This window comes from Aythya fuligula, chromosome 11 (assembly GCF_009819795.1).
Source record: "Aythya fuligula isolate bAytFul2 chromosome 11, bAytFul2.pri, whole genome shotgun sequence".
NCBI classification, from domain to species: domain Eukaryota; kingdom Metazoa; phylum Chordata; class Aves; order Anseriformes; family Anatidae; genus Aythya; species Aythya fuligula.
The window spans coordinates 1,498,844-1,620,400 of NC_045569.1; the positions used below are offsets into that span (position 1 = coordinate 1,498,844).

The following is a 121,557-nucleotide window of genomic DNA, read 5'->3' on the forward strand; positions in this document are numbered from 1 at the left end:
GAACACCAATCAAATGAAAATCTAAGCTGACATAAAAATGAAACAAGGAGCCTAAACCTAGCTATCTCAGCAGAGTGGAAAGGCACTTTGTAATGGCTGCGTTCAGATCACAAGCAAGTCTAACAGCACACATGTAGCTACTCATGCTCCCCACTTACAAAGGCTCTACTTACACCCACTGGGTAGAGAACCTCACAGAACCTGTAGGGAGGCAATTAAGCACATCTCACTGAAATCAAGGTAGTTTCTTCTACTGAAAGCTGAACATACACATACAAGCTTAATTGCACTGGCAGAGGAATATGAAGCAAGGATTGCTTGCTCAATTACACCCGCTCTATCCCCAGGTCTCAGCAGGCTCAGGCTGAGCTCTGTGGCAGCACGGCCTGAACATGGACCACAGTGGAGGCTGCACAGTGAGAAAGGGAAAGACGCAGCAGGAATGAAGCTGGCTCCAAAATGACACAGCTTTACTGGACTGGAACTAAAATCTTCAGTATAATTATAGAAAAAGAGAGGTAGAGAGCAAAGCAGAACTTGGCAAATAAACATTTGTATGTGATGGGAGATACAACGTGTCACGTCCTGCACAGGCAGCTAAAGGCAAACACAACAGGGAACACACTGCAACTGAGGTGGGAGCTCGTCTACAGATCTGAGAACCACGAATCTGATAGCAAGAAGCGATTACCACCTGGCAGCAGTCAGAGCAAGCACAGCACTCCCACTGAGCCCAGCTGCAAACTGGTGTTACAGCCGAGGACAGATCCTGCCTTGCATCTCCTCATAGCATGGCCATCAAGGGATTAGCCATTACTCTTGCTGTAAGGCTTACAGTTATTACATCTCAAACGTAGTGCTATGTATGCATCTATTTAATGCAGATATAGTTTGCAATCTACCTTTGCACTGATTTAGAAGCATTAGAAGGTGATAAAGCTTTTTTGTCAACATCTTGATCAAGATTTAACTATGACTATGTAGCTGTAATGTAGTTTATCTAGTTCTCTGATGTAGGCATTTTCTAGATCTACAATGGTATGTCCAGCAATTTGAAAATAATAAAGTAACAGATAAATTTTTATGATTAAAATCAGTATGGATGAATATATATATATAGAGAGAAATTTATGTCAAATAACTGCTCTGTTTTTACGAAAGCCTGGGGTACTGTCCAGAGTGGTATCATTTTACTATTAATACAAACATACATGCTTCCTGCTCAACCAAATTAATCTCCCCCCCACCCCAAAATTAAATGTGAAAATACAGTCTTCAAATACAGACATGTTTTACAGCTGACAATTTCTGAGTAGCTACAAGAATGACAGTGTTTGTTATCAGACTGCAATTCAAATACCTCTATTATATTATTCTGCCAGGTGCATTTCAACTGTTGTGTTTGTTTTTTTTTTTTTAATTGTTCTATAAACTTCTAAGCCTAGTTAAAATGAAAAGAAATTAAACTACTCTCTACATCAGGATTTCAGATCAAACCCATGAAAAAACCTTAAGAGAAATGAACTCCTCCAAAGTAAGTTTGCTAATTAATAAAAATTTGCTAATTAATAAAAAATCAAACATGCATCAGACATATCCTCCCAGATTTCATTCGTGTGACATTCAGTTTTAATGCATAAGCTGCCAACAGCTCAGATGAGGGGTTTATATACACAGTTTACATTACACTATCGTAACCCTATGTAAAATAATCAAATTTTCTTTTGCAAATTAAGTTATTTGTACTAACCAAGGTGCCAGTTGGTCTTGTGTCCACATCAGCAAAACTAAAGGTATATAAAAACAACCAAAAATTGTGAAAAGCATGGCTCAGTGATTGGAACTGAGAATGGAGAATGTAGCGAGGTCACTTAGTGCTTCCTGAACCTGCAGGGCAACATTTCTTGGAAAATAATAATTGTCATTCACCATCCTTCCTTTCAATTGCTTGTTTGGTTTTCCTGAGGAGGCAGAAATTGCATCTGAGACAAATGTACCACGTGGACTAATGTCAACTACTAGCACTTTCTGTTGCAGCTGTGTAACAGTGCATCTCCCTCATATTTCCCCAAAGATGATTCTAATTTTTGAGTTTAAGAATTATGAAAATTTGAAAAAAGGTTAGAATCCCTTAGGGATTCTATAAACCTTTATTATGTGCTTAGAGCACAGACACTAAGAGCTGAAGTACAAGTAAGAACTAAAGTATGCCAAAAATGCACAACAATTTATAAGAGGTAGACTGATACTTTCTCAGTTTAAAAACACACAGTTATCTCTCACTTTTCAAGGTAATAGTCCTTTACCAGTTGGCCTAGGCCTACTATTAGTCTTTGTGAGCAAAAACTTAAAAAGGAGACTAACTGCATACGACATATTTCCTACAGTATTCTCACTTCCTTCCAGGAAGCTCCAAATATGCCTCCCCAACAGACATATTTGGGATGGGAAATGTTACATCAGTTAGAACTGGCAGAAAGGCAGGAAGACTGTTTTTTTTTTTTTTTTTTTTTAAACAATACTAAGTTCACTTTTTTTTTTTTTCCTCCTTTAGAGGAGAGTAGTTGTTCCTACCCACAGCAAGAGTGGCAGGAAACAGCAGAGAAGGGAAACACTGAAATAGCTGTCATAATTCCCTGTCCCCATGGAAGACTGGCTACCGAAACGAAAGTCTCTGGTTCTGTAGCTGTGGGGCCCAATGCTTGCAGAGGATGATGCTGGACATCTATTTCACTTACTGTGAAGCACTGGCATACCAATTTGTTTTTGCTAAGTTCAATTTGACATCACCTGATCTCAGTGGAATTTTCCAAGCAAAAGCTATGTTAAACACCACAGCACTTTAAGGAAGCATAATACAATGTCTTTCAGTGAATGTTACCTAGAGATTTTATGAAGGAAAGAAAAACAAAAACAACAAAACAACAACAACAAAAACTTTGCCTCTATTTAAAAAACTAAGTTCAATTTATATTCATGTTTTACTATTACTTTAAGACTTCGGGTAAATTAGAAACACCAATTTGTAAAAATACGCATCAGTGAAGGAGAAACGTTCATCCAACATTCAGTGCCTTGCTATTCCTACAACACATTAAGTTTTAAAGTTTTACTGTGTAAAGGAAAAAAGAAATCACTCACATTGACAACTACAGAGCAAAATAATTTTCTAAGGGAAGTAATTATCCTTCAAATGAAAGTTAATTTTATCCCATTTAATTATACACTGATACTGATTTAAATCCTGCTCTAGAACATTTAGTTTACCATGCCATCTTGCACATACACGATGGACGTATCATTTATTAGGCACTTTTTTTTTGTGTGCTAATTGCTCTACTTAGGTATTTTTCCTTTTACTCTAATGATGACTGTCTGTGGCACTGCTTTGTACACCACATCATACCCTCAGCTTTAAATTGGAGTACTTGCAGTTATGGAAGACGTTAACCGTACAAAATTTCTTAAACATTCCTGAGACCTGAAAGAGAATTTCTCTGTCAATACAAAACAAGCTACCACAGGAAGAAAAATTGCTGTGGCCAGTACTGCAGATCTGTATTTTAAATGTGTCTGATGATCCCAAAATCTTAGGACGTGAGGGGTATGTACCTACTATGTGGTACAACTGCAGCACTTGAATAGTGTCTCTGAAGGGATTACAATACAAAAACATTTGGGAAAGAATGTATTCCTTTACTCCCGAGGTTACTGTACTGGGTACCCGGTGTCTTTCTATATACACTGAATTTGGTCAAAAAGATCACAGATAAGGCAAAAAGATATAACAATCAGGGTCTGTGTTTCTATTCACAGGGTGTTGTGTGAAAACCTTGTATTCTTAGAGTATCAGAATCAAAAACGAGCATATTCCTGAGAAATGCCAACTGTCCACCAACATCAACCAGACAGGACTAATAATTCACCATCTTGCAAGATAAAAATCTTAGCCAGACTGCTAAATGTCAGCTCTTGAACTTTTTAGTATTTATATTTAACTACTTCAAGGAAAAAAAAATAAATGGCACGCATACCAAGGTTTAGACTTAAAATCTCCTTATTGTCCTTCATATGTGAGGTGAGAATGAAGTAATCCCTATCTTCTTTTAAAAATAAAATAAAGTAAAAATCAAGTATAATGAAAGCACGTCAAGAAATAAACTGTACAATTTCTGAACTGCACTGTTTATTTTGCTGCTTGAAACCTAAGTGACAGTATGCCACTATAATTATGGGGTTTCTTCTAAACCTTTACTACACTGCAGGTACAGAAATATATGGACACATTTTTGGAGAACTGACATTTTGCAAAATGCAGCAAACATTTCAATTTATACATGAGAAAAGGAAGTGTTCAATAGGGTATGCATTTCAAGTTATTGCAGGTTATTTCTGTGAGAGAATTTCTGCAGGTAAAACATGTTTAAATTTAACCAACAGTAACATGTCAGTGTTTTTAAAATCATGACAAAAATCTTCTCTCTGGTCATTAATTGCCCTTTGACAAATTATTAGGATGTTGTGTGTTTAGGGCAAGATGTCAACACAGCATAAATCCCGTGGCATTTTGGTTTTCTTCTGGAGATTAAAGCTGTTTTTTTTTTCTTGGGATAAATGCAGCAGCAAAACACAAACCAGCTGATCAAAAAAGCACTTCTGCCGTAACTCCAATAATTTCAGGGCACACCAACCGACAGTAGTTTTGCCATTCCCAGTTCTTTTAAGGTTTACATCACTGCACTGTTGCCTTAAGTACATTTGTGAAAGCTTGTTTTCTGTTAGGCCAGCTTGCTGACTACAGCCTGGTTGAGAGAATTTAGTTGGTTGGTCCATTTATCTAACGCAGTATACCGTGCACCACCTCTCTTCTGATGATCCAGTTCTAAGAGCTGGTTGACTTGATCAATTCGGCCATGTATAGTGCTAAAAGGAAATGAATAAATATCTATAAATCTTTAATGCACAAGAAAATAGGAGAAAACAATAATCAAAAGGTAAAATAAGAGGTCTTCTTACATAAGAGAGAGAGACAGTGTCCATTTCAGAATTCAACTATCCCGTGTAGTAATGCCTTTTATAGTTGTCAGCCCATTTAGAAACCAATTTAACTAATTCATTGCGCAATGTGTATCTTACTTGCCTAAGCCATGACCCACATATTAAGTCTGAAGCAATATGACGTAAACAGTTCTTCAATGACATGGCATCACAAATTATGGCGATTCATATACAAAGAAATTAAAATACGAACCCATATATGGATAGTATTTTCCTAGTAGATGTAACAAGCTACCTTCCAAAAAAAGATTTTACAAATCGTAGTTGAGCTCTTCCAGTCACGGAGAACAGACTACTAAAAAAAATTATCAGCTTGAAAGTATACTTGAAAATATAGATGGGTATAAGCAGCATTTACTAAGAATATATCATTTTCATAATCTCATTACAATGCAAGTAATTTCTCGTGTAATTTAAAATTATAGTAAAAAAACATGCTACTCAATCTCTGTATATAATTAATTCTCTTGGCTCACATCTTACAAATATACTTTATTGCTTTATTGCCAAGCAAATAATAGTCAAAATCATTACTTTTTGGTTTTAGAGTCAAACAATATTGTCATAAAGCACAGAAATACTTTGTTGTTTATAATATTCTTTAATTATTTTAAAGTAACCAAAGATCAGTAAACAAGAAGAAAGTACATACTTATCCAATATGCACTGCACAAGCAAGCTTTCCACATCAGCTACATCTATGTTTAACTCCTAAAATAAAAAGAAATCTCATTGTGTTGGTATTCTGGTTTGCAAAATTAAATCCTTCCAGTCTTTATTTTCTTATGTAGAATTTATTTTGACGTATGTTTCTTAATGTTTGAAAGAATTAATTCAATAATGATCTGTCAAGCAGAAGAACTCCACCCAAAGTATATATGGCCAATGATCAAGAGAAAGTAACCTCTCAGATAAGGCTGAGGAGGCTAAACCAACATTTTTGGAAGCTCCAGAAAACAGTCCCTTTGCTGACTGTATTTAAAACAAACGAACAAAACAAAAACACACCGCAAGATGAAATAAGGCAATAACCATCGGAAAAGAATTAGCCTATGCTCAAAACCATTTAGAGAGCTAAATGGATCTTTTGCTCAAGTAAATTCTGGAAATGAAAAAGTTCTGAAAGGATATTATGCTATTACAAGTTAAACATAACTATCAGGTTTATTTCATATTTCATGAGATATTTTGGAATGCTGTGAATTTTTGCAAGAAAAATCAGACAAAGTCTGAGAAAAATCAGTCTCACAGGAGATGGAAATGTACATCTATTGTCAGTTATTGCTTTTGCTCCTTCCAGATTAGAGAATGAAATCAGTAGTTCTAGTCTTATAGTCTTAAAATACAGACATGAAAATATCTTTTGAACACGAGATTAAAATTTGGATTTTTATATCAATAGAATTTATTTTCACTTTTTATACTTTTCTTCAGAAAAGTCTTTTTCTACACCAAGTAGAGTATGGTAATTGAGTTTTTAAGAAATATGTCACAGTGCATATTATAAAAAGCATTTGGAAGATGCCTTAAATTTACATTTTCACACTGCAAAGCTGCCAGGACTGCATCAGTACAATGTTACAGTTTAGATTATATTTTAGATGTTCTATTTCTGGAACCACTGTATTTATTTAAGAACTTTTATTCATAATTAATCATTTACTTAAGCAAATGTAAGGCTCCACTAATACATACCTTAGAAATAAAAGGAATATGTATTCTTGTGTAAGGCTTAATTAATTTTATAAGCACTTGTGTTCTGATGTTTCGCAAAAGCTCTGTAAAAAAAGAAAAACAAAACTGTAAAAACAATGGCATTTAAGTAAGGGTGCAATACAGCTCCTTATAGAAGGATATCCTAAATACCAAGATCTTTTTAGGTCGTAGGTACTGTCAAATTTAGTGAGGTGGAGAAACACAACAAAATAGAGACCCTCTTTCCTTCAGGGACAGTATGGCAATACACAACTCTGATGATGGATAGATAAAGCTGAAAATTGTTCAAACAGAGAGCAATGTATTCCCTAGTAAAAACTTTAATGATTCAAATTAATTGCCTAAGTCATGAAGGTTACTACATGGTACATCTGTCCCTCTAATTTATGGCTGTAACGCTTGCACTGTACTAAAGCAAAAAGAGGTATTCTTAAGGCTCTGAAATTTAAGCCTGCATGCATTTAACTTCATGAGAAGTATTAATATTGTAAGATAAAGGTCAGAGCCTAATGGCATAATTACAATGAGGAACAGAAGAATGATAAAAACAGAGCCTTCATAAAGTGACTGATTTTGGTTAGGTATGGTATTGCAGCTATTGTTTCAGTAATTTTTACATTAAAATAATTTTGTATAAAATGAAAGCATGAATTACCGTTGTAAATTAATAGAAAAAAAGCTAAATCCATTTTTACCTAACCAGTTACGCAAGTACTGTTTATATAATGAAAAATAATACTGAAGACCAGATTATGCATCTCAATATAACATCTCAATATAAGAGATTAAACAACAACACAAGGTATGTAAGCATCACAAACATAAACATGCACTATGTATCACTACAGATTGAAAAAGAGGAGCGTTTTTTTTTTTTTTCCCCTGCAGACCATTGTCATAGAAGGGGTGAAATTCAAGTTCCCTTGCCCTTTAATTCAACTGTCCTCCTTTTCTTGCTTTCCAGTTCTGTTATACTCCCTTCTTTAAGAATCCATCTCTCTAATCTTACTGAGTTTCCCTACAAGACTTTGAAGCTTACCAGCAGTTGACATGTAACAGCAGTAGAGGGATTATATTTAGTTTTCCCTGCTGTTTGCTGTGCTCTCTTTTACAAACAAGAAGCATAAGAAAACCAGGTCTCTGGATTTAACTCTTTTCATGTAGCTATCCAACTGATCTGGCAATTCCACAATAAGTCCTACTCTTGATGAAAACAGTAGTTACTTGAAAAATGAACGCTGTATTCAAGTAGAGAGACTTCTACATTCTCTCTTAGATACTAGTGTAAGATACTAGTACTTACCTAAGTGCTGTGGATAATTTTATTTTGTCATAGCAATGAAATGGATGGGCAGGTTTTAGTGTGTTCCCATTTTATTAAGTATAGGTATTATAAATCCAACCACTGTTTTCAACATATACATTAGAATTATGTAACAATACCTTCTAACGTATATATACATATTTTGTTGCTACACATTTATTAATCCAACTTTCATTACATTGTCTACATGTTATATCTTTCATCTGCAGCAGAAAATTTCCCTTATCGACTAGTGAACATCTAACTGTTAAGACTGACACAGCCTTTACAACTAAGGGTTGCTGTCACTTAATTCTTTATAAATGAGGGTGGACACACCTCAAAATATTCAGTGCCTAAAACCACTGTAGATATTATCTTAGAATATCCTCTCTTGCTAGAAGTTTATTCATTATTCCTGCAATTCTTAACTTTCCTCTGTATGCCTGTTGGCCATGACCAACTTGAAATTGGAAACAGTAAAGGAATTGTCCATAAGCAGTATGGGCATAAGCAGTAATTGTCTGCAAGCAAAATAGCAGAATCACAAAGAATTCTCATTCTGCCAAAGAGAAAATAATAAAAAAAAAAATCTTACCAAGCAGTGAAAAAAGGATTAAAATAGCCTGCAAAAATACCTTCAATGTGCTCCCTTATGAAGGGATCATCCATGATGTTGCTGTGATTTGTTTTTAGAATCTTCTCAAATTCAGCGATGTCGTTGTTCTGATAGGCACTTCAGAAAAATGGGAGACTGAATTACTGTCTTTAAAATTAAAACCAGACTCATAAGACTTCATTCTGCATCTTGTAAAAATCTATATTAAGTTATTTAGTGTTGGTGATAAATAATTATATTCAGAATCTGTGTAAAGAAAAGCTATTTCAAGTTGAGATGCCACAGAAATGACCTTTCTCCAGTTCCAATTTTTGGTAACATTTACAAAACTATAGTAAGAATATTGAGTTCTTCTGCAAGTGTGCTGTTTTCCAAATCCTTGTACAAAAAAAAATTAAAAATTAAAATAACCCTAAGCCCAGCCAGTTTTGGACAGTATTACTTCTATTTTGGCTTCATGAAGCCCTATTTTATGTAGAAAATAAGAGGTTAAAAGATTTCACGGGAGGTGTTGTTCTTTCTAGAATGTCTTAATCTGAATTCTGAAAATATTGGAAGATGGAAGAAACGCCTGACTTCCAGGATTAACCATCGGTAATTTTGGCCTATTACTGCTTCGATTTTTATTTATAGTGTATTTTCAGTTTAATTGCTCAACTGTTATCTGAGAAAAGGTGACTAAACAAAGGTAGTTTAGACACCAGTTATTGTTCAGTAGTGGTACCTTGACATCATTTAATGGTAAGAGCTGTAACCACTGAAACAAAGCCATTTTCTTCAAATATAACAGTCTTAAAATTCCCATCTATTATCTTTTCTTAGAGGAATTGTCAGCTGTAATAGGGACTATCTACTCACCAATCAAACTTCCAGGCTTAGTTATACTAAGCTACTGGCTAACAGTATTTAACCTCAAAGATGTACTGGTCAATACATGTTTTCAGTTTTTGCTTAATAGTAAGATAAAACACTTTAAAAGCAACATCTATTTTGCTGTTATGGTCCCTGTATATTTTCAATTGTACAAATTGGCCAAAAAAAAAAAAAAAAAAAAAAAGTAATCCCTGATTATCAGTTAAAGGGGAAAGAAAAAGACCAGTTAAGTTTAAGGCAGAACTTGAAGAATTTATAAACGTAGTCACATGAGTGTACGACATTCTATCACATGAAACCATTAACTGTACTTCACAATTAAATAGAATCTCAGTTAAGTATATGTTACTGTTTATTCCAGAAGTCTCTTTTATACCGTATGTAACACATTCAAGTTCCCAATGTAGAATATAAGAATGAAAAACACAATTGGAATCTTTGTAATTGCTTTTATCTCCTGCATATTTCTTCTTTGCACCACTTTAATTGTATTATTAACTTTAAAGCAGCAGTTATACTCAAATGTCAAGATAAAAGTTATAAATTAGGAAATATGAATAAAATCAGATTGGGTAAGGCCACCTCGAGTTCCTTATGCCTCAAATTCACAGGAAACTATAAAAGTGAAATAGACAAGTCTGAAGTGGAAATATTCCCTTAATGATGAGTAAACAATTTGGCAGTTTATTATGTCAATAATGAATAAACTTTCAAAAACGATTTGTACGTATACAATGGTGCAGCACCATTGTATATCACATATCACAGCAAGGTTCATTCCAACCTGACATTGACCGTGTATTTTAAAATGCAAGCACGTTACTTCTTACACAATGAAAAGGTATGAAGTTCTCCTATGTTTTGTTATTTTTTTTTTTTTTAACTTGATAAAGCAAAGGTGGGTAGAGTGGATGGAACAGGTTAGCTTCATAGCACGATATAGAAAGACTACCTCAGTTCCATTTATTTCATCTGATGATCTTAATACCCTAAAAGTCCTCACTTCACAGTTGCCTCAAAGAGGTAATGAAACATTCTTTTGATATTTATGTGTATTTGAAGGATGCTGGAGAACACCTGAGAAATTCACTTCATATTCCTAAATTATGAACCCCCTTTAATAATTGTGAAATATCCATACATTCAATTATTCTATTATCTTTAGTATGAGCTATCAATCACTTCAGTTTCTCTAATCTAATCTGCCAAAGCTGAAAGTGCAGTTGCAGTATTAGGTAACGCAACTATCTTTAAGGAAAAAAATGAGTTTTGTGATTGCACATCATAGTAGAGGATAACAGCATGCTTCTGGTACAGTACAGATACTTAGATATGTCATAGTAAATAAAAAAAACAACCAATCCACAAATATTTTCCCCATATTTATACATAAAAAAAAAAAAGAAAGAAGTGTTTATTGTGCAGAGAAGACCACCTCTAAAAATATTCCATTCCTGGTGTGGACACTACAGTTCTCTCCTCCCCAGCCTCGCCCCCCACCCCCAAATAAAAATCTTACCTTACTAAATTCGTCATTGCTAGAATCTCTGGATCATTTTTGTATGGTTTAGCCTACAAAGAACAGAAAGCATGATACAATGTTCAGATTTAAAATATTTTTTTCTGTTGTCATATTTAGAGTAACATCCCTATCAACTCAGCAAAGACAAAAAAAAAAAAAAGGACAAAAATAGGACAATATGTCTAATTGACTTAATCATATCTCTAAAAGTACCTCCTGAGAATCAAACGGATTTATTCCAGATTTCATCAGCATGTTTGCTAAGACCAAATATTTTAAGCAAGTGGTTCTTCTGGGGCTCCCTGATTCATCATAATTCTTGAATGCTTCAAAAAAATCAGTATGTGCCTTTTCAAACTCTCCTTCTCTTAAGTGCATTTTGCCTCCACATTCTGAAAAGAAAACACAGATGAAGAGAAAAAGAACATTGCGTGCTTGTTGCTGACTACAATAATTGTACTAAAAAGTTCCATGCTACTTCTAAATAGATCACTGAAATATTTTTGGGAGTCTTTTCATTCTCTAAAACTACTAGGAAAAAAAAAGCACTAGGGCCTTCACATACAGCATTGCCATTTCAACAAACCTTTTCCAAAGAAGAAAAAAAAATAAAGCCCAACCCACACTATAAATGTAAAAGAACACTAATCCTCACAGCCAGTAATTATTTTAACCTTATGTTAAAATACTGTAAAAAAAAAAAAATAAAATAATGGAATCTACCTTGATTTTAAGGGCAACGTGCTTCCTATATTTATGGAATTTTCCCAAAATATTGAACAAAATTATACATAAAAATTGAGAAGCGCTCTTCATTTCCTTTTATTTTTGAAGCACCAACTACTGCAAGTACCTATACCAGAGTAAGATGATGGCACACATTTACAAAAGGGGACTACAGAAATAGCAGTCCCTTCCACGAGCAGCCTGTCAAGCCTTGTGCATTTATCCTTTGGTGCCTGCCATGGAGTCAAACAGCTCAGGTCTTCCCCACGTTTTCTGTTGCTTCTCTCCTGCACTATATGTAGCCAACTGTTCTGTCTGGCTGAGCAATGTATCTGGTACTTGGGCACCAGAGCAGCAACAATCCCATAGTCTCAGCATTTGTAGTCCCTTATTCCCCTAGGGTTTGTCTGCCTATGAACCTACAAGATCCTTTGTCTTTCTAGTTGAAACTGAAAAAAACATTAATTATCAGATTTTCATTAAGCTAATATACAACAAATTAAATGAAAGATACAAGATTAACTTGCCTCTGATAACTCCCATGATCAGCGGATGAGGAATGGCTGACTTGATGTGCAATGACTGTTCATATAGTGCTTTAAGTTTTTTGTTATTTTTCTGTGCTGTATACATTTGAATTTCCAAAGCATAGATTTCCAATAGTTGAGTACCTTTTTTTAGATCATCTTCCCCATCATCAGTCTAGGATAGATTAAGTAATAAATACTGTGAAATTTTAAGAGAACAGTGATTTCAGTTTTACACTGACAGAAAACGCATTACCAAATACTCTTACTAATTTCCTATCAAAAATAAGGATTTGCCTGAAAACTTTAAATTTTGATATAAATATAAAACACAAAACATAATACTCCAGCCACTTGCAGTAGGCCAAATTCTCAAGCCCTTTCTTTAATAAAGTCAGTATTTTTGTTTAATTGTTTGCCTTAAAACAACTTTAAGAACTTTGTTCTTTATTCTCTTCCACTCTCCTTAAAACAAAACACCAAAAAAACCCACACTCTCTCAGTATACAAACAAAATGACTTATACAGACAAACCTATATATATTTTATATATATATAGTGTGTGTGTGTGTGTGTGTGTGTGTGTGATACATACAACTATTCTACTGCCTATGACAGAAACAATTCCCAGATATTTTTAACCCTTTTTCCATGGTGGAGGAAAAAACGGGGGCACAAACAGGAACAGGGCACAGCAGGCTGCACAGCTATTTTTTTCCCTTCCACCTTGGAAAATAATAACTGTAGCTTCAGTTTGCAGTAACGCTCGTTTGGAATCTTTGCTATATTTTAAACTAAACATCTACAATTTTAGATTATTTGTATGTGCTTATCCTTTCCGTACATGGCCAAGATGAAACTTAATCAATAGTTATGAATTATTTTTTAAAGTCATCCTTAAGTAAGGAATAAAACATTTTTCAAATCACATTTCATTCATGTTAACAAACAGAAAAATAAAGCAAGTATAACATTTCTTTCCTCTATACTAAAAAAGCTCAACAACATGCCTCAAAGGCCAACAACTGATGTAACAAAATCAATGCTGTTTACAAAGCTACAGTGATTAGAGTATAAAGATACCTGGCATGACTGATGCAGCTGGCGCAAAATCTTTTGTAACTTTCCATATTCTTCTCGTTCTAAATATAATTTGCCAAGCTGTAATAAAAAAAAAAAGTTCAAGTACTAAGATCTACTAAGATTTCATAATTATTGTTTATTAAATTTAGCTGAAGGTGTCACAAAGCAAAGCAAAAAATGAGTTATATATTTTACCTTTGTATTTGTCTTAAACCACAATCTATCGTTCTTAGCATCTTTCAGAGCTTCAAGTGTTGTTTCATAAAATTCCTGAAGCAAATCCATCTGACATAAAAAATCAGAATTCTATAATTGTAAACAGCAAATTTGTACCTGTTAATAATGTCAATCTGAACAAACTAAATGTGCATGCTTGAACTTCAAAACAAGAAAGGTATCTGCATTTTATTAAAATGTAAAAAGAGCATAAGTAACAACACTAAGAAAATTTCCTTTCCTTATATTAAATAGATATTAAAAAGCATTCACATTTTAAGATTTGCAATCATCCTTCATGCTAGTTCAAAATGAAAGCTACCTTACAGAAGCCAGTCTTACATAATAAAATTCTTACATTGTGTAACTAAAGACAAACATTAATGGGCATTGCTGCTACTTAAAAAAAAACAAAATAAAATAAAATAATAAAAAAAAATAGTAATCTACGTATCATGTAGAAAATAAATTTATGAAGAGAAATAGACAAAGATGCCTTCTGCATTCTAAGCTACCAACACCATGTGAAAGAAAGCTCTCAGCACATCGAAATATTTCTTTGCTTAAAATACAATATCCAAAACGGAAATCTAACTGCTGAATGCAACCTTTAACAAAGGTTCTACAGAGAATTCAGTAGTTTCTGGCCACTATTCTTTTTTTTGGAATAGCACATCTGCAGGTATGAATGAATGTGAATTGATGTTCCCTCCAAGTCTGGTTCCAAGTGCATTCACACCAAAAACTCTGTCAACAACGTACAGCCCAAGTCAATCCTTTAGACCTTAAAAGTAAACCATCCTTCATCTACTCAACTTCCATTTCTTTTAAGTGGCAGGACAGGAAGCACTGGGATAATGACAAAGGAATCATCCCTGAAGACCAATGATCTTCTATATGCAGGTACTACTTCAAAGTAGTAATTTAGGTAAGTTTTCTGTAAATCTGCACATGGCACTGAAGTAAAGGAGCTGGAATGTCTCTCTATAAACATGTACCTAGCTTGAACAGCACACTCAAAAGAAAATATTTAACACCAACACCTCACTGCAAAATTTTTCACGTTTTTCCCCCCCAAAAGTATTGTATAATTGCAAGTTATATTTGAAAAGCCACCTAGTGTATAGCTACAATGCTAAAAAAATATTTACTTTACTTATTAGCATCACAATTCCAGATAAAAACTGCCAAAAAATAATTCAACCCTCTTGAACCAAAAGATTAATTTTTAAAAAGTTATGTATATTCATAGAAACCATTAGATGTGGGAAATACAGTTAGAATACGATGAAAAATTAATATTGTGAACACTCTCTAATAAGGTCAAAAAACAAACAAACATGACCACCATATATACAAATAAGTCCACAATTAAGAATGCAAAAAGGAAAACCACCAATGGACGAACTGATGATCTAACCTGCTTGGAAGTAGAGATATAATCAAGAATAGAATTGATGGATTTTTCAGAGTAATTCCTTGTAACTGCACTCCGTATGTAGGTCAATAGCTGTTTATATCTGTTCATCATTTCAGGAAAGTTAGTCTATAAAGAAAACCAAAACTGTTATATTTTTGTCTTAATGATGAAAAAATAAGTTACATCTTGGAACACACACAGAAAACGAAGCATAACAGAAAGGCTAGGCAGTAATGGTTGCTGCGAGGAACTTTTACATCAGCACTTTATTCATAAGCAGCAGAATCAGGATTAACTTAAGCAAGACTCTATAGAATAGATATTTAAAATATCATTATTAAAAAAATAGAAATGACTATAAAACCTTTTGGAATGGTCACATACGTAGCATAAAAGTACTTTCACTTATTTGTTCTGGGGAAGTACACATATATAGAAATGTTCAAGTTTGCAATGGTGTGCTACCTGAGGATAGCACGGGCTGAGTGTCAGACACTCAGAGTCTCAGCTGACTACAGCAGGTATTTTGCATCCATTTTGCCTTGGATTTGCAACCGCCACAAAATCTCTCTGCCATGCCTGTAGTAGCCATTAAAGTATGTGAATGACAAGTTCTGGCAGATTTAGATGTCATAGCCATAAATTTGAACAATAAATTAAGACCTCTGGATCAGATCTGTATTTAAACCATTTCTTCTCAAGTGACAGCGGAAATTCTTACCAATTTAAAGTTTATTTTAATCATCTGTTTCAGAGCTTTGAATCCCCATTCTCCTTTTTCACCTTCAAGCTCCAAAACCTGAAATAGAAACAGTCTTTTTTAAACAGTCTTTATAAAAATTTCATAAAAAGAAATGTTTTACTCTGCCATATTCTTCAGTTCCACTCTCCCTTAATATTATTGAGGAAGTTAGAGAGGGACAGGTATCTTATTATTTTTCATACCTTAGGTGATGTAGGGATGGTGATTTGTTATTAATAGTTTTTTTGTTGTTGTTGTTATCTAACATCAAACACTAAAAACTTTAGCACCATTCCATGAATATATATGCATGAAAAAGTTTTAACACCACCCAAAAATGACTCAAACAACTCCCCAACTAAATTATTCAAAGAATGAACACTTCTGAATTGCTATACTTTCTTTACATATCAGGAAGACTTCTAGGTTGCAGTCTTCAATAATATCATAGTCAAGTCAAGTTTTATAAGTTTTTTTCGTTTTGAAATCATGTATATAAATACTGCTACGCACTATAAATAAGCCAAAAGATGCAGAACTTTTTTCCTTAAAAAGTTATAGCTAATGTGTTGATTTCTTGTGATGGTGTTTGCACATTAAAAATTTAATACTGACATGAAGGAAAGAAACAGTCATTCAGTATTTACTCATTTAAAGTTTTGAATCCATATAGCAACCCAAACACTATGTAAAACACTGAGGAAAATGCCACTTTATTTTAAAACACAAATTGATCTAGTTTCTATAGTTGACACATGAAAACACACTTAGGACTAATTAACCTAGTCAATTCTGAAGATTAAAAACTCAGTTCTGTAAAAAATAGGACTAGCCTATTGTCCTACTTATGCTCCCTAAGCATGATCCTGAAAGGCAGTCAGCTAGGAATCCAAGTAGTCCATTGATAAACTTAGCACATTAGCAAGTTAAAATATAAACATTACTCTTACAATTAAAGAAAATATCTCAAATCATAAGCAAATATTTAAAAATATGTATTGAATATACTTGCAGTCTACAGAATATAAAAATGAGAGATAATATAAAGAAAAAAACCTTCTGAAAACTGCTTAGTGCTGCTTTTGGATCATCCTCCTTCAAAGCTTTGGAATTGTAGTATTGATTTTCCAGATCCACATTGGGTTCAGAATTACTGTCTTCAGAATATTCCTACATAAAAGACAGGAAAAAAAAAAACAAAACAAAACAAACATTATAAAACAGGAAGAAAATAAGGTTTGGAACATCTAATATTTCACTGAAAATAGGTAAACTGTAGTAAGATGCATGACACGGAAATCCTGTATACTAAAATCTTGAGTTTCAAAGCAGGTATCAGGTACGTACTCCTGAGATGATTCTCTCTCCTCCATCTCCAGGCCTGCCTTGCCATCCACCACCACCTGCCCGTCAACACATTTGTTTCTGAGCTAATGAACTGACTGCCTTTCTGACAAGTACAGTCTGTATTATTAAAATTCAGCCAATTTTGCTGCATAAGGACAGATGCCTAATAGTATATGCCATTTCTGTACGAGAGAAGCAAACACGAAGGCCACTAGTCTCCTAAAAGGTGCTCTGTTACATGACCTTTGCTACCCACAGCGAAGACACTGGCTGAGCTGCCAAACAAGTAATGATTCAGCAGCGGAGGGTTTAACAGGCCTCCACAAATGTCTCATCTGCCTTTTTACATCCTAAAGATCCATACTCATCTGAGGAAATACGAACAGTAACACCAGCTGTTTCTTTGCTGAGCAGCAGAAACTGATTGGGAAAAATGCTAATACTTCCAGCGGGGGCTGGGAGCACTGGCACAACAGTTTAATCAATTACCCCTCACATACACTACCACCGAATAAACTAAAGAACTTAACTTCTACCATTCCTTTATTTTTATTTTTACTTTTTAGTACCCTGGGGCTTTTCTGATGAAAAAACCCAAGCCAACAAGCAATTATTATATCTTTTTATGTTGAAGGACTATTGCTGTGTGTCAATTACGGACTGCTAACAAAGTCAAATCTCAAGTAAGCCTCAGAATTATTACACTAATCAAAAATATTTCACGACACTGCATTTTTAAGCCAACTTCTGTCAACGGAGTGCTCAGCTATTAGGAGATGATCTGTTTAACAGAATCTGTTTAAACGTCCAAAGTTACTGTCATTGCAGTAATTTTCCCTTTTACCAACAGAAACAATATTCAGGTGCCCTTCCTTAAGTTGCCATTTCTTCTTTTCCTGTACTTCTTCATCTACACACACCTGTTCCTTCATTCACCCATATATTGCCAACTCCTTCTTCAAAGCCACAGTAGAAGAGAAGTTTTAAATTAGCTCTTTAGTCTTCTGAAATTCTAATGGAAAAATTAATTCTGGAAACTCACGGTTGGCCCAAATTTTAATAAACATGGTCCTTGAGCCACTGATCCAACCTTCAGAACACATTGCTCACATTTCCACTCATTACATGTGGACAAGGTACTCACGTATGCGTTTATTTGTACTCACAACCATCAATAGTCTGGAAAGCATAGGGAGGGCGACAAGCCTGTTTTCTGCATTCCCATACTTAATATGGAAAACTCCAAAGAAAACAGCAAGCAACTATCTTATTTCACCAGGGAGACTTTCCTTGTGGTTTGCTTATTTTCCCTATTGATCCAGCACTGATGGAGCCATGCAACACCTACAGGGTGTCGACAGCTCGAAGTGTATGGGGCACCTCAGGAAGGCGGCCACTTCCAAAGCTTAAGCAACCTTGCATTTAAGGTACGTGAGGTCAGTTGATGCCTTGTTTATTTTGTATTGTTGAAGTTTAGCATATTTTTGGCAGAAGTATCTATTTTTAAAGATAAAAGGTAGGCAAACTAAATTAATTCCTTTTAGGAAGCAATGGGCTCTGTGAGGCTGAAGCCAGAAACATCTAATTTTCATCTTGGCTCTGGCAGTGATTCTGGATGTGGACTCCTGCAGGAAGCTCTTTTTCAGATCATTTCTCTTAATGCTACTTAAATATTCATAAAGCTGTTTTCATACTAATATTAATGCATAATAAAGAATAAGTGTAAGTTTATAGATTATTTTTTTCCTAACGGAATCACTTTGAAATTCATCACAGGAAGCGTTTTATATCCTTGTAGCTACGCTTTTCTTTTAGTTGATGCCTATTTGCCTTACATCAATTTTAGGATGTTGATAGTAACTCAAAGCTGTAAGGGAGATAGGCCTTTCCTATCTTTGGAAACATGCTTTTCTCAATGACACATGTTTCTAAAAACAGAGGTCAGAGACCCCCGACTGGAATCATTTGCAATTTAAAAGAGAATTCACACTGGAGTTCCTGCTGGAAGCAATGCTTGCTCCTGAAATGCTTGCTACTGAAAAGTGTGAAGCTGTCTCCTCAAAGTTCAAACTAAGAAAAAGATGTATTTCCTTCCTACTACTGAAAACAGAAAAGTTCTTTAAACAATAAATTCAGATCCTGAACACCTAACATATCCTCTTCATTACTGTTAACTGCCCTGCCTCCTGCCCGAACAATTTCCCCAACTCAACATCTTGCACCTAGAAAGTTCGTTTCCCCCGCAAATGCAGTACCAAAATAGAAGCGCACAAGACTCTGTGTTGAATAGCTAGACATAACTCTAAAAATCTCAACTATACCACCTAGATCTAGCATTCTGCATAGTGAAAAATACTCTTAATTATAACTTACAGACAGAAAAGCACCTGTGTGCTACATCTTAGCTGCACAAGTCCTGGGTGATGGCTCACCCTGCTGGGTTAAGAGAACAGTCCCACCAACACAGGGACACAACGCTAGAGAAATTGCATAAAGCTCTTGAAGCATGGCACCTCTCCTCACAGACAGAGGTATGTCAACTCAGAGACTGTAACACTCCATCAGCCACATTTAACAGCAGATTGTGGCATTCCAGAACAGAGTGGCACACTAACCTGATAAAGTGAAAAGCAAAGAAAGCAGTATTTTGTGAAAACCACCTTTGACTAGATGTTAATTCTCCTCTCCTGCCTACAGCACTTCCCTGAATTCTATATTACATGTGGAGCAATAACCTGAACTTTTGCTTTCTATATGTTGTTCAGCAAGCAAACTACTTTGCAAACCTTTTTTCAATAAAAAGGGAAAGTAGCTATGCAGAGGATATGCTCCTCACAAAAGACACAATACAAAGAGTTCTATTTCTGTAGAAATTAATCCTCTAAGTATTGTTAACAACAAAGCCCTTATTACCGTCATTTTCAATTGCTGGTAATTTTACCAAATTTCAACCATTGGGATGACTCAAAGCATTCTTTTTTGTGAAGTTCAATTGTTTCTGAGAACAAGTCTGGTAAAAATTTGATTTTACTTCAACTAACTTTGTTTCATAACCATTGCATTTAGGAGGTCTAACTCTAGGATTTGGAGCAGGGACCTGATATTTTGCAAGAGCACTAGTGATGTGGGTTTGGTTTGTTGTTGTTGTTGTTGTTGTTGTTTTTTTCCCAAACACAAAAATGCCAAAATGAGGCCAACTGAAAAAACTCTGAAAACAACTGCGCAGTACATTAATCTATTAGCTTGCCAGCTAAATTTTGTGAACATTTCATCTAAAACGAACATGCACTATTTTCACACAGCTCACGGGCACTGTCCCCAGCAGTGACCAACCAAACACACAGGCCCCAAGCCCCAGGCCAGAAAGCAAATAACAGTTTCTGTGTGCATTTACCACTGGTATCCAGGCAGATGAATAAAAAGAAAGCAACCACACCGCAGTGCAAAAAAAGGAGGAAAAAAAAAAACGAGACAAACCATGAGGGTAAAAACAACAGTGATTTGTGTGACAAGCCTGCAACTACTCAGCCACACGTTGGTAGTCCTGGTTTTTGTTTCCACGTTCTGAACTTCAGTACTCTTCTGCTCCTATCTGCTACCTCTGCAAGCCATCTAGTGCCTGCTGGCTTACACTAGGGCTCGTAACAGCCTGTTACTGACACCAGGAATAATTAGTCTGTGAAGCCAGAGATTCGCAGTGGGGCCAGTGCAGTTCCACAGAAAGGCAGCATTCTGCCTTTGTGTTATTGTCTCAAGCAGAAGTTGGAAGATGCAGAGAAATGAGACAGAAGACTGCATAAAGTAAAAAAAAAAAAAAAAAAAAAAAAAAGTATTATGACATGTAAACTGTATCAGAAAAAAGTGCCTTTTCTTCCCACTACTATCATACAGCTCTCCTATAGTTCTGGGCATCCTAAGAGTCCATGTCGGGGTAACTAACATCTAATTTACTTAATTTTAACACCGAGCTGCATATCAGATCCTAGGGAGCTCTGTTCTGAACAGAGTGATAAATACTATCTCTCTCTAAAATATTTCCAGTAACAATAATCAAAACTTACATCAAACCTATCCATGTTCAGTTGGAAAGAATGTACTAATTATTCTCATGTTTTTTGCCTCGATACTTCCTTTTGAGACATTATTGTAATGAGGAAAATAAGCCCCAACTTTATTAATTCTGTGTTTGTGGATGAGTCCAAAGAGAATTGCATAAAATAAAGTATCAGGACACACACATTGAATCCATATAAAATATGGAATGGTAATGAATTCAGAGAACTGTGTATCCCATGTCCTCTGTAAAGCACACTGAATGTTTTTTCAGTCACATACTAATGTAATTAAATATAACAAAGAAACAGAAGAGCATAAACTGGATTTGCCTGATTTGGTATTTCCCCAGCAAATTATGAATTATTTATATATATATATACATAATATATAATTATGAATGCTCGGTTTTGCCACCTTACCACTCTCTTGCTTGCAATATATATTTACACATATTTAAGAAAAATAATGGCAATACTGAAATGTAAAGCCCTGGAAGAGGTAACTATCTGCATGAAATTTCAATTGTATCTATTATGAATGCATCAATATAAAGTAGGAAAATTTCCTTTCTTTACTGATGAGACTGCTTATCAAGTCTGAGAGCATACAGAAATTCTTTCTGAAATGGAGTATGTTTCTCAGGGTTGGAAAGAAACAGTGAACCAATTTTGCCTTTCTGATAGCCTGAAATAAAAAGCATGACCACGTACTTCTTAATAGTGATATAACACGAAAAGGGAACCCCGCAGTAATTTGAAAGCATGTTGCCCTTATTTGAGCCATGCTGATCCTCATGAACCTGTGGCAATGTCACTTTTGCTCTTGAAAAGTGAAAAGTCTTCATGCGAATTGTACAAAGCTCTTCTCCTGAAGTCACTAAGATAATACAACTACATAACAGACAAGTTGTTCAGCAAACAGTATTTGGCTACCTTCCCCCAGATTAATTTTGAAGTTGAATAATAAGCATAATAATAATGAGCATAATAAGACGTCTCATTAAGAATGCCACAGACAAATTCATTACGTATCTAAAACAAAAAAAAACAACCAAAAAAGTCAAGGGATTACAATAACTGTCAATGTGCTAACATTTTGCTTGCAAGGATCAATTTCTGGAGAAAGGCTGAGTTTAGTCTCAAAGACAATTCTAAACACGGTTCTCTGTCTGAGAATGAAAACAAAAATGGTAGTTACAATGGTCATTCCCTCTCCACCCTCAAGCTGAAACAAGTAAAAAGAACCGGGGCTGAAATCAGAATGTACCTAACAGCATCAAACTGGAAATTAAAATTCAGTGGCTTTCATAATGACCAGTAAACATTATTCTGTTTACTGAAGCATAAAGTGCAATAATCCGTGTTATAATCAAAGCTGTCAGTATATATTATTAGTAACTTGTGAGCTAGGTTCATCCACCCATAAAAATAAATGTTTTTTGTTGCTGATAGAAAGATCTCCAGCAGATAGTTAACTTCTGTATGAGTGGCTAAGGTCATTCATTTATGTGAAAAACCTTGCCTTCTATCTCAGTGAACAACTAAGCTGAAGCAGTAAACTATGGTCTGTGTAACAGGCAGTGTAGTAACTCCTCCGGTTATAAAAAAAATCCAAGATGATGAAGCTGGGAAAGAGCTGGGCTTTCAGAACATCAGCTGAGTTTCAGTTCAAATGCAAAACATTTGCATACTAAACATAACTGACTGATTGTACTCAATGGGAAGGTCAAAAGCACATTTGAAGAGGCACAGCCATAACCACCTTAAGTAAAAACTAACAAAAACTTCTTAGGACTTTTTTTCCCCACTACTATTTTTATGCTAGCAGTTACCCTAGGACACTTGAAGGTACTGTATCCTGACAAAATAGCTATCTATTTCTGCATCCATTAGTGCATTGTGCAATTCCTGCCACTCTTCCTATTTGTTACGAAACATTTACCAACGCTCAGGTATGCTCTTTGTTTTCAGTTCTGTACTTGCCTGAGTATTGTCTTGTACTCAGTTTTTCATTCCACATCCTTCTGCAGCTGCTTTTACACTGAACTTGAGAACCAACCATCCCCTTATAGTCTTCTGTTAATGGAATTAGATTTATATCTACATGAAAGGAAGAAATCGGGCCCTGTCTCCGGAAGAGGTTTATTTAACTACTTTCCAAAACAATTTTGTTGAACACTGCAATTACAGTCTGAAGTACATCTGAAAACATCATACAATCATGGTTTGTTATTGCAAGAATGTAGAAACTAGTTCTGCTATCTTTATTCTTAAATTGTTTCTTTCCTTGATCTGTTATAAATCAAACTAAACAAAAAAAAAAAAAAATCTGTTCTATTTAACAATGGAGTGTAAGTATTGTTTGATGGTTTACCTGGATGAGGTTTACATACTGAAAAGAAGAAATGAACATGCTCCTAACAAGAGGTATTTTTAAATTTGGGAAGGTCTGGGCTAGAGGCAATAAATGACAATAAAAATGTTCCATGAGAGTTAGCTGCAGTCATGTGCCCTAAGCAAGAAGTTTCAGGAAGGTTTTTCCAATAACGGAGCAAACACTTAACACAGGAAAAAGAAAAAGCATCACACCAGCAATTATTCTGGGTGAAAGCTGACTGAATGTATTTTGAGCATGGAGTTGCACTGACTTATTCAAATTTATATATGCATTTAAATATTGAAAAATGTAATTCCAATGATTCCTCTGTATGTCCAGTTCTCACAACATGTATATTCAACATGAATTCTGCTGTTTAGTATTACTTTGACTGTATCACATGGAAAAAAAAAAAAAAAACACAGTATTTTATACCAGTACGTGGATTTAAGTGTTAATACAAATGAATGGAAACTGATGTTGGATTAAACTGACATAAAGTATGTTTAATGGTCTCAGGGTACTTCCTTCAGGAAGCTCGTTTATAAAAATCTGTGGATTCATTCATGGAGTTAAGTAGAAGATCATTGGGAGCATTATGTCAAGACTAATCCTGGAATACTGACACAGATAGATGACAATGCCTGTCAACCAAGCACTCTCATCTGAACTTGAATCTCAAAAACAAAACCAGACTTTTTCCTTTTCTTTCTGTGTTCAGTGTCATCCAGTCATTCTGGTCTGTTCATAATAAAAAATTGACCAGAATGTATTTCAAATGAAATCAGGTGAGTCTTTTAAGTTAATTTGTAATTAACAATGGTCATCAAATAATTCATTACAAGACAAGCCTTCCATAAGCAAGCAGCTGGGGTTTTCAGTGAGAGTGCAGCACTGTGAGTACAAGTTCAAGTGAAAAAGATGAAATAGACTCTTAATCCTCGACTATATGGAGTTTTTAAGAAATGCGTCAGTTCTAAGAACTTACGCAAAGTTCAGAAAAACAAAACCAACAGACTCTCAAGCCCCAATATATGATTATGGCAACGGGATTATAACTGAACAGAGAGCACAGAAAAGATTTTTTGTTTCAGAGGACAACTATTTCGTTTATTAACCCACCTTGAAATCACTTTGGTAATTGTAAAAAAAAAAAAAAAAAAAAGCTTTAATAATTAAGAAGAGACTTGTTACATCCCATTTCATTATGTTCTCCAATTTTCCTGGACTAATTGCTCTGTCTACTGCTACCTGTAAGCAGCACTTACGTTTTATTTTTACCTCCAAGAGCTAAGAGCAAAACCTGATGTGAAAACACAACTAGACACGCCACAGAAGCCCCGAGCCCCGCAGAGCAAAAACCTCGCTAACGCCCGAAGCCCCACAAGTTGAACACGAGGACCGAGCTGCTGGGCCGCGTCCCCTCGCTCCCCGCTCCCTTCCCCGCGCTTCCCCTCAGTTTGCCGCCGACGCCCGCGGGGGGCCAGAAGGGCCCGGGGCCGGCCGGGCCCGACACCCGACACCGGCCCCGTTCGTCTGGGGACAGGCGGCGGGGGCCCGGCGGGGCCTGCTCCGAGCGCAGCGCCCGCCCCCGGCAGCCGCGGGGCGGAGGAGGGCGCCCGGCGGCCCGGGGGGGGGCCGGCCTGGTGCTGCGGCCGGCGCCGCGCCCCCCGCAGGCCGCCGCGGAGCCCCGCGCCCTACCAGGTCGTAGTCCTCCTCGTCGTCGCACATGAAATCATCCTCCATGTCAGACATCTTGGCCGCAGGAGGGGCGGCGGGAGCCGGCGCAGGGAGGAGACGCCGGGGCCGGCCCCTTCTCCCACAACGCCGCGCGGCACGGAACGGCGCGGCCCCGGAACCCGCCGCCGCCCGCGCGCGGGGAGCACGGAGCCCGAACGGCGCAGCACCGCCGCCGGGTGTTTGCCCCTCCCCCGCGACCGGCCCTCAGCAACCGCGGCCCCGGCCCTGCGGCGCCGCCTCGGGCCCCACACCGGGGCTGGGACCCCGTGCCGCTTTGTGTCCCTGATAGGAAATTCGGAAAGTCCGGGCGCTGTGCTGCCGCAGCCCTCTAGGCCTTAGCGCATCGTCCTGCCGCGTTCAGTGCCTCAGCACTTTCTGTGCACTACCATTACCGTACCCAAGTATCACCCAACCACCCGGCCCAACAGGGCTTTACGTGTGAAAAGCACAGGCTCCGCTAGGTGTGGAGTCAAGGGCTCTCTAACGACTTACACAGTAATCACTGCTGCGTTCAGCTGAAAGAGTGTTAATACATGGAGTGGTAATTCGTGTCGAGAAAATGGTTGATATTAATAAAGAAGGGGGAGATTTGGGAGTGTGGCCATGGGGGTTGGAAAACCCCATGGTTGAGATAACATTAGACTCTTAACGACAAGGCCATCAGGAATATAAAAGAGTTTAGAGGGAACAAAGAAGGGTGATTCAGGAGACTCCATGCAGTTTCGGGTTTCTTGTTCCCCAGCTGGTTCTCTTGTCCTCCAGCCATTAAGGCATGGGTGTTTCTGGGTGTTTGCTGTTGTTGTTACATTCAAAGTTGTTAGACCAATGAAAAGTTGTTTGGAAAAGAACTGCTGTGGAGAGATAGGTATAAGAGGGGAGCCTGCCCTCAAGATAAAAAAAGAAAAAGGCAGCACGATGAAGTTACATCAATAAAGAAGCAGGAAAAAGAAGTGAAGAGGAACAGGCTGGCAGAATGGAGACCAGGACGGGAACAGGCACATTGATTGCCTCATGAAGATAGGTTCGGCCAGACTCAGCAAACTGCTCAGAGAAGCTCGTACTGAAAGTCGCTGGAAATAGGCACTCTGGAGCTGGAGAGAAGCTCGAGCTGAGAGAAGCGGAGCCGCACACACAACTGCCCCTCACTGGTAAGCAGTTGTGCGTTATGGGGAATCATACGTCCTTAGGAACAAAGACTGTCCTGGTAACCTTACGGCTTATTCTGCTTCTTAGCAATTAGACACTTTATGATCCTGAAACATGGGACCAAATTGATGTCAAGGTGTGGGACTCTGCAACTAAAAATGACAAGGTTGCAGTGGGATTGCTCAGCACCTGGTGAGCAATCTCTGAGGCCTTAAAGAGCCATGTGGAGCCACAATCACAAACGTGTGGCTTGGCAGACAGCGAGGGAGCTGCGGTCTCCTTTACTGATCCGACTGCTACGCCATCGCCACCGCCATCGGCCTCTCTGCTGCTACAGCCATCGAAGGCTTTTGCTGTTACGCCCCCTGGTGACCTGGACGTGCCTTTTGACCCAGGCCTCTTGGCCTTCACAAGGCGATGGACGTGTTTTTCTTCGATCTGGGAAGAACGGGATACATAAGGCCTGAAGCAAGAAAACGAATGGAAAATGGAGACTGTTAAGTTATGGAACTTAAAAGATTGTTTGTTACCTATCCTGATTGTATGTATGTATAGGCATACTCGGGTTATTATGTAAAGCAATGTTCTGTACACATGTATTTAGAATGTTTGATGTTCGTGTGTGCGTGTTGGTGGAGCATAGACTCCCCGCACACCCAGCGCTGTTTACTTGCCTTTTATACCTTTTATAGCTTTTATACCTTTTATAAATATTTGTTTTATAAATATTACAAAATTAAGATTGAATTGAGACCTCATTTATAACAAGAGGAAAAAAGCTGGGACATGCAAGCGTTACCCTCCCACACTGCAAGGCTGCTGGATCCTGCAAGCTCCTAGACAAGTTTGCAGTATTTATTGCCTCCATTCTTTTCTGTGGGTCATTTTATGTTACAGTTGTTATAAACGAAGAGTTGTATCAACCTGAATTTAGTAATATTTATAAAAGGCAAGTAAACAGCACTGGATGTGCGGGGAGTCTAAGCTCTACCAACATGCACACACAAACATCAAACTTTATAAATATACAGAACATTGCTTTTACATATTAAACCTGTGTATGCCTATACATCAAAGTTTTAAAAAGCAAGTGTCCTTTAAGTCTATTACTAATAATGACCATGACTGGGGGAGCATAGTTGGAGTTGGGAATCCTGGTTAAAGTGCTCCCATATCTTCCATGGCTTCGTTAATTTTTCTCAGCTCATTTAAGTCTCCATTTTCCATCCCTTTTCTTGATTACAAACACCAGAGAATTCCAGGGCTAGTCGTGGGAACAATGTCTTACTTTAAGTTGTCAAGCAACTCATCCTTCGGGCCTTACGTATCCTGTTCTTCACGGATCGAAGGGAAACGAACATTTCCGCCTCCTTTTCAAGGCCAATAGGGCCTGGGTCAAAAGGCACGTCCAGGTCAACAGGGGGCGTAACAGCAAAGGCCTGCGATGGCAGCAGCGGCGGGGGGGTGGGGGCGATGGCATAGCTGTCGATCAGTAAACGAGCCCGTAGCTCCCTCACTATTTGGCAAACCACACGTGTCTGACTGTGGCCCCACAGGGCTCTTTAAGGCCTCAAAGATTGCACGCCAGGTGCCGAGCAATCCCACTGCAACCCTGTCGTTTTTTGTAGCAGAGTCCCACACCCTGACCTCAATTTGGTCCCGTGTTTCAGGATCATAAACTGTCTGACTGTTAATAAAGGGCATAAGCTGTAAAGTTACCAGGACAGTCTTTGTTCTTAAGGACGTATGATTCCCCATAATGCGCAACTGTTTACCAGCGAGGGGCAGTTGTGCGCGCGGCTCTGCTTCTCTCAGCTTGAGCATATTCCAGCTCCTGTTTCCACCGACTTTGAGCGGTTTACTGAGTTTGGCCAAACCTGTCTTCATGGGGCGATCAATGTGCCTGTTCCCGTCCTGGTCTCCATTCTGCCAGCCTGTCCCTGTTCTTTCCTTTTTTTCTACTTTTTTATTGATGACATAATTTCATTATATCGTGGTTTTTTTTTTTTTTTTTCATTTCGAGGACAGGCTTCCCTCTTACACCCTTTGCCCCACAGCAGTCCTTTTCAAACACCTTTTCATCAGTCGCACAACTTTGCCCGGCAACAGCAAACACCCAGCAACTTCCATGCCTTAATGGCTGGAGAACAAGCAACCCCAGACGGCGTGGCGGGCATGGCGTTTCCTGAATCATCCTTCTTTGTTCCCTCTAAACTCTTTTACATTCCTGATGGCGGTAAGACAACCATGGGGCTTGTCGACCCCCATGGCAATACTCCCACATCTCCTCTTTCTTTATTAATATCAACCATTTTCTTGACATGAATTATTACTCCACTTATCACAAGTTTTTGATATTTTTTTTTCCTCTCCTGTGGCTACTTCTATTTCAGTTCTGCCCCTGGAAAATTGCTTCAGAAAGGCATTAATCATAGAATGGAATATTACTGTATTTTTCTCAGTCCAGGCATTTAAAACTTCCTGAGGTGATTATTAGCAGCCTTAAACAGCAAAATGGACAACAATGAGCTGGGCTTGTAAACACATTCGAAAAGCTCCAGCTCCTCAAAGTTACTGCTGCCATCAGTCTTGAGGGGTAACGGGATCTGTGAAGCTACTTGTTTGAGGGAAAGCAGCAGACCCACACGCCAGAAAACCCAAAGGATAAAAATAATGCCGGGGGGAAGCACTGCTGATTGCCCTACCGCGTTGCCCCAGTGCACCATGCCGGGGCGGCTCTGGCCTCAACACCCCGCAGCGCGCCGGGGGCTGTTTTTAATCTTTGTTTGTTGCCAGCTAAATTCCGACAGGAACGAAGTAACAGAGCGCCTTCTGCACGCGATGTAACAGCTTTCCAGCCACCTGCGGACCGCCTTGCGCCAGCAGCTGAGCGGCCCCACCGCCGGGAGGGCTGCGGGGCGCCGACCCCCTGCGGCACCGGCCCGGCGGCTGCACGGCGGGGCTGGGACCAGCGCCGGGACCGGGGCCGGAGCCGCGCCGGGGAGGAAGAGGAGGAGGAGGAGGAGGCTGTGCCGGCAGCCCCGCCGCCCGGAAGGCCGGTGCCTGCCCGTCCCGTGACCGCGAGCCCGCCGGAGCCGCCGCCCGCCTCCAGTAGGGGCCGGCGGGGGGGAGCCGCCATGGCGGGGGACGCCCCCAGCAGCCTCCCGGTGCAGGCGGTGGAGCAGCCCAGGTGGGTGCCTGCCCGGCTGGCCGAGCGAGCCCGTGCCAGGGCGGCGGCGCCCAGCCTCGGCCCTGCAGCCGCCGTGGCAGCGGGGGCGGGTGGTGAGCAGGGGGGCCGGGCCGGCCGTGTGAGGGACGGGCAGCCTGTGGGTGTCCCCCGGCCCCCTCTCGAGGCAGCCCTCGGAGCCCAGTGCGGCGGGAGGGGGGACGGCGCCTTCAGCTGTCCTCCCGGCGTCTTCTCTTCGCAGGGTTTTGGGGATATTCGGTTATCCTTTCGTCTTGTGTGCTGTAACGAATGGCCCGTGCGATTCGCTGGGACGAAGTGTGCTCTTGCCCACGGTGCTGCACCTGGTGTGTGGCAGTAGAACATGCTGGCAGTTGAATGAGCCCTTTTACCCGTGTTAACGCTGGCAAGGGGAATTTTCTAAATTTGTGATCCCCGCGGCAGAGTGCAGTGTATTTCCGTGTAAGTCACGTAGAAAGGACAAGCTCAGCTTTTCTAGATTTGGAGGTGTGAAGTTGTAAGGGATGCGTTTGCTTAACACTCTTGACAATCAGCTTTGATGTAGGTGCTTACATTGCAGCATGTTGCAGCAAAAAGGGCAAAGCGTGTAGATAGCTCTTCACAAGTCAACACTAGGGAGGATTGTAAGCAAGCTAAAGAGGGCCCTAACACAGCTTTGTTAGTGGGCTCCAAGGCAGAAACGTACAGAAAGATCTGTTACAAAAATTCACAACAAATAATGCTTTGTAGCTTTCCATTTAGAGAAATCTTACAAAACATTTGAATGTATATAGTTGGACAATAACAGCTTTTACAGAGAAGTACAAGCTAAATAATTGACTGTGAAAATTTGTAACATCTGTTCCTCATTGCTGTCTTCTTACTTAAGCTTTGCATTAACTAGGCTTCCAGTTTTAGTTTTAGACTAAATGTAAAAGGCTTAGCAGCCTGATTTTTTCTTAGTGGACTAAAAACCAAATAATAATAACAACACTAATAATTTGGTACATGTTTTAAAGTCACCAGGGTATGCTGGTGAGATATTTTAAGACTTGTTTTAAATTTTCTGTTCTTCTTACTTCTCGTTTATCATTTTTTTGTCTTGCATACGTTAAAGAAAGTTAATGGGTTAGTGTGTACCCTAACAGTAGTTTTGAAGTGAATCACTATTAAATCACTTATGCTTCACTAGGATAATGGCTAAATTTCTTCTCAGTCATTGTTTACCCACTGTTCCTGCATGACATGCTGAAGCATCCTAAGTTTGCAAGCACGGCGTGGAAGCTAAATATCTTTATGGTCTTATGAAACAAAACAATATGCCAAATCTTTCTCTGTTTTGGAATTTTCAGTGACACATCTAGAACCTACAAATGGAAAGTCTGAAGAACTTTCTGGGAACTGTTGCTGTAAAACTGTAAATACTGTCTAAATAAGTCATAGGGATAATCAGTGGTTTGGAATTTTAGTTGTCTTCATATGCATTGGTACAGAAATGGTGCTCATACAAAGGCTCATAGGAAGTTTAAAAAAGTCAAAATTTAGAAGAAAATCCATTTGCTCAGGCCTGGTGTAATCAAATCTGGCTTTGAAGAGGGTGCCTCCATGTGTGTTTATGTGACAAAACCAAGTGCCACAAACAAGCCATTGATGCGCACTGCTGCAGGTCTTCCTTACCTGCGAGCAGTTTTACAGAGCTGTAGCATACGAAAGGTAGGTGGAGGCCATGGAGTTTTGTTACACAAGGCAACTGCCTTCTCTGGTTCTGGCTAGAGCCAGCCAAGGTGGAGGACTTAAGTAAAAGCGGGTCCCTTTCATCCTTTTCAAAAGAACATACAAACAATAGTTTACCTTTGGACATCTGACTCCTGAATGAGTTTATGACTACTTGTATTTAAAACAAAATTCTTATCAATTAGGATACCTTAATCTTCTCTGTCATGTGTTATGTGAGGAGCAGGAAGAAGCAGCTTAATGTAGCTCCTGATATAGGAGAGAAAACCCGTTGTACTTCAAAAAGTTAAACCAAAGTTACTTTAGAACATATTTTAGACAACAGGCTTCCCATCTTTTATGCAAATACAGTCCTGCTAAAGGTTTTCAACCTGCCTTTCAGATTGCTGAAGCTGAAGGAGAGTTTTATAGCAAAATTTGGATCAGCTCCCAAGTTTTATGTTCGTGCACCAGGGCGAGTCAACTTAATAGGTAAGAAAATATTAATATTTTATCATTTTATCTGACGTCACAGAAACCTAGTAATTTAAAACACAGAATCTAAAATAATGTTGGATTTTATTTTATGTTTTATTTTTTTTCTTAGAAAAGTTGCACATGATAAAAGGAAAGTAGAATATAATACTTTCCTAGCTTATTCCCACCTTATTATAAATAATTTCACACTCAAATATCAGTTTTGGAAAAAATCATAGAGAGCAGTGATGATTTTGAAAAGTGGAATAACATTCCAATTTATGGTTGGATACAATTCTTTTGAAAAGCTTTGCAAATCTAATGAAAGTAGTTGCTGAACAGTACATCCATAAATGAAATCATTGTATTTTTTTTCTCATTCATTATAATTTAAGTGACCAGATATAGTTAGCCAAACAGGAATGCATATGAAGGTATGAAATGATTCTACCAGGATCTCAGCCATAGAGATGCATCCACAGAACAGTTGGTTGTGATTCACATGCTTCCTGGAGAGACACAAACACTGTTTATCTAAGACTTACCTGTGTTTCTGTGGCTGCCTTATTTTTTAGATTTGTCTACCCATGTTAGGATTGTTCTCTCTCTAGAGCTCAATTTCTTGTATATGCATAGAGGAACCATACACATTTGAAGATTTGTAAGTAAAAGGAACCTGGAAAACAGAGCTTTAAAATTAATTAGTCCATTGTGCAGTTAATGATGATTTTCATCTTGGTGTTCTTAGTGTTGCACCTATATGTATTAGTTGTTATTTACATATAATCTTCATGGAAAAAAGTCCAGAAATTTTATGAAAATAAATCCACCACAAGCCGTATCCAGTGGCCAACGAATCTGCCACATGAGCAGAGGAAATCACATAATTGGAAGTCATGTACTGACTTTATCTCTTCCAGTCATCAGTTAAATGAAATAGATTTGAATTATTTTTCCATACCGACACAAAAGTTTACAGATAATGCAGGTAGTTGTTTTCATTCTGGACAATAATATACATAGTGCTTTTTAAATTTTTATAAGCCAATGTTAAAACATGAAGATTTATAAACAGGTGCAATAGATAAAATCGCTAAAAATAAAATATTTGTGTAGTAATACAAAATGGAGGAAAGGCACCCTAAACTTTCAGGTGTACTTTAAATAGTAAGAATTGAGACTATACTCAGAAGCTGTCTAGTACGGTAAACAACACTGAACTCCTGTAGGAGCCCTGTTTCTGTTACTCAAGAAAGACTTACTCAAAAATATTTTTAATCATCTGTTTCTTCATTAGGAGAACATATAGACTACTGTGGTTATGCTGTGCTCCCCATGGCTATAGAACAAGATATACTGATTGCAGTAGAACCTGTAAATAGTGATGTTGTGCAACTGGCGAATACAAATTCTTTGTACTTGTAAGTAATTGTTTGTTTATTTATGAACCTCTTTATGCAATCGCAATACAGATTAACTTTTCTGAGGTTTGACAGACTTACATTGCAGTATGGATTTTAATTGTGTACATTGAATGATACAAGCAAATGGAATCCCATTTGAACAACTCTGTGCATATTAGTTTAGAGCAGTAGGTTTACTGCTCCTGTCTGCCACCTGTTTGTTTGGATTTCTCTTGCAAAGCCTCTGATTTTTCAATCTTTATAAAAGTGCAACCCACTCACCTCTTTTAGCTCATCTTTCTTGTAACCCTATCAGCTGGCAGCAGTTCAGTTTCTCCTGGGGAAAGGAGTGAAACGTTTTGTAATCAATTGCTGCATATGTAAGCTAACACTCCCCTGCTGTTGTTGTCTTTGGGACTACACTCTGGAGAACCTGGGGCTGTATTTTCACAGCACAAGGGCCTTAGCAACAATCCTGTCTCAAAGAGCCTGTATTCCCTCTTATACTTCCTCCACAGCTGCTTGTTTACAGAATTGTAGAATAATTTAGGTTGTAAGGGACCTTTGGAGATTATCTAGTCCGATCTAGGACTAACTTCAAAGTTACAGCAGGTTTTACAGGGACTTTTTCATTCAAATTTTGAGTATCTCTAAAGACAGAAACTATAATCTCATTGAGCAACCAGTTCTCTAGTTTGGACACTTTTGCTGTGAAGAATATTTTATAACTGTCTAAGTGGATTTTTTCTTGCTGCAGATTACCTGTTTCCTCTTATGCTTCCTTCATATACCTCTGAGAAGAGTCTGGCTTCATCCTCTCTGGAGCCATGTGATGAGTGGTCAAAGACTCAAATGAGATTCTCCCATTCAATTTTCTTCTTCAGGCTGAATAAAACCAGCTCTCCTAGCCTGTCCTTACACATGATGTGCTGTAGTAGCCTTGTAGCCATCTTGGTGACCTTCTGCTGGACTGTTTGGCAGTTTGTCAATGTCTTTCTCTACTGGGATGCCCCAAACTGGAGACAGTATTCCAGATGTGGTCTCACAAGTGCTGAATGTATGGAAATATTCTGGCCATTCCTTTCAACTTCAGCCACATTATCCTGCCTTCTTCCTTGCAACTGACTGATATTTGTGTGGTAGCCAGGTAGTTCAGAGTAGGTCACTCATTTACATGAACTTTAGTGGTCATTTTGCAAAAATCAAATCAGCACCAACTCAGTTGGCTTAAGCCAATGATAAATTACTTCCTGAAGGTGCAACATATGGCAGGCAGCACAGGCACATTTAGGTCAGAAAAGACCTCTAAGATCATCTGGTCCAACCTTTAACCTAGCGCTGCCAAGTCTGCGATTAAACCATGTCACTAAGCACTACGTCTACGCATTTTTTGAAGACCTCCAGGGATGGTGACTCAGCGACTTCCCTGGGCAGCCTGTTCCAATACTACACAATGCTTTGAGTGAAGAAATTTTCCCCAAGGAACATACTGCCAAGAGTGGGAACTAGTTAAGCACATATTCCTGGTTAAAGCTGAGATATTATCTGAGATATTATCTTAAGTTCTTACCTTATGTTCTGAGCTGCTACCTGCAAGTTAGGCAGTTAAGAGGAATTTTCACTTCCATGCAAAGTATAAATATGCTAATACTTTACACTCTGTGGAGTATGTTCTCACTATATGGCTGGGCTGAATTAACAGCTCACCACTCCTGAAGGGGGGTGACTTACTTCTATTTCCCCTGGTCTCCCTATTCCTGCTTCCAGCATTGATTCATCCTCTGCCTTTTCCATGGTGTAGTACCAATCTTAAGGTAAAGTGTGCCCTAATTAATTTTCTGTCATTTTAGTGAATTGAATTCTCACAGATTCAGCACAAAAGCTGATTCAGGATAAACAGTGATGAGATAAACATACAGTGATGAGAGGGGGGGAAGGAAATGGAAGACTTTAGTTTTCTGTGACAGAAACCTGCAATGGGGCTTCAACTTTGTTGCGAAATCATTTTGCAAGAGACAAGAGTTTCAAAATTGTAACAGCTTCGATTAGGAAAAGTTATTACAAAGGACGCTAAATAAAGCAGTAACCAAAAGGTAAACATATTTATGTGTTTTTTGAGCTTTGGCTCATTACATGGCAATTAAAATAGCCTCCTGAGGCACATACAGTTCTTACCAGATATAGAATTACAGCCTTTGAATTCAAATTGTGTGTACAGTCACTGTATTTTTATATCTGCCTTGTTTTCAGTTTAAAATCATATGTTTTAAACCATAAACCAAGAAAAGGTTTCAGATTATGGTATGAAGCATTCTCTGTTTTGTTGAGACACTGTTGCTTAAAAACAAAGCTAAAACATGCCCGTAATTTCATAACAAAGAAATATTTTTCAACACTTTGAATGTTATACCAGATAACAAAATTGTTGATGAGACATCTTTTTTCCCCCAGCCTGTTCCACTGCTAGATGTTCATGCCTGTGGTGAATGCATGTACATGTATATAGGCCTTTGGCTAGCAAGGACTAACCATTAGCCTTTGTAGAATCACTGTTACCTATTTCATTCTTGTTTTGTGAACTGTTTAGCGGTTCACGTAATACGTAACAGTTCTGTAGCCCTCATCCACCCTGATCATTCATATTAACTTTAGGAAGAACAGAACAAAGGATAGGTGGCAAAAACAAAACAACCAAAAACTTTGTTCGTTTTTCATCATAAAGCATCTTATCTGATCAGATGTTTTTAAAATATATTTGGGCTAAAATGGTATTCAAAAGTTAAAGTCTCTTGAAGATCCAAATAACTCCTCTTCACACAGCACCGTTTTAATTGAGAAAGAGATACTCTCTGAGTATTTGACACCACACATCTCAAAATGCTTTCAGAAATGTCAAAGCACGGTAATTAACAATTATCATTCCATCTCATAGAATGACCTGAAAATCTCTTTTTTTTTTTTTTTTTTAATAGATTTTTTTACAGAGAGTTCAAACAGAAAAACTAAGAAATTGCTGAGACAATGAGCCTCTGTGTGAAAAAGCCAAATTGGTCTCCCAGAACTAAGGATTAATTACTACTCAAGCAAGGAACAATACCTCAACCACATTTTTTTCACATTACTCAAGAAACTCACCTCTTCTAATTATATAGACCAATTAAAATGTTTATATATAGTCCTGGAGGAGGGAAAACCTTACCACAAGTCCTTTAAAATGGAAAGGTTGGAACAGACAATATCAAGGTATTTTTATCTCAAGGGGATGTTTTCCCCTATTTTTTTTTTTTCTACTTGTTTTCACAAAGTACTTATATCAAACTTCCTACCTTCCAGTAGTAGGACTGAAGGCAAGATTGAACATTTTCTGATTTAAGATACAGCTTGGGCATTTAGGCATGAGTTTTTGTAACAAATCAAATGTGATAATAAAAAAAAAAAAGACTTAAGGATTCTGGGGACCTTGCCAGTTCCACATCCTGTGATTGTATGAATTATGTGCATGTGAAACTTGCCAAGTTCAAAGCCAACTTTTCTTTCTTTTTCTATGTGAGATTACAGAAATCTGCAAAATGCACTTTAAGAAATAGTTATTTTAATTTATCCACAGAACCAGCAAATATATACCATAGTATATGTCTTTTTGTTCATTTCATTCTAACTTTGTCTGATTGCATAAAAAGAATTATGCAGATAAAATATTTTATGACCCTTTTTTGAAGAAAAGAGGAGTTTAAATTCACTTTATGATAATCACTTTTACACATTGATTTCTAGCATCCTTGCTTTTTTAAAATAATAATTTAAGGTTATTGTAGAAAACAAACATAAGTAAACAGAGGATTATTTTATTCTTCATTACTTTTGACAGTCATTTTCTACTGTACTTCTGTTTTTTGATTATATTCAAAAGCCATAACAAAAACAATTTGTTTTATTCTCTGGAAGATTGTTCCGAAGACATGTGAATCTCAAACTGGAAGAATTTACTGCTGTCCTTGAACTCTACTTGTATTGTACTCTCAACACTCCCTTTCAGATCTTTTTGTTACTCTACAATCCCCAGTATTTTGCACTTAAATCTCTACTATTCTTCAGTGCTGCATTGTTGATGAAGCCCTGTAAGTGGCACTATTTTGAACAGTTCAAATGGGAAGACAGCAACTTATACGTTAAACTGTATAGCAATCTCTGATATGTCTGCACTGCAGTGAATGTTGAAGTTGAATGTATAACTGAGAAAATGGTAATTCTAAGTTGATATTTGAAATGTGGTATCTGTCCTGTAGCATTGACCTGGGAATAGGTTGTAGATTGGCAATACAAGTGGAGTAGCTCACTACAACATAGCTAACATTAAAACCTATGTTAGCATAAACACAAAAATTGCAGCCTTTAACTGCATCACAATAAAGTGAAGTTTTCAGCCATTATTTGAAGACAATTATATCACTGTAAAGATGCTTTATATTAGTATGACTAACATAGGCTCTCTATAGGGAACAGAATACTTTACTGATAAAGATACCTTCACACTGGTATTTTTTTACAGGTATTAACTAGCGGTATTATTTCAGATAAAAATAAAAACAGCACGTCACCAACCTATATAGTTTACAGAAACAGACCGGGACTAGCATAAGAAAGAAAATTTGTGTTCTCTTAAAAGCTGTGAAGTGTCTCCTTGCATGTAATTTCTTGAAAGTTTTTTTTTTTTTTTTTTTTTTTTTCCTTCCATTAATACTAAATATTTCCAGGGAATCCAGCTGCCTCTTTTCATATTGTTTGGCAGACCTTGCCTTGTAAAGCACAACTTAGCCTACAAGGTTTGAATAATTTTTGTTAGTTTTTCGTGACATTCTTAGTGCCTTTACTCTTTCTTTGTTGGACATCTGCTGTACTGGCATCAGGTAGATACAGTTATTAGGTGTTTGACAGTATAGACTTCTAAACAATCTACCCTTCCTGATGATTAATGCATGCCCCTCCAAGGCGTCTGCACACCACTCCATGTATATTTTTAAAGCATCTATCTGTAGCATTAGTTTCTTTAGGAACATTCAGGTTTACCATTTTTATTATTTTGAAATGCAGGAGGAAAACTATTATCAGTGTTATCCTGGAGGAAATAGATAAACTATTATTTTAATTATATCTTGTAATATACGCGTACATAATACAATTTTACAGCATTAGGCCTCTTTTAATGAGCTGCCATTCACAGCGTAGGTAATGAAGATGAATTCCTCAGCAGGGATTAAAGAAAGCCTAAAGTGTATTTATCTCTACTCTAGGCTTGACAGGTACGATTAGTTAGATTTATACTTTTCTAAGAGAATTAAGAGAGCATGTACATGTGATGGAAGCCATGCTGCCTTGATTACGGGTGCGAAAGGCAGTTTATTTTCTGTATTTGTGTAATAATTTCTGTTACTTTAGGAAATACTATTATGCTTCTATCTAAAATATAGAATTGATTAATAAAGAAGATCTGTACAATAAAATATTGTACTGAAAAAAATGATTAACAGAAATGTTTTTGTTCATCAGCAGGTGGCAGTAATAAGCCATGTTTTTTCAGACTAAATTTACTGACAAGTTGAAACCTCAAGGTTTTTCTGTTTTTGCAGGGATTTTAGTGCTAGTATTAATGACATTCAGATTGACAAAACCAAATCTCAGTGGCATAACTACTTCCTGTGTGGACTGAAGGGTATTCAGGTAAGCCCAAACCATTTAACTTATGAAATTAATGTGGAAGTAAAATATGACATGCATATCCATTCACCCTGAAACTACTTCCCTGCATCTCTGTCATTTCTTGATATACAGTTATTTAATGATGAGATATGAGTGGTTTTGTTTTAAAATATTTGCACAGAACTATATTCATATTTATTAAATAAATTATGATACCAAATAATCACTTATTTAGTAAAGTCATGATCAAACTTGTGTTAAGATGACATTTTTGTATTTTAAAGTTAAAAAGAAAGCTTCCCACTGGACTCATGCAATTAACATTTGCTTTTTAGAAAGGTTTGGAGTCATGTCTGTCAGGATACAAGGGTCATATTTTAGTCTTTTTCTTCCTATGGAAACATTTAAAAAAAAAACAGTTTCCATTAATGTTGGAAACATACAAGTAATGCACAACAACTGAGCAAAACTGACTCATGCAGTAGGGAAAAGAAATCTCAGAAAGTACATAAACCACATACAGAAGGAATTATCCAGTAAGAACCATTACTTATCCAAACTTTCAGTGTGTGGAATCTGAATGGGAATTTCAAAATTTCCTAAGCGAGTTAAGAGTAGAGCTATGCAGGAAATGGCACGCTTATGGTAAAGGGTGGAACACTGAACAGACAGACGTTTTCCTGTCTGCTCATTTGAGCTTTATCTTCTCCTCTGTGAGCTAGCCTGTCTCCGGACTGACTTGAAGACTGAACTGCTTGTGAAACCAACTGCTGATTGTCAGTATGGCCCTGGGAGGCAGCCTGAACTCAGAATTGAGGCTTCCTATAAATCTCACCTGTCCTTTGCAGGTGATTCATGGTCCTTTGAGTAAAAAAAAACACAGTGACTTCTCAGCCTAGTGCCAATCCAGTGACATTTCTTGAAGGGTCAATGGGATAAAGAGTGACAGCAAGGTAAGGTCATCACAGCCAGCCCAAATTATGGGTAAATGTGCTTCTGAAAGCACATGAAGCTCGTCTCTAGTTAGGCCATCTGGGTCACTCCACAGAGTGATGCAGTAGATAAGTACTGCAGGCAGCCAAGAAAGCATGCTTTAGACCTGGCACTGATGTCTTCAAAATACGATTTTTGGAACAATCAGTGCCACAAATCACTTCATTACGATCCATAGTTCCTAAACAGACCCCCCGCTATGTTTAGATCCCTATAAATTACTTACATTTGCAGTAATGTGAGTATTTTCAATTTTACATAGCTCAGTAACACGTGCATTTAAATTGTATTGACTGTAGATATATAGATTAAGTTTCTTTTCAATATATCTTTTCTTATATTAAGGCTAGCATGACCAATTGACTTTCCTTCTTTTGCAGTCTGCTACTGAGATTTCTTTCCTAAGGACAAGCTTTTATACCAGAAGGTTAATTTGCAAAGCAGGTTTTCAGACTCAAGCACTGGCAGAAAATAAGCATGAATGTTACAGACTTAAACACTGAAATACAAGTATTTAGAGGGTCCAGCGGGATAATCTGTTTATATTAAATTGAACATGCTATCCTTTTGGGACAGAACTATTGCAGAACTTGGCAAAGTCCATTTTCATTTTTGAAACCAAAATACGTTTTCTATTTAAACATTGCGTGATAAGTTTGCAAGCCTGATTCACATTCAAGACAGTCCAAAAACTGTGGATCAGTTTCTGGTTACTCAATCGTTTTCTGTTTTTGAACAAGCCTGTCTAGTGTTCCTCATGAAGGGCAGCAGTAGTATTTCAGGTATTAATTCCCTTCTGTTTGGAGAAAGGGAAATTTAAAATTTGAAGTGATGCTAGAAAACATTAAAGGAGGTGCTTTGTGTTTGCGGATCTCTACCATTGGTATTTATGGTTGAAGTTACTGCAGGAAAAGTAGTAGAAATCTTTTGAAGGTGGGTGCTTCTGTATGGAAACACTGCTGTTTTTCTCATTATTGACTGTTTTTCTGATTATTTTAATATAGTTCATTGACATATAAGTCCGTATCAGAATATAGTTGTTCATATACCTCCCATACATGTGCAAAGCTTTTTTAGTATGTACTGCGTGTTTACTTCTAACTAACAAAAGAGAGAAATTTATATAAAAGTTATGCTAGATAAAAAGACACAACTAAAGAGTAATTAAAAGAATATGTACACGAGGATTTATGACTTCTCTATTAAATATATTATCTGTGATATTTGTTACGTATGTAAAAATGTCTCAAATTTTATTCTAAAATTAGCATGACAGATCTATCATTGCTGGTGCCTCCTAAAGCATAGTGTTCTTCAAATACCATTATATTTTTTTCAGTGCCAGTCCTGTGGGTGCTTCAGGAGATACGAGTATCTGGCTCTGAACACAGCTGCATGGCTACTAGTTCCTGATCAGCATGATTAGCTCCCTAATACTACATGCCAGCATTAAAAGTGAGGCATGAAGTGGACTGCAAACTCTTTGGGATGCATTTAGTGAGGAGTGGAGGAAAAAAGGATGAAAGGAGGGTGTCAAATGATTGGTAACCTCCGGTACTGTCACCATGACAGCTCAGAGCTGAGCCAGTGCTGTAAAACCCACCCACGAAGCTTGGTAAATTCTTGGGCACTTAGCCCACACTGAATTCTGCTTGGGGTGCAGTTCTGTCAGTCCATGTATGTTTGTGTACAGGAACTGCAGACATACCTTTGGCTGAAGCCTTACCATTGGCTTTGTTCTTAAAGAATAGCATGAAAATTTCACTTTATTTTGGAGATACCAGAAGCAGGTCTTTGGTTCCAGCAACTCAGCAGAAAGATTCTCTTTCTAAGTGTCAGATAATTGCAAGCCTGAGCCTGTCAGTACTTGAAACTGAGATTGTTTATTTTTTCATTGTTAGGAACATTTTGGTCTTAATAACCCAACTGGAATGAATTGTCTGCTAGATGGAACCATCCCTCCAAGTTCTGGTCTTTCTAGCTCCAGTGCTTTGGTGTGCTGTGCAGGACTCGTGACACTAAGAGCTAATGGAAAAACCCTCTCTAAGGTAATTTACTGTAAAACACAAGAGTGTCAGCAGTAAAATTCTACGTAAAATTAAATATTGTTAATGCCTGTAAACATTAAAAACACGATACAATTGTTTTTGCAAAGAGTTGTTGGATATAAACTTAAGATATTGCACAATTGAGCAAACATCTTTGGCCAAATTTTGGCAGGATTTGATTTTGGCAAGAAAACAGGCTTACATTAAAGCTGAAAAAAAGGAGCGTTATTGTAAGCCTGTGTTTTGGCCAACCATGAGGTCCATGCCTGGACCAGATGTGCTATTTGCAGGCCAGGACTGAGGATATATGTGCTAAAGCATGTGGACCACACCCCCGAGGCCTTTACCCTCTCCCTGAATGACTTTTCATGGCTGCAACAGCATAGCATCTGTTGGAGGCCTGTGGAACAATTTCTTGATAAATTATATAATCAGCACAAAGCAGAGGTAAAATTCTTCCATCTGACTCTTCTTATTCTTTTCACAGTTTTTTTGGAATGAACATACTTATAATCCAAAATGTATTCCTCACTTTTTTAAACAAACATTAGTCTAAAAACAAACCCCAAGTATGTGACCTGTTACCAACACAAGTGTTAGCAGAACTTGGCTTGTGTAATAAAAAGTTCTGGAGGAGTCATGGTCCTTGAAAGTGCTGTATGGGAATGAAGTTCTCTCCAGTAAAAATGTCTGGTTAAGTGAAACTAGGATCTTAAATTAGAACATTGTCAGGAAGAAAAAAAAACAGATCTAAATGTGACTGTTACACATATTTGTGCCTATTGTCTAATTAAGTCAGACATTCCCACGTTGTGGTACAAAGCCAACTTGAAGTGGTACATGGTGATGGCAGCTGTTAACAGTGCTTGTATACAAGCACTTATCGGAGCCATAAGGTAAACAGCTCCACACAGAAAGCTTTTTCTGATCCATTGTGGCTTGCTCCTCGATGTTGCTGCAGCTGCAGCAATCTGCTCAACAGTAAGTTCTCCAAGCCACATTGCACAACTCAAAGTGCTTCAGGAAGGTATCAAGCAGGGCTAAGGCAGCAAGAAGCAGGGTTGGCAAGGTGCACTGGCTTTCCAGGGAGGAGGATGTGGCTACAGTCATTGTCACCCTGCTTTGTGTTGGTGCAGCGTGTGGTCAAAGGCTAAGTAAGGGACTGGGTGTTTAACAGAGGCTGTAGTTTGTGAGGTGAGACATAGTGCAATGGTAGAGGAAGACATGGAACTGGGGACCCTGGTTAGATGAGTGCAGCTTTGCAAGAAGAGGGTTGGAAGTGACAGATGTGCTTCTTTATAGTATAATTGTGTACCTGGCTTGCCAAGAAGCTTTTGGTTTTGCAGAGATGGTCTTATCACACAGGTCAGCACCATCTCTGATGGTGGTAACCAAAAGAGCTAAGCTGGGAAACTCCTGATCAAAGTCACTGGAGTGCGTGTGTTCAGAGAGTATTGGGTATCTGCAAAACCCATAAAACTGACAGAAGTCAGAAAACCCAAGTTTTACTAGGTAGTAGAAATCTGTAAGTGGAAAACCAGAAGCCAGGTTTTCATTATTCCAAGAAATACTGCTTTCTCCCGAGAATAAATGATACAGTATGTATCTTGAGGTAAATTTACGCATGGCTTGGGAGTACTGGTTGGCATTATGCCAGACTTTTTTTCTGAAGAAAGGTGCAAAACTCTTTCAGCATTTTTATAGAAACTTGTGGAGGAACAAAAGAAAGACAGAGACTCTACTGAATGTCTTTCCTTCTCCTCGTGTGTCCTGTTCAATCAAACCAAAATTCCTTCTGCTTGCTGGTTGGAAAAGGTGCTGAAAGTTAATGTTGTGTCTCAAATATAGTTGCACAAACACAAGAGACACAATTTCACATTTTTGCCAGGAACTCCAGCTGTCTGCAGCCAAGTATTTTGCACTTGTGATGAAAAATGAGCAATTAATGTACAGATGAGAATTCCCAATAGCCAACACAGGAGCAGTTAAGAACATGTCGAAGATTTTGTGTGCTTGTACAGACAGAGACACCTGGTTGTGCTGGGTAAGACAGAGGATGGCAGCTCTGTAGACTGATTACTGTTGTTTAGGCTCAAACTTTTCCCAAATCTGTTGTGTTCTTGGTTAATTTATTATTTAGTGTTAAGAGACCTCTTATGTCTAGCCAGATCCAGGTTCGCTGTTGCACTGAACTTCTGCTTAGCCTTGTGGAACTGCCTCATATAAGGCAGTGTTAGTCTGAGTATAAATTAGAGTAATCTAGGCATGTGAGCCCTCAGAAGTATAAAACGTGCTCTCGTGACTTCTTTACAGCTCCTAATGCAGCCTTTGCTGGTGTCAAGTGGTATCTGTGCAGGATCTAGTAATACTGGCTGTGTATCAGCTGGGAGCTCCCCCATGGCAGGGAAATTTTTAGCTGAACAGAAGTAGGGGTATTCCAGATCCTTTCTGCTAGAAAGCAATCCAGGATCTTACATTTTTAGGGCTCTGGATATTTGTTTCTGTTTAATTTTAAGGAAGAAATAGTCACTTATCTTGTCTTGTCACCCCCATCTTTTTTTATTATTATTATATTTTTATTTTATTTTTTATTTTATTTTCAAACGCTTAGATTTGCAGAAGTTGTAAATGGTAGCATTTATAAGTAACAATATTTGGTCATTAGAGTAGGCTGTCGTGGTAATTTTATGAGAAAAGATTGACTTTTTACCCCTCATTAGTCTGATGGACTTTGCAAAATCTTAATACTATGGGCTGTAACAGCAGGACAGAAACTTTTGGCTTTGGAATCAAATTTGGCTGAATGGTAGGGCTTCTGTAGCCAAAGGTATGAAAAATTGACCTTTTACTGAATGGAACATTTATCTGTTTTGCTTCTGTGAAACTGTTTTTATTAGAATATTTGCGTGCTCTCTCTTTCCTGATAAATCTATGTTTAAAATAGTAGCTGTAGAGTAAAAATTGCTGAAATTTAGAGCTTTTGTGAGATAACACTTCCAGTGTGATGTTTGGGCCTATGAGATTAAGACACCAAAAAAAAAACCAAACCCCTAAACGAAAAATACTGTACAAACATAGTTAGAATTTCATGGTGGCTTGATTTAAAAATAGTTTGTGTTTTTGTTTTTTTTTTTTTTTCCTGACGTTGAAAACAAAATCAGGAAAAAAATATGCTCTCTAATTATTGTGTGTAGCAGTCTGCAATAGGGCATTGTTTCAGTTTGCATACAGTATTTTTTTAAAAACCCATCACACACATACACAATAGTTTAGGGAAAATACTAGTTCAAGACAATTCAGCCAGATGTGCAGTGCTAACCAGTTGCAGCAGTACAACAGCATTGAAATAGCAAGATGGAAAATTTAGAATGCGATCCTTAAAAAGAATCCATTTTTCTTCTCCAAACAGGATACCAGTGTAAGACTCTGCTGGCATCTCTCAAAGAACAGCAATGCTCAGTATTAGCTTTTGATTTTAAAGTGATTTTTATTTTACTGTTACAAAATCAATCTTTTGTACAAGTTTTCATCAGGAAAAGATACTTTTTGTAAAGGAAATGGAATAATGCTCTAAATTGTCCCAGCTTTGTGTTTCATGGTAGGAATTAATAAGTACAGAAAATCATTTAGTACATTTGAATAACTATATTTACTTGAAAGATGTGATGATAGTGTTGCTGTCCAAATGTTAAATCTTGTGGTACTAAGTTCTCTTCAGCCACCCTAATATTTTTTTCTGTTTCTCAAGACTGGGCAGCTGTGCACATACTTATTGGCAAAAATAGATATAAAGCCAATAGGGTTTATTTAATTTAATGTGAAATGTTGAGCATAGGAAGTTAAATTATATTATAAGTTAGACAGAATTTTGATTAAAGGACCTCAGTCTAACCTGTAGTGGCACTGAGTCTATGGGCTTCAATATTATCACACTACAGCTCAGTTGAATTGGAGTGTGGGATTGTCAAAACATTCAACGTTGTCTTGTATTTAAGCAGCTACACTACATGGTAATGTCATTGATTTCAGTGGGAGAAAAGAGGGACCAACATGAATCATCTCTACTTTATTTCTGAAGCCTGTATATGATAAGAAAAGGACATGAATTGGTTACTTTACCCCTTCCTGATAATTTTCCTGGTATGCAGTAGGGCTTTAATATTTGACAAGAAAATCTGTGAGTAGTCATACTGATAGTGTGACTTTGAAATTATTAATATACGCTGGTAATTCTGATTAGGATTGTTTTATAATATTGCTGCATCAAAAATGTTTGATAGATTCATGCTCAGATGATTTATGTAAGAACCTCAGGTTGCTTACACAGAAAATGGTACCTAGATGCTGTATTTTAAAGTACTTTTAATATTGAGAAATGTTAAAAATCCTTTCTTTTCCTATGGAATTAAAACTTGTGGTTTTTTAACTTGTTAAATTTGACTGTGTGTTTGTAATCAAGGGGAAACTGAGTACTTCAGAGCAACAGTAATCAAAGGCCATAATCTCTCATCAACCAAATTGATAACCTTTTATTTGAGTATGTTAGAGGGCAGACGAAGTCAAGCTAAGATTGCTTTGGTTATGAGGACATTCAGATGCTATCTGACAAATTCTTTCCTATTTCTGAAAAAAGTAAGGATAATTACCTTGCAAAACATATATGAAGTTTAGCTAATTGGGATTTTGTATGCAAACTGGAAGCAGATGGTAACTTTCTGCAATCTATCCCTAGTCAAGACTAGATATTAAAAATAAGGATATTCCTAGTCGTAGAAATAACCTCAAAATTTGGGCATAATTTTATGCCCTAATAAATGAAACATGGTGCTGTATATTTCAGAAGTTATTTTCATGCATATATATATATAATAACATATAAAACATGCAAAGATAGAAATAAAAGATCAACATCTAACTTAACTTTAAATGTGACTTAAGTGATGGAAAATGTTTTTTTACTCTTAGATGCGTGTTCTCACTTTTCAGTCCTGTATTCTGTGAACCCCAAAGGATTTCACAGAAAATCTCCTGGGTGTTAAACTTGCCATAAAATTACCAACGTTCTGTAAAGAGAAGTAACAGAGTCTGACTTTTCAGATTAAACCAGAGAAGGCATTAATGAAATTGCATTGCAGAGCCATTACTGTATTGCTGTAGAGAAACTAAATGTACATGCAGGACTTTGGGCTCAATAGATCAATAGATATTTAAATACTCCAGTTAGTTAAATATGCATGCTGAATAGCTTTTTGAAGCACTGAAAATGACAGTCTAAAAATAACTCTTGTTAATGAATTCTTCTCTTCGTAGAGCTTCCCTTCATGAACGGTAAACTTTAAAACGGGATTTTTTTTTTTCCATTTTGAACATTAGTTATCACTATTCCTGCCTTGTTATACATAGAAAATCTAGCATGTTTAACTTTGGCTGGAATGAACTTACATAAAACCACTGAGGTAGATGTAATTTAATACTATCATTTTATAGAGAAGGCTGCTTTATTTTGGTTGCTGTCATTCTGGATTTGTATATATCAGGTTTCTGGGTAATGTAGAGTAAGCTGTTCCAAAAAAGTACTAAGCAACACTAATTCTGTTTTACTAAGAAATATTTGCCTGTCTCCTACTCACTAATTGTCTTACTCTTTTAAGAGGTTTAAGCTTACACAAGTTTACTTCTTTAAAGGTCTGTGTGAGATTGAAAGGGATTGATCAGTGGTATGGAACATATTGACAATGACAGTTATATAGGGACAAATTCTGTCACAGTTCACATACTGTCCAGACCCATTGCACTGAGTGAAAATCAGAGCAGTTGGCCCTTGGCCTCTTTGTGAGCAAGGGGACTATTGAAGTCGAAACTCCCTTGTCTGTTCTCACTTAAATAATTCCTTAGGAGGTTGCTATTTTTAGGAAAACTTCTGTAAGTGTTTTTTTGTTCATTTTTATTACACATTTTATTACACATTTTATACCTAAATATCTTTGCCTGTCTAAACCTTCATAGTCATTATCAATAATATCAAAATGAAAGAAACTAAAATAAATGATAAGACAATAGAGAATCAAATAAGCTGTACTGGGTGGTTCATGAGTTGTCATGCTACTGAAGTATCAGGGTATAAAAGGTCAAATGTAATACAATGGTGGATTGTGCCTGGAAATAGAGAAATACTCTTCTATCAGTTCTTCAGCATTTTTGAAATATTCATTTGAAAATGAAAACCTGAATTTTAGGTGTTTCATATTGAAAAGTAAACATACAGTGAAAAATACACACTAGTGAAAAGTATTTTACTGACAATCCACTTTTTCCATTAAAAAACAACAAAATAAGGTAACATGATGCAGCGCTATTGATGAGGGCTTATTACAAGTAATCTCTCTATCTAGAGTAACTACACATAAGGCAACAAATAATAAAAAATCACAACCCTTCTTTGTCAGACTAAATTATATCTCCACTAATATGATTTCCCAGGTTAGACTTTCTGCATGCTGGATAGGAAACCTTGTGGCTCAAAGATAAAACAGGTTTAAGTGTTAGTAATTTCTTTCCTTGTAACCCAAGATTGACTTGCTCCTTATCAGGGAGAACCTTAAATTGTTTCAAACAAAAAGCAGAAGTAGGTAGTAGAGCTCTTAGATCAAAGGCTAGCCTATGCCTGCACATGGGGGCCAGTTGTTTGATACACAAAATGGTAAGTGCTGCCTCCTGCAATAGGATACATTCTGAGCATAATTTAGAATTAAGCTTCTGAAAAGAGTGCAGAAGTAAGGAGCAGCCTGAAGAAGGTTTTGTATATTGTTAATTTTCGCTTTGTCCAAATGCTCCAACTAAAGATGTCTAAAACCTGAGTTGAGTTTTGAAACGCTTAAGAGACAGCAGCTTCCTTGGTAGGTTATTGCTTCGTTTATATTTCTAAATGCCTAATTGCTTATCAGGCAAGTGAGTGAAATGTATGCACTGAGATTTGACTCCTAATGATGTTGCTTTGTATTGTTTTATTCTCATCTCATCTCAGGGATATTCTCATTTATTGTGCTGTATCTTTTATATTGGATAAACAACAAAAATGTTAAACTTAGTATCTCATGTAATTCCCTGACACTAAACATGCCCCACGCACACACAGCCAATCTGGCATGTGTACTTGCCAACAGATATAAAAGTACTGCTTGTGTTTGTATGTATCATAGCTGGTCTGGCATTCAAGAGCTACAATATTTAGTGTTTCCTGACAGATCAGCAGGGAGATTTCAAGGTTTAACTCACTACCAGCTATTATTACTGTCATGTTTTGCTCGTCCCTCTCATGTGCTCAGAGCCTAAACATACTAACTATACAAAATAGCTCTAGGTCTTGCTAGACTAACTTTCGATATTTAAGTTTCCATTCCCTGCTTATTATGGCTCATGTTTACAGCCTTCACTGTGGTCTGCAGAAAGTAGCAGTGTGCTTCACCCATGCCACTGCAAAACATGTTTAGCAAATGGATTTTGCCATGGCTGACGTGGTTGCATAGCCTGTCCTGTTGGCTGGAGTGTCAGGACAGTAACCTCAGTGAAAGGGGTGGAAGAGTTCAGGTTCCTAACTGGTAGAGGCTGCATTGCTGTATGTACCATATGAGCCACTATTTTGTGGCTTGTTTGGCTTGTTTGCCACATAAAGATACAATAAATAAATAAATAAATATATAAAATATATGTATCTTTTTGTATATATATTGTATATTTGTATATAAATATATATATATATATATATATATATATATATATATATATATATACAAAAAAGATACAAAAGATACAGTGAATTTTTCTCCGAGATAGTCTTAGAAAAGCTGGAAGTCTGCCTCTGTCCTTTCTTACAAACCAAGATAATTAAACTGGAAAAGGTTCAGGTAAAAAGCCACAGGGACAATTAAAGGTACAATGATGAACTCCATAAAAGTAAGCTAGGACTCTTTGGAAGAAGGAGCTTGAAGAAGAGGTGAGAGATAAATGATAAGGTGAAACGATTAATGCAATTGGTATAGTGAATGGGAATCAATTGTTCATTACCCCTCACAATGCCAGAGGGTATCAAATGAAGCTAGTCAGGTGTATGTTCAAAACATACATGGGAGATGCTTATTATCCGAGAAGTTGTGGAAGTCCTTGTTACTCGATGTTCCACATGCTAAAACTGTGAATGGGTTAAAGGGGAGTCTGGACAAATTCATATACATGTATAATAAATCCATCATTGGTTTCTAAGTGTACAGAATTCATGTTCAGCTCAGGAAGCCGTGCATCAAAAAAAAATGTTTTGGGGAAATGTCTTCTATACTTGGCCTTTGCTCCATACTAAGAGGCTACTTTCTGTTATAAGATACAGAACAAGATGTGGCTTTGGTCTGACCTGCTATGTCTCTTTTTTGTTAATATAGTCTACGTTTTTCTATAATTTTATTCTGACCCAAGACTTTTAATTTATTTTATCTAACTGACAACCTGTTACTTACTCAGGAGTATTATATATACCTCCATTCTTGGCTTGGGTTAGGATTTAGGGTGGAGGCAATTTGAGGGTGGGATGAAATTGAAGAAAACATATCCTGGTGTTTGAGCTTTACTTTTTGAAGTATGTTAAATGTATCACTTTGCTTGTTCAAAAATGTAGGTGATGGCTTAGGACTTACTGTCTTTACGATAGATGTTCTTCACAAATGATGTCCTAGTCTAGCCTGCCCTGTTGGAACAACTTCCCTGAAACAATAATAAAGAAATTTGGAGGGCAGTAGCATATGTGGATCACAGACAGCTGGGACATCTAATTAACGAAATCATTTGTTTTCTAGTTGTAATGCTGCTGTTCAAACCCCTTTGTACTTTGATTTTGGTATCGTTTTGTACCACTTTTCATTACCATCATCTTAAAATGATTTTAAACCCATTCTGCAGTGGTTTCCCTGAGACCATGTTCTTTGGAGAAATAAACTGCAATACTGGAAAAAGGGAGTTTTTTGAATTCTTACTTGGGCTTTGTATGACTTTGAACAAATCATGTAAATATCTGTACTGTATCTAAATTGAAGATAACAGCAGCCTTATAGGAATGCTTTTAAAGTAAAGTATGTAAAAATCTATGGAGACTTAAATGATGATTTATTAATGTTTTTGAAATAGTGCTTTAGGGATGGCATGAGACTCACACTCATGAGTCTCAGGTGCATAAAACTATTTATATTTTGTGATTAGCAGAAGGTGATCTTACATATGGATCATAATTTAAGGGATGAAAGTGTAGTCTATGTGCAGATGGGGTTTAGTCTTTCAATGCTATTTCCCATAGTGAGTCATGAAGAACAAATGTCTCCTTTCACGTAGCTCTGCAAGAACACCTGTTTAGGGCTTATTTCTGCTGCTGGAGAACTCAATGGGAATGATGTTAGTTATTCCTGATAGTTGTACTTTTAGCCCTACTGAGGAGTGGCTGGCAGCCTCTGAACTTAACTGCCTGGTAGGTGATGCCACAGTGGAGCCTGGGGTGAGGTTCCCCTAAACCTGGCTATGAGAATGCTCCGAGTTAACCCTGCAGGAACCACGGTGTAGCCAGGGGGAAGTAAATGCTGCATTCCAAGGTACTGTTCAGACATACACTTGAGATGTTGCCAAACTGTGCAGTGAAATCTGGGATCTGAGAAGCTCAGTATTTTCACAGGTGAGACAAACCCTGTCATGAGATGCAAATAACAGATGATTCATACAGGTTGTGCCTTAAGGGGCTTCTATGTGTTGCACGTTGAATGGAAACAAGGTATTGCCCTGGGACAGGCACTCATTATCTCCTTTTATTACACTGTTCTAGCAATTTTTTCCTTTGCGTAGTTTTATGTCAAAGCCTTAAGCCAGAGAACTCATGTAGCAAAACGTTTTTTCAGTTTCTAGTAATGAAGTCACATATATTTACATCATTATCATCTAAGAATCCCAAGCAGTACTTACTAATTACCAAGAAGGGGAAGATACTTCTAATTTTATTGAGGAAACAGAGTGATGATGAGTTAAAGGGACTTTCCCTGAATCACAAGAAACTTAATGTGGAGCTAGAAACTGAGCCCAGACTTTCTGACATTCAGCTCACTGTTTCAGCCATATGACCGTCCTTTTCCAAGTATCAAATATGTACACAAGGCTCTCCAATTTAGTCTTCACATTAACTTCCAGTGCAATAATTCAGTTCCTCTGACCTTCGCCCTCTCACTCGTTTTAGCAAAAAGGCAATCATTTGCCCATTTGTTTCAATAGTAAGTAGAAACTGTTTTATATACAGATGATGCTTTCCCCTCCATTCACATGCTTCTCATCCTAGTATTAGAAGGCCAGCCTGTGTCAGCAAGGGCCTGTTTAAATTAGAAACCAAATCATGTTTCAGGGATGCCTTGGGCTGTCTTGTGGAGAGGGTTCTTCTCAACCCTTGCCAGTTACTACTTGGTGGTCCTGCCAATCGTTGCTGAGTTTCAAAACAAAAATTGCTCAAGCTCAGGCAGCGCTCTTACCCAGCGTACGCAGCTGGACAGCTGGTGAGCTGGGACGAAGCAAGGCCCAGCGCTTAACCAGGCACAATTCACCAGACCATGTAAAGGGACGGGGGAGTGGCACTGTCCTAATTGCTAACATTCCTCCTCTGCAAGACTTCTGATATTTATTTAATAAGCCCAGGCTCATAAAGTCTAAATGATTTGAGCAATCAAGTGGTAGCTGATTTGTATATGGAGATGACATGCAGTCAGACTAAGTGAAGGGTGAAATGCTCAACTTCTGACTTCTGCAAAGTTTTATCTGGCAATTGCAAATGAAATAATACCTCAGGCAGCTGTGCCCAAGAGTGTAACATACAGTGAGAGTACCTAGGAGCTCTACTTCAGGCCAGCTTTGCAAAGCCACAGCTCCTATTTAAGTGTGCATGACCAGTGTGCTGGCATGGTCTTTCCAGCCACTGTGGAGACGTTCCTGTTGCTGCCAGTGAGTAATATTCATGAACTCCAGTGTGATGTCTCCTGCCAGTGGCAGCAAAAGTCAGAGATGTGGTATTGCTCAGTTCTCAGAAGGGTGAAAGGCAGGTTCAGCAGAACTGTCTGGAACACGCCTGCATTTCTACAGTTCAGCAACAGATGTTTGTAAATGGGCACTCCTTCAAATGTAAAAAGGAGTTCATTGAGAGAAAGGAGTTCATCGAGAGACTGCTACATGTGAGAGTTTGTTCTTTCTTTCTGTGGGACTGTTGCTGAGAGTTTTAGCATTAAGTGGGGGAAAAAAAAAAAAAAAACCAGCATTACATTCATTAGCATTTCATTCAGAATTATTCCCAATTTGTAGTGAAACAGGGACACATGGTAGACTTCCAGGTTCAAACTGGAAATGGACTTAATGCAGTGGATGTGGGACGAGAGAGGAAGAACAAATTTTGAGGAACCTGTTCTTCAGTAAAAGGCACTGGCAGATGTTTTTTTTTTTATTTTAAAAATAATCAAAATGAACGATGTTCCTATATGTTACATATATTTATATATATAAAAGAAGTATTATCTCCTTTTCAGCTCATTTTTAAAATACACAAAGGAAAAGCAGAGTAGAAAAGGAGAGTATTTTTGCTGTTTGTTCTTTCTATTTTCTCTCATTAATGGTGTTACAAGTGGCCGTTTACCCTATACAGCACCCATATAAGCTGAACAAACCCTTTGGTCTTTTCACCTGTATAACAGGATCCACTTAAACAGAAACACCAGCGTGGGTCTCTGATGACAACCTAAACTCCACTGACGTTTCATTCAGAGAGGTAGTTTGCATAGTTCTAGAGTAATTTGTTAATGTTCTTTTGATAGCTTCTGCTTATCAGCCTGAGGCTTATTGACCATAACTGTATTGTGAACTGAGTAAATTGGTTGTTACTGTGTTTGCAAGCAGTTCAGCCTGATTACACTGATGTAAGCACCATTTTTACAACGTTGTCTCTGGTGCCATTACAGAAATTAAGCAAGCAAGCAGGCAGGCACACTGCACATACCTTGTTCTTAGTATGGTGATTTACTGCCTCTATCTGCTGCCTTTTACAGTTGTGTACTGGCTAATGTCCCTGCCCCGCTGCTTAGCTGAAGTCATGTGGTGCTACATCCGCAGTGTGGAATCTGAATCTGACTTTGCTACCAGACTGAGAAACAGGCTGCAACTTTTCTAAAGTTCTTTTCTCATCTTTCTGTGGTTACCTTGTGCTTAGAAAAACAAACTGGTAGGGGTTATGGTGTGAGGACATGTATACTTTTGACCTACTTCCTTTTGAGAAGTTTATGTTCTTCAGCCATTCTCCATGGCTTGTCTGTGTTCTGTTTTGACTTGGCCTGATGGCTGAAAGCTTTCCTGTAAATTATTACTTTTGACAGTTATGATAGTGATATTCCACACTCCCATAGTATCCTCTGACCTGCAAGTATCAGAATGCACAAAGATATGCCTAAAATGTCACAAAAGAATGTGAATCACATATAATTACAAATGATGTCAGATAAACAATGTAAGTGGAGTACAGTATCTCAAAGCGAACTGACAAGCACCACTGATTAGAGTATTTACAGTGAGAAAGAGTTTCTGAGTTAGCTTCAATCCATAATTTCTGATTATTGAGTTAGTGTATTAAAATAGTATAAAGTATCAATTTACCATCATTCTGTAAGCTAACAAGATAAGTACATATATGGATTCAACTAATAAATCATCAAAATATTGGCTATTGGGGTGGGGGAGTGCGAGGCAAATAAGGAAGGTGGGACGGCTACCAACGTCAATCATCTAAACAAAGTTACTCTGGAAAACGTCTGGCTGCAGTGGGTCTTGTGGAGGCTGCATAGTTGATTCTCTTTTGCTTCAGAACAAGAGGAAAAAGGGGACATGTGGCATCCTGGCTGATACCAGCTTATACGGCTTGGTGTGTGAGAGAGAATGGTCTCACAGCTCTGCCGTTTATCTCCTTCATTTTCTCACTAGTTCCTATGTAAGCAGTGTAAAAGTATCATCATTAATCTTGGCTGAAGGTTCACATTTATTGTTTTTTCAGGTGGAACTTGCAGAAATTTGCACAAAGAGTGAACGTTACATTGGCACAGAAGGTGGAGGAATGGACCAGGCAATCTCTTTCCTGGCAGAAGAAGGAACTGTATGTGGATCTTTCTGACCTAAACCAACAATGTGATATTCGTTAATGTAAATGATGTCTTCATATCTAGCAGAAAGACAAAAAAATAGAATAACTCAGCAAGCAGGATAAGCACCATTGCAAACAAAACAGGAGTTATATGTATAAACTTGTGCACAATTGGGTACAACAGGTTTGAAAGAATAAGATGGTGAAAAGTAGAAATGGAAGGAAGAAGAAAAGAAAAGTTGTGGGGAAAGATGCACCCTAGAAGAGCTCCAGGTTTCACACTATGTGGCTAATTGATCACTGAACTTAGATTTCCCATATAATGAAATCTGAATGGCTGGTATGCCTTGTATTCAGTGCAAATGGGATAATTATTATAAAAATGCTTTCTTGAAACTTCTTATAACCAAAGAGTTCTAGGAAGTTTTGCCAGGTCAAGTTAGAAAGACAATGGAGATTTTTTTTTTTTCCCCAGTTTTGGTAATTCCAGACAATTCTGTGGCTGAATTCTGATGTAGAAGGTATTTAGCTGTCTTAAACATGGTGACAGAAGGTGGACTAGCAATGATACACAGGACCTGCCAAGTTATGCATGAGTGTTCGCAGTGGAATTTACAGTGAAGTTCATCCACTGTCTCAGAGGGTGCACAGGACTGTGAACATTCAAACCTAAAAGGTGTCAAAATACATTTACTGAAATGAATGCAGCTTTTCATGGGAGACCTTTACTCTGCTTATAATCTGTTTGAAGTGATTTTATATCTCTACAGATTTTGTGCTTTATTGCCATATCTTGGATGAGCTTATACAGAAAATAAACTATTTCCTAGAATTACACCAAATGTTTAGTGCCCTCATGACACATTTATTTTCGATTTCACATCACCTGTGCCTACTCTGTACCTTTCCTTCATGCTTTATACTGTTAGTGTTAAACATGCGGCTACACTAATGCTGAAGAAAGTTGCATATTTTCCTGGCATACACACAGAGGATCTTATAAGTGGAGACTTTTCAGATACATATAGGTGGTGGTCAGAAAAGCAAAGAAAATGGTAGAAAAGATAAAAAAAAAAAGAAATCGTAAACTGAACACAAAGCATCCTTGCTTCAGTATACTTGCAGCTGAATTCAGCTCTGGCCACCCATGTCAAAAAAAAAAAAATAACATAACTAGAACAATTCGAGCACTGACTGAATAATTTAAAACTTCAGCTTGGAGAAACAGTACCTTTGATGGTGAAATTTTGAAGCTTTGTAAAATACTGAAAGGGTTAGAGAAGGTAAATTGAGAATTCAGTGTTTTTCATAACTGAAGCGCTAATAGAAACACAATGACATTAGCAAGCAGCTTATTTAAAAACAAACAAGGAAGTTGTTTTTCAAAACATTCATTGTTAAATTGAGAAATACTGTACATATTGGACGACAAAAGTTTAAAAAGGGTTCAAAAAGGATTTTCTTGGATATGCTGATAGAGTACTAGTCTATTTGTGGCTATTAAACATAATAGTATGATGTATATTCCAATGTCAGTATAACCGCCATAATCTTCCAGTATGAGAAGCTGGAAAAGTATACCAGAAGAAAAGATTGCTTTGTATATGACTTATTTATATATTTCCTCTAAATATCCATTTAAGGCTACTGTCAGACACAGGACACCAGACCAGGTCAGTGGTACATTCTGATCTAATGTAGCAGTTCCTAAAGGGTATATTGAAATGTAAGCAAGCCTGTCTGTCTTGATAGTAGTTTTGTGACTTGGTCCAGAATCTCAATGGCAGGGAGTAACACACATGCTGTACATAATGTACAAGCAGATTTGTCATTGTTTATTTAGCACTCTAGCTGCTCAAGGAACTCTCTGGGGGTGAACAATGCCAAAACCAGTAAGATGTCCCTGCTTGCAGAGTAACAATCTATTCTAAGGAGCAAAAGCAGGGCACATGATTTACAGCTTACCCCACTGAAAAGCCAGATGTGAGTTTAATCTCTTGATTACATTACATCCTGAATTATTTAATTAATGCATGCCTAGCTTATTCCACGAAAAGGTCACAAAATGTTGGGGACATCTTACATAGCCTGTGTAAGGCATCTGTGAGGCAAGACAGTCTCTTATCTTAGAAGAAAGGAGACAGTAACTACTTTTTATATATCATTTTATTTCATTTCTCTGATTATTGGTATGTAACATGATCACTGTCTCTAGGCAACCCTAAACTTTTGGTAATACTTAGTACCTCAGTGAACTAAATCTTGATTTAGTGGAAAATTAGAAAAGTAAGGGGGAGATGGACACTAGTGTAGGGGAAGCGAATGTGAAGCTGCTTGTTTCTAGTAGCATATACATTAGCTTCAGCCAGGCCTGGTACTTTTCTGTAGATCAAAGAAAAACTGTTGTCTTAAACAGGCAAGAAAAATAGGTTGGGTGGGGTTCTGTGAAACCCTGAAAAAACCCAAAGACTTAATGGAAACATTTTAAAATCCAGCTACAAGGGAAGGGTTTGAAATGTATGTGCAGCTTGGCCAATGAGGTTAAGTCTCTTTTCTTGCTGTTTCATGTCAGTTTCCTTCATTAACTGTCCCTGGATTTCCAAGAGAAAAAACATGCAAATTTGCATATGATTTATAGAACTAAGTGCACTGCTAGCTAGTAGTAAATTAAAACTAACCATTCATTTTTCTTCTGATAGGCCAAGTTGATAGAGTTCAGTCCTCTGAGGGCAACTGATGTTAGACTTCCAAGTGGAGCAGTGTTTGTTATTGCTAACAGTTGTGTTGAAATGAATAAAGCAGCAACTTCTCATTACAATACTAGGGTAATGGAGTGTCGTCTGGCTACAAAGGTAATGTATGGCTTATGTCAAACTCTAATGAAACCTTCATCTAAGTATGTGTTTTTCTCCACTTCTGACCAATCGTATCTTTAACACCTGGCTAGGTGCTACTTTAAGTAGCATTTTTCTTTCCAGAACCAGATACTTCCATCTCTGCAGAAACAGGACTCCTGCTGAGTTTAACGGAAGTGCAGAGACAGTGCCCTTATATAGAAGATTATGTGATTTAATTCTATTTATTTTGTATTATATTTGAATGGAGGAAATATGTCTATTTTTCAGCAAATAAATATTCTCAGTTAATGAGATAGACTGTTTCTAATTAAAGCTGAATAATGATAAATAATGGAAAGCAACCAGTGTGGTCACATGTTTATATGTATATATGGCAGTAGATGTGTATTTTCAAGGATTTAGAGGACATCAAAGCTACTAGTTGGAGGCCTGGAAGTAATATTGGAAATGCTGAATAGCAGCATGCATGTTAGTGTGAAGTTTAAAACAGGCTTGAATCAAACCCCAGCATTTAGGTTGCGCTGCCAGTTTGTAGTTTGCAATTATCTCTAAAATACATGGAATCTGAACATGACAAATCTAAGTTCCACTTTAATTATAGATTTTGCCGACCATACGTTTAGGAATATGTAGATAGAGGGTTTGATTTAAGTCTGTTATAAAAATACAGTGGATTTTTCTTTGATTAAATTAAAGGACAAGTAAGCATAATGATTCAAAATTATACCCAACATAGAGTGCTGTGTGAAAGAAGAAAAATTGGGTCACAAAGTATAGATGAAAGTTTTAAAAAGTGCTGCATGGAACTCCTTGCCACAAAACATTTGACCAAAGTCTAAGCAACACTCCAATACTCAATCTAAACAAACAGGTACTTTGAGCACCTGTTGGCATAATAATTCCATGAAAAAAATACCATACTTAATGCTAAACAAAAGTGAGAGTTGAAGAAATTATCAGACAAAAGTAATATAAAATGTGCTAGTTGGGATATTTTTCCAGGAGGGAAGCTAAACTTCAGGTGACTTTTAAAATGGGCTTTCAACTGGCGTATAAAAAACAGCTGCATTTTAGGTGTTATGTTAGATATTAAAGCTGTTGTTATTGAAGTTATTGAAGGCTCCTATGCCTTTAAGCAAATCAAGTTAAGCGTGATGGTTCTGACATAACTGATAAACCTCTGACTTAGGATAGCTGATCAAACTAACCACGTCTTTTAGGGTCCAAAACGATCTGTTTTGAAAAGCAAACTGTCATAAGTGCATTATGATGTAAGACCTTTTAAAGTATTGTTCCATATGCCAGCTTTGACAAATTGAATCATAGTTTTTTAAATTGCTTTAAATTACTGAACCTGTGTAGCAAACTGCAAAAGGTGGCAAGGAAGAATGACTTTTTACACTCCTGTTAGCTATGATGCAATCCCTAAATAGGTACCTTCAGCAGATCCATGATTTTAAGTAGACTAACAACATACACCTGTCTATTTTTAAACATATGCTACCCAGATGGAAAGCTGCACACACTATAACAATATGTTTAGCCAGGAAAGATTGTCTTTAGGAACAGGTCACAGTGGGGTGAAGGAGGGCAGGTATGTAAGTGGAAGCAGGGAAGTCTTTTATGCACCATTAAGCTAATGGAATTATGAAATAACATGCAGAGCTTCACAATAATATTTTACAAGAAATGCCCATTGGTAAGTGCCTTACGATGGGCTTTTTTCCCCTCTTCCAACTTAGGCCATTTTCATATTTCTTATTCCTTGCAGAAATCTGTGTAAGTAAAGATACCAATACAACATGTCTCTGCTGGCATTAGTACAGAACGTTTTGATATCAGTCTGTCTTACAGCAAATGAAATCTTGAGCATCCTCACAAAATTGCCTGTCTCTGGTTCTATGCCTTTCCCTTCTAGACAGCCATTTATTTGATTGAGTTTTTGCTGTTCTTGTTTTGTTTTTTCTTCTTTTTCAATTTTTGCTTTAGTCTCTGAGTGCTTTCCTGTACACCATTAAACAGCATGTTTAAAGTCAATTACATTCCTCAGAACATTCTCAGTTCCACAGGAAATTAACATGTACTTTATACCTCAGAACACTTGCGCAGTAGGTGTTGCAGGATAAGTATGCACATTAGTGAATATTCTGCTATACCTGTGTTTCGTAGGGTGTGCTTCAGTTCAGTTTCAGCTATAGTGGTGCCAAGAATGTCTGAAATGGGATGCCATGTAGTTAATCAGCCAGTGTGTGTTAAGTGTGGGAAGACACTCAGATGGTATATAGAAATATAAAGTGTAAGAAAATGGTGTTATATAAGGGCTAAGTATCCCAATACTTCTCAGCCTGGCTTTCTTTTATTTAGATTTGTCCCATCATTCACTCTGTATGTTTTACTGTCCAGTTGCATACCGTGCTCCAGTGTGCCTGTGTTGAACAGTAAGACAATAAGGGCTACAGATCCTGTATCCTGACAGTTAAGAGCCAGCTGGATTATGTCCACATCTTTAATCCATCTAGTCAGAGATCATCAAGAAAATATCCAACTGTGGGGATCAGCGCTGGGATTACATTTGTACATTTAATAGATGGGATTTTTCCCATTTCTGTTCTGTGTCCATTACAATTTGAGGTGCTGCAGCTAAATATTAAAAACAATATATTTAAAAAAATCTTTTTGCCCATAACATTTTTCCCAGTGCTGTTACAATTTAAATTTCGCTATAAACAATACAAAATTTTACACAAAAGCCCTGCCCGCAGGCCTGAAGAGGTCAGTTTCCATTTGGAACATCTGATGTGTAAAACTCAATGTAGTTAGCTCATTTAAAATACAGCATCTCCACTCAAAATAGAGTAGATGGCACAGTGCGTGTGACAAATATTTATAGCTGGATTATCTATTTTACAAGTAAGTAGAAGGACTTTTGTTGCCTTAGAGAGCATTATATTATTTTTTTTCTAAATGCTTAGTTCTATTTAAACTCTGGTAATAAAGTTTAGGGGATGCTGAACGTTAGGATTAAATTATGAGAGGGAAATTTCCATTCATTTAGCATCTTGGAACAGATCTAAGTTGGTGTCATAAACATGCACCAACATGCACCAAATATTATTGAATATTTAAATGAAATAAGTGAAGCAATAATTGCTACTGTACCTGATCAATAAGTAAGCCAAAATACAAGTGCTTTAAATTAACAAAGGTCTACATGCTCAGTGCCTTTGAAAAGCAGTCCAGAAGAGACTTAAGCAGTCTTTCACCAGAAAATTTTCTCACCTTGATTTCTGCGTTAGCCACCAGACACAGCTGTTTCTTTCTCCACCACCACATACAACACTGTTTTAAATGACAGCAGTGTCATATGATTGGGATTTTGATTGGATTTTGTTTGTTCTGCTCTGCTAAGCTTTGTATAAATTTTAGCAAGTCACTAGATGGCACCAAAAGTAGTTAACTTTTATGTGCCGTAATAAAGCACAATTGGAAAAGCCCCTGCAGAAGCGCTGTTGGAGGAGAGCAGGAGGTTGAGAATCTATAGCTGGACAGTAGATCTGCTTAAACATCCAGTTCAACATGGATTTGAATGGGAAAAGGTATTAATTCCCTGATTTTGCTGCAATACTTTAAACTCTCTGCAAACATAAAGCCTGATCTGGCATATGTGGAAACTTTAATCTCAATTTAAATGGTGCAGAATTAGAGGCAGTTCGTGTATTTATCAATTCCGTAAAGTGACGTTGGCACATCCCTGCTAATCTGTCACAATAACCACTTAATATCATTCCATCACTAATAACATTAAAAATATTCCACCTCATGGAAGCATTTGGAAAGCTGCTTTGCTCAGGTGTTTTCATTAGGCACTGGGGAGCATCATCACATGCAGCAACCTTCTGGAGAAAAGCCTCTTTGACATATTTCCTTTTAGGGTTCTGGTGTGTTTTTCAATTGCCAAAACATCAAAAAGATACATAACACATGACATCATTATCTGGAGTGGGAAAAACACATTTATCTAGATCTAATTAGCATAATAGCAATCATGTAGGAACAGAACAGATTCTGACCAACACATCGTAACTTTGTAGAGCTCAAAATTTTGAATTTTGTGTTAAAAGAATGTGCTTATTTGTAATTTACCCTAAACACTAGACATTGAGAATGAATACAGTTAATTCTCCAGCACAAATCTTATGCCTACCTACTTTCATATTTTTAGGACTATTAGGAGAAAGGTTTGTAGTGACAACAATCATTAGGAAACTGCAGGAGCATCTTGGAAAGATCGATCTCTGTTTTCAATGTTAGAGCAAATTAGTGCAGAAACAGACTTCTTGGGGACTTGCAGTGTTACAATATTTTAGCATTTGTATAAGCAATAGTCTGAATGTGGTTTTGAAATATTAACTGTTGTTTAAAGTAATAACATCCATGGAAAAGGATGAATCACTGATTTGATATCACACAATGTCAGTAGGGCTTTCACAGACAATGTCTCAGGTAGGGGAGTGTATGTGTATCTGCCATTCATAGAGCTTTTATATAAAAATATAGTAATTATCTGCTCTGTGTGGATTGAAAGTGGCTATTGATGATTCCCAATTAAGAAGTGAAAAGAACAAATGGGTCTTAAAGCTGCTAATGGACAATTTAATGTTAGTTTTAAACTGGAAAGCACAATATGTTTTATTTTTTAAATCTTAGCTTCTCTCAAAGTCAAAAGGCCTGGACTGGAAAAAAATGTTGAGACTCCAAGATGTGCAAGCCAAGCTAGGAGTTAGCCTAGAGGAAATGCTGACCATTGTCGAGGAGGTATTACATCCTGAGCCTTACAGCACAGAGGAAATTTGTAAATGCCTGGGAATTAGCCTGGAGGACCTCCGCTCTCAGATCCTTAGTCAAAACACGCAAGATGGTAAGCATATATGAAATGGCGTTTTTTACTGCATGATGTTTGTGTTATATAAAATAGTTCTGTATTAATATTAGTAGGTAGTACACAAGTCTTGCCAGAATAGTTCTCCAGAATCTTAGGTGGCAAGATGCTAAATGGCAGAATGAATCACAGAATCACAGAATTTCTAGGCTGGAAGAGACCTCAAGATCATCGAGTCCAACCTCTGACCTAACACTAACCAGTCCTCCACTAAACCATATCACTAAGCTCTACATCTAAACGTCTTTTAAAGACCTCCAGGGATGGTGACTCCACCACTTCCCTGGGCAGCCTGTTCCAATGCCTAACAACCCTTTCGGTAAAGAACTTCTTCCTAACATCCAACCTAAAACTCCCCTGGCGCAACTTTAGCCCATTCCCCCTTGTCCTGTTGCAAGGCATGTGGGAGAACAGACCAACCCCCACCTCGCTACAGCCTCCTTTAAGGTACCTGTAGAGAGGTACCTTAAGGTTTCTTAAATGGTAGAAGTGGCAGATCACTTACTATTTTAGATTAGTCTGTAATATTTTAGAGTCATCACTAAATAATCCAGGCTTCATTCTAGAGAAAAGACTAAGCTAGGCTTCCTTTTTAAGCCATAGCTCCAACAAAACCAAACATTTTGGGTGGTTACAGCATTGATCGAATGAGTCCTGTTTGTGGTTCTTTAACTGGTGTTCAGGGCTAGCACAGGTGGAGCTTGTGCTTCTGTTTTCAAATCGATAAATACACAGTCACTTCATAAAACATGCAACAAATCTTCTGGGCCACTCTTTCCTGAGAAAGAAGTTTCTGTTACCGCCAATATATATATTTATTTATTTTACAAAAACGTTGGTGCAGGTAAACAATTTACTACTAAATGTATTTCCCACATATTCTCGCATATAATTATACCATGTAGTCTTGAGAATTGGTGTATATGACTTTTGAAAGACTGACTGGCTTCTGAAAGAATTGTCTTGGATGCATACAGTAGGATTGCTAGTAGTACTTAATAGAGCATTTATGAAATCATTAATTTGCCTACATAGTCATTTCCAGTTGAGATTAGAATTTTACTTTATGCATTTAAAATAACGCATACTTCTTTGTTTCTATCCTGTGGCTTTAATACCTCTGCTATTCTCCACAGCCAAATTATATCCTTGCCAAGACTGCTTTCAGGGAGGTACATATTTTATGCATATAAATTAGTAACATGTATATATATATATGCATAATGGTGCATATATTTAAATAATATGCATATCTGGAACAATTGTAAATGTTACATATTGAACTGAGATCAGGCCTGAATCTATAATCTGTTTTGCAAGACAATGATATCAGAGAGCGTAAAATTATCTTACTGTCTAATTACACTGCCAGAGGGGTACCAGCATGGAATATGATATCTTATTCCAGCTCTTGATCTTCACAGAAAGAGCTATGATCATTCTGTGCTGTGTGTACAAGACTGAACTCTGTAGATGTACTCTGCAGCATTTTCACGGGGAACTACAAAGTTCTGACTCTTTTATGCTGTCCCCTAACTCCCCTTTATGAAGCAGTACAAGACTTACAGATGTTTATAATCTATAGACCTGGTTTATAAAATAAAATTCTACAGCTCTGTAGAACTGAATTGTTTTATTCATGTTATGTTGCGTTGTCCGTCCCTCCCTCCCCCAAAACTTGGATAAAAAATTTAAACTCAAAAGTTATAGAAGAAACTCAAAGGAAGTGCTATACTGTGGCTCTGAATAGTGTTTGCAGATGTTTGCTGAACGGAATCTCTTAAACTTGCATGACCATGATTTCATTTGATAAGGCCAATTACAATGGGTTATGCTGGAAGTCTCTTTGCATGTACAATATAAAATTAAATAACAGCTTTCTGTAAAACTATATACAAAGAAGAAACAAGACAGACACAGAAAGAAAATCGAAATGCACAGTGTTTTTTTCTTTTTTGTTAACACACTCAACAAAATTTCATTTTATGTTGGCTTTGGAAAACCAGAGGGTGTTCGACAAAAATATTTTCCTTATCTCTCCTCTACTTTCCCACTATACTTTAATGACAAAGCCTGGCTTCTTTATGTGAGAAAACCCACCAAGAAATAAATAATCTCTGCAGAGGATTTCAGAATGTTGAACTCGTGTTCAATAAGAACAAAGAGAGCTCTAATCTTTAAGATACCTTTTATTCCTTTGTATAGGTTTTATCAACTTTTCTGATAAAATATTACAGCATTAAGTGTAAAATATGTGCATGAGAAGTATACTTAGATCATTTACTGGAATCCAAATTTTCTGTGGCTGAATATAAATTGTCAGTAGTTTTAATTCTTTTGTATTACTCAAAGCCCAGTGATAGTTAACATTATTACTGATGCTGTATCTCATGTTTAAGGATCTGACAGTGCTATGTATATTATTTCAGCCTTCAGTCCAGCTTTCCTTCCTCTACTGCTCCAGTGATGGTGCTGTATACTTGCACAAAGTTCTGTGTGTATGTAAGGCTGACCAAAGAAAATATCCAGATCCCAAAGAAAAATCATATGGGCAGGCTTTGGGCAAGTCCCAGGCTGGCTGATGCATAGCAACTTTACATCCCTTTTATAGGCAGGTACTCAGGGATTCCTGCGGTGCCTCCCTGTACAGCCCTACTTGCTCCCCAGGTTTGGAGAAGCACAGATGATGCATAAAGCCTTTGTAAACTTATTGCAGTTGTTCCTTGGCCAACTCAAAATCCTGAGTTTAAATCCCCCTTCCAAATGTTTATACATGGATTGCACTCATGGCTTCTGAACATCTCCAGAGAAAATAATATTTCTTACATTCTAAGGTGCACTTATCATAATTTTGTCTTGGACTTGAGCGCTTCACAGAACATTTAGTGTGTGGTTATTGTGGGACATTAAGTATTTATAAGCCTCACCACAAAAGGACACTTTTACAGGAGAGCATATTCCTTTGAACTATAAAAAGTTTTTTTGTTCTTAAGTGAGTTATTTTTAAACTGATTTTTCGTTTTCACATATAAAATTGTAATTTAATTGTGGCATTTAAACCTGGGAAATGAGTTGTCATGGGAATAACAGGCATCCATTTGTTGTCGGGATTTGGCTATTGAACGGCCCTCCTATTTGTTTCCTGGAATGATAATTCTAAAACCATCCTGTAGCTTGACGGAGTGGTGTTTCAATAGCCTTTCATTCGCATTGCCAAGTTATCTGTATTAATGGTGATCTCAACACAAGAACAATTTTTACTTTATTTGCACAGAAACTAAGGCACGGCTGTATGTGAAGGTGGACTCTCAGACATGCTGCTCAGCCACACATAGAGCTTTGTTGTGTGCAGCTGTAGAGTGCCCCTGTCTTACAAGAACAGAAGTTACCTCCAAATTGGTGAACCTAAGAGCACTTCCCAGCTTCAGGATCTGTGTGCCTGTCACAGCCTCAGCCTGATCCCTGCTATGGCCAAATTGGGGCACACTTCATCTCCTTCCATAAAACCACAGCTTCCTTGGGATGAGCCCCAGGACGTCTGCTCCAGGCAGACCCCATACAGGTACTCAGCCGAGGTAGGCCTTTTGGGACTGCCACAGGTCAGGCACAGGGAGTGAATGTTCTAGGTTAGTCACAACAGCCCTGCTAAAGCTCACGTCTCTGGAGAAAAAACAGCTCGAAATTGGTAGTTACCATATTCTCAAAGCAGGTGTCTGCTAAAAGGGTTGCTGAATCCAGCAATGGCCGGTCCGTCATTTATTTTCAGAAAGCCGGATTACAAACAGTCACTTGAGCAGTCCCAGTAGAGTAACTGTTCCCCACTTTGAGTAGGGGGGTTCACAATCTGGCTCAAATTAAAGCCATCTGGCAGCATTTTCTTGTATATATTATGAGCCAGAAACCTTCACCCTCTTCATGTTCAATCAGCAGGATGCCTAACAGAGAAAGGTACTATTCCACATGAGTAATGGTGGTAGAAACTGTCCCCTCCATGATTTTGCATTGGTGAGTTTTTCCTGTTGTAAATTTCTAACAGTTCCATCAGCCATGTGTAGCTCGTTAATCTACAGTGAAACACATCGTAAGAAGCTGCCAAAGCAGCCAGAAAAAAATATACAGCCTGAAGAGGCTGGTCTTTAGCTAAAGGTCAGATAGAATTGTACAGGAAGTCCCTAAAGAAAGGAATCTGCTGAAACTGAAATTACAACAAATCATATGAGTTGCTGGGAAGCCACAATGTTTAATTGTAGAGAAAAAAATCCTTGTAAGTGGAGTGGACAGGTTTACACAATTTTAATAAAGTTAAAACAAAAAATACGATGATACAGTTGCAAACCCACAGTAAACTTCTCTGTTACATTTAACTAACTGACATTTTTGTTTGGAACAAATAGCCTGGGATTTTTGTTTGTTTTAAGAGATTCTGTATGGATTTTGAATGAACTTTCATTAATGTTAATTGTGTCTTAACAAATTGCAAGGTTCTTGCTGCAGTGTGAACTATTAGTGCACTGGAAAATGTCACTGCTTCTTTCAAGGGCCTTTGGTGGTTGGTAAGTGGGTTAAGTCTATCTGCTCACAGATGGTATTACAGAGATCCTGTGCAGAGGAGCAAAGCCTGGGTGCAGAGAATGCACAAAGGGTCAGCAAGAGTCACTGACATTCCCTGAAAAATGGATGTTGACTGGTAACACAAAGCAGTTAACAGTGGATGAGATTCCTTGTGGACTGTGTTCTCTTTGAAGCTTCAGAAATAATTACTGAGGCCATGACTTGAAAGGTGGATTAGCTCTGCCAGCAATAGGCTGACTGCTAGTGAACGTGTTAAAAACTTAATGACAAAGCATCACTAAGAGTGGACTTGGGAGTAAGATTCCTTGTCCTCCCCAAAGTTTTCTTTGGTCTCATTTTGTCTTTTCACATTCATTGTAACAACTTCTGATCTGTATTTCTTTCAGGCTATAGAAGATATAGCTCACTCTCACTTCAGTCCACAAGAAACTTTGTGTGTGTGCAGCTGATACCATACAACATAAATCACAATCGCCACATTGTCTCTTCAGATAGGGACAACAAAGCCCCTGAGATTTTGATTGTGCCAGCATGTCTAGGTCTAAAATCAAACAGCTTTCCTGCATGGCAGTGAGCTACGCAGAAAGCAACAGAGAGGGAACACACAGCAGTGTGAACAAAGAGCTTTTGACAGCATGTTTCTGGTCAGAGACACAATCCTTAGTTGATATGAATCCCCATCGCTGCAAACAGTGCTCCAGCGTTTTATCAAGCTGAACACCAGGACTGGATACTGCACAGATCCCTTTACGGGAGAAACATTGCTTCAGACACATGCTGGACAACTGCTCTTATGTCAGCATGGCGGTCAGCAAGCATCATTGCACCGGAGATTTTAACGTCCTCTCTAGTCACAGAAACAAGTACTGTAGGGCAATTCATGTCTCAGGTGAGATGAGCAGTTACCTGAACTGCCAGAGTGAGCTGAGCATATCCATACCCCTCAGCTGGAAATAAATATGTGTGTGAAACCAGGGCTTAATAGTTTAAAGGTTTAAGAAAACACATTTACATTTTTAGTCGGCTTGAGTACCTAATTTCCATATACAATAATAGATTTAAAGACCCAAATACTTTTAAGAATGGGGCATGATTTCCCTAAATCCTGCCTTTTTGCTCTCCTTTGAGCCCCACGGAGGGCAAGACCTTACAGCCCAAGTACTGTACAACACCGCCCACTTTACTTTGAGGGCTTCGGTTTCTCTTTTTTCATAGCCCTCCAACCCTAGCTCAGATAAAAACTAAGCAGTTGTGCGCACTTAAGTTTTCTTTTAACCATGACAAAGTGTGGTGTATGAAATCACTCTTTTTTAATTGTAAGAAATATGGTTGCTTTCCCATGAAACACACAGATTTTGATCAGTTCCTGCACTCTTCTAAAATCATGGGCTCTATAGCTCTTCGGCATGGCCTGGCCTGTTAATTCAGATCTGCTTATATTCAGTATACAGGCTGTGATAGAGTAGGAAGGTTCAAATATAAATGTAGTCTTGGGGAATATCATGTGTGCTCTGCTATCTTTTATTATATGGAGATGGTTTGTTGGACCACCCATCCAAACAGAAAGAGATCCAAGAGGGTTTCTCTATTACCAGAAGCATTTGGTGTTGATAGCTGAAAATATGTGAATCATTTGATTGTTTTAGAATAGCACTCAGAGAGTACAGAGGTGTTTGCTGTCCTGAAGATAACTCTACCTGAACAGTAAACATGCTGCCAGAGAGGAAAAGCAAACTAAACACGAACATAATTTTCCGAAATAAAACACTGCCCATAAACAACCAATAGCTAATGTAATGATGCCAGGCTTTACCTGATACCAGTTCTGTAAACAGACACAAAGAAGTCTGAAAATAACATACAGCCATGCTCTCGTTTGAGACCTGCTTGTCAGGGTTGCTTTCCCAGAGAGAAAGACAGCATCAAGGTAGCAAATTCTCCCCTGCGCTGCTGGGCTCTCCACCAAGTGAACACTGTCAAGAGCTCAGCCCAGAGTTGCTGGCTGACAGCCAGGGGTTGGAGTGCCCATTCCCATTCCAATTCATAACATGATGAGCATAACACAACCCCAGAGATTTTAAAGGTAATCTGGCCAGTAGAGCATTGCTCTACCAAAGGGTGGTCTCTGAATCAATCACAGCCTTTGGCAAGTCTGTTGCCTTACAATTGAAAACAGACATGTTTTCAGTTCATTCTTTCGGTTACTACTGTTCAATGGTGATTTACAAGAGAGTGTGAGCTATGGCAATCTCTCACGCAACTTTAGATATTCCCTAAACGAATGCACATTTATAAATCTCCTTGCTGTAAAACAATGGCTTATAAGAAATGAATATTTAAAGAGAAACCATCCTTAAAAAATGCCACGCAGCCATTCTCCAACATTCAGAAATACCGAGACGTTGCTCTGCAAAACACAGTGCAAGTAATTTCAGCAGCAACAAAATACAGTGGGGCAGGACACACCTCTAAGTGGTAAAGCAGAACATGCTCTTCCTGAGTGGCGTTTCTGGGGGGCTCTCAATTTTGTCATTTCTATCCTAACTTTAAATACGTTTAGAAGGCCTCCTCACAAGACAGCAACACAGTGTTTCTCAGTAGCAGTCTGTATTGAATTATGAAATAAGTATCACTAGAAGCAATATCATCAGTAGCAGAAAACTTCTGTGTTCCATGCTGCTCTATCATTTTAGACCATTTTTGTCTATCAGCTCTGTGTTTTCAGCATTTACAGCTGTGATTTACACTTATTCTGGAAAGATACAGAGATTGTATAGACAGTGTTGAAGTTTTAGTAAGGGGTTCAATCAGAAGTGTGTGTGTATATATATATATGTATACATATATATAAATATATATATGAGAGACTACTTCCTACTGGACACAATTTCATTTCCAGTCTTTCAAGGAAGACTTCTACGTATAATTGCAAATGTAGACTGCCAAAATCATCAGAAGTGGTTCCAGAACTCGTCTGTCTCCACACAACAGCCCAGTAGGAAGTGCATGTGTCTGGGTCAGATAGCAAGTTCTGTTAGGAATACAGGGGCTTGCCTGTCTTCTCGTCCTTTTGCCTGTGTTTGAATATTTCATCAGCAGTTTTAAAAAGTAAAAGACCAGAAGCTGATAGGAGGAAAGAGTCCTTGTTCCAAAGGAGAATTCATGTGTAGAAAGAAAATGAGGGATATTCCAGGGGCTTGAGTTGTAATGATGAAACATACTGTAGTAGGTGCTCCCAATAAAGAATAAGGTTCACTTGCTAATATAAAAAAGTTCAAGTGATCTAGTTTTATCATAAACTAAATTGTCCTGCATGCTTCTGTAACACTTCCTCAATAACAGGAACAAGTCCATAGTATTGAAACAAACAGAACTCTACTGGCTGAGGAAAACAATGGACTTAACAGCCTAACCTTGGAGTAGCTCAAGGAGCCTTTAACCACAGACATCCCCTTCCTGGTTTTGCCCCACTGTCCAGGCTTGGCAAATAAACCCTGAAAACCAAACTGAAAGCACCTGTGTTCTTCAGCATACCTTTAGCCTAGTGGTATTTGCAGTCATGTTGAGCCAGCATTGAGGAAATACCTGAGAGGGCTTCCTTGCCTATGCACCAGGAAGTATGGCCAACGGTACTTTTAATCTCAGTTTCAAAATAAACATTACATTTTTATTTTTATTTTTAAATAAAAGGTCTATGTGTGACACAATGGATGCAAATTAGGCCTGGAGCAGTTACACACAATGCCCTGGGCCAGCAGGTGCCAGCAGCCATCAGCCTGCAGGGCACTGGGCACCTCTCTGGCGTTCTCATGACTGTTTGGCTCCTATCTGAAAACCTGAAAGCATTCGCTTAATGCCCTAATGCACGTCAGTGCTTTCTGTCTGTCAGCACATCACTGCTAACTTGTGTGGCTTGTATCTGCAAAGTAAGAGGGAAGAATGAGTCTCTTCAGTGACACAGCAATGAACTAATTCTGGGGCTTGGGGTTGACCTGTAAAGTTGGGTATACGTATGTCTGGTTTCATATTTCATGTATCAGTTCAGTGCATTAAAATCTCTTCCTATAGAGATAAGTCTTAATCTCATATATTTTTTAAAATTATACTTTTTGTTATGTGCATAATGTTATAAAAATGTGCCCATCATATTTTGATGAATTCTGAATACTACTTTATTAGCTCTTTTAAAGATGTAGGTGAGCCTTTGCAGAAGACTTTTAGCTTAGTGTTCTGATATGAAATAGGAATTACTAAAAATAACAATTCTATGTTTTTATGTTCCTTTTGTATTAAATAACAATGGATAACTCTACTACTTAATGTTTTCATTTTGTTTAGTTTCCACCTTCAAGTTACACCAGCGTGCAAAGCACGTGTATAGTGAAGCTGCCAGAGTGCTGGAATTTAAGAAGATATGCAACGAAGCACCTGCCAATGCAATCCAGCTGCTGGGAGAATTAATGAACCAGAGCTATATCAGCTGCAGGGAAATGTATGAATGCAGCTGTCCTGAACTGGATCAGCTGGTAGACATCTGCCTGTAAGTCTTGACCACAAGGAAGAGTAATCGCCTGTTGAGAATATTGTTTGAATTGATGAGAAAATATGACATTGTTGGCTATTGCAATTTTAAAATGAAAGTATTCTTGTCTCTTATTACAAAATTAATCTCCTGCAGGGACATTACATGGTCAATTGTTTCCCTACTGACATCTGTGTAATACTTTCAGATGAAAGCTGCAGTTTATGGCTTTATTACAGACTTTGCTTTTGGATTGACTCATCATCACAAGTGTTACGTTAGGCTGTGTTGGCTATTCTTTTTTTAAAAAATGTAGAAGAAGTCATAACTGGTTTTCTTAAAACATTATTTTAGTTGTTTTATTTAAACTCTCTTACTTTTTGTGTATTTCTTAGCCATGTAAGAACTGCCACCATGGGAATTCTAGATAGTAAGTGAACTGTTCTACATTCCTAGGTTGCCTTGAAATCGTAATGGTATATTGTGAAATGCTAAGGATTTTTTTTTCTTTTTACTTAGAAATTTTATCTACAGCACCCGATAGGTTGGAAAGCAGTTTACCATTTAAATGATGAGCATATTAACTATTACAATGTCTGACCCTGCTTCTACTCTCCACACTGTGCATCTGAGCCTTCTCTACATTATTCAGTCTCCATCTCTCCTCCAGCCTCGTTCTTTTAGCTGGGTTCCATCACTCAGGTGGGCTGCAGTAAAACAAGTCCTATGAACTCCAAAACATATTCCTTGTCATTTTGTCACTTCTTTTCCCCCTTTATTCCTTCCCAGTTTCATATCCTCTGGCCAGAATAAACGGAGTTTGAAAAGTGGAATGAAGGGGCTGGAAATCACAGGTTGTTGCATGTAGCAGGCCATTATTTTCATAACTCTTTTACAGTGGGTGATGAGATCTGCTATAACCATGTGTTAACAGAGAAAGTAAAAATGAATACTTAGTACATTTAATGTAGTATTTCATCCATACCACAGCACTGGCATGAAAGGATATACACATTTCAGCCCCTCTTATCTTCCATTTTTTTGGTACATTTAATCATGAGACAGACTTCTTGTGCTAACTTTGATCTAAATTCAGTGCCCATAAAAAGAATTCAGTGGTTGGTGATTATTTTAACACGGGCATAAATAGTTGCCCACCCAAGCCTACCCACCACTATTTCATCCCTGCCACTGTCCCAGCCACCTCTCCTGGCTGCTTCGCTCATTCAATTCATCACAAATCCTGGTGGTGCCCTCTTCATACTGCTACTCACCTTTAACAGTTCCTGCTTCTCCTTGGAGAAGGGTGCTCATAGTTTGGGAAACTGGCCTAAGTCAGAGCATTAAAAGGTTAGAGGTTATTGTCCTGTTAGAAGGGAAATACAGTGTGCCTTAAGTGTTTGTAAACCTGAGGTCAAGGAATGCTGTTTCACTGTCTTTCAGAAGCAGGGACTCTATAAAAGTATAGAGTTTCTTTCTCTAAATCTTTGAGTCTTGGTGAAGACAGAAACTGCCTCAGTTTGAAGTTAAAAAAAGGAAGGTTACCAAAATCCTTTACCAGCATTTTATTTTATTTTTTTGACTAGGAAATTAGTCTGGTTTATAACAAAAATATGAATTTTACAAATAGGCAATGTGCCATATGCATTCTTACTTTTATAGTCGTATGCATTTAGTAAGTTGTAATACCTATTTACCAGGTTTGTAAATTGATACAGTATGATACAGATGATTATTTAATAAGCTAGGTTAGTCTCATTAATTTTGCAGACAAGATGGAATGGCTTCGAAGCCAGAAAACTACAATCTCAAAAACCAAATGCAAGACTTCTGGACATTCACGGATTATTTTGCATATGAGATACACATGCTGTTTTGTGATAAATCACAGAGAAGCCCATTGGACAATCTGATAGTAATTTAACAATGTAATTTTTGCTCTTTCTCTTGGGAGCCAATCCTATATGTAACTCACAGGCCACATTCAGTTTACTGGATCACATAATGGAGTAAGCTATGACAGTCCCTCAGTTAGTGGAGTGATTCTAGCAAGGTTGTCCCAGCTACTCAGAGGGGAACCATCTGTCCACGTGAGAGAAGGGAGAGCTGGCTCTGGAGACAGCTGAAGACAAAAACTATGCTCCACTCAGTTTTCAAAAGCAAACAAGTCAAAAAAAGCTGCAAAGTCTTGATTCAGTGCCAGGTACCAGCAGGCTCTTTTGGGACCCCATTGACAGAGGAAAAACCTTGCAAATTAACATCTGCATTATTTTTAGTTACAGTAACTACCCAGCATTGATGCCTTAGTCAGAAGTACCCGATGACTGCGCCCTGCAGAAGCGACTAGCCATTTCAAGTGTCTGCACTTAGGGCATGCAGCTGGAGTCATACTAAAAGGGCTGCTTTTCCAAAATGCTGAGAGATAACTACCCTGTTTCAAGTAGAGGAAAATAAATAGGTATAAGCTAGTAAGTTTTATACTACAGCATAGAGTTACCTGTGCTACACTGAATAAACTGGCATGGATGCTAGCAGCAGTGTATTGCAGCATGAAGCGTAGCACATGGATGGAAATTCTCTGTTTCTGATTTGTGCTGAGCTCTGCTTTCACAGCTAGGCAGCTGCTACTCTCTGAGCTAGCTTTGGTATCGTGACACTAACTCATAGGCAGCAGCATAGACATAGCCACAGAACCAGAAGGAAAGGAGCACACAGTTAGGATTTTACTAAATTGAATTAAAATTAATCAGAACTGAAAGTTCCATGGACCAAAAATAGTGAAGAAAAAGAGTGACGTGTGTGCCCATGTTACTTCAGATTTCTAACTTGCCAGCAGAAGCACCTATGGCTAGTATGATGAACATAACTATGCTTCACAGTGGAGCAAAATAATTTTAATTGGTATTTTTAAATGATTGTAACTGTTCTATTATATTCATTGCACAAAGCAAATAAGTTCTTAGTTCATTATTCCTTACAGTCTTGTCCCACTAAGAATATTTCTTGAGAAATACATCCTTCTCCAGAAGTTTCATATTCATGAATGATTTTTCTAGTGCTATGATTAGATTTGTAGAAGCGTATAACTATTTGATATGAATACAGCTTAATCCAGCGCATAAGTTTTGAAAACTATTGGGGAAAAAAAGCTCTAAACTTTTCTTGAGTTGTGCATTAAAAAACTAGGGCACGTAAAAATCACTAGTCACTCTAGGAAAACTTGGCTGATGTGATTATAGAAATGGCCAGGAACTACATAAATTACATTCTTTTCTTACAATGATATACAGCTGCCCTGTAACTTTAAAAAGCCCTTCCAAAAATACATTCCACAGAATTGCCCAAGTCTACTGCTGTTCTCTCCTTACAAGGTTTAAACTGTGAAGAATAATCTGCATATCCAGATGTTTTCTGTTTTGCCTAGATCTTTATGTTTTACTGTACAGCATCTGCCAAGAAAGAAAGGGATCCATACTTGCTGTGGTTTGTAGTGCTGAAAAGAGTAACCACCAGTTGGTCAGTATTTTATTTTTTGCAAAGACAGAAGACTTGTTCTTTCTCTAACCTTTCTCATGCTATTAATAGCCATTTTACCTGTTAGCCTTTTAAAACACAAGAGGTTTACTAAATAGGTAAGGAACAAAACATTGGAACTGAGCTCCCAAATTCCTGAGGTACTTTCTCCCCAAGTCCCTGAATTTTACAAATAAGTTTCATTCCCTTATTCTCCATATCTTGGGGGTATAAAACCCAATAATTTTTGTGTTACCAGCCACACGAAGATGGCTGAATCCTCTCTGATCACTTTTAAAATGCAATTTTTATATTACATCCAGGCACATTATGATACAGAGACAACTGCATTTTATCAAGACTCTTATCACTGATGATTTTCCTAAAGCTGCAAGGCCTGGACAGGTTCATGGTATAGTTTGAAAAATGAACAAACAAAAACCAATGAAAAAGTTTGCAGCTCCAAAAAACCTTAAATATGTTACTCAAATGCACACTAAGTTATGAAACAGAAGTATGCACCATACCACCACCCCCAATTTATATTTAAATCTCATGTTAATTCTGTACTTCCTGAATAGCTGGTTCATAATTTTGAGTATTTCAAATTAACAATATTGCTGATTTTTTCATCTCTCACAACAGAACTGTTTTCAAAATGTCATACTGCATTGTCTTACCTATCACTTCTATATACCAACTGTGCAACTTTCATTCTTGATCTTTCCATTCTTAATCTTTTCTTTGCTGTAGCATTCATGTTTTCACTCTCATTTACACACACACACACACACAGACTCACAATTCTCTCTTTGTCCTGTGAATACTGGAACAAGGTATGTAAGCTCATAAGGAAATGAGGAGCAGACCCCAAGACTCAGCACCAAGTGCCTCTAACACTGAACTGTAGACATACATTGCTTTTCTTCATTATTATTATTATTATTATTATTATTATTATTATTATTATTATTATTATTTAACGTGCTCCTTCTAACCCCTCTGTTACTTTTGCTTATGGGTGCATTATAGCCCAGGTAGTGCACATACTTTCCCACATGTTAAATCCATGTCACTCACTGTGTAAGTGCTCTGTCTGCAAGATTGTCGAAAAAATGACTGTCTGCTTACTGCTCTTTTCTTCATAAATGCATAATTTAGATGCTGGTGCACACAAAGAGAGTGTCTGGTTATGAATCCCACTTTACCAGAAGAGTAAGTCCTAGCTTAGGACTGAATTGACTGAGACTCAATGAAAAAAAGTTTCAGACCTGTTCCAAAATCACTTCCTTGTGTTTGACCTAGATACTTCCCATGCACCAACCACACCTCCAGTATCAGCAGAGTTAGGTGCTCACTTCTGAATTCTTTCAATCTCAGATACCTAACTTTCAGGTGTTGCAGCACTGCCTGTCAAAATGCCAAGTTCCTCAGCATTACACCCTGAGCACCTAATCGTACCACCACATTTGAAATCATTAGCCACAGTATTTTGAAACACAGTGACTTCAGCTCTGAAACAAGCACATTTTCTGCCTACTTTACGCTTTATTTCAACTAAGTATTTTAAAATGACTCAGTAAAAATGAGGCATGAGCATGACTGCAGAGAATTATGAAATCAATAAAAGGTTCAGAACAATTCTAAGGGGATTTCAGTTGCCCACCAAAATAAAAGCCAGATACCAAGTGAAATACAAAATTCTGACTGAGGTAACAGACCAGATGAACACAGACAGTTGATTTACCACTCTGAAAATTGGATTGGGCTTTATGAAGTCAATGGGAATTTCCCTATTGATTGCAATTGAGACTGGATTGTATCTTGCTCATTTTAGGAGGTTGCTCCATGGGCCAGAAACAACCAAAAATTGCATCAGAGAATGAGTGGCTTACAGGAATCATAAGTAAAATAAAACACCAACAGGAAATAAAGAAGGAACATAAAATCGAGTCAATATGCAGGGTGGCACCACACAGACACTGAAGAAAGTGTTTCTATTCAAGAAGATATGTAAGCATGTTTAGAATGAAACACATATGTAAATACTTGCTTGAAATACGACCTAAACTTGTTCTTACCCAGCAGTATACCAGACTCATTTAACATAAAATGTACATGCAAAAAATCACAACAGCCTGCTCAGAATGAGCTGTCATCTTCTAATACATTATTCACATGAATCTCACCCTTCCTAAAACCGATTCTATGACTAGTAAGTCACAAATGCATGGATATTGAAAACATATAAAAAAAATACTTGTTGCAAATCTGATTAGACCTCTCATGAGGATTAAGATTTCAAATGAGTTTTCTGAACCATCCAAAAGAAATTCATTACATGGTATTTTCCTACTCCTTCTAAATCTAACTAAAGATAAGGAACACAGGCAAGCAAAGTAATGAAAGTAATTCATCTAAATTCTAATGAGGTGGCATCTGAATCTTGCATGGTAACAGCATGAGATTCGCTGTAGGACACTTCTAGCAGGCCAGTATCTTGAGGCTGGGAATGATTTTATCATTTCATGTCTTTTCTTTATCATTTTTTTTCTTTTTGCCCCCATTATTAAAGGCATTTTGTTCTTTTGAGACTATATTCTTATTTTACCTCTACTGCTGTAAGTCTGTTACGTTCATGTGGCTCCTCTAAAGATAGATACCTAGCTCTGTCCATTCAGCATAAACAGATGTTTGAGTGCAAAAGACTTTTTTTTTTCTTTAAAAAAATGAGTTTACGAACTCTTATTTTCTTGACCAGCACTCTCTGTAGTCCTGCAGAAGTCTGTGAATCTTCAGCATGTTTTAGATCTGCCCTGGAAGAATAGAGCTATTCATCTTTGCCACATTGGAAAATAGCTTGCATGCCTACATCCTGTGCAATTAAGTTTATGAACCCTCTTTTGTTGTTTTTATCATGTATTGTTTTCACTTCTGATGTCTTATGAACGTTGCTAACACAATCCCTTTTCTTCCCCTGCTTTCTTCATCTCAGCTGTACTGTGATCTTTAAAACAGTTGATGCTGAAGCACTGTAAAAGACAGTATCATAGAATTGACAGAAATGACTACATTGCATCTTAAAGTGACAGATTTTTTCTGTCCAAAATGGTAAATACAAATTGTTGGTATATCATATACAACTAAGTGAATTTCAGCAAGTCAGATAACACAGAGGTATTTTGAGTCCAGTATTCACTAGTTTTCTATAGGAATTTAATATATGACCAATTACTCCCTTCTGGCTTATTTTTCATGATTTTTTTTTATTTTGTTTTAGGCAATTTGGGGCCGTTGGGTCACGTCTGACTGGAGCTGGATGGGGTGGCTGCACTGTGTCAATGGTGCCTACTGACAAGCTGAATACTTTCCTAAAAAATGTTAAGAAAGCTTATTACCAAAGTGATGTCCAAAGGTTAGCATTGGAGAATAATAGTCTGTTTGCTACCAAACCTGGAAGAGGAGCTTTGGTTTTTGTTGAGGCCTAAAGAACATAATTTTTTTTTAAAGAAACTATGTAGGGCATTTAGAACTGGCAGGACTTCCAATGCCACAGTAAATGAAAGCCTTCTCTGTTTTTTATTATAGTGAGCAGTTGCTATTATCAAAATACATTTCTGAAGAAGTGATTAAAAGAACACTAAGATCTATTTTTTTCCCAATACTAAAAATAGATTTCAGTGTAAACATTCATTTACAAAAAACTATTGACACAGAAAACTGAAATTGAAATAATTTGTTATAGCAGATGTATTTTCTTTTCCTTTTTCTGTAATAAAAGTAAGACCAGGTGGAACAATGAAACATTTTATTGTAGGGTAGGAACCTTGAAGTGTTTGCAGAGTTTTCAGTGCTTGCTCACTTCAGCTGCTGGATGTTGTTCTGTTTATAGAATCCTGTAAAGATGAAAGATCAAACTAAGGAATTAAACAACAACAACAACAACAAACAAACAAACAAACAAAAACAACAACAACAACAAAAAACAATGGAAGGACCTTGCTAAACATTACAAGTTTCATGCTAGTCTCAAATATGATTTCTGTTGCAATTAATGGTAATATTGGAGGAGCACCTGCAGGCCAAATAAAACATCAGGAGCCCACTATGTTAAGCAGGAAAATGTTCCTCCTAGCTATATTCTTCTGTAGCGTGGTACAAGGGTGACTTAATATGAAAGTTTTAAGTGAAAATCAATGCTATCTGTGAGCTGTATGATACAACGTCCTCCCCCTACTAAATGAATGAACAAATAGTGAAACAAAGTTTGGGGCTGAGTTGTCCAAATACTGTATTTTAATTGTTCAATCCTAGCCGTGCATCTCTATACTGTGGATGAATTTGCATTTTCATGCAAGACTGTTACAAAGGATTAGATGTAACTTATTCACCATGTTAAAAAAAAATTATAAGGGATAACTAAGGAGAGAATTCACTCAGTTGTACTACATAACGGTTAAGTAGGTGTGACCAAGAGTTAGTATCATTAACTTATTTCTGACAAACTGTACTCTCTCCCCTATTTTATGCAGTGCCTAAGGAAGTTACTAGCAGTCTCAAGATTATAACTGCAATGCATTGAAGTGTAACATCCACTATTCATAGCCCATCTCCTCAGTAGGAGAAATAATTATGATTACCCAAAGAGATGACTGTATGTTAAGATACCCCAATAATATTCTAGCCATGCTTCTAAGTACAAGATTAATTTCCTGTGCCCACACTAATTTGCGCTTCTGTGCCATCTACAATGAGAATGCAGGAGTTTTGCTCATGTCATAACCCTTTTGGCCATAAAAGATAGAACAAGATTTGTCCCTCTGCACATTTTTATGATGCTAAGCACATGTGGATGTCTAGAAGTCTGCATCAAATTAGGGATCTCTCAGAAGAGATCCTCTGGACATTACCCATGCTAATTCAGGCCAAATAGGAATTCTTAGAGGCTACTAATTCTGTGAGATGACTCTGCCAAATTTGAACACAGCCAGTGTAGACTGCCAGGTCTTTTCAGGAATGTCAGAGGGGACATACAATGGTAATACTATTACTAGAGAACATTTTTTTGTATTTTGACAATCAAGAAAAATTGAACAGAGAATGCTCTAGATCAAGCAAATCAAGTACTCAAGAGGAAAAGGACAGGGTCTAGACACAAAGAGGAGAAATGAAGAGACAGAATTTGGAGGGAAGACAGTTAAAAGATATATTTGACAAGAGCAAGGGATAAGAGAAACAGGAGAGCAAGAGAACAGGATCTAGAACTACAGGAATGTTTAATCTCAAGACATTCACTAATACTATTGATGGAAATGTAGTATCTTGTAGCCTGTTTGTAATGTACAGCAGATGTGCTGTATGTGCAACCAAATCTGTAAACAGGACTCCAAAAATCAAATAACAATAGCTAAATATCTTCAAGAATTTTCAAATTAACCGCGGAGATTTTAAAGAAAAATAATGCCATGGCCTTATTATCACTGGTCTTAATAAATACAGTCCTTAGTTTGAGTGAGTCTCTCCTTATAATCCTGTCATAAAAGCAGTGTACTCCTTCATATATTTGAGTTAAACTTTAGTTCAGCTGTATTCGTGGAAGCTCAGTCTATGAGAAGAATAAGGATTCATTTTTTCAAGTTGAACATATCACACAATCATGGAACCTTCCCAAAAACATGCAGGCAAGCTTTTGGGCTGCAGCACTTTTCAATGAATCTTATAAATGATATTCTCATAAACAAACTGGCACAATAATAAAAGAATAAAAACAAATGTTCTGAACTTCTGATTAATTTATTTCCTTTCCTTTTTTATTGCTTCAATTTTTTGCCATACTTTTGCTGTAATCTGCAAATAAAATTGAGACATAACTAATTGAAAGATTTATGGTATTCAGAGTATATAAGTTTTTTTTTTTTTTTTTTTAATTACCAATAGGAAGTAATCATTTCTTTTTAAATAAATTTTAAAAAGAATGAATTGGTGTCTGTTTTTTATTATTATTTGCTTTTGAAGACATTTTTATACATTAGTAATAAATACATAAAATAGCATGAGAATGATATAGCAACAATGTGTAAAGTAAGCAGCAAGGACATTCGTAGTTTCCTAACAACAAAGCAAGAAGGTTTAGGATAACAATTTCTGCATATTAAGCTCCAACATCTAAACGTGTTATGTCTTTCAAGATTTGTATTTTAATAACTGTATTGCAGTAATGCTGCATTAATTAAAAACTGTAATACATTTTAATAACTACTCTACCTGTATTTTCAGTCTAAATAAGCTACATTTTCTGCAACTAAAATAATGTGAAATAGTATACACACGCACACATGGAAAACTAACAAAAACAAATGTCAGAGACTATATGCGGAGGTGATGCATGCTTTAAGCACAAGCTGTGATTATCAGTGGTGTGATTTCATCTTACTATAGTGTCTGCCTGTAATTCATTCAATTGTGGGTTTAATCTTACTGTGCAGTAAATGGGTTCTAAACCTTTCCAAAAAGGATTTGGAATGGAAACACTGTCAGACATCTAAGTGCAACGACACTGCCTGGTGCCATATTAATACTCTGCATTATCTTAATCCCATTGACATGTACTTCTTCATCATGATAATGCAGACAGCAAATATCTTGTATGTAGGAACATGCTCCCAAATAGAAGGAGAGTAACTTTATCGTTCACTTGATGGGAGGGGATCATGACTTTATGTTTGACATTTGCTCTCTTGGACTCGAGATACACAAACACACGCATGTCAACCTAATATATAGTAATGACTTGCATAGCACCTTCAGGATCATTAGTTTTTAGATTAATATGATATGAATGTCAACTCTTATTTTAGTAACTACTGTATACTTACTCAGTGTAATCCTTCTGAAATTCCTCTGAGTCCATGCGGCTCTTTAATAACATCTTGATATGTCAGAGCAACTGCTGTGCTACAATTTCAGTTAAGTGAAAGGTTTGCATTTTCAGCTAAGAAGGAAGTTTATCTGTGTACTAAATCCCAACTAGATATAGCAAAAGATAAACACAGCACAACATTCACAAGATTTATCTTGTTCTAAAAAGAGATACTATGCAAATCAATTCTGTTATGGAAAGGCCTCAAGTAGTTCTTTCTGATCCTTGTGACAATGCTTCAGTGAGAAAAATGAACTACAAAGGACTTACATCGTATGTATAGCATGAAAGCCAGGCAAGCAAGGCTTGACATCACTAAATCTGTGAATCTCACAGCATATGAGATTATATTTTAAATGCTAATTTTGAAATGGAAGCCTAGGTATTAGTAAGAGGCTAGTTGACATTGAGTCTGCGATACAGAAAGCAGTACAATGTAAAACACTCACGCATATTGCTCCCTGTGATGCAGCCTAGTCTGATAGGCTTTCCCAGAGTACACAGGATGGGCAGTGAAAGTGCTGCTACGCAATAATGCCATCACATCTGCGCTACCTCTGCTTTTCTATTCTTTGCTGAATGTTCTTCTAAGATTCAATAACACAAAATAAACACAGACGACTAATTGTGTGCTTGATCTTCTCTCCTATACTCTGCCCTCTTGTTTGGGACTTGGATCAAAGTAATTAACTACAAGCTAATGCTAGACCCCCATCACAGCCTATAACAAGAGCACAGCATTTACCAGGAGACAGAATCTGCCCCTGTCCTGTCAAGGACTCCTCAACACCTCTGTAATATCATCCACTTCAACGGGACTGCAACATTCACTCTAAGATTGTAAGACCATGTTGTAATCAATACACTAGGAATCTGGACAGATATTTTTCCCTCAGGTTAGCCACTTCTGTTTTACCACTAAAGCCTGTGGATGAACACGTCCTAGAGCCTCCTTTCCTAGAGTCTCAGCAAATCTGGCCATTGAGTTCAGCAGAACCTGGATTCCCCCCCAGCTCATACTCCCTAGCAAATGGTTCATCCCATAGGATAACACATAGTGTGTTTGCATGTAAGACTAACTTGTCTCCAGTCTTAATTAAACAAAAATGTAATTAAGACATTTGTGCCAAATTCATGTGTAAGACTTACTAATGGAAAAACCACAAAGGATTAAAAGCAAAACAAAACAAAACAAACAAACAAACAAAAAAACACAACCTTGAAGCTAACAAAGAAGTAGACACTAAGAAGCTTTTGAGAACTAATTGCCAAATAAAATGCTTGAGATTGATTCCCAGTAGCAGTGTTCCTGCAGAAGCAACAAACAAGATGAGGATTTATACTGAAGTATTTGGTGTATTTATTGGATTCTAAGTTTAATGCGTTTAGAGAATTTCTGTTGTCTCCTAAGCTCTACTTTGTTGGCCAAAATCAGACATTAATATTAAAAGAAAAAAATCTCCCCTCAAAAGCATGGCTTTCCGCAGTTTGTACACAAGGCTCAAATAACTCAATAAAGATTAGACGTACTTCAAACTGAAATACACTAGTGCCCAAACAGCTGTCTTCTTTCCACCCAAGCTGTGTGTGATTCAGGAAGGGAATAAAAATATGTTCTATAAGAGAAGTGTTTTTTTTTTTTTTTTTTTGTTTTTTGTTTTTTGTTTTGTTTTGTTTTGTTTTGTTTTTATCCAAATTAATTGTTCAAGTACCACTGAAGCAGGTGTGTATGAAACTCTTACTGCGGTATCTGATGATTATTACTGAAGGCCTTATTTTTACGGGATTTCATGTAAAAAAAAAGTTTAATTCATGTTGTGTTACATTTTCTGGACTCTTACCTGTCTCTTATGTGACATACACATATTTAATATTGGCTAAGCTGCTCTGACTTTGAGTGTTGTGTGTGTGTTTTCACTGACAAGTGTCAGTAGCAATAACATTAAATCATTCGTATTAAATGTTTAAGAGTTTTCTATTGTTTTTTTTCCCAATGAACATCCACTCTGCCTTCTAACTTTTTCCTTCCTGTCCATGTATCTGTCTAAAGAATTAAGACAACGGTTTTACAAGAACCTATCCCTGAGGAAGAATTTAGTGAGCCACTTTTAAGCAGCTTCACAAATCATAGTTCTTAAGGAGGTCTAAACCTAATTTTATGACCTTAGAAACACTTAGCTCTTTCATAGCTGTGTTTAAAAAATGAACAGGAAACAGGAGCTAAAATCAGAACCAGAAGAGTCCAGCAAGGATTTACAGAACTTGGATAAAGTTCCACAGTTGAATCACAAACTTCATCAGAGCCAAAGATAAGGAGAAATATTGGAAGACAAAGGGTTAAAGATCAAGTGAAAAGTACCTACTGAGCTGTTATAAAGTCAGCTGTAGTCAGGCATGGACCCTCTAAAGAGATATTCAGTTAAATTCCTGTGTAAGTCTTGGTAGAGCAAATCCAACAGTATCAGCAGCAAAACTGATGATAGGCTTTCAAAAGACTTTTTTTCTCTTTTTTTTTTTTTTTTTTTTTTTTTTTTTTTTTCCCCTCCCCTTCAGAAGTCCATTTGAAAAAGTGAGAAGCAGCCTGAGAAGCTTTTGTTTCTGAAGATCTATAACCTGATGATGGCAAATGGGGAGAGAGTGGGGCACTGTTGGAACTGATTTTCAATGCTTCCTCTAGAGGGAATATGATGGCTAGTGTAAGTGGCTTCAGAAGTTGGACTTACAGGCCTCTCACTGTTGTTGAAAAATTCCAAAATTTATTGTCTTGTCTGAAATTCATAAGATATTTAACTTTCTTGATGATGACATTTCAGGGTGCTATCTTCAAGAAGCTGATTTTTGGTAAGAACTTGTTAGGGGGTGCAGATTAAGCAGCCAGGCTCAGTCTCAAAGGCTGATTAGTTCACAGCAAGAGTACCACTGAGCTCCATGGGGCTGGATGGACAGGCTCCAGTGCTTTCTGGAGAAATACCAGACAACCGGTTCTGAAGCACTGCTCCTCTGACCCATAGGCTGTCTGAAGATGCTACAGAAAATTCCTTTTCTATCACAAAACTCTTGATACTTTGAAAATAAGCTACTTCATAGTTAGTGATAACAAATTGAGATTTCATGTCTGAAGATGAATTCTATGACATACATCAGCTGGTTAAATAAAATTTTATGGACATAAAAATGTAATGATTTATGGGATTTATGAGCACTACACTAAACTAGCAGCCTCACACAACCTCTTCTTGGTGGCCTCCTTTCTCCCTGTGGTACAGGGCACAGTTATGTTGCGAGGACATGATGTGCCAAGAAATGCACATGAACTTACCATAGCACGATGGAGCTGGAAGACTTGAGATGCCTGTGCACATTTTATACTTCTGTTCTGGCACAAAGAGCATGACAAAGACTTTGTAAGCTCTTTCAAGCAAGCCTAAGGGGTTGGGTTAACAGAGTTTGAATCTCAACTATCTACTGTAGCTCCACTAATGAGATTTTTTTTCCCCCTCTACATAGGTGGTCTTTAATTTCTTAAATGCAATTAGAATAAAGTTGTTGCCTGATTTTGTTTATTATTATTTTTGAAAGTGCCGACTCTACTGCACTTAATTTCATAGTTATAATGTTTCCAAAATTGACTTCTGTGCTCTGCAGCCTATTTTCAGGAAAAATTTTGTAAGAGGGATGATATTTGGAACTCTACTTTTATGGTTGTGAAGGCCTCTCTCTGCCTCTTTTTTTTTTTTTTTTTTTTTTTTGGGCTTCCTTTGTTTGTTCATTAGGTGTTCATTAGGGGCCACTTTTAATTCCAATATGTGCTTTTGGAGATAAGTTCCTTTCCTTGAAATACATACTACTAAAACAAAACATTAAAAATACTTTTTACATCTTTAGACTTTGGATTTACTTTATGAAATTCTATGCTGTGTAATTTTAATGCACTGCTCAGAACATTAAGATATTTGTTCTAGTTTTTTTTTTCCTAGACATTTCACGACATGTTCATTAGATGCCTTTTGCTCATTATGTAAAGGCATGAAAGACTTTATTCTCTTTTAGCTAAGTGAAATGGAAGGTTTTAGGCTTTTAATCAAACTACAAAAAATTTCAACCTTCTCCCTCTCCCTCCCCCCCCTTTTTTTTAAGGATGACATAGATGTACTTTGTAGTGTTTCCAACTTCTAAGTTTTATTACAGTTTTGCTTTCTCATGATTCATGAATTTATAACTCATACTCTTAAAAAAGAAAATGGAACATTTTTGCAAATCAACGTCATGCATATTGCAAATTACAATAAACATGTCAGCAAAACTGGATATACTAACAGTTTATGGTGGCTAATTTGCTAATTTATTCTTTTTATATAAATGGACAAGTTACAAAAGTTACAACTGCCCATTGTGGTCACATTAAAGGGAGAATGGTGTGGAAATTTCTGTTCTCAATCAACCCATAAAGAAGTGGACACAACTTATTTTTAGACAGAATTCTACTCATAATGTGAACAGTTACCTAAAATCTGCTGAGAAAAACAATCGGTTTCACAAGAAGTCTAAAATTTTCCTTTTATCCCATTAGTCAGCTTAATAACAAGTTTTACATTTTTATCATTGTAAAGTTTGTAAAAAGAATTTGACAAATATAAAAATAACACACTGAAAAGTTGAAAATAATGTTTTCCATTCTTCAGTATTATGATTTGTTGAAACCAGTGAAGTTACATTACCATAATACAGAACATGACACCTAAATACACTGAACTAATAGGAGTTGCCCTGTTCTAACAAAAGCTGCAGTGGTTTGACAGTATTTTTTAAGTTGTGATTTCCCCGTGCTGAATATCCTACCCTGAAAAGCAGCGGAGAAGTAGTTTTTCTTGAAGATGTTGTGTTCAAACGCTTCTTTATACAGAAAATCAAAATTCTGAGAATTCCCACCAAAAAATGTCTGAAAATGTTTACTCAAGTAAATCTTCATTAAAATCACCAAACACTGTCTAGGTAGAACAATTTGATATACATCAGGAAAAGAATAGAATTAATTAGGAAACTGTTGATTCTGAAACCATTTAGTTTAAGATATAAACACAAAGGGCTCTGAATATCTGTACTACACAACACATAAATCTTCTCTACATTCAGAAAGACAAATGTGAGGCAGAAATATGTCCAAATTCAGAACAGACTCAAAACTTCCTCAAGATTTATAGATGTTTGGATCCAAAGAGGACAATTCAGGGCCATAATAGAACCAAGTCTAACAAATAAGAACAAATAAGTTTGAATCCAGATATGATAAGAGCTTCATTACATTTTGTGAGGTTTGATTTACGTTTCTTCCTCAGCTTTATTCCCCTAAAATCTAACACATGTAAAATAAAGTAACCAAGTTGAAGTGCAGTCTTACTTAAGACACTTTAAATCACGTTAGGTTAAAGGAATAACAAGATGAAGAACCAAACAAATCTTGTTTCTACATTTCCAAGTTTCTCTCTTTTGGGTAAACCACTTGCTGAGATTGTCTGCATTACTGTGGTCTGTCTCAGTCTAGAAAAGAGAAAACTGTCCCAGCTATTGTGACCATAACAGAAAAAGGAAACAAAATAAATTGGTGAGACTTCTGTAACTCATTCCTCTCCTCCCTGCCTCAGCTGATTTAAAACCAATTTGGCAAAAAGTTTTGAAGCAAGGTCTTAAAATAAAACACAGGTTGGGAGTCAAAAAGGATATGGTAGTTTGTAAACTTCAGTACAATCAGTTCTGCAAGTCAAGGAATATGGAACTGTATTATCAATTTTATGCTTCTTCAGATAGTAGGAGACCAAGGGACATTGGGCACCAAATCTGAGGAGCACACGCTTGCTTTCTGGATCTGACCCAATACAAGACTGTAAAAATGGGAGAGAAGTCAGTTAAGTCATACTATTTGCAGACAGTTTGATAGCAGAACAGAATAGAAATTTCTACACACAGACTAAATATTTCTGCTGAGAATGTTTTGTTGAAAAAAACTTAGTCTTAAAGAAAATGTATAGTATATACTGGTGCTATCAGTATAAGGAGGGATCAGAATCTCTGACAAAGACTGGTGGCAATGATCTAATGTTATGGGAGATTTTCTTTCTTGATTTCAAACAGGAAAACTGCAGGAAACTAGAACAGACATAAGATCAAATTCTTGGCATGGAACATAAACACCTGCAAGTAAACTTGGATTATTTCAAATCCATGCAGTATTTTATGCACAACAATTAAAAACAAAACAAAATAAAATGAATCAAGGTATGTGATAAATTAGTTCTATCAAAATACCTAGTAAATCCTATTTTAAACTGCAGTTTACCACACTGACGTTCTTATCTAATTAATTCTAGTGTAAGGCTAAAGTCTTTTTCTTTCATTAACAGTGAAAAATTTAAAATGCAGTAGAAAGAATTGGACAAAATTACATAAAACATATAAAAACAACCCAGCACAAATACAGTTAGTAAAAGGAAAGTATAACATAAACACATCAGTATTCAAAGCCACTGATAGTATAACCTATACAATTTAAAAATAACATTTATATCTGATTTTGTCATTTTTTTTTGACAAATCACACCTAAAATTAATGCAATTACAAATTGAAGGAGAAAAATCCCCTTCCTTTTTTTCCTTATTTTCTCCCCACATTCCTCTGTATTCTGATGTTGCCTTTATGTAGATAACTTTGTTGTATAGAGCATTTTAGTAGTGTATTTCATAAACATTAACAGAAATGTGGCTCTTGTGAGTGAGCTACACTTACTACTCTCCTTTTAACATCAGAAGTGTGTAAAGCAAACCTCTGTTATGGTTTCAGATTCCTTTGGCATATCATTTGTATGTTCAGAATCTTCACTTATTTCTTCATCTGCCATATATTTCCTATCTTCAAGTAGATCTTTGCAAATTATGTCCTCTGCTAACAAAAATAGAAAGATCATACTATTTCATTTACTGACCATACATCAATACTGCTGTCTTCCTATTGTTATGACATCCCTTTTCATCACATAGCATTTTCTCGGTACTGTAGGATACACATTATTCTTTCAGTGAAAGATGAATAAACCTATTAATTAAGACATAAAAATGCATTTTTCACATGCATTTTTCCAGCCTAAAAGCTATGCAAACAGATGTCACTGCAGGTAGTGAATCAGCTGATGAAAAATGGTGCTAAGAAGGCTATTTAATCCAGCTACTACATTATTGGAGACATACTGATCTGTCAATTCATTGGAAACTAGACAACATCTTATTAATACTGGCAATAAAACATAGATTATTACCTCTGCCTATCCCATATGTTTTTAGAAGTGTATAATTAATAATCCTAGATTCCTAATGTTGCACAAAATAGAGAGTAAATATCCAATCTCACTAGACTGATGCCCTTCTGCCTGCCTACTGAAGTAAAAAATAAGCTGTACAACATTGTATGTTGTATATTGCAGTATTCAGCTTTGTGCAGTTTGAACAGCAAGCAAGCTAATGGGATTTTGACTGTGCACCATGTATAAACATTATACTTCATGTAGTGCACACATACACACACGTTGTCCAAGTGCAAGCCTGCTGTCTTGCAAAGTTCCCCTTGTAGTTTTCTGTTGCAGTAATAAAGGAATAAGACAATTACTGATCAAATAGTATATGTAAGAATGACATGCTGATTTTTTTTAGATAGATCTTTGGTACCTTCAAGATCCTTTAGAATAGCTCTTTAGGAAGAATAAAGTCATTCACTTCTTGAAGGTTTTTAAACAAACTAGCAGTTTTACAGTAAATTGTCAGGCATCCATGAAGGCAAGGCCAGATCTTAACATCTTAGCCACAGGTTATAAAACAGACACAGATGTACAAAACCATCAAGACAGGAAAAACAAAACTTTGGAAGAACAGTGAGAAAAACTTTACATTTTTGCATAACAGGAAATCCACTGAACAAGAAGAATTACAAATAACCACTAACATGCCTTATTTGCCTTAAATACAAAAGCTCCTAAAATGAGAAATAACATCACCAAATAAGAATAACCACAAAGTGAAGAACTGTATTTAATAACAAAAAAAAAAAAAAAAAAAAAAAAGAAAGAAAGAAAAAAGAAAACCTCTTTGAACACAGCAACTTAGTGCACAGAGAGGATGATGGAAGAGAAGACACAGAACTGCTAAAAAAAGAACTGAAATAAGTAACCTCTTTGCGTTCTGATATCAGCAGACAAATACCAACACTAATACGGTTCCAGACTCCAGAAAGTTAGCAAAATGGAGAATGATGTACTAAGCATTTCTATATCAGTTAATCCGAATTCTTAGAAAGATGTTACAATACTAACAGGAAGGTTAACTGAGATATACTGACTTATGGGTAAACATCTACTTTGGAAGCTTGCATATAATAATTTTTCATTCTGCCTTAGCAGTACAGACAGATTACATAGAGCCATCCACCATTTGCAAGCCCTCCTTTGTGCAGTAGCATTTAAGAGAGACTTGAAGAAAAAAAGAGAAAGGTCTGTGGACAGTCAATGTGCAGTTGGATAATGTATCTAAAATCTGCAATTATGGAAAATAGTTTATCCTTTTTTAACTTGCCTTTTTCTACTCTGTCGCTGGAGATGCAATACTCCACTCCAGAAGCTCAATAATAATTTCAAAGAATGTCAGAGTTCTCTTAGCAAAGCTATGATTCAAGGAGTGTGAACGTTCAAGCACAGAGCTTCATAAAAATGAGCATGGAACTCTAGCTAGCTGCACTGCAGAAATGGGACTAGGAACAATTATTTGGATACATTCTTAGTTTAAACTCTTCCTGAAGTAGGTCTAATCACCAATGAAGAAAGTCATTTTGAATGTCTCATAGCATTTTTTTTTCCATAGCCATCAGTTAAGTTGACATTCCTTCTGCAGAAGTGTCTGCACTTATGTTGCAGAGATAAAAACAAGCAAGGACACAATCAAAAAGGCTTGGTTTTACAGATATGGATCAGGAATTTCTGAAACCAATAAGCATAGTAACATTTTAGCCCTAAGATTTGAATTTAGTAAAGAAAATGAATAAATTAGTCTCCTGACTCAAACTGGATTATAATCTAACCTTGTTCATAAAAAGGTGCCAGACACGTGCTATCTGGGAATAACATCTCTCTGCTGTAAGGAAACCTCTCACTGCTTGCACAAGTGACAAGCACAAATAAAAATACTTTAATGGAAATGTGCAGTAGCAAACAGGTGGACAAGGGCCTGAAAGGATAATCCAAAAAATCCAGCTAGTATCAAATTCAGATTTTACTGGCATGGAACATCTTTGAGGAGGAAATACACACCATGAAAAGAGAACACTGAGAGCTCCTCTGGTGGCATACTGAGGGCAGAAGTTATATTGCTTATTAAAACCAGGAGTGATTTCAAATCCTGGTTTGTCTCCTGCCATAAAGTAGTATTCTCTCTGGAAAAAGAAAGTTTACAAAGTGGAACAAGATTTGGTAACTAACAAGATGAGGCTAAATTTAATCTACTCATAAAGATGTTACCAAAAGATTGGAAAGGAGGAAAAACAAGAGAAAAACCAAAGCCAAAGAACAAGAACACTTTCTCTCCTACCTTGGTCCCCAAAGAATCCCAATGTCCCAGGATGAGTGAGACAGGGAAAGGCACAGCCCAGATCGCTACCCTAGTGAGAACAACAGTGGAAAAGCCACGTCCCAGAACATGGCTCAGCCCTGCAGCGTGACAACTCAATAATGAGGTCTTTGTTGACAAGATGGGAGTACAAGCTGAATGACTGACTATCTGGCAGAAGGAGGAAGGAAGGAGGGAAGTGTTACTGCTTTTGTCCCTTTTCCCTTTAGTGTAATGACCAAGATCAGTGGTGTCATAGAAGCATTGTCAGAGGCCACGTTTAAACAAATCTCAACATTCTTTGAATTGCAGGCTCTGTTTCTGATAACATTATGATTACAATGGCTCTAAAGGACCTGCATGTCTGAAACTGATGTTTTCCAAACTATATCATTTAGTTTAATTAAAACACCACTTCTTCCCACACACTTGTCTCATTTGTGTTACACATGAACACTAGAGACTCAAATCCTTGAGAAATGTAAACTCAACAAGATGGTCACTATGACAGGACTTTTTATAACTCCTGTGACCTTACGCATCATTCCTAAGACCAATGCAAAATTAATAGCTCTAAGGTTTATTCCTCTTCTAACATTTCTCCACAGTAGGTAGGTCCAGAAACCTCTTACACAGATATAAGTTTTTAGACAGTTCATAAGGAAGAATTAATCAAGAATAACCAGGACTAGACAAATCCAGATTTTGACAGACTTCATCATCACAAGAATTAACATTCATTTACAGTCCTCTGATGGACAGTTTAACTGAAGACACACTGTACCCTGAAGAACCTTTTTATTGCTGACAGTAATACTTGGGTTAGAATTAGCACAGCATGATTTCTAAATCCCAAATTGAGCCTGCAGAGAATACAGTTAAAAAAGGGTTGTTTGTTGGGTGTTTTTTTTTTTTTTTTTTTTTTTTTTAACTTGCAAACTGAGCCAACTCGATCTGGAAGTCATTAACAGATAATAAACATAACCTTCCCCCACTCGCTCCCAAGATGCCATCTCTACAGTCACTGTTCAGAATACAATCATATTTTTACAACATATCATCCTACAGAGAAGAGCCACACAGATTTTCATTTTATCTGATTTCTCCCTTACTGCTAAGGAATTAGTGCCTTCTCTTCAACAGGACTCTGTTCCTGGTAAGGAGAAAGAACTGGAATGAAAAGAGAAGGAAGTTGGAAACGAAGAAAAGTAAGAGACTTTCAGGAGTAAGTTACATCTTTGCAAAATTCTCACGTTGATTCTTCATTTTGACAGGTCATTAGGCATTTGTATACACTTGATGAATTTACCGCTGATAGTAACTCTGTGGTGAATGTTTTTGTTTCATCATTGTACATGCTAAATTTTTACAGTTCACAAGATAGTAGTGGTGGCAGATATTTATCTAATGTGCAAGAGATTTTTGGTCTGCCATGTTGCGTTTACTATATATATGTTGTGTAACTATAACACTATCTACAAACAGTTGTATTTTTAGCATGATTGCAAAAGTGAAAAATACAGAACTGTTATCTGTTTAAAAGAAATTCAGAATCATATTTTGATTTTGAATCTGCTGAAACATATTAAGCCTTGATGTTCTCATTAACATTTAGCTGTTCATTAACATTTAGCTGTTAAGATTATTATAGTTACTTTTTACTTTTTTTTTTTTTTTTAGCCTTTCTTCGTGAGGTCCTTACACAATGAAGACCTTACACAAACGAAACTCCCACCGACGTCAACTAATATTTTGTCTGTATACATCCTTCACTGTTTTATTATTATATAGATTCAGGTGTTTGGCAACAGTCACTGAAAACTTTCACACTTAAAAATTAATTGCTTTGCCATTGTGTTTCACACCAGTGAATTATTAGCGATTGCCTAAATTAAGACTTCCAGCATAGCTGTCAGTGGTTGTGAATAACAGTGCAGAACTTCTCTAATTTTGTAGCCCTTCGTTGTTTCCATGAGCACAGACATCATTATTTTTTGTAAAGTACTTTAGTTTAGTCATGAAGTTGCAAATAGAGTTGTATTTCAAAGGTGGTGTGTGGAATTAGTTTAATTATTTCTTTTCTTTAGTAATCTAATACAATAATCACCTCTTGTTTTACTAAATGCATACCTGAAAAAACACCGTTCTTATTACATTTTAAATACAAAACTGAAACATTTTAATGTAGTTTTCTAAACTACAGATTATGTTAATTAAGATAATTACAAAAGTTTTACAGTTTTTGGAGCACACTGCTATTTGTCAAAAGATCTCTAAACTTGCTTGTGATTCTGAATGTAATCAAACATCTTTTGAACAATTTTTTGGATGCATTTCAAAAAAAAATATTGAAGAATCAAAAACATAGTCTTGAACATCAATAAAGTCTGTGCATATATGCTTGTATATAAGTATGTGCAAAGGATGGATATTTATTTAATGATTCTATATTATATTACAATATATTATTGTACCGTCAGATTTCAACAGATATATTTATATATTCATAGCTTATTATGAAAATAAGGACTTTCAGGCAGCTTCTTCATTAACAAATATTATTTAAAATGTTTTCTAAATAGTGGTGAGACAGAATGAATATATATTCTGAACAGTTATATGGCCAAAAATTATCTACCAATAAGTCCAAGTTAAATGAAAGTTGTTTTGCTCAGTGAGATATTTTACTAAATTCTCTTGAATGACAAAGACTATTCTGAAAAGCAAGCAAAAAAATACAGCAGGTCAACTTTGAAGTGTGCTGCAACGATCAGCCTTAAACAGATACCTAATACTGCTAGCCCATTGTGTAATAGACTTGACGATAAGCAGAGAGACCAGACATTACTTCTTATAAAGTCATTTCTTAAAGAAATCTTTAAAAGCATATTTGGAGATTTTTAACAATTCTCATCACAAGAAACAAACACCTGCATCCTTTTGGTGCTCTTAAGAAATGTCTTATTTTGCACAACAGCCTTGTAAACCATGTTGTAATCTGTTTTCCTACATCATTACAGGTGACAGATTTCAATCCACACAGTACTATCACAAGGCTAGGCTTGGAGATGCACCTCTTTTCACTCCTTGCTTTCCAAAGTAATCATTTGAAAATAGTAATGTTAACAGGCTTTTTAATTATTCTGTTTACCCCTGCAAGGAATCTAATTTAGTGTCTCAGATCTGTGCAAATTCTTGACAGCCAAGAAAAACTAGTCCACTTTTGTCATTAAAATCAGAAATGCTGCCTCTAATTATCTGAGCAGAGAACAGTTTTGCCATCTAAAGCACTGTAATTTTTAACTTCTGAAGGTTTTTTTTTTATATAATTTATTTTCCAGATATACGTGAAATTAAAAAACAAAACAAAACAAAACAAAAACTTTTCAAAATGACCTCAAATTAAAAAGAAGAATACAGGAGATCTTTATAGTAGAGTAATGCTACTGCCTTCCTGACCCAAAGATGTGAAGAAAGGTTTCTGTAGAGGAGAATCTGTTCTACTGCATTAAGATCAATGAGCTTGTATTTTGTCATTGAAAACACCTTTTCTCTTCTCTCACTGAAAAACTCAAAATTAGACATGCTGCAAATACCACATGACCTGCTTCTCTGATACGAAATTACCTACATGACTGGTCCTATGAGCCTTGGAGAAAATGAATTTGTTAAAGGAAGTTTAAAAGAACACTTTTGAAGGGGCAAAGCACAGAATAAGTAGACCACAAGACAAGGTGTCAGAGGCTGAAGATTCAAAAACTGAAAATTCCAGAAGAGGTCAACGATGGAAGGATTGCTTAAATGACATTCTAACATCAACAAAAACAACAACTTTGAAAATCATCAGATACCACTTATTTCCCTTGAAACTTCTCAATAACTTAAGGAAAACAAGAAAAAGATGTCTTTCTAAGCAAGCTTGTGAAAGAAAGCACTGCAGGCTGTAAGTGAGTAAGAATGGAATTGAGTAATCTAAAAATTCAAGAAGATTTGCTATTGATTCCTACTTATTTAAATATAGAATATAGATTAGGCTTTCTGCTCACATGTGAAAATTGTAAAAGACTAAATGAACATACGGAGATCTCATCATCAGAGAGCTAATTGCTGCATCTGCTATATTGTGCTTGAAAATCTGACTTCTTTTAATAGAAAAAATAAGACTTATCCGGACTGTTTCTTTTTATAACAGAATACCGGAATAGCTGTACTCAGTCAAGCCAAAGGTACACAGAGTGCAGTATCCTATTTCCAACTCTGACCAATATGAGATGCCTAAGGAAGACTGTAAGAGCATAGCAAGCACAGTGATATTTCCAAAAAAATCTCTCCTGGCCACAAGCATTTTGTGGCTTAGGAACCACAGGTGGTGACTCTGTATTAATCACAGAATCACAGAATTTCTAGGTTGGAAGAGACCTCAAGATCATCGAGTCCAACCTCTGACCTAACGCTAGCAGTCCCCACTAAACCATAGCCCTAAGCTCTACATCTAAACGTCTTTTGAAGACTTCCAGGGATGGTGACTCCACCACTTCCCTGGGCAGCCTGTTCCAATGCCTCACAACCCTTTCAGTAAAGAAGTTCTTCCTAACATCTAACCTAAAACTCCCCTGGCGCAACTATAGCCCATTCCCCCTCGTCCTGTCACCAGGCACGTGGGAGAACAGGCCAACCCCCACCTCACTACAGCCTCCTTTAAGGTACCTGTCGAGAGCAATAAGGTCGCCCCTGAGCCTCCTTTTCTCCAGGCTGAACAAGCCCAGCTCCCTCAGCCACTCCTCGTAGGACTTGTTCTCCAGGCCCCTCACCAGCTTCATCGCCCTTCTCTGCACCCGCTCAAGCACCTCAATGTCCTTCTTATAGCGAGGGGCCCAAAACTCAACACAGTACTCGAGGTGCGGCCTCACCAGAGCTGAGTACAGGGGGACGATCACCTCCCTAGCCCTGCTGGTCACACTGTTTCTGATACAAGCCAGGATGCCGTTGGCCTTCTTGGCCACCTGAGCACACTGCTGGCTCATATTCAGCCGACTTTCAACCATCACTCCCAGGTCCTTCTCTGCCTGGCAGCTCTCCAGCCACTCATCTCCCAGCCTGTAGCTCTGCTTGGGGTTATTGCGCCCCAGGTGCAGGACCCGGCACTTGGCCTTGTTGAACTTCATGCAGTTGACCTCAGCCCATCGGTGCAGCCTATCCAGATCCTCCTGCAGAGCTTTCCTACCCTCAAGCAGATCGACACACGCACCTAACTTGGTGTCATCTGCAAACTTACTGAGGGTGCACTCGATGCCCTCATCCAGATCATCGATGAAGATATTAAAGAGGACCGGCCCCAGCACCGAGCCCTGGGGGACGCCACTAGTGACTGGCCTCCAACTGGACTTGACTCCATTCACCATGACTCTTTGGGCCCGGCTATCCAGCCAGTTTCTAACCCAACAAAGCGTGCGCTAGTCCAAGCCAAGGGCAGCCAGTTTCTTGAGGAGAATGCTGTGGGAGACGGTGTCAAAAGCCTTGGTGAAGTCAAGGTAGACCACATCCACAGCCTTTCCCTCATCCACTCAGCGCGTCACTTCATCATAGAAGGAGATCAGGTTCGTCAAGCAGGATCTGCCTTTCATAAACCCATGCTGACTGGGCCTGATCGCCTGCTTGCCCTGCAAGTGCTGCGTGATGACTCTCAGGAGGATCTGCTCCATGAGCTTCCCTGGCACTGAGGTCAAACTGACAGGCCTGTAGTTTCCCGGGTCTGCCCTCCGGCCCTTCTTGTAGATGGGCGTCACGTTTGCTAGCCGCCAGTCAACTGGAACCTCCCCCAATAGCCAGGACAATATTAAATACTCCTCTATGAATTTTCCTTCTAATTAGCTCAGTAATCTCTGAAGTTTAAAAATAAATAAATAAATAAATAAAATCTAGTGTCTTTTGGTGCTTAGCAATACTGTATGAAGAGCCATCTATTTTTTATTTATTTATTTCTAAGTTTAATCTGATGTTCTGCTAGTCTTATTTGCTTTAAAGTTAGGAAACAATCAGAAAACTTATAACATGAACTCTTGCAATAGACAGCTGAAGGTTTTCTTATATTAAGACATCTTGCAAACAGAAAGCTCTTCTACCAAAACGTCATCTGGCAGAAGGAACTGAGGTTTCTTTTCCTGATTCTGCTCATTTAATAATACCAAACTACTGGATAACAATTTCTGTTTTCTGGATTCAATATTCTTGAGTTTGTATACTATAACCAAAACTTCTAATAGAAGTTTTGTCAAATATTTTATGTTATAGTATAACATTCTGAGAGATGATTTTACAACATAGTTTAAATAGATGAAGATCAGCTGTTGTCCCTACTTTTTTTTTCTTTTTTCTATTTTTCTGAAAAATCACTGCAAAAATGAACTTGTCTGCAGACTGAGTTACCAAGACGTTCAACAGTTAGCGTGTACCTCACATTTCTCAGTCCTTAAATAAAATAAGTGCTTATTGGTGTGACACATAAGGCATAAACCTATGGACAACAATCACACATTGATTCTTGAAAAAATCTTGCCTCCCAGGGAGCATGGGATATCTTTCACCTCAGGTTATTTTAGATATGTATTAGTTTAGTTTTAGATTTGTAGCTGGGAACAGTTACTGGGGAATCAATACTGCTAGAAGCTGCTAGAATAACACAGCTTCATGAAGCATATCTCATCAGTGCCTTCAAATATTTATATTTTTTCATTTTCTTATCAAATATCTAATCCAACCCATTTTCAGTCTGTAAAACAAAAAACTGGATTGATGCCCTCTGAACAAGAGCGTCAAATCTTTATACACATTTAGACAACTGTAGCACAGCGGAAGACATTAAAGTGTCTGACTTCACCTAAAAAAAAGATGGATGCACATAGGATTGAATAGAACAGTTCAGTTGGAACAGACCTAAAAAGTTCATCAAGACCCAATGCCAGCATAATGACATAGAAGAGTTCTGGAATATTATTATTTCAACACATAAAAAGTCTGTTTCCATGATTAGAATTAACATCTATAGAAATATATTGTTTAGAGTATGCCTAGTGTTGATGACAGGGTACAAGCAGGATTGTAGCCTCCAGCATCCCTAATCAACTAATGGAATATTTTACTTCAAACATCTGCAAAAAGTAGAACTATTTTTCATTAACTTTTCCCTTTATTTGTACACTCTTGTGCACTTGAAGCACATGAACAGAATTTTACAGCTTAAAAGTATACAACATGATTAAAGATTTTTTTTTAAATATGCACACAAACTATTAAAACAGTTTTTGATTTATCTCTTCCTCATATTAATTAGAGCATTGTGTTCTTGATGGCTTTAACATACTAGCGGAATTGTTTGGTAGATTTCTTTCCTTTAAAATAAGCTTTATGAATATTCAGCTGTGACTGCAGCCTCTACTCTCAGAATAACCTTAGTTATCATCACCATTACCACGTCATCCAGTGTGCCAGACATGCTCACAAGTTGGGAGCAACTGTAGGAATAGGGACCGGACATAGTTTTATAAGGTGGCTAAAGCCTTCAGATACTGCAAACTATACCCAGCATAATTTATAGGCATTACTCACATGACCAATACATACTCCTTATCTCATGAATGAATGTCTAAATAAACACTAGTGGCTGCCAATCCTTTCATCACACGAGAAAAACCTGTAACAACTAAAAGCACATACAAAATGGTTAGCATCCAGGCCTTTGAATCTGCTGCCTCTGGTGAACAAGGAAAAGTTATGTGAATTCCTGTTCTTTCAATATTATTTCTTGTATATCATCTTCAATATTAACTTGCACACACAATTAGGAAATAGCACAGAAACTTTCCAAATAGCTGTGTTACATCCTAACAAAATACAGCAATAAAAAAAAAAAAATAAAAAATCTGTTTCTATCAGCGCAGACACTATCTTTCTCAATATCTTACCAACATGTTATTTCATTAATATCTTCATGTGCGGTGGGAAGGAATGAAATTTTCCATTGCTGGCTCAATGACCTCCAAAACATTTCTCATCTTTTGTGGTGCAAGGTAATAATTGGATCAGAGTCTGTCTTTAACATCTGCTGCTGGTTGAAATCTCTGACAGGTTTTTCCAACTTCAATCTGAGATACATTTTGAACATTATTAATTCCCATGACCTAGTGTCAAAGTCTGATAGAGAAAGTGATCTGGTTGCCTTATCTTCCAGTATTTAATAACAGTTCTGGGTAGAAACAGCTGGAAACAATATCACAATAGCTACAATAAATTTTCAGAGGACTTTGTTGAAAATATCTCAGACCTTGAGCCAATTCAGAAAACACACGTATAAATCAATGGCATGTAGAGGACTAGCCACATGAGCAAACTGCTCAAGATGATTACCTAATCAGATTACATAAATTACATAAAGCATAATCAGAAGTAAAATGACATCTTACACAGTCATATAGAAATCTAGTTACAATTTTGTCCCAAACTCAGAATCCAAATTTGCTCAATTAAAATAAAGTCAAATTAATTTGCATTTATTTCTTTAGCAATCATTGAACTGTGAATGGGCCCTGAAATGCCTCTTCACATGCAGCTTTTGTTGATTTTAGTAGAAACTTAGCATGCAGAAAATTAAAACAAACTCTGAGCCTGCTATAATATCACACAGAAGCTGTACTCTTTAAACTTTTACTCTGCTGTTTTGCTTTTTTTTTTTTTTTTTTTTTTCCCTCCCCTTTTTTCTTTTCTTTCAGCTTAAATGAAAGCATTTAACCACTAAAAATGCTTTTGGTTATTTTGATGTAAAAAACAGAATATCTAGACTGTCAGTAGTTATTTTAGCATGTCATGAAATGCCCACAAATGAAAGTAAGAAGGGAAGAATCAATTGAAAGTTACATTTTATTTATAATTAACATAGCCAAAAAGTATGGCACAATTTCGGTGTCCTCCCCTCCCCAGCATTTCTATGAGACGAAGCAAATGACTGTTGCATGCATATCTAGGAAATTCCACTAATAGTGTGTGTGCTGTCATAGAGATTACATAGTGGATGAATGTTTCCAGAACCTTTCTGTTTGCATGTGGGAAGAAAAAAAAAAAAAAAAAAAAAGAAAAAATCTCTCTTCATTTTCAGCTATGGAGGTACTAGCAAAATATTTCAACAATCTTGAGCAGCACAATTTAGGGAACTGAAACAGTTCTACAATGAAAATAAGTTTGCTTTGACCACCAAAGAATCTAACTACATTGAAGTTAAAATATTTTTTTTATATATTGCAACAATTGTCTAGTTTAAATATCTATAAATTTCAAATAAAATACTTTAATTTCAAGTCTAAGTAAGGAGATATTACATTCATATTGCATTTGCATGTGGAAGAGAAGAATTGAAAACATACGTATATTATATCTACCCTTCTAATTAAATACTGCATGTAACCCTGTCACTAACAACAGTAAGAGTATTGCCAGAAAAAAAGCCAATAGATTTTTAACATGGTGGAAAACTCTTAAGAAATGGTAACTGATATCTTGATCATTCAAATCAATGCATGCATGCAAAAACCACCACCATTACGAGCCAAAAAACACGGGCACAAAAGTTCTGTTCCCTGTTACTGTTAGGCAGATTTCAAGATACTCTTAATTGAAAGAGTAGCTTCCAAGAGGCTTTAGGATTTGTGGTTGCTTACTTCTCCCCCCTCTCTCAATAAAGGATGAAACACTCCAAGGCCTTTCTACTCTCTGAATCTATTTGAGGCTTAGAAAGAGGAAGGAGGTAAGATTCTGATTCTAATTATTACAGCAGTTTTGAATATCAGGTGATGAGGCCCTGATAAGCACTTTAATATGTTCCCTGATTTCTGGAATAGTGCTGTAGCTAGAACTCAGATTTTTCTGAGATCCACTTTACTTAGTTGATGTAAATACATAAAAACACCTAAAACTGTTTCCAGACTTGAATACCACTTTCAGGAAAGAAAATTTGGTATTACATATAATTTTCTCTTTCATAGTAATGGTAAATTTTTCTTTGTCCCTCTCTGAATACCAGAGGATATCTTATAATTCCTAATATTTCATAAATTAAATAAATATAACCAGTTACACAGCAATCTGAATGCTTCTAGAACTCTTCTAGAACTTCATCATAGTGGAATTTCCTAAATATATATACTCTTAGGATGCGTCTCAGTTGAACACTACAAGGTTATTCATATTGTTTTGGGGCTCTAATACTTAAGTTCCTATGTAACTCAGTTCTGAAGATAGACATCAATATTTGAGCTAAAATAACATTTCTGTGTCCTTATTACTGGGCCTCATGCTTGAAAAGCATTAGGCACTTAAATAAAATACTGTGTTTGTGTTCAGTGTCAAAGTAAAGGAAAAGCATTGCAATAACGGTGAATCAGCAAAGATTTATGGTCTTGCAAATGATAGTATCTCTGGATGTGACAATTAGAAGCTTAATTAGTGCAGTTATCAGTAGGGACAACTGAAAGGAACAACACATTTCCCTGAAGAGAAAACAGGACTCCTTCCTTTGATCTCTACATTGACCTAATAGTAAATTGCAAACCAGCAGCATTTGAAAATCCTTTTACCAAATACTAGGACCAGTACTGAGAAAATAACTTAGAATGAGAACTATCACAATATATCTCCTATGAATTTATTAAAACAATTTCTGCATTTTCATTAAATTGAACTGCATGTACTTTTCATTTTTCCCCTAGATTTCTTCTATATCCTTTTTTTGCAGCAATATGGGATATCAATGTAAAACAACAGACTGAACACAATTATAGTATACACCTTAGCTGATCGTATTCATAATATCCTTTAAAACACAAGCTTCCACATACAATTGAGATACTGTGTTTATTATTATTTATTGTAAGGTCCTTTATCCAGTACACGTACCTACCAGAAAGAGGACTAGACAAGGATATTTCCTTTCATCTAGACCATTAAATGATAAACACTGTTGACTCTAATTGACCGTTAAGTGATAATGTAAAGAAAAAAGATTACTAACACTGCTATTCCTACAAACTCTTTTGCCTTCAGACTTGACTCAGACTTGGAACATATTGAATCTACTTAGCATACTCTTGAACATTTATGTTGGCTCTGCTTTCCTATTTGAATTAAGCTTAAGTTATAACACTGTGAATCTTATACAAGGCTGAGATTCTTCCATACAATCTACCAACATCCTGTTAATTAGCTCCAATAGAGTTGTCTCTAGCTCTAGCTCTATGCCAATGCTTCCAGAACAAATATTTTCTTATCATAGAGTCATTAGGGCTGGAAAAGGCCTGCAAGATCATCTGGTCCAGCCGTAACCCTACTACCGATATCACCCACTAAACCACATCCCTAAGAACCACGTCCAACCTTTATAGCCAAAAAATACAGTAGATTGTGATATCTGAAGAAAAGATAGTTTACTGCAGGCTGACTAGAAATACATCACATACACCCTTTTTTTTTTTTTTTTTTCTTGAATTAAATGTAACTACTTTTACAGCCTTCCTAGTTCTCATCATTAAAGTTGGGACACCTGCAAAGAAACACTTTTCCTGAAAATTGTTACATGAAAGTCAGGTGAAACTGAGGAAAAAGTGAGTAGGATAATTCCTTGAAACCCTAGTACAGCTTTCTCTGTTCCTCAGAAGTCATGTAGACTGCACCAGTTTCATTCAATGTAACTTCTAGTAATATACCTTATTATCCAATCTTATCCAAAATTTGGAGAGTCAAGACTGATGTTATTTCCTAGTATCCCTGGGAGGTTTTGCTCCCCGCTTTCAGACTGACTATCTTTTTTGTTTTCTCCCATACATTCCAGCAAATCAAATTGATGCTGAATGGAGTATATAGAAACTCGCTTGTATAATTTCCTAACCATTTGTAATTATTGTATTTTTATTGGGGCAAAAATACTGTAAGCCTTGTGTACACTGCTTTCCAGAAAGTTCCTTGACTGGAAGATCAGTATCTTTAAAACTTAAGTCCCACTTTTGCAGAACAGAGTGAGATTTCCACTGTGGTATGAGCCAAATTCCATGGGAGACAAAACAATGGTAGCTCTTCTCAGCTTAAAAATCAACTGAGGGGAATGCAATAGTGGCCATAAGCAGCACAGATAAGTCACTAATTATTCACTGTTCTTCACATCATGAGAAAGGGGAAGGGGCATCTAGAAAAATGATCAGGCAGCAGGTTCAAAATAAACACAGGAAAATTATTTTCTCTCACCCCCACCCCACTGCTGGACTGATACTACAGAAAGATAGTCTGTGCTGTACTGGTCATTGTCAAGAATAGTACGGGGTTAGATATGACACTATGCCTTCTCTCGCCTTTTCCAACTTTCATTTTAATACACAGGAACACCCTCTTCATCTCTGCTTCTGAGTTAGTTGGAAAGTCGGAACTGTAATTCTTCCACTGATGGGCAATGAACTGCAAAGCAGTCTTTCAGATTTAAGTATTGCCTTTAGTCATGTAAAATAGTTTTTAAGCCATATGCTTTTTGTAAATAAAAATAATGGCTAAAAATAGGGTTATGAATGAGCAGTCACTTGAGCAGTACTAGAGAAAAGGAGCAAAGCTAACTAAATAATGCCATTAATTCATAGATTAAAACACCTGAATTCCCAAAACTTAAGGTAAATTTGCAGCAAGGGGAAGAATGACAGAGTATTAAATAAAAAATAAAAAAAAAAAGACTGGAAAAGTGCCATGCTATCACTGTCTGAATACACTGGTTACTGTTGCCCAGAAGGCACTAGAAATGGATCTCCATTTAAAAAGCAGACTGGTTGCCACACACAGATGGACGCTCAGAATAGCAAAAAGCTTGAACAGGTGCAGTCAGGCAGGGAATTGCATGTGTATGCAGGCTTGTGGTGAAGGATCTAGCAGGAGCCCAGACATCAGGCATTTTCCTACTTTTTGAAACTCTATCTCCAAATATTTTTTTATTTTTTTTTTAAATACAGAAGTAAACATAAAACAAGCAAAACCAAAACAAAACACTAGGTCAAACTCCCAGACTGACTCATCTCTTCAGGAAGATGCTGGAATAATTTTTCCTGGCAAGCAGTAGAACCAACTGAATCCATACCAGCCTCAGTTTATTTGTCATTCTTGTAAATAGATTAAAACAAGCAGGAGAAAAAGAAAAATAGAAAAGCTAGGTTACAAATTCCTTACTCTGTGAGGAAGGGCAAAGGTAAAATTCTAACTTAAGTTACACAAGACTTCTCATATTATGAAATAAGCTGTGAAATATACAATTAATTCTGTATTAACCTGAATTCCCTTTGACTACGTATGATAATACATTTATTTTAGAAACTCATTCTGTGATAGTTTAATTTTAAAGCAAATCTGGTCTACTCCAAGAGCACTTAATCAAGAGGGATTGATTCCTGACAGCTGTTATTGTTCAAAAAGTTAATATATAGGAATTTTGTATTGATTTGAAGGGGCATCTGTTTCTAGAATGTGTAAAGCTTTGATAAAGCAGAGATAATTTATCTGCTTTCATTTGGTACAATAAAGCTGCTCTTAATATTCTTATCTTCTAATACTGAATTTTAAATAGAATGACTTTGTCATGCCATCAGTTTTTAAGGAAAATCATTGAAGTCAGGTGGGTTTTCTGCTCCAAAACAGAGGAACTATATGATCCAGTATCATCATCATTATCATCATCTTTGTTATAGTGAGAAAGTGAAAGAAAACTAATGGTTTAGAACGATACATGATGAAGCAGCAAAGGCTGCTTATTCCACTATTATTATGCCACTGATTAATAGTTTGCTTGTTGATAAAAATGTTAAATTCTATTTATAAACTATTGCTGACATTTATATTTCATACTCTCATGGACTTAGAGAAACTAACCTTGCTTGACTAAATACTTGGAGATGGCAGATTCATGCCAAAGATCTCTTCCAGCCTCTCTCCCACCCACCGTGCATGTTATTTACCCATTTATTCTGGAAAATTCCAAACAGGCACTACACACACAAGAAAACAATTTTTGTGAGCCAGCTGTTTCTCCAGCCAAAGGCGAAATTGAAATGCCTTGTATAAACAAGACAGTAGCATCTTCCAAAATGGAAGTTGAATCTCATGATTTTTACGGGGGAGAAGGTGGTAGGGCAAGTATTCTGATTAATTTTGGCAAAAATAATTATATAAAACAAGACCCACTACCACCTGTTCTGGTACTGAGGTTCTGGTATAGAGTTGTGAGGAACTACACGTTGGAGTTCTGTCTAACTGAGCAATAGATTGGTGGGAGAAATAAAATGAAAAAAAAAAAAAATATATATATATATATATATATATATATAACTCTAAAAAGTCAAATAAGTTCTATGACCCCTCATCATTTACTGAACCTTTACCCTACTCTGGGAACATTTTTTGTTTGACAATTCATACACTTTCTAAACACATGTACAAAGACAACTGTGTAAACTTGCATGCACTGTTTTGTATATGGTACAAAATAAAGCAAAAACATGATGACAAGAAGTAGAAACTAGAAAGCAAATCATATTCCAAGATACAAACAAAGTGCTTGTTCTCATTCTGCAAGCTCCTGTCACTTAAATTGCATTCTTAGATCTATGGCTGCCTTATTTCATAACCTTGGAAAATACACATCTCTTCACACATCAGTTTCCCCAGCTGTGATCCCAAGATCAAGGATTATCTCTACTATTTATTCACAATGCCTGCCATGTGATTATGCCTCTTTGTATGGAGTTTATAAACTTTTTTTTTTCCTGAAGAATACTGCCAAGTTTCAGGAACTGTGCATTAGCATATCAGTGAGATTTTTTTTTTTTTTTTTTTTTTTTTTTTTTACCTAAACAGTTATACTGTATCCCGAAAGCAATTATGCAGATCACATAGAAGTTAAATTTAAATACATACAACACACTACCACACTACAGGAAAGAATTTTAAATCAGACAAAAGAATATAGAAATTAAACTAAGGAACTAAAAATAAAAATTTGATTTGTATTCATGGTATAACTTCAACACCAGAAACATTAGCTGGTGCAAACGCTCTATGAGCTGAAAAGCATTCCAGGTTGGAATTCTGTTTCAGTATCCATAGCTAGAAATTGGCTACAAGGGAAATCTCAGAATGCCAAAGAGCCAGTAAAGTATTTCTCCAACCTCTTCTTTCAATTGAAGCAAAAATATGTTTGACTCATGAAAATATTTCCAAAATAGAACATTCTAAAGATGAGAACAGTTTACGAAATACAGCTGAAATATCTGAAATTATAGAGTGGCAAAATAGGAAGAAAAAGTCAAAGAAATAGAATCCAGTTCATGGAAGTAACATTTCAGATAATCTTCCACCTTTCCGTTCTTTTCCATTCTCTAATTTCCCTCCCCCCCTTCAAAAAAAAGGTTTTTTTTTTGTTTGTTTGTTTTTTTTTTTGTTTGTTTGTTTTAATAATAATATCTGGCACAGAAATAGAATAGCTCTGCAATATGAGGGTTCCAAAGTACCTTTGTATATAGTAGGTAGTAATATTTCCATATATCTACCACTGAAATGCATCTATGTCTATCAGGAACGTAGCATCACTTCAAATGTGTGCAGCAGAAATAAGCAGTTCAATAATTGAAGAAAATTTTACCTGACAGAAATTCTACAAATAGAACTTCACCAGCAGAAGGAACTGTACCACAGTGCATAATGCCAAGGAATAGCACTTCACAATCTTATGGAAATTCTGTCATGCAAGTGGGTAGTTAAAAATATAACATTTCATTAGCTTAACTAACTACACTTCAAGATGATGGAACAAAGCTGTTCAAGACATTTCCTCTGTCAACACAGGGCTGTAATCACATATACACCCTGCACTTGTTTCTGATTTATTTAAAAATGCAAAACACAAACCCAGTGATGATAGATACCATTGCTTCCCCCACTTTAGTATGTAGTCACCGGATATCCCTGCTTGATATTTTGAGCTTAATTACAGATTATCTACAGAAATTCAGATAAATTTCTAAAATTTTCTGTTCTAAAAGTTCTGGAATTTTCATCAAATTGCTCTGATATTTTATATGATTCACTCTTTTATAACTTTGAGAAAAATAGCTTATTTTGCTCCAAAGAATGAAATCATGGAAGTGCTAAAAATATTAATCATTTGTTGCTCACTTTCCTATCTTTATTCTATTAATACAAGTTTTCTTAAGAGTAGTGCTTCTTAAAAAAATTGAGACGCTAACTGCTGAATTTCATTGCTGTACCTCCTTCATGTTCTCTTACCAAGAACACAGATTTTTGGGTGAATTCCACTAACTGCAGTTATAGTGCTCTAAAATATAACTGTCTAAATATATTCCTGTTTAAAAACTGAATTTGCAAGTGTTTTTTTTTTTTTTTTTTTCTTTCTCCTTACCCCCAGGCTGAACTTTTTCTTCAAACCAGATTATAGCAGGAAGGACTAGAGGTTGTGAATACCAACTTTCACTTGGAAATTCAGTCTCTGCAATAATTAATGTATGACACTTATCCTGCCAAGTACGTCACTTCTAGTTTGACCATATTGGCATTAAATTTGACCTTACATTTTTAAATATGCCACATCCTGCTTCAGTGAGAAACTTTGCTAAGCCTGAGTCAAGGGACAACGAGGAATATATTAGAGTGTCAGTTCCAAGAAATATTTTGAAGGCAGAGTGAAAGGTTTCAATAGAGCCTTCTCAACAAATAAGTGTACATTCTCCCCACCTGCTAAAGTTATTTCTAATTAGCTTCTTTAGATTATTCTTCATTACTCATAGAATCATAGAATATCCTGAGTTGGAAGGGACCCATAAGAATCATCAAGTCCAACTCCTGGCACCACACAGGTCTACCCAAAGATTCAGACCATTTGACTGAGCACAGTCCAAACACTTCTTAAACTCCGACAGGCTTGGTGCTGTGACTACATCCCTGGGGAGGCCATTCCAGTGTGCGACATCCCTCTCAGTGAAGAGCCTCTTCCTGATACCCGGCCTGAACCTCCCCTGTCACAGCTTGACACCATTCCCTTGGTGTCAAGGGAATGGTGTCAAGAGAATAATAGATCAGCACCTGCCCCTCCACTCCCCCTTATGAGGAAGCTGTAGACCGTGATAAGGTCTCCCCTCAGCATCCTCTTTTCCAGGAGGAACACGCCAAGTGACCTCAGCCTCTCCTGATACATCTTCCCCTCCAGGCCCTTCACCATCTTAGTAGCAGCTGTATTATCCCTATTTTATTAGGCTTTGTGAAAGGAATTTGATCAAAGAGTTTGGAAGAGCTCACAGGCTCTTCCAAAGAGCCTTCCAAAGTGCCTAAAGAAACTCTAGTTTCCTGTGAAAGTCTAGCCTAGAAATGGCATCAGAGCGGACATATTTTAAAGTGACACTGCAATGAGGCAAATACAAATGTAAGTGACGTAGGCCCGCTTGTTAACAAGCCTTACCATGCCAGATAAAGGATTGGGAGTCTGCTGTTTTACTGACTACTGTGATCTCATGAAAATTTCATAGATACCATGTTTTAGTTGCTAAATTATTAGTTTCTAAATAATTGCTAAAAGTACACACGTATGCACAAGTCAGAGAAATTATAGCAGTCTCTCCACTTTGTTGCTGGCTCAAACCAAGAAATGTACAAAACAAATACTACCACCTGAAGGGTGTTTGGCATCCTACCTGAAATAACAGGTTTCTGTTCAGTTGCTCGTACACAGTGTTGTAACAAAACGATCACTGTCACTTTCTGGCAGTCTTAGTGTATAGGCCAAGTATTGAATCAACTAATGAAGTAAAGAAAAACATGACAAAGACCTCCAACCCTATCATCTCTAAAAGCGGAACTGCATCAAATAAAAGACAGAACAAGTTTACAAGTAAACTAGCACTGGTGCTGCTTTACCAAATTTCTTTGTCAACAGATTGATTTAGTTTTCACAACTGTTGGTTTGGCACTTTCTATAAATACTAAAATGCTCAGACACTTAAAAAACAAAACACCACACCAGGAATTCCTGAGAGTTTGAAGGGTTCGCCTCTGTGGATGTCAGACATTTCTCTGCTATTAGGACCCAGGGTGAATTTAATCTACAAAGAGATCAGTTGGCCTACATCATTAACACACTTTTACAAACAGTGGATAAAACAGTTTTAAATTACTCGAAGTTGCATCATTATGGATTATTATTTTAGCATTGTTAGCTTTCTATAATATGATGTTGCTCCCCCTGGAATACTGATTAAAATAGGAACCAGATGTGCTTTTCATGACCAGATTGAAAAAGATAAACAACCAGAAAATCAACTCAAATAAAAAGGATGCCCCGGGGGTGTTTCTCAAAACTGAAGAGGGAGAGCATATGTATCTTTCAGAAGGGTGGGGCAGGAACTGAAAAACACTCAAAAACAGACCTCTCCTCTTTCACAAAAAGCCCTAGGAAACATGGAACAATCTGGTCCTTCAGATACCTATTTGGATTATACTCCAATGCACCATTATCTTAAAATTGCGTGCACTGGCAACACTGAAACAAAGAAAAAAAATTGTATTTTCAGTTTTGCTCATAAATCAACAAGAAATAAAGCTTGTATTAAAAAAAGACCTTTTTACATCGAGATCTCTATTTTACAGGAATACCACTTTGGTTTACTGGCCTGTAAATATGATAGTTCCAAAAGAAATTATCTATCTCCAACTCCAGAGAGCCTACTAAATGGAAGCCTTATCTTTTGCCAATCCTGATGGTAGCACTTTTTATACTAAATGCAGGCCTGTATCTAGAAACCTGAAAGCTATGACTACAATACAATGGCATGGCGGACCAGCAGAGTAGACCAGCTGTTTCTCCACAACAGAGCAGTGATCACAAATCAGAAAGGAAATTTCAGGACCAATTCTCAATGCTTCAGCTTCTACTTCAGATTTCAGTGTGGCCCTACTGAAGCTAGATGTTTTCGCCTGCACCTTTGCATCTAGGCAAAGTCCACTGAAGAGGGAATGTCTCTGTTTCCTTTGAAAAACAAGGAGTTGAACAGGATTCTTCATTTGGGCAGGAAACAAACAGTCTTTGTCCTTTATCTACCTTAATTTCAGAAAAGCTAGAAAGACCTAGTTTGATCCTGCTCAGCACCGATTCTCATAGCTAGTGTTAAGGTTGCACCAGCCTGCTTTGCTTCAGCTGAGAGTCAGTTCCGCTGGGAAAAGCACAGGCCACACAATCAGGCCTGCTAAACTTGTCTTGAAATAGCACAGTACATAATGGCAAAACAGGCAACTTGTGTCTAGCTTTTACGAGCAAACGATTTTGGGTATCAGTATCTCCCTTTTTGTGTGAGCAAAGCTTTGTTACTATATGATACAATAGTTAATCCATTCCTAGAAGTCTTTCACTGCAGATTATTAAAGTCAAAAAACATTGAATATTCAATCTATTCACACTAAACTTAGAAATGAAAGATGCCATGCAGTAGAGCTTAGTACATATTTGATTTGTCAAGTGATGTTACTTCTCTTAGCTGAGTTTTAGGGAAAAAACCCACAACCAACCAAAAAAACAAACAAAAAAGCACCAGATAGGTTTTATATGAGAAATTCCTTGATCCTACCCTGCGCTTTCTTAAAATGACTCCGAGTTATTTGAGTTTATTTTCAGGGGATCCCCTATTTTGTAGCTCCTATTTTTTCTAATTCACTGCATTCATTAGGAGCTCATTACTTTCCTCTGTTCCTCCTCTATGCCTCACATCTCTCCCCCTTTTCCTCAGATTTGCCAAAATTTTTCCACTATTTCTTCTGTTCCACTGTTTTTAATGCCCTTTAATTTCTTTCCTCTTATAGCTGGTTTTCTGTTCTCTTCCACATGCCAACACTAGCTGGTACATTATCAGGTACCTTTGGATACTTGAAGATGCTCATCACTCTCCTTATGCAAAAGCTTAACCAAGCTTGCCAACTCAGACAATAAGCTGCATGAGAAGAAGTATTTGTGCATGTTGAAAGACTGGTATTGGATCAAAGTTTCATTCTTTGAGACATCAGCTATGTTTGAGATACTGGTGCCTATTACAGAAATGGTTTGGTTAGAAGAGTCTAAAGTAAAATTCTTTGCATCTCACATTGAAGAAAGGGGTGTGCAGACACCCCTTTGTAGGCCTAAGAAACAATAGTTCCACTGAGTAAAATATTTTTAATGGAATAAATGGTAGCTTTTTCAAATTTATAAATGTTGTGATCCTACTCTTCCTACTGCCTCACACTACAAATTGAGAAAATCAACTATAAATTTTCTAACTTCAACTTTTGTTTGCACTGAAGTGATATTTTAATTATTTTTCCATAATCTTTTTTTTTTTTTTTTTTTCCACAGTTGCACAAATATCAACTCCTATCCTATTTTCTTCTTGTTGTTGAAGTAACAGTTATCAAAGTCATGTTGGTTGCAAGCCATGGAAAAATGAAGGCAAAAGCAAAGGGAATCACTGATAAAATCTCACAGTCCTCATACTAGAACTGTAACAAGATTTTAGGATGTTTTAAGAGAGCTGTCCTTTCTCCCATACGCTTCTCAATAAAGAAGAGATAAAGCTTTGTAGCCACCAATAGGAACAATCAGGAAGGGCAAAGACCACTTACTTGAGCAGAAAAATTAATCTGTAACTGAAGGTTATAGAATACATGTTAAATTTGATAAACTATTCACCAGAGACATCTTAGAGACCAAGAATTTATACCAGACTCTGCCAATGTATTGTTCATGCCTAACAATGCTATAAAACAAGCAAATAAACAAAGGCATGATCTTCAGAGAGGAATTTTATTGAAATGCAGTTAACTAGCAAAAAACTGCTTGTCAAAATTCTTTAAAAAACAAACAAACTTTTCTCTAACATCGATATCTTCTTATTCTGTGGTTTTCTAACAACTGGATTAAGAAAATAATACTCATTCAGTTGGCTGCCATGGGAAGGGATTGACACATTCTGTACCTCAGCATGATATATTTTAGTGACATAACTTTGTCACTAGAGCTGTTATACCTACTCACTGAAAAATAAGTGTTCACAAAACATTTTTCTCCTGAAAAAAGTTGTTTTATTGTTTTGTTTGTTTGTTTTTCTCTCTCATTTAGAAAGTACTTGGAAAAATCAAAACCTGGCATGTATATGTATGTGGAATAGTTTTAAAAATAATTTTCAGGGTATTGGGTATTTACTAATCATTATATATGCTCTTATTTTTTGTGCAGCCTCCAAAATCACATAATTCCTACGTCCCAAGTGAATAGCAAACATTCTTAGGAACAGTTATTCCTCAAACATGCTACATATGCTTTTCAAATATATGCCACAGTTTTTCATCCATGATGTACATGTACAAGGCAAGGAAATATGTACCATTAAAGTCCTTGAAGCAAAAGACTTGTACTTATACTCTGCTGACAAAGTCAGGTCAAAAAATGTTTGTTTGTTTTACTGCAGAAAAGGTTTCTGTTGCAGTAATGCAGTTAACTACATCAGAGCCAACAGAGATACAATAGGTCAGAAGTAGACTTGATGCAGATTCATTCAATCCAATCTCATAAAAAGCTGATAATGACAAGCTGCCATTACACTAGACAAGTTCTTATCAGGGAATCAAGTTTTCTCTCCTCTTTCATAGGTTTAAAACGTTATCTGCTATGGGGGAGAAGGGAATACAGATGACTTAGTCCTTGGGTTCACCCTCTTCTCCATCTCCTTTTTCTCTATCACTTCCCAAAAGTTCTACATTCCAGTTTCTCTTAACAGCACTATTTAGGTTTGGTTGAAGAAAATTTAGTTACAATGGACAATCTCTGTCAAAAGTAAGTGTGAAAAACTTGTGACTGGAAAAAGGGTAGAAGCGATTTTAGTAATGTGATGATTATGATAAGCAAAGGAAGCTGAGAGTGAAGAGGCAGATCAGACCTATCTCAATTCAGACTCAGATCTGTTTCAAAGCCTGACCTTCATCAGTTTGCTGCCAAAATTCAATCCTTGTTCATGCCACAAGCCAATCAAATAGTCTAACAACAACAGCTGCAGTAGCAGACATTTGAACTCGTGGAAGCACAGCTGTTCACAGATAGAAGGGTTCACTCCTTGAATCTACAAAAGAACCACATATAAAGTGAAGTGCAATGCTGCTATTACCTTGGAATATAAACTACTCTGGTAATCTTAATTCTAGGCATCTTTAAATTCCAGTCAGTTTGAAAATAACAGTGTCATATCTTGCCTAAACTCTCTTGCTGGAGCTCTGAAAGAGGCTCTCCAATTTGACATTCACAATTTTTCACTACTTTCAGTGCAAAGGTATCTTGAATCTTTCTCTCTCTTCAAAATCAGGCCACAGAAGAACTAGTCCATTGATCCATAGCCATGCTAGATGCCTCAGGAATGATGCTGACATGCTTGATCTAACCCTGCACTTGTGCTAGACATCTGAGTGCATTTCACATTATCTTTACATCTTCCTTTCACACTCTTACTAGATTATTGAATGACTGTCCTGAACTGAAGGATATCATTGACTTAATTATCAGTGAGGAAACGTGGTGTAGCACACTTGTAAACCAATTATTAACAGAGTTTCTCTATTAAAGGCACCTTTTTATTAAGTTCCCTCAGTTCTGCAAATGCTTGTCTATTATCCAAATGGTAAACAACTGGCAAACCCTACAACCGTGACTAAGCAATGTCCCTGTCTCTGACAGGTGAGTAATAAAAAAGGCAACCATTGCAGAGAATTACACTCATTCTGAATTTATTCATGAGTTTTTATTAATGAAAAATTCTGCTTGGGAAAAAAAAACAACAATGAAACATGCACATTGCAGGAGCAAAGACTCCAGGAAAACCAACCTACCTACCCAGAATGCATTTCTATGATTGAAAGCTAGATGCTTAGCTATGTAGGTCACTGCAGCATGATAGAAGTCTGTCTCATACACCATTCTGATTTATGTAAGAATATACTAACCATAATTTTATAACCTTAATGTTATTTAAAATGCAAGTATATGTCTGGAGATGACAAGAGCTTACTAGGATAACATTTGTTTGGCTGTCTCTGTAAGCATGTAGTAGGATACAGACTGTAATCTGTGCCATTATTCTTTTCTTCACAAGTTTCCTCCCTAATTTAATGCATGAGATAACTAGTGTTTTGTGCCTTTTGAGTACTTTACTACACAGTGCTAATGATTTTTCAACATAGAGTGTGTATGTGTATATGACTAGGTTTTTGGAATTCCACCCCATTGTTACACCTAGGGAACTCAATAGGGACAGTACCCTTTGGATTTATCATGCCTCTTTAATTAGAGAAACTCACAGCTGTAGAAGTCTGTAGGCAAACGAAGGTGCCTAATATTTTAGGCCATGCCACAAGATCTGCAGTGTAGGTCCATTGTTTCTGTGTAAACCTGTGTTCCACTTTAGGTTTTGGAAATGTTCCTGTTGTGTTTTCCTTGTCTATTGACTCTCAACCTCCATACTTTAGTTCCTTTTCCCTTGCTTAAATTTCTGCAGTTGCCTTTCTGAACCATCTTCCTCTCTTCAGTGCCAACCCCTTCACTTTCCTGGAAGCATCCAATCCCACTCACCTAATTAAATTCTTGAGCTTTCTCATTCAAAGTATTTTATCCCAAATTCTGACCAATTGCCATTTCTTCTTGTTGCATAGCCAGTTCACTTTCAAATGAGTTAAGGACCATCTTATAAGATCATCCACTGCTATGTGATATTGCCAGTTCTTTCATTAAGTACAGGTATGTATCTATGTAAGATGGTAAGTCATGTGCCATTATACTTGCAGGACATTTTTACTAATCCTTTTAACAGTGTTTTCTTTCTGACTTTAACTGGTAACATCTTTACATAAGAAACCCCAGTGCTTTTTGTGCTGCCATCTAACTAGATACCAACAGGTGTTAGTAGACTGGAAGACTACTAATAATTTCATCTTTATTGTGGTTTAATAAGAGAGTGCAAATTGTAGTGCAAGTCTAAGAGAGGACCATATAATTTGCACAATATAGTTCTTTTCTATGACAAGAGTTTAATTAGAGATGTAAAGAAATATTTGAATAAGAGGATAATATTCCATTCTCAATCAACCTTTGTTCAATTAAGTGTATAGGCAGTATTAGAAGATCAATGAAGCCACAGTTTGAAAACTAGAGAGAAAAAAAAAAGGCTGAAAACTGTCCTCCAAAAATCTGCCTTCAGGTGGGCTCCAGTTAAAAGGAACTAAAATTGTTTTCTAAGATGAAAAGACTAGCAGATGGACAGGCTAATAATGGGTATGTACTATCATGGCAACAAAGCTTTATTCTTGTTTTAAGCTTTATTCACAAATTATATTTTCCTTATGGTCAATAAAATGTTTAACCAGCAAGTAAATTACAATAATGATTATGCTACATATGGTACTACATGAAGTGTTAAAAATGGCTAGCTTGAGCAATTAAACAGAAATCAGTATTTCATACAGAAATTTCTTACAGAAATGTATTTCATAGCATATTTCAGTTTGGGATTATATGTAATATTAATATCTGTATATTTTTATTGCGTTAAAAGCAAACCTTGAAGACCTTATTTCATATTTATTGCTACTAATGTAAAATGTAATAATTACAAGTGAATCCCATTTTAGCTATATCAGCAGGGTACTGACACCCAACATCTTGGCTTGGGTTTGAAGTCTGATACTAAGACTATCTTCCTACTGTACTGAGAATTTTGGGACATATTCTAAAGCAAATTCAGGGATAAAGGATGACAGTTTCTTAGCAATAGAATGATAAGTTTCTTAGCAGGTATGTTTTGTCCAACTTGCCTTCAGGGCAACATGGAAGTTGTTTTTTTTTTTTTTTTTTTTTTTTTAAATGGCCTTCATGACACAATACCAAACCTGAGTGATATGTATTACAGTAGGTCAGCCTGGAGACTAAGAAAGCATAGATCTCTGTTGTTTTAGATGAAAAAACCTTTGCTACAAGAAGGACATCCAAGGACATTGAGGTGCTCGAGTGAGTCCAGAGAAGGGCGACAAAGCTGGTGAGGGGTTTGGAGAACAAGTCCTACGAGGAGTGGCTGAGGGAGCTGGGCTTGTTCAGCCTGGAGAAAAGGAGGCTCAGGGGTGACCTTATCACTCTCTACAGGTACCTTAAAGGAGGCTGTAGCAAGGTGGGGGTTGGTCTGTTCTCCCACATGCCTGGTGACAGGACGAGGGGGAATGGGCTTAAGTTGAGCCAGGGGAGTTTTAGGTTGGATGTTAGGAAGAACTTCTTTACTGAAAGGGTTGTTAGGCATTGGAACAGGCTGCCCAGGGAAGTGGTGGAGTCACCATCCCTGGAAGTCTTCAAAAGACGTTTAGACGTAGAGCTTAGCGATATGGTTTAGTGGAGGACTGTTAGTGTTAGGTCAGAGGTTGGACTCGATGATCTTGAGGTCTCTTCCAACCTAGAAATTCTGTGGTTCCGTGAAAATATGACTGCAAAAAGTAATGGCTTATGGGAGCGAAGACTTTATTAAGCTGTTTCTATTTGAAATGGAGGCCTATGCACAACCTTTATAACTGGAAGCAAAGTTCTTGCCCCTCATTTTCACTTTTTCCTTTTCAGCATTGCATAGTAGCAGTGCTCTGAACAACTGTTGACTATGAAGCAGGAACCAATTCATGGGCTAATGTAAAGGGGGCAAAGTTTATGTATTAAAGGATGTGTTAAAGAATGTGTATTTTGCACATTTTTATGTTTCATGTGCTCATGATACCTCAAATCCAAACTTGCTCAAGAAAATGGCAAACTTCTAGCATTTCAGGTCAACAATTTCCTGGTATAATTAAAGATTTGCAAAGCCCCAAGTATACAAGTTTGTAGGAAACTAGAGGAAGAAGTGCCAGTCAAGCTAAATCTTCCATAAAACAATCTGAGAGAAATATTAGCTACACTTGGTTTAAACAGAAGCAGGTTGGATTTATGCAAAAAATCCTGATTACTATATGCAGATCAAGATGGCATCCTTTCATTAAAAATTAAGCAGTTGTACTTGTGTAGCAAAACAAACTGTGTGATTAAATAAAACTACAGTTAAAGTATTTAAAAAAATAAAAGTTATTCTATAATTAGAAAACGTGACGATGTGGCAGCTAGCAGCAGTAATTAAAGGTTAATTACATTGTTCACTAACTGAACTTACAGTTAGTTTTATTTAAAGCATTTTTTGTCTATTCTAAACACAAAACTTCATCAAGATCTGAAGCACTGCGTAAAAACACACTTACAGAAAATTACTTATTTTTCAGAGCCAAGAGAAATAACATGCATATGCCTGGATCATAAGTAGCTCCAGGTTTCTGGAAGCAAAGCCTCAGGTATGGTTGTTTGTTTTTTTTTTTCTTCTCTTCTGTAACTGTCAGAACAAATAATTTGCAAGGAAAAAGGAAAAATTAAAACCAGTATGGATCTGAAAGTGAAAGTTGTTACTGCTCATTTAAAAAAAAAAAAAAAAAAAAGGAAAGAAAGGAGTATTTAAAAACAACAACAACAAGAAAAAACATTTCTGCTTGCATCCTATTTTGCTGAGTTTACATTTTATCCTCAATTGCTTTCTTTATAATACACAACAGATAAGCCTTTTGAATGCCACAAATTTTTTTCATTGCTATCATTCTGAATTCAGACTGTGGAATAGATCTGAGAAGGCACTGACATAAATCCAGCAAATGCACTGGCAGAAACGTAACTGGCATAAAACACTACAGTCCCACTTCATGTTAGAATGGTAGTCAGGGGCTTACAAAACACAAAGTCAAGGTCAATATAGCTGTAATCATGGTTTACCAGGGCAAGCTCAATAAAAGCTGCTTCTTTGTATATCTACTGTAGACATAAGGCCTTTGAAAGCCATGGTATCATATCTTTCATATTGCAAAGAAACATATATTGAGCCCTTGCTAAACTAGGAAACTTATGTTGAGTCACAGAATATAGGGAACAGTCCAATATGCTGAAATGGAGATAAGGACATGAAAAGTTGATCAGCTTTGGATTGTGAGTAAAAATGGTTAAAATGATAATTTAAAGCAAGTGACAAATTGGATTAGCCCAGCTGAACACTAAGAAGGAAGCTGAGGACTTGAAGGGAAGAAATGACTCATTCTGTGTTTGTGTACAGAAAAGCCTGAGTTGGTTGCCTGGTCTTGTACATATAAAGGTTGCCTGGTCTTGTACATATTTGATGCTTATTTTGGGCCATTCCAGTGAAAAAAACATTTCACTTATGTCCCCCTCACCACAAGGTGGCACGTATGTACTCTGTTATTTATCTTCCTCTACAATTTGCTTCAAATTCTAAGAAGTAACTGTTACCCATTTCTACAGAGTGGGAGGAGTGGCAATAGAAGAAAAGCAGGTAATGATAAAAAGCATTGTTATATCAAGTACAGACAACTAAAGGTAAGTAAACTATTCTTGATTCATGAACTAATTCCAAACTCTCCTTCTTACTAGTATCCTGCAGAAGGGTCTGAAGCGTATTCACATTAAGCATGGAAATTAGACAAGATAGAGCTATTGAAAACCTAGCTTCCATATATTTTACAGATACATTCATCAGAATCTCAACAGAATTTAAGGGTGAAACAGAACATGGGCTTTGGATAGCAGACTGATGCCAAAGAAGGTTATAAGCACAGAGAAGCAGAAAGCCAGGCACATCTATCCATGTCTTTGACTCTGTGAAGTTTAAGCCTCCTGGTTATCCATTGGTTGAAGTATGAGGCTTTATTTCCATCACTACACCTTTTCATTCTCATGTTGTGAGTTTCAGAAACTAATAACTACCTCAATGATCCTTGTGGGTCCCCACCAACTCAGATATTCTATGATTCTACCTACATTAAGGAAGGCTATTTCCTAGTAGCACTTTTTCCTTCATGTTAATAAAAGTTGTGCTTAAACGTCAGGCTTTCAAATATCCAAATATGCATTCTCATTTTCCCCTAGTGGCTAATCAAGTGAAAATCTCAGTGATTTTCCTTGCAGTTGTTCCTCTTTTCAAGTCCATGATATAAAAATATGCAGCACAATCTATAATGGTCACAGCACACTCTCCACAATACATAATGGATCCACATGTTTCATATACCCATCAGAAATGCAATAAGCAGACTATGAATCCACCAAGCTGTACAAAAGATTTCAAAGAAAAGTGAGATAAATGTGTATGAAAGAGGAGGAGACATTTTTTTTAAAGACAGAAAAATACTGAACTAAACCAAAGCACAGAAACATTAAGTAGCACGCAAAGCAATTCTATCCACACACCATGGGATGTGTACTTTTAGAAAGTAGATTCTTGGAGATTTAAAGTATAAACTATGTACATAGCTCCCTCTGATGACCATTGGACACGATACAATGCAAGTCTCCTTTTATTTTTGTTCGTGCATTCAACTGACAGCTGACTGGTTAAATTCTAATTGCTTCCAAGTGAGGTCAGCAAAGGTATTTATCGAAAAGGACTGAACAACAGACTCAACACACACATGCACGCGCACGCATAAGCACACACATCTCTCTAGCGTGTTGATTTATGGAAACAATTACAATTTTGGTGGAGTCTTTCTGAGCTGAGAAAGTTTGTAGCTACAATAGAGTATCTCATGTTGCAAAAAGCAGACAACAGAAATGGAATACTTGAGTATCCAGCTCTTATCAACAGGAACAAGTAAGTTATCTGTCCTTTACAGGAACATTCAACAGTTTCTAACAACTAATAACCTTTATCTTCATTTGTATATGCTAGATGCTAAAAAGCATTAAGAAAACTATTTCTTTTAATAAACTGTAAAATGTAGGAATAAAAATACAGGCTAAGACTGAAGTCTGTCTTGAAATTTGAACTAGAGAAAAGTTATCTGATAGATTGTGCTAATAGCGAAGATATATGTATGAAGCAGAATTTTACCATGCATGATAAAGTTGTTCAACTGAATAAATATGGGATTTTTGGACTGATTTAAGACTGAGACAGAACTATGTTTACAATCAGTTTAAATGTCTGTTTATGTAAGTTGATATGTGAAAGATATCTATTGTATATCTATATATATTTGCATATTTGTAAAAGTCAGCTTAGCATGTCACACATTTATGTATAGTACTTTTCAGTAGCATAATGTGTCCTTGCACGTTTGTAACAATTGAGCATAAAGACTTACACTTGAACCTTTTCTCACAGATCTTTTACTTTCAGTGCAAGCAGCAAATTCAAGTAGTACAGAAGGTCACAACAACAAAGGTTTTTA

At 37.0% G+C, this 121,557-nt stretch overlaps 2 protein-coding genes across 5 annotated transcripts; one reads left to right on the forward strand and one right to left on the reverse strand.

Annotated features, from left to right (window-relative positions):
- Positions 1-1,606: 1,606 nt before the first annotated feature.
- On the reverse strand, positions 1,607-25,391 carry COPS2 (COP9 signalosome subunit 2). Of its 2 annotated transcripts, none has more exons than XM_032194707.1 (13): positions 25,286-25,391; positions 16,862-16,975; positions 15,785-15,862; positions 15,064-15,189; positions 13,623-13,712; positions 13,428-13,505; positions 12,345-12,519; positions 11,305-11,483; positions 11,089-11,141; positions 8,716-8,813; positions 6,754-6,836; positions 5,711-5,769; positions 1,607-4,923 (listed from the first exon to the last, which is right to left on the reverse strand). In XM_032194707.1, the coding sequence occupies exons 1-13, from the start codon at positions 25,337-25,339 to the stop codon at positions 4,779-4,781; spliced, it is 1,332 nt and encodes a 443-aa protein (XP_032050598.1). In that variant the 5' UTR covers positions 25,340-25,391; the 3' UTR covers positions 1,607-4,778. The 2 variants fall into 2 exon arrangements, with proteins under 2 accessions (XP_032050598.1, XP_032050597.1); XM_032194706.1 differs by having other exon boundaries at positions 13,623-13,733.
- Positions 25,392-29,501: 4,110 nt separating this feature from the next.
- GALK2 (galactokinase 2) lies at positions 29,502-96,027 on the forward strand. Of its 3 annotated transcripts, XM_032194745.1 has the most exons (13): positions 29,503-29,660; positions 31,771-31,859; positions 33,142-33,265; positions 38,875-38,965; positions 41,839-41,985; positions 55,082-55,180; positions 57,868-58,020; positions 62,734-62,944; positions 71,876-72,077; positions 78,853-78,987; positions 93,274-93,355; positions 93,811-93,884; positions 95,712-96,025. In XM_032194745.1, exons 1-13 carry the CDS (start codon positions 29,608-29,610, stop codon positions 95,731-95,733), a joined length of 1,482 nt encoding a protein of 493 aa, XP_032050636.1. In that variant the 5' UTR covers positions 29,503-29,607; the 3' UTR covers positions 95,734-96,025. The 3 variants fall into 3 exon arrangements, with proteins under 3 accessions (XP_032050639.1, XP_032050636.1, XP_032050638.1); XM_032194748.1 differs by lacking the exon at positions 41,839-41,985 and having other exon boundaries at positions 29,502-29,660; positions 95,712-96,027; XM_032194747.1 differs by lacking the exons at positions 93,274-93,355; positions 93,811-93,884; positions 95,712-96,025 and having other exon boundaries at positions 29,504-29,660; positions 78,853-79,334.
- The last annotated feature ends 25,530 nt before the right edge of the window (positions 96,028-121,557 follow it).

Excerpts from the sequence above, each read along its gene's own strand:
- COPS2 (XM_032194706.1), bottom strand. The coding sequence starts at position 25,339 with ATGTCTGACATGGAGGATGATTTCATGTGCGACGACGAGGAGGACTAC. Across the intron at positions 15,190-15,784 it reads TTAAAATAAACTTTAAATTG|ACTAACTTTCCTGAAATGAT; the intron begins GTAAGAATTTCC and ends TTTTCTTTATAG. Across the intron at positions 13,506-13,622 it reads GGTTTAAGACAAATACAAAG|CTTGGCAAATTATATTTAGA; the intron begins GTAAAATATATA and ends TTTTTATTACAG.
- GALK2 (XM_032194745.1), top strand. The coding sequence starts at position 29,608 with ATGGCGGGGGACGCCCCCAGCAGCCTCCCGGTGCAGGCGGTGGAGCAG. Across the intron at positions 78,988-93,273 it reads TACCAAAGTGATGTCCAAAG|GACTCTGTTCCTGGTAAGGA; the intron begins GTTAGCATTGGA and ends TCTCTTCAACAG. Across the intron at positions 93,356-93,810 it reads AAAGTAAGAGACTTTCAGGA|CCTTTCTTCGTGAGGTCCTT; the intron begins GTAAGTTACATC and ends TTTTTTTTTTAG.